Source organism: Juglans microcarpa x Juglans regia, chromosome 6S (assembly GCF_004785595.1).
Source record: "Juglans microcarpa x Juglans regia isolate MS1-56 chromosome 6S, Jm3101_v1.0, whole genome shotgun sequence".
Taxonomy (NCBI): Eukaryota; Viridiplantae; Streptophyta; class Magnoliopsida; order Fagales; family Juglandaceae; genus Juglans; species Juglans microcarpa x Juglans regia.
Genome location: NC_054605.1, coordinates 20,996,542 through 21,120,981, shown reverse-complemented (window position 1 = coordinate 21,120,981; position 124,440 = coordinate 20,996,542). Strand labels below are relative to the sequence as shown.

Sequence of the window (124,440 nt, the reverse complement as noted above, 5' to 3'; positions counted from 1 at the left end):
ATTTGTTTTTGTTGTTGGTTGGTGTTGCATTGAATCTATGTTGTTTACGAGCAATGAATAATTAGTCATATTGACTGCTACCGCACCTTCAGTTTTTTCTTTTTTTTTTTTTTTTTTTTTTTTTAACTGCACCTTCAATTGATAAGTGCTATCTGATGGAAAATAAGGGAATAAAGATGACTTCATTGTTGATTCTTTAGAGGGTCCTTTCATTCAAATGCAAGGATTTTGCTTGAGGATGTTTCTGTTTTTGCTGTTATTGATGTGGACAAATGTAACATAAAGAAAGATACATCTGTTTGTCAGAAATACGAGAGGGAAAAGGTGGACAGATTTGATGATTATTCAGAATTAGCTACTTCATAAATAAGGTTTGAATTAGGAAAGATTTGTCTAAGGAATGAAATCCTATAGCTTTTTTTTTTTTTTTTTTTTTTTTTTTTTTTTTAACAAGATGCGCTTCATTTAAAAACCACCAAAATATATTGTCATGGATAATTCATTACAATAATTACAAAGTTATGGGAGGGTCCTTCCCACTATGGAAATCCAAAAGGCATGGTGGAATGAGATTGAGGGGTATGCATCCTGTCAAATTCTTAGACGCTGCCCACTGCGCAATAGAATGTGCGCATCGATTTAGGTCTCGATGTATTTTCCTTGTTTCCCAACTGTTTATGTGTTGCAAAGTATTTCTAATGTCTTTGACTATGGGTTGTATGATCCAGTCTGAGCATTTTTCAGGACCATGTACTGCTTGCATTACTACGAGTGAGTCACCTGCAATGACAAGTTTTTTGACTTGGTTGTTTTTTGCTTCTTCAATTCCAATATACATTGTAGCAGCCTCTCCCTGGTTTGCATTTTGACTTCCAATATGCTTAGTAGTAACAAACATTGGGGTACCATCTTCTGACCTGCATATTACTGTTGTTGTACTACCTACCTCCTTACAGCTACATAAAAAAATTGAGTGTAATGACCTGTAGGTGTTGATTTCCAGTTATGACTTTTATTAACTTGTTTGCTGGCCCACGCATTACATTGATCATTGTAAATTTTGAGAGTTCCAAAAATGAAGTTATTAACATTTGGGATTAGAGTCTCATGAACAACCTTGTTCCTTAGCATCCAGATATTATCCACAGTATTAATGGTAAAAATTTGAAAGTTTTGTTCCTCACTAAGGGATATGTTCAGTTTTTCTATGGGGGAGATTATGCATTCCATCAATTTGCATATCTCTTCGTTTGCAAAGCATGATATATTTAAAGGCCATGGGAAATTTCTCCAAAGAATTCTAGTGAATGGGCATGACAAGAATAGATGAGTTTGTGACTCTTCCTCACCTTTGCAGATAGGACAGCTAGTTTCTTCAATAGTAAGTGGGATGACTCTTTTGATTAAAGATTTTGTGGGGATAATCTCATTTAAAATTTTCCAACTCAACAGCTTTAGCCTATCCTGAATCTTTAATTTCCACAATTTTTTCCAAACAGTTGATTGCTCTTGAGAATGGTGGGAGTCTCTTGTAATGGCAGCATAAGCATATTTGACATAAAATTTTCCAGAGGTGTGGTGCATCCATTGCAAATTATCCTCATGAGTTTAAAAATCAGCTTGTGCTAATGGGATTTTGAGGATTTCTTTCACTATGTCAGGATGGAACAAAGCTTGTAGAAGAAGTATATTCCATTCTCTAGGTTCTTCCACGGTGAGTTCAGAAACAATCAAGAACAAGTCCATTCCTATGGATGAATTCTTTGGGATTGGCTGAAAATTTGGTTGAGTTGGTATTCGTGGATCTGTCCAAACTTTTGTGCTTATTCCATTGTTAATCTGATAGCACACATTTTGTTTTAAGAAATCTCTTTGCTTTATAATACATTTTCATGTCCAAGAGTCAGAAGTTTTTGGAAAAGTGTTAAAGAAACTATTGTTTTTCAAGTACTTGGACGATAAAACATTCTTCCAGATAGCCTTAGGTCCATTTATCATGTTCCAACCAACTTTTGACGTTAAAGCTTTTTGGTGTGAAATTTTTGGATCATGTTAAAATTGAAATATAATATTTTGGTCTAAGACCTAGGCCCCCATAGATTTTGGTATGCAAATGGAACTCTATGATTTTGGTGTGAAAATTTTGAATTTTTCAGGAGGAAATCCCTACCAGAATTTGGAAAAGGCTTGTTCAAATTTTTTTGTGATTGACTTTGGTATCACAAGAGAAGACATAGCATATGAGGGAATGAAACTAGCCATAGAACGTATTAAAGTGGTTCTACTAGCCTGGGAGAGTACCTTTGCTTTCCAACCAGCCAATTTATCAAAGATTTTTTCTTTTATTTCTTCAAAGTGTACTTTTTTCGAGGATTTAAAAGAGAGGGAAATACCTAAATATTTAATATTGGATGAAGCAATTTTGAAACCTAAAATCTCCTTCACCTCTCTTTTTGTGAGGAAGAGTATTTCTGCTAAATTGAATGGAAGATTTGCTGGTGTGAACTTTTTGACCAGACCAAGAGGAATAAGTATCCAAGCAATTCATGAAGATTTGAGCATTTTGTTGTGAAGCTTTTCCAAAGAGAATAAGATCAGAGGCAAATAATAAATGTGAAATGGAAGGGCTGGTTCTATTGATCTTAATACCTTTAAAGCTTCAGTGTACCCACTTTATCAAAATGAACTGATTAGGGATTGTAATATAAAGAAACCCACGACCAGATTCTCTAAACCTGGTCCATGTGGTCATACAATCTACAACCTACTATTTTACGCAAGATAATATAAGATTTCGCATAAATTTTTTGATAAAGTGATTGTTATTAAGGACAAAGACACAGGTACTCATGAGAATTCCATAATCATTACACATCATTACACAGCTGCTAGATAAACTAGAGCACACCAGCTACACAGGTAAAATGCGAAAAGACTAGACCCTTCAATGACATAACTGGATGACCATATTAAAAGTCGATAACATATCAAGCACTAACATATGAGGGTATGAACCATGCCGAGCTTTCAGTTACTGCAGCTCAGAAACCATGAATCTTGATATGTTCTTTTTTCACAATGCCAGCCTGTTCTCCACAATAAAGACAGAAATAAGAGTACAATAACTGAATCACACAAATGTTAAACCACAAGAAGGAACTTCAATAAGGGAAAAAAGGGTATAAGTAAAATTTGGGTAAGGCTACTCACTTAAAAAAGGAAGTAAATAATCTATATTTAACATCATCGAGACAAATCTACGATATGGTATGTAGTTACCTGGACAAGGAACGTGGACACATTCTTTCGCTGATCACCTTGAAGTTGAATAACCTATACACACAATAATATCAAAACTTGCATCGCACACAAGAAATTTCAGCATTTGAAGAAGACAAACAAGATCAGAGAAGGCACCATCTAGGTCAAAAACCCACCTGTCCTAGTTCTGGGTCTTGGACAACTGTACCATTACAGCAAAACTCCTTCTTAAGGTCCTTAAGTATCTTGTTGTAGCTATATTCTTTCTTCAACCCCTGGACAGTTGTCAGGCTTTTCCTACCATTCCGCTGCTGTATACGAATGTGCACGTACTCTTTCGAACCAGCACCAGAGTCCTCAGCATTTGCCTCAGCAAACGGATCTATATCAACCCCATATGGACAACAAACTAATTAGAATCCCCAACCAAAGAAGGCAGGAAGGAGAGCAACTATATTGTGGGAAGGGGCACCCCCAAGGGTCATTATGTAACCACGGTTTTCTTCCGCCACAAGTTAGGGCTATCAATAAACTTGGAGTGCCTTCCTCTTTTAAAAAAAGAAATATATATATATATATATATTTTGGGAAGGGGCAGATGGCTAGGTTTGGATACAAATAGTATTTCAATTCATCTCATCTAATCATTACAATTTTTTCAAATCTTCATACAAAATATAATAACCAATTCAACTTTTTAATATCCCAAAAAAATAATAATATTAAAAAATAATATTATAACAATATTTTATTTAACTTTCTTCTCAATTCATCCCATCTCAACTCACTATTTAAACCTACCCACTCCCACCATTCCTAAAGGTAAATAAAGTAAACTGTTTTTGATCCTCAAATTTCTTCAGATGTGAGTCTTTGACTTTGTTTCCACGTGACAATCAATGCCAGCCATCGTGTTCACATCTCCAAACTTGTCCACCTTGTCAAAGATGTCAAATCGTGGTCTGTGTCACGATCAATTTTAAAGACAAAAAGACTAGAAAGAAAAAGCGCATCCTTGACGAGGAGATATTGAAGGAGAAGAGTTAGATGAACAGCAGCAGCATTTTACACACAAAGTCATGAAGCAACCATCTGATGAAGCAAGGAGAAAAGACAGATCATCAATGCTTTTAAGAAGCAATGGGCTTCCAAAGAGAAGTCCATCAAGAGGCTATAAAAACCCATCACTTCAAGAATTATAATGGGAGTGTTGAGGTTCATGTTTTCTGATCTGGGTCTATGACTCTCAAATCTTAAGTCCATCAATTATGGCTTACCAAATAAGTTGGTATCCAGTAAAGGAAATGAAAAAACTGGTAAATGTAAACACAGTCGAAGGCGAGTCATATGATGTGCACAAATCAAGCCCAGAAAGAAACAAACATACCAAAGGCAGTAGGAATTTGGGCGTCTAGTTCAGACATGAAACTTGGTTGATTAAAATAGAACGTCCAAACAACTGCAATCCTCAGACCTGGATTATAAAGCGACACCATATCAATCAATCAATCGATCTATAAAGAAGTCTCGACGCATAAATATAATATACAGCCTTCTTTATTCTGTAAACACTGTACTCCATAGTTTTAATGTTATGCATCCAACTCCATAAAATAAGATATACACATGCCATCAACTTTATCAGCAACGCATAATGAACTGTAGACACACCTTCAATGATAATATAGGAGATCATTTGATTACTACATTCCTTCTCCCCAAATAGTATTATGTGCCAAAAAAAAAAAAAAGACCCTGTACAAGGCAGGTTTGGGGGGCGTACAGCCTTATGTGTACCCAATGAGCCCCATCACAAAGGGACAGTGGGGAAAATTCATGTAACTAATCCTTGAATTCCCTAAATAGCTCTACTAATCATTAAACACCCAGCAATAACCACATCCGGACAGGCAAGATAGAAAACTACGAAAATCAAGCAACGCAGATACAATAAAGCCAAACCAGTTGGTTGTGTTGACGTTAACTCCAAACAGAAATTCGTCCAAAGGGTAATACCAAAACATATCACAAGCCGCATACTTGGCCAAATCTTACTCAAATAAAATTGTTTCGTCCCAGGTCAAGCATAAAAACAAAAATAGTTAATTGAATAGCCGATTAATTGTAAATCAAAACAAAATCGTAACAACAAATTTGCATAAATTTAGACACAAAGCACGAAGAAAATAATAATAATAATCTAATCAGAAATCTTTTATATTTTTGAAGGCTTAAACAGTAAACAGTGCTGGAAAATAAGATCGGATCGCGAATATCTATAAGAGGGGTAGGAAGGAAAAGCACCTGAATCGAATCTTAGGATTTGGGATTAGGAGTTGTTGATTAGAGGGAACCCTCAATTGGGTAAGAGCCTTCTCTTTCGCGCGCACTCTTCCGGAAAGCTGTTTGGTGAGGCCGCGAGAGAGAGAACTAAAGAGAAAAGGGTATCTGAGATAGAAAATATATGAGTTTTGATACACAACCTTGCCACATTCCACATTCTATATTTTTAAATTTTTCAAATTTTTTTTAAAAATTTTTTCTGTGTTTATTCTTTTTAAGTTATTTTAAATTTTATATTCATTATTCATATAATAAATATTTGATAAAAGAAAAAATAATAAAAATTAAAAAAAATAATATGAAATATAGAGTGTAGAGTATGAAGAGGTTGTGAAGATTTATTCAAAATATATAATTAGAAGAGTAATTGCTTTTTTTTTTTTGCTTGGGTTAGATCGGTCAAGGCTCGTGAGGACATATATGTAAAATACATTAAGTTTCGTTTGGATCATCAACTCATCTCAATTAATTATTACAATTTTTTCAAAATTCAATATAAAATATAATAAACAATTTAACTTTTTCAAATTCCAAAATAATAATATTAAAAAATAATATTCTAACAATATTTTATCATCTCAACTCACTTCAACATCCAAACACAGCCTAAAATATATTTTTCCTAATTTCAAATGATATTATGTAAGTATTTTATTATTATTATTTTAATATAAGGAGAAGAGGGAATTCGATCCTTGATTTTTTTAATGAGAAATCAAGATACTGTCAATTGATATAAATGATCTTGACATATAAATAATTTATTAATTATGTTCTACATATCAATTTGAGAATAAAAATATAAAAAAAATTTCATCAAATCTAATTAAAACTCCTAAAGTGCTATTACCAACTTTAACCTCTTAAATTCAACTGAATCATGAAAATATATATGCATTCCACCTCAGAAACCATGCAGATTATTCCAAATTTACGGGTGACGATGAATCGTTAATTAAATCTCTTTGCATTTGAATTTAATTTAGAGATAGATCCACATCTTTTCATAAATGATAAGGACTTCACCTAAAAAAATATACAGGTATTTCCAAATTATATCTGGTAAGGATGATTCTTTATCTAATTAATTACATCTCGTTGCTTTTAAATTTGAGAAGGATTAGGACCCATACAATAATTCTTGAGACATTGATCTGCCGATTAGCCACCGGTTCAGATGCTATGCCTATATATACATACTCCGCCGAGTGTTGTATTTGATCATCAGATCCTTCTTCCTCATACTTTAATTGCAGAACAAAGCTGCTGGTTATTCCATCCCATTAACCATTAATGCTTTCTTAATAATTAGTTGATCGAAAGCAAATTTGACAGCCGAACAAATCTGTTTACACATGACAGCATTTTGCATGCATTAGATACATACGTGGAAGTATGAATGTAACAATCCCATCCCAAGCATAGCCACCACACCAACATGCCAAAATTCAACCTGACCATCTCCCCCTACACGTACTTGACATGCACACCCCAAAATCTGCTATAAATTAAGCAGTAATCCCACCTTAGATTTTCATCAAACCATTACAGACCCGAAAGTGCATATTTCATACCTTTTCTTTAACAATGGCCAGGCTCGCAACTCTAGCAGCTCTCCTTGTAGCCCTTTTGTTCGTAGCCAACGCTGCTGCCTTCCGCACCACCATAACAACCATGGAGATCGACGAGGACATTGACAACCCAAGGCGGTGAGGCGAGGGCTGCCAGGAGCAGATTCAACGCCAGCAAAACCTCAACCACTGCCAGTACTACCTGAGGCAGCAAAGCCGGTCAGGGGGTTATGATGAAGACAACCAGCGGCAGCATTTCAGGCAGTGCTGCCAGCAGCTGAGTCAGATAGAGGAGCAGTGCCAGTGTGAGGGATTGAGGCAGGCGGTGAGGCGGCAGCAGCAGCAGCAGGGTCGCCGGGGTGAGGAAATGGAGGAGATGGTGCAGTCTGCTAGGGACTTGCCAAAGGAATGCGGTATCAGCAGCCAGCGCTGTGAAATTCGTAGAAGCTGGTTCTAGATCAGGACATCATGCACCATAATAAGGGTCCCAGTTAGCTCTAGCATTTGTCGCTGGAAGATAACTGGTGACTAGCTTTAGCAACTAGCAAGCACATCCTCGTGTGTAATATAATATGTAATCCTGGCCTTCAAGTAGTTTAGGGCCTTTGTATGTAGGCTTTCTTAAGTAAAATAAAAACTTGCTAAAATAAAATGCCTCTTGTCTTGCTAATTAACTGCGGCTTTCATATATTTGTTTGCCAACCAAACTGGATTATTTAAAGATCTCAAAAGAATCTGGCATTGGACTCTGAGTAAAAAATTGTTAATTGAGAAGAAAGGAAGGACAAGATAAAAAGAGAACAAAAAGGTAAGTAGATGATCACATTGCTAATGGCTGATGGTTTCATTGCCCTAGGCTGAGAAGCAATATGTTGACTGCTTAGATTTTTCTCTCTATTTTGAAGTTGTAGATATCAAAAACCGTCTTTGGATGCAGATTACAGAATCAAGAAGGTGAACGAAGATATTGAGAGGTTGTACTTAAATATGAAAAATTATTCAAGAACCATATACATATAGTTAGAAACCCAAACATACACATTCAAACACGAAGCATCGCATATTGTAAGGACGTGTGCTTTACTCAACCGAAGCAAGCAGCATGCATTAAGGGAAAGCACGACTTTATTTAAATGACCGATAGCTTGACCAGAACGTGGCCCCTCAACGGTTCCCACAAGATACTACTACCATGCCAAAGCACCAAATTATAGCAAGTTCGTCAAATATTATGAGCCATTACACAACGGGAATGAAACAGATTAGAAACCACCACGAAGGCGAAGAACAAGGTGCAGAGTGGACTCCTTCTGTATATTGTAATCCGCCAGAGTCCTTCCATCTTCAAGCTGTTTGCCCGCAAAGATAAGCCTCTGCTGATCTGGAGGTATTCCTTCTTTGTCCTGAATCTTTGCTTTCACATTATCAATTGTATCAGAACTCTCGACCTCCAAGGTAATGGTCTTCCCAGTCAATGTTTTCACAAAGATCTGCATCCCACCACGCAGGCGCAGCACCAGATGAAGGGTAGACTCCTTCTGAATATTGTAGTCTGCAAGAGTCCTCCCGTCTTCAAGCTGCTTGCCTGCAAAGATAAGCCTTTGCTGATCTGGTGGAATACCTTCTTTGTCCTGAATCTTCGCCTTGACATTGTCAATTGTGTCTGAACTCTCGACCTCCAATGTAATGGTTTTTCCGGTCAGAGTCTTCACAAAAATCTGCATCCCTCCTCGCAAACGCAGCACCAAGTGCAAAGTCGATTCCTTTTGAATATTGTAATCGGCTAAGGTCCGTCCATCCTCTAACTGCTTGCCAGCAAAAATCAACCTCTGCTGGTCTGGTGGGATACCTTCTTTGTCTTGAATCTTAGCCTTCACATTATCGATGGTATCGGAGCTCTCAACCTCCAAAGTAATGGTTTTTCCAGTCAAGGTCTTGACAAAAATCTGCATTCCTCCACGCAGACGAAGCACCAAATGCAAGGTGGACTCCTTCTGAATGTTGTAATCGGCTAATGTCCTTCCATCTTCTAATTGCTTCCCAGCAAAGATCAACCTCTGCTGATCTGGTGGGATACCCTCCTTGTCTTGGATCTTTGCCTTGACATTATCTATGGTATCCGAGCTTTCAACTTCCAAGGTTATAGTTTTTCCCGTCAAGGTCTTCACAAAGATTTGCATACCACCGCGGAGGCGGAGCACCAAGTGGAGGGTTGATTCCTTTTGGATGTTGTAATCAGCAAGGGTCCGACCATCTTCCAGCTGCTTTCCAGCAAAGATAAGCCTCTGCTGGTCTGGTGGGATACCCTCCTTGTCTTGGATCTTAGCCTTGACATTATCAATAGTGTCCGAGCTTTCAACCTCCAAAGTTATGGTTTTTCCAGTAAGGGTTTTAACAAAGATTTGCATACCACCACGGAGACGAAGCACCAAGTGAAGGGTGGATTCCTTTTGGATGTTATAGTCAGCCAAAGTGCGACCATCTTCAAGTTGCTTACCAGCGAAGATAAGCCTTTGCTGGTCCGGTGGGATACCCTCTTTGTCCTGAATTTTGGCTTTTACATTGTCAATGGTGTCAGAGCTTTCCACCTCAAGGGTGATTGTCTTTCCAGTGAGAGTCTTAACAAAGATCTGCATCTGTTTTAATTCCAAATAATTAAAAAAAAAAAATTAAAAAAGTGTTAGAATAGTTCTGCTCATAAATGTAACAGCCAAAACGGATACTCAGTTTCTTAGAATTGCTTCCGAAGCTCAGACAAGAATTTGAACTCAAAACAAAATGAATAGTCCAAACAGATTCCAAAGAGAAGTAAAATTCATATTCCCTTTCCTCAATATTACTCGCGAATCTCAACTCACAACTTGAACCGCTAACCCAGACATCAATGTAAGGGTTTTTTCAGAATTTTCAATCATTATTGCTCAAAAATAACCACTACGCTATTTTCTTTCATCAACAAACACAGACCTCCTTACCCCAATTCACAGGTATTGAAAATTACTAGAATTCTCAATCAACCGAATGAAATATATTCCGGAGATAACCATTACGCTTGTAAAAATCATCAAAACCATTTATCACATCAATCCACAATGCGACTACCACGATCTATTCACGAAGGCGCACAGACCACTAAAAATCCTAACATCGTCTCAGCGGTGAAGAAGAAAAAAGTATAAAGAAAATGGTATCTGGCTAAAAAATCTATTTTTTTTAGATCAAAATTAAACTTCCTCAAAATTTCAAAATTAAAGAAAAATACGTTAAGAATCCAACAAGAAGATCCAGAAACACTGTATAAAGCTACGAGTAGTATGAAAATACACCGGTCCGCAGGAAATATAACAAAATTGACGACCACAATTAGAAAATCGAAAAAATGCATCCATCAAGAACAATTTGAAAGATCTGAGAATATCGATTCTACCGAAAAACGATACAATATCTTTAAAGCAAAAGATAACGAAATGAGATTCGGAAAATACCTTGAGAGCGTTTTGAACAAAGCTGCGCTTGAGAATTCTTATATTTTTATCTTCTTGCAATTGTGCAGATTAGGGATCTGAGGTGCTATCTTTATAGGTGGGATTGCCGACTCGTTTGAGGAGGAAATCAGTCAAATCAGTAGGATAGTGCCACGTGTTAATTGCGTCGCCTACACGCTAAGATTATATTCGTCTCTCTGATAATACACCAGTTACGCCACGCTTCTTCTGAAATGAGGGCGTTCACGCGCCGTTTTCATCCACCTAATCCTCCGCGATCCTACCCACGCCTCCGTATTTATTTGAAAAACATTTGGTAAAAAGTTTATAAAGATCGCTACATTTATCTCTTTCCAATCACAAATGTTAATATTGAAAGGTTTAGTTACTCAACTCATCTCAATTTATTATTATAATTTTTTTAAATTTTAATATAAAATATAATAAATAATTCAATTTTTTCAAATCTCAAAATAATAATAATATTAAAAATTAATATTCTAACAATATTTTATCATCGCAACTCAACTCAGTTCAATATCTAAATCCAACCTTAATGATGACAAATTTGGTGATCTGGTACGTATGTTGAGATGAGTTGTTGGAAGAGCTGGCACGTAGTCCTCATGCACAGTGATTTTTATAAAATCACCACTTTTCTTGAAATAATTTTTTATTGGTGAATCTGATTCAGCCACACGTGTCTCTCTAAAGTTACCGAAAAAATATAGATCTATCTTTTTCGACCTTAAAGAAAATAAAATAAAACTAAACAAAAAAAAAAATTGATAGACAAGATGGGTGAATAGAGGAAAGATAGAATGATAGAGAGGAGGAGGAGAAAGCCGGAGCCTCTTCTCCCTCTGACGAAAATCAGATATGAAACTCTTGATTTTTTACAAGAGAGGAAGCACTTAGGGTATTTTCTCATTATATTATAAAATTATAAAGTAGTTTACTAGTTCTAATATATTATATTATAAACTTATAAAATAGATACACAAATTTATAAATTTATTTTTGTGAAATATCTCTGTGTCAGTATTTTAGACCAACGTTAACAATATACAAATTGGTTTTTAAAAAATAAATTTATAAATTGTGTTTAATCATATATTTCATATTATAATTTTATTTTTTTGTAAAATAAATTTGATAGACTGTATTAAATTATATTAATTTATAAATTTACTTTTTTGACATTAAATGAATATTTTTATTTCATAAATTATAGGCTGATAACAATACTTGTAAAAAAAAAGGTTGATAACAATATAAGCACTTTTTCACAACTACATATTAAATTATTAATTTTTTAATTAAATTATCTAATTTGAATGGATCTAAATTTAAAAATATTTCACGAATAGTTCTATAAAAAATATGTTTTAATTACCTACTAATTATTTTTTATTTTAATTTTTAAAATGATGCACAGATATACCTTCACCATTTAAAAGATAATTTAACATTTAATTTTTTGAAAAATCAAATCTAAAAAAATATTTTTATACTCCAACTGGTAAATAAGACACGATTAAGAGTACTAGCATTAGCCAATGCCAGTGTCTAGCCAAATTTTGGCTAAGTAGCTCAAAAGTAGTATACATTAGAGTAGTTAAAACTCCAAGACTCCACTTGTAAGCTATAGTAAATTCATCCATTTATTCAAATTTGGTCAGCCACTATTTATCTCTAAAATAATATTTTACTCTAAAAATATTCTTAATGACTACTATTAGATAATTAGGTTGAGAAAAAAGATAGTTGGAAAATAATAATTTTAAGTGAATTCGGGTGGTTATCCACTTGGATTAGTCCAGGGTGGGTAAAAAAAATTTATATTCGTACAGATCCGGTTACGGATCTTATTTTTAACCTGGTTTTCCATAACCTTTTATTTTTTATTTTTATTTTTTTCCCCTATTCTTCTTCTTAAAAACACTATTTTGTTGCAAATTTGATAATACAAGTTGTTTGATGAGTAATTATACATAAAAAATATTCAACAGTGTTATTTATTTTGCATTGTTACGTATTAGTTTAATTATTTGTGATATATTATTATTTATTTTGTTCTTTGTAAATTTAGTGATATAAAAACAATATTATCTATTTTGCATTTTTACATTTTGTTCTTTAATTTATTTTTTTATAAAAATATTTTAAAAAGTATTTAAATTATTTTTAAAAAAAAATCTGGGCAATTTAAGCATAATGTTATTATTATTATTTTTTTATAAAGGAAAAGTATTAAAAACCCTGATTAAATCCAGTTATAACCTGGATATTCAAATTTATAGTAAAAAAAAAAAGGTGAAAAATCTGGATATCTAGTTACAATCCGGATTGAATCCAATTATCTGTCCAGATTATTTCCGGATTAATCCGGGTGGGTTGGATCGGATCTGAATCTGGATCTAGTTATGGCCGAATATCAGGATTCAGTTGCAAAAGGGTTCTGGATCCGATCCAACTGAAAGACCCGATTGAGTCCCATCTGAATAAAATCGGGTTGATCGGGTTATGCAACAAGTCAGTTTAACAACTCTCAAAGTCGGTCAAAACCAATCACCAAACCATAATGTTTTTCTTTCTCCTCAAACCCTAGTCACCGTTCTTCCTCTCTACTTGTTGTCCCTATTTTTCATCTTCGTTTGTCTGCACTTGTGGCCCAAGACCGTTAAGATCCAAAGGAAGAAGAGAATCCTAAGTAGAGGCTCAAGGTCCTTCTAGCTCTCAACCAGTTTACCAAACCCTCGGCAAGAACCTAGTAACAAACCTGTTTAAGATGCTTCTCGAGTACAAGCCTGAGGACAGGGCTGCAAAGAAGGATCGCCTCTTGGAAAGAGCTTGAGCAGAGGCCAAAGGAAAACCTGTAGAAGCAAAGAAGCCTATTGTGGTGAAATATGGTCTCAAGCTGATGTCCGCAACAAGTTGACTGGCTGAGGGCCTTAATATAAGAAATCATGAAAGAAGCTAGTCCTTTAAATCTTGGTTTTTTTTTTTTTTTTTTATCTTCTTCTCCTATTTCAAGAGTTCTTGAAAATCTCATTAAAGGTCAAACCGCCACCTACTTTTTCCTCTCTATATCATTATTTCCTCTCCTATAGCACCCAAAAAGAGTAGCTTGAAAAGAGAAATTAAATTGAGAGAGAGAGGAGAGAGTAGTCAGTTTTGGTTAGTTTAGGGAGAAATTATTTCTTCTCTTTTGCAGTCATCCGTAAGATTTTGTTCATTCAAGATTTTTGCTGTCATCTGAGTCTTTTTGCCCTCCAATGTGTATGGCTGGAATGAAAGAAGAGAAACAGAACAACGGATTTTGACCTGACCAGAATTTTGCGGGTCGGGCTGGGCTGAATTAGTGTGCCCTTTATTACGGGTCAGGTCGGGTTGTACCCAAATCTGATTTGGGCAGGTCTGTGTGCAGGCCTACCTAACAGGAAGGCGGAAGGGAAGGATAATGCATGAGCATGCGATGGGATATTTCTTCCTATCTGCGATTAGCTATCAAAGTGATGGAACAAGAGCTCGAGTACAACAGCAGTGGACAGTTGTATGCAGATCTGGAAAGAGAATCAATTTGGATTTATCAGTACTAGAACACTTGATATCTACAAACATAACCCATGCGAGTTGACATAGGAGCATTTGCTATATCGCAGCCCGCTGTTGATCTTCTTTTCAAGGTTCGCCAACCGCTCATCCGAACTTCAGGAATTACTATTCTCTAGGTTCCGGAAAAGCTCTGGTAGATGGGCATTGGTCAGCTTTGTCCTCTTAGTGATCTCGTGCTTCTTCTTCTTTGGCTTCTGCTTTGAGGAAATGCCATGAACCTCTGACCGGGCCCTCCTTTGAGCAGTGTTGGTGGCAGGTTTCATCCCGTTCTTCTGTAGATCCCTCTCGATATCTATCATATCACGAGGCAGTTCAATTCCTCGAAACAGCTGTTTGAGGTCATCATCCACCCTAAGGGGCACCCTGGGATCATTTGGGTAAGCAATGTCTTCCTGTGAATCGAAGTTTGATAGCAGCCAAATCTGACCCGCAGCTTTCAAAGCCTAAGGGAAGAAAAAAAATTCAACAAATTTTATTGCCTAAAGGAAGAGAAATAGGTAATAGTACCAACATGTAAATAATGTTTCACGTTATAGGCAACTAGTCCATTACTACCACCATGACGTTTTTTTGTTGAAAATTGAAGATGCTTTTGCTTTTAAGATAAATGGAAAATCAATATAAAAAGGAATTTCCTCAGAGCTGAAACAAAGAGCAAGCAAGATAGACAATAAAAGAAATGGAAAAAAAAAAAAAAACAACAACTCTCCTTTTTTTAAAAGACAAGCAGAATAAGCGGACATATAAAAACCAAACGAAAATCAACGAGGAATCGCCTCACTCCCAAAATACACCTCCAAAGCCACACTTCCTTTTTTGTAAGGAAAATCTATTTGTGAATCTAATCTAATCTAACATTTAAAGTATAAAACATATAGATATCTAACATAAAAAATATTCAATATCCTCTCTCCTAAATATTTTCTCTCCGTACACATGCACATTTTTTCTTCTCGTTTTGCTCCCTGAAATGTATTTGCATCACCATTGTTGCGTTGATTGTATTCTAAAGTGGTGATGGTCATGATGGGTCGTTTTATAGAAGTAGTTATTGAATCAAAGTGCTTTATTTTAGCAAAATGTGGAGGTGGTGGGTTGAGAGTCACTGAGCGTAGCTGGAAATCAGAGAACTCGGTGATGCTGGGGTATTCTTCAATTCAATGGCTTGGGAAGGTGTTAGAGAAGAGCCTAAGCAGAGGGAAAAAGGAGGTGTATTCAGCAACACGAGATGGTTTTAGTAGTATCATTGCTCAACGATGTGCAAATAGGAGAGGGAGATATATTGAAATTTCAGAGTATAATCAGGGGGGGAGAAGAAATATTTTATGTATTCCAGAAGGTGAGAATGGATGGGGTTGGAGGAAGATGAGGGAGGTGTTGTTAGAGCAAAGGAAGGAGGACACTAAAGTCACTGGTTGGCCTGGTGGAGGTCAACCGAGTGATGGAAGAGGGGGGCTGAAGCACTATGCGCGGTCGTATAAGGAGGTCCTCTCTTCGTCACTACCGAGGACTGTGAAGGAGACGGTGGCTGGTGCAAAGGTCTCTGACAGAGGTAAGGGGCTTTGGCGTGGTGGGACGTTGAGCCATACTCTTGGCAGGGCCTCTGTGGCGTGTCAGCATACATGGAAGGTGCAACGAAAATTGCTGGAAATGCAGGGGCAGTTGCGTGCCTTGTAGAGAGATATGGCTACAATTGTAGCTTTTGTCGGTTCTTTTAAGGAGAAAGAAGTAGCTGTTAAGTCAAAAGGCTTTGAAATGGGAAGTGGGCAGAGTAAAGTCCATAAAGGGGGCCCAACAAAAAAATAAAAGGGGAAAGGGCTGGAATGTCTGGTGTCGGCCCAAGTCACAAGACCTATCTGGTGGGGCTGGGCCGTCTCAACCTAGGGCCCAAAGTAGCGAGCCTCAACCCAGGGCCCAAGGCTGCGGGCCTCAGTCCAGGGCCCAAATTAGTGGGTCTGAACCCGATTCTAAGGAGATAGAGAACCCGAGCCCTAGCCCGATACCCTCTACCGAGCTTTTCAGTCTCGGTTTCATGCCGGACAGCTTACTGACGGTGAGGGATCAGGCTGCGGGGACACATACGACGCCGATGGAGGCAGTGGGGGTGGCCGGTGAGGTTTCGCCGGAGTTCTGCACGCGATAGGCCCTGGCAGGCTTCGAATCTGGTGTTTCTGTGTCTACGAAGAACCAGAGTTCGCCGATGAGTGGTGCTGGGGTGTTTCTGGCCCCAACGACAGTGTCTGTGAAACCAGTTGAGGAGTTCGAGTTGGCTGAGGTTGAGGATGACTCGGATGATTTTATGCATTCCGTGGAAGACGAACTTTTCATCCCAGAGGCATGTGGGTTGGAGGAGTTTTCGGTGGAAAGTGAGTTTCAGAATTTTCAGAACAATAAGATGGGCATTCCTATCCCATTAAGTTACTATTTTCCAGATCAAGTATCAGATTGGGTTATTCATAAAGCAAAAGAAATTCAACATGTTGTGGGAATTGAGTGTGATGGGTATGAGGAGCAGTTTATAGCCTTGTTAACTGCTATGGAAGCTGGACACCACCAAAAAAAGAGGGAGAACACGAAGAAAAGTCAGGAATTAAAAAGATTGATGTGGTCGATGAACTCGGAAGCTAGTTCCAGCAGGAATAAGGTAAAAGGGAAGGGGCTGAATGTTTCCCAATGAAGCCCAAGATTGTATCTTGGAATGTCCGGGGTCTAAACGAGGTAGAGAAGCGTCTTTGGATTAGACGTCTACTCCGTGAGTGGAAGGCGGATATTGTATGTTTACAAGAAACGAAGTTGAAGATGATTAGTAGGAGGACTATTCGGAGTTTATGGAGCAATATTTATGTAGATTGGGTATATTTGGCCTCTTCAGGGGCTTCGGGAGGAGTTGTGGTAATGTGGGATAGACGGGTGATAGTGAAAGTGGAGGAGTACATAGGGAGATATATGGTTGCATATTCTTTTAAGTGTGTGGCACGTATAATATCGGACCATTGGCCTATTATGTTAGATTGTGGAGGTATTCGTAATGGTAGAAGGTATTTTAAGTTCGAAAACATATGGTTGAAGTTAGAAGGTTTTGTGGAAAGGGTTAAACAATGGTGGACTTCGTATCATTTTGAAGGTACACCCAGTTTTATTTTTGCAAGCAAATTGAAAGCCTTAAAAAGGGACTTAAAGGAGTGGAATAAACAATCTTTTGGTAATGTGGAGGAGAACAAAAATACAAAGTGGATGGAAATTCAGGAGTTAGAAAGACTGCAAGAAGGGAGGCCACTTAATGAGGAGGAACACGCTCAGAAAACTTTGTTGGATGCTGATCTTGAGAGGGTAATCTTACAGGAAGAAATCTCATGGCGCAAAAAATCAAGAGCTCTTTGGTTGAAAGAAGGGGATCGGAGTACGAAGTTCTTCCATAGAATGACAAACTCACATAAAAGAAATAACAACATTGAAGTGCTGAGAATTGAGGGTGCTAAGAGTAGAGAAGAAGAAGTTATTCAAGATCACGTGGTCGTTTTCTTTGAGAAGCTTCTTACTGAGCAGGTGGGTTGGAGGCCTACTTTAGACGGATTGGCTTTTGATACTATTGATCTTGGGGATGTCACCAGGTTGGAGAGGGATTTTGAAGAGGAAGAGGTTATTGAAGTAGTAAAGAAGATGGCAAAAGATAAGGCTCCCGGACCGGATGGATTCTCTATGGGTTTTTTCCAGGAGTGCTGGCAGGTGATTAAAGAGGATCTTTTGAAGGTATTTCAAGAGTTCTTCTCGTTAGGAAAATTTGAGAAAAGTCTCAACACTACTTTCTCGCATTGATCCCTAAAAAGGTTGGGGCCATTGAGATCACAGATTTTCGGCCCATTAGTTTAGTGAATGGTGTTTATAAGATCACTGCAAAAGTGCTTGCCAATCAATTAAGTGGGGTATTGGGGAAGATTGTTACTAAACCGCAGAATGCTTTTGTTAAGGGTAGACAGATCCTTGATGCGGCTTTAATAGCCAATGAATGCTTCGACAGTCGATTGAAGGTTGGCAACTCAGGGATTATGTACAAATTAGATATGGAAAAGGCGTATGATCATGTTAATTGGAATTTCCTTCTTTATTTACTGGGTATGTGTGGGTTTGGAGAGAGGTGGAGGTCTTGGATCAGATGGTGTATATCTACGGTACATTTCTCGGTGTTGATTAATGGCGGTCCAAAGGGTTTCTTCCCAAGCTCTCGTGGTTTGAGACAAGGGGATCCGTTATCTCCTTTACTTTTTGTTATTGTTATGGAGGCACTAAGTAGGATGATTTCAGCCATAGTGACTAATGGTTTTATCAGTGGTTTCCAGATTGGAGCGCCGAGTAGGGGTATTACAACTATTTCACATTTGCTGTTTGCAGATGATATGCTCATCATGTGCGAGGCTGATCAAGCCCAGTTGAGGGCTGTGAAGGCATTGCTGCTGTGTTTTGAAGCAGTGTCTGGTTTAAAAGTGAATTATGATAAATCAGAGTTGGTACCAATTGGGGAAGTTCAGGATATAAGGGTGCTGGCTGACATACTGGGTTGTAAGATAACGTCTCTTCCTATGACTTATCTGGGATTGCCGCTGGGTATAGCGTCGAGGGCACACACGATTTGGGATACAGTGATTGAAAAAGTAGAGAAGAGACTAGCAGGGTGGAAGAGAATGTATTTGTCGAAAGGGGGCCGGATCACATTAATCAAAAGTACACTTTCTAATCTACCCACCTACTTTTTATCATTATTCCCTTTACCGGCAAGTGTGGCGGGTCGACTTGAGAAATTACAGAGAGATTTTCTGTGGGGGGGATTAGGAGATGAGTTTAAATTCCACTTAGTTAAATGGGAGATGGTTTGTCGTCCTATAGCCAATGGCGGTTTGGGTGTTAGAAATTTGAGGTTGTTTAATAGGGCATTACTTGGCAAATGGTTGTGGCGATATACCAAGGCACCAGAGGCCTTATGGAAGACTGTGATTGAGAGCAAATATGGTGTTTTAGGGGAGGGGTGGTGTACTAGAGAAGTTAGAGGAGCATCAGGTATGGGGCTATGGAAACATATTAGAAGAGGATGGGAGGTCTTTTACCGTCACACTAGATTGCAACTAGGGACAGGCTCCTAGATTAGATTTTGGAAGGATGCTTGGTGTAGTAACAGTGTTCTACAAGATTTGTTTCCGTCTCTTTTCTTGATTGCAAGTACCAAAAATGCCACAGTGGCGGAGGTTATGGAAGTCTCAGGTAGGAACATTCATTGGAACATCAATTTTAATCGAGCGGCACAGGATTGGGAGATGGAGAGTTTTGTAGATTTTTATAGCCTCCTATATTCTGTTCGTCCAAACCTCCAGCAGGAAGATGGGTTGTGGTGGTGTCCTGCAAGGAAATGGGTGTTTTCTGTTCACTCTTTCTATAAGGTTCTCACACAAGTTCCAGAGATACAGTTTCCCTGGATAAGGCTTTGGTGTCATAAGGCTCCTCCCAAAGCCTCTTTCTTTGTGTGGGCAGCGTCGTTGGGTAAGATTCTAACCACGGATAATCTAAGAAAGAGGAGGATAATTATTGCAGATTGGTGTTGTATGTGTAAAAGCGGGGGTGAATCGGTGAATCATTTACTTTTACACTGTGAGATAGCCAGGACTCTTTGGGACGAGGTGTTTAAAAGAATGGAGTTAGCCTGGGTTATGCCGGAAACAGTTCTGGATGTATTGGCTTGCTGGACTTCGATTCGTGGGGCGAGACAGATCAAAGCAGTTTGGAAGATGATCTCTATCTGTATTATGTGGTGTCTATGACAGAAGCGCAATGAGAGAACTTTTGAAGATAAAGAAAGATCTTTGGAGGAGCTAAAGCTGTTTTTCTTTAGAACTCTTTGTACTTGGGCCATTGCCGTAGACTTTAATGGCATGGGCCTTCATGATTTCCTAGTTTCTAATGTGCCTACATAATTAGGGCATTTTCTCTGTATTTTGACACTTGGTGATTTAATAAATTCTTGTTTTACTTATCAAAAAAAAAAAAAAAAACAGAAAGAATACTTCGTGATATTCCGGATTGTTGTAGATATGTGTGAGTCCCACCTTTGGCATGCAACTTTTAGGATATAACGCCAATATGGTAAGCTTTTTCCAGGACGATGGCATACTCTTGACTTGATCTCCAAGGCCATTTTATCACTTTTTTTTCCTGATAAGTCCTAAGGTCATTTAACACATTAATATTACAGAATTTGCTCCTTTTTTATTAATGACAATTCAAAAACTAGAACCTTTTGCTTCATCATACTAAGCAAAAGAGTTATCAGTTCCACCTTGTTAGCGACTCTGACACTAAGGGAATGCAGGAAATCACTAATTGATGGGATTTTCAAATCCCACCATTAAACTGTTACCAGCCACCTTTGAACCAGATTGGTGACTTGTATACAGAGAATCAAATCTATAGAACTCAAAGGTTTGTTCAGCAATATGAGACTCTTTCCTTGCAACCTTTCTTTATCAATCCGTTTTTTATAGGCTAGGGATAACCATTCACCTCCCAAGTTCCTCCTCTCCCATGTGCTAGATGCAAAACTGCCCCTTACAGAAATGGGAGGCTGCACACCCCTAGGTTAAAAGAAACCCTGGTTTTTCAGAGACTACTATAAACAAAATTCTGTTGGTATTCTCAAAATGTGAATATTAAGAAGTAGAAGTTCATCAAACAAAATGAGACATAAACATATTGCATGTACCTGCAAGTCTTCCATCACCGTTGGATATGCATCTTTAAGATCAATGACTGCTATGCCCTCCAGAAATTTCCTTATTAAGTGAAGAAGTTGAGTCTTGTCCTTCAGATCGTGCTTGGACTGCATATGAAATAAGAAAAGTCAAAATGCCATCTACCATGAAAGAGATATAAAGAAAAAGGATTATTTACAGCTTGAATGGTAAAGCCAAAAAGGTATCAGTTTATAAAAGTCTGGGCAATGTAAGTTTATCAGTTTACCTTGTAAGAGAAACGCTTCCCATCATAGTTCACTTTCGGGTTATTCCTCAAACTGTCAAAGACAGCTTTGTTGGCATTCGTGTCAACATAGCAGGTTTCATTTATTTGCTCAGGTGTGAAGGCTTGCCTAGTCTGCAAAGATGAAAGGCCACTATAACGGTATAACTCATGTTGACATTTAATGATCTCATAAATCAAAAGGGGGAGGGCTGATGCAGTTGGATTGACAGATGCTGAGATATCTCAACGACTCAGCATCTATCGATCCTCCTCCTGCATCAAGAGGTGACACACCCTATAAGTATTTGAAACTAAATCATAACCACAGATTACCCACAAATATATAGACTTTACAATTACCTTCAATTGGGAGTACGAATGTCTATCAAGTATTATCAGTTTTTCCCATAATATCAAGGCCATACGAACAAAGCTTTAAGGCTGCCCAATTATTTGAGGAAAAGGGTACTGTTTGACTTGTGTGGAAAATGACACAACCATCCTCAAAGAGACCAGTAGAGTCACAGATAATAACACAATTCTGGACTAAGCCATCTTGCTTTTTTTTCCAAACATGACTTTAGCCTGAATTTCTTCAAAAAAGGACCTATGAAGGCCTAATATCCCTAATTCAGGTCAATGGTTCCAGTCAATGGTACACAAAATAATTGTAACATTGCCGTAAAGAGAAATACCACTTTTTATCAACAAAAGAAAAACAACAGTGAAAGAGATATATCAATAATAGTGTAACAATGCAATGAAAGGCTAGGCCACATATTGGCTAATACTCCAAGTGGACTGGTAAAAATTGAAACTTCTTGGAACATCAACTCCAAGAACTTCTCTCTCCCATTCGCAAGCCATCATCACCCTTTCATAAATGTTGAGTATTGGGGTCTCCTCCAACTCCTCATTGGCCACTAATTCCATTGTAACATGGCTCAAGATTTAGCAAAGCTCAAATCCCACAACTTGCATTTTTTATTATAAAATAAAGTTGCACAAATCTAAGTTTGATTAAAAAATATCGAACTTTGAAGAAAAATCAATGAAAAAACTTATAGACTGTCTTCTAGAGGAAACTCACATCCTTTCAATCATCGCAGCAATGAGAAACACAAATATGGCAATAGGAATAAATATTTGCATCAGGTAACAATACATATGGATATATAAAGGATGGAAAAGTTGGGTTTAAACCTCTAGCAGTAGATCTATAACACGCTTAATCTGAGCTCCTACAGGGGCTTTCCGAATGCTGTTGATATGTTGAAGTCTCTCTGTGTCATTAGAAAATTTGACAGCAGGAGCAGGGGTTCTTGCATTAGCTGACGGTGCTGCAGGTACAAACGTGGATTTTTTGTTTGTGGCCTTATTAGATGCAGCAATGCTTGTGAGGGTTGACTGGCATTTCTCTTGCTGCTTCTTGAATTTATCTAATTGTTCTTGCAATGCCATGTAAACCTAAAAAAGTTAACTTTTATTGTGTGCTGCTACAACCCACCATTAACATGCAAAACTATGAACTAAAAGAATAAAAGCTTTTACACGCAATACGGGAAAATTGGCAAGAATTAAAATGTAACTGAGTAAATGGCTTGAATGAAACTTGTGTCATAACATGGAAAATTCAAGAAAGACTAGACGGTATTAATAATTGAAAGAAATTCAAGAAGAGTACTGTACTCTTCCTATGGCTCAGGGCCCGAAAGTCCTCTCGAGTCCTCCGGTGGATACAGCGATAAGACTAAGTGCATCTGAGAGAAGTCCCTTCAGGAAATTTTTTACTCGTCTCAAAAGGAACTGCAGCTTTATTTTGGAAAGGAACAGGTGCTAACACTTCATTAACGAATCAAACAGAAGGAAATTCTGGAAAGCAGTTGATGAATGCTCGATCAAATCCAAGAAGATACTAAGAGAGTAATTCAATAACACTGTGGCAACAGACAAGGCACGCCAGTCCCTGTGGAAAGACCCACTCACGATATACTAAAGGGCAACTAGCATCATCTGTTTGTACAATATACCCCCCCCCCCCCCCCCCCCCCCCCCCAAAAAAAAAAAAAGAACAGTTTCAGAAATTTAAAAAAAAAAAAAAAATCCTATATATTCAGAATACAAAAACAAACCCAACTAGAAATTAAAAAAAAAAAAAAAGAGTCCTTCTATACGACCTCCCCCCGTAGCTCAACCTCCACACACCAGCTGACCTGTATTTTGTTTTTTTTTTTTTTTAATGAAACATGTGTTTTAGTATAACCAATTGTAAAAATCAAAATACAATTCCCCCCCCCCCCCCCCCCCCCAAAAAAAAAAAAAAAGCTTGATTCTCTTCCGCTTGGCTTCGTTGCACAGTGCTTCTCACTGCTTCGAAACGCCACCGTCTGGTGCCGCCGACAAGGGTAAGAACTGACCGAAAGAAGGGTTTTTTTTTCTCTCCATTCTGTTTCTGTTTCCCAGCATGAATCATTTTGTGTGTTTTTGTGTTTCTTGGATTTGCGGTTTTGTGTTTGTTGGATTTTTGCTTTTTGTGTATTTTGGTTGCTGATTTTGGGTATTTTCTCGTAATTAGTTTCTTCTCAGCCACTGTTTGTTTATGTTTTTGGATACTCGTTTGGTTGTTGAGAAAATGTAGGGAAGATCTCAATCCAAATTGTTTGGTTGTTTCTGCTAAGAAAAGTTTTCCTTTTAAGTTTTCTGATTGACAAATGTGCCTCGATGTAAGCTATTTTTGGGAGATGTCATGTTTATTTTCTGTTTGAATGTTGGTATATTTTTTATTTTCTATTTTCCTCACCTTACATCCCATCCTACACTAACAAAGAAAGAATTTAATGTTGTAACCATAGTGGTGATAATATTTTATTTGCTGCAATAACTGGTGGAGTTGCTTAATTGCTGTGAGTAGATTATTTCTTTCACACCACCTAAAAATAGAAAACGCCCCATTTGTTGTGCCTCTTGTATACACCGATCATGCAAAACTAGACACTTAATTAGCCCACCAAAAAGCATTATGTATCTTTGAATTAATTTTTTTTCTTTTTGGGTTTGCCTGTGAATAACTTTAATTGAGGCTTTTGTCATAATTGAATGAAACGAAGGTTGTTGTACTTGTGCAGACCATAAAATACTTACTTTCGACATGCATCAGAAAATTTAGAATGTGGGTGCCTTCTGAATTGATCAATCTGCATGAAAATTCTTTGGACTGTTTGATGGGCAATAAGCAAATTCTGGAAGAGTTCAGATGTGAGGGATCCATGCCATGGAAAAAATAAATAAGAGAAATGATAATGAATCCAGATCGCCATGATGAAAAGTTATCAAAACGGGACTGGACCTACTTTGGAATCAAAGCTAATCATCTTTGAATATTTATCTTTAGAGTGTTTGAGAAGAGTGTAGTCGAAGTGAAGTTTTCAACTCCAAAGGAGCTGAATGATATTCTAGTTATTTCCAAATCATCAGTTGGACTAGTTGCTGATTTTTTTTTTTCATACATTTTTTTTTTATACTGTGATTGAGATCTAATTTGAGCCTTTTGTCGAATGCGACATTTTTTGCTCCTGCACGTATCAGTTGGTTTGGTTCCTGATATTAATTGTTGTTCCCAAACTTAGTTGAAATAGTGTGACGGGCGAGGACGAAGATAGAAGGTGCTTTCAAACCACGCCAAGATTTTGGCGATTCCATTTCAAATGTATCAACTACAGATGATGATGATTGACTCGATGTCATAAGTGATTTACATGAGAATCATAGGTGACAGTAAAAACAAGCTGAAGAAAAAGGTACTGAATCAGCTTGTACACTCCAAAGATGCTATTAGAAATTATTGACGAAATTTCCCAACATGGAGACTGATTATTAATTTACTTTTTCTTGAATTTAGGAGCAAAAGTTCATACAGTACTCACACATACAAGAACATGCTAGGATGAGGGGGAACAAAACCTGGGATTTCACAATTCATTACATTTATCCAAAAGAGCAGTAGATGCCCCAAGAGCAGATCTAACACCCCAATGGAAGGCCCAAACCACATGGCCTATATTTTAAAAGGACTAGTCAATGATACAATTAGAGTCTCATTGGAACGGGGAACCTTATAAAGAGCTTCTCATTCCCAAGCAATGTAAGATCTCATATACCACTTACTCTTATCCTTATTATATGGGGTATCACAATCTACCCCCTTTAAATTTCCGACGTCCTCGTTGGGCCAGTCCATTGTAGGTGGCACGGCACAAGTCCCATATTTCTGGTTGGGATAGACTATGATACCATTTGCAATGCCTCAATGGAAGGCTAAAACCACATGGCTTATTCTCTAAAAGAATTAGTCAATGATACAATTAGAGCCCTATTGGAACCTTATAAAGAACAAAAACTTCTAATTTCCAGCAATGTGAGATCTCATACACCACCTACCCTTATTCTTATCATATGGGGGGGTATCACAGCAAAACAAAGCAGTAGATGCCCATTCTTCTATCCAGACCAGAACCAACATAAATAAGTAGAATAAGATACCAGACCACAGCATATGGCTGCCACTACCAAATCATGCATCTTGAACAGCATATTTGTTCCAAGTACATCATGTATAGTGAATGGCTTAATTGTGATCAATGAACCAAAACTTGTTTCTAATCTGAAAATAGACTCAAAGGAAAAGGACGCACATAGAATTTTATATATTTTTCATAGACAAATACTGTTTTATTTTTACCAGCCAAAAAGAGCAGCAATTCTAATTCTCTACATTGTTGGTGTACACATCCGACCGATATGCAAATAGAATAAAACAATTTCATACCCAGAAGATATCAACGTGACTCTTTGAGAAGACTGTAAACAACAGGAACTTAAGAAAGATTGTATACCCTACTCTAATCTCGATCTAATCCAGCCTGAACAGCATGCAAATTCCCAAGTTTAGAATGCCCATATCGTGAAGCTGCAAAAGCATATGATCCCACAACTGCAACAAGGACACCAAGGACCAAAGAAAAGAGCTGGAAGTTTGCAAGCAACTCAACTCAGACCTCGCTATCTTTTGAGTGATGGCTAACAACCTAACCCGTTGATATTAGCTATCCAACTACATTATTTCTTTTCTTATTTAATGATTCCAACTTCATTCTCCTAATATCTCATTTGCAAATTTATTTATTAGCATATTAAACCCATTATCGATATAAAAGCAATCCAAATTAACTAGTATAAAGAAAGTGTTCTCGCTGAGTGGATCATATATAGATATAGAATTTTTTTTTTTTTTTTTTTTTTTTTATTATAAGTGTAATGAATCCCACTATAAATAATGTGTTTAGTGTTTACACGTTGTTGAGTTTTTTACACCAAGTTTAGAATAAAGCTACGAGTCGTATAACAAAATTGACCACCACAATTAGAAAATCGAAAAAATGCATCTATCAAGAACAATTTGAAAGATCTGAAAATATCGATTCTAACGAAAAACGATAAAATATCTTTAAAGCAAAAGATAACGAAACGAGATCGGAGATTCGGAAAATACCTTGAGAGAGTTTTGAACAAAGCTGCGCTTGAGATTTCTGATATTTTTTATTTTCTTGCAATTGTGAAGGTTAGGGATCTATTCTGAGGTGCTATCTGTATAGGTGGGATTGCCGAGTCGTTTGAGGAGGAAATGACTCAAATCAGTACGCTTCTTCTGAAATGCGGGCGTCCACGCGCTTTTTTCATCCACCTACCTTCGTTCGGAAGTTAAACGATCCTCCCAATTCATCGTTACAAGTTTTTAAAATTTTAATATAAAATATAATAAATAATTTAATTTTTTTAAATTTTAAAATAATAATAATATTAAAAAATAATATATAAATAATATTTTATTATCTCAACTTAATTTAATTCTACTCAATCCAACATCTAAACACATACTCCACAAACCTAGCCAAGCCTATGTATTTATTTGGAAAACATTTGAAGTCTCGTTTGTTTTTAAGATAAGTGAAATGAGTTGAGATTAAAATTAAAAGTCAAATAAAATATTTTAACTTTTAATATTATTTTTATTTTAGAATTTGAAAAAGTAGAATTATTTATTTTATTTTGTGTAAAAATTTAAAAAAATTATAATAATTAGATAAGATAAATTGAGAAAAATTATAAAAATAGACGATACTTCAAAAGTTTATAAAGATAGGTATTTTGCTACGTTACATTATATTATAAAATTATAAAGTAGTTTACAAGTTCTAGTCTATTATATTATAAACTTATAAAATAGATCTACTATATTATATTAAATTACACAAATTTATAAAATTATTTTTGTGAAATATCTCTGTGCCAGTATTTTCGACAAATGTCAACGATATACAAATTGGTTTTTAAAAATTAAATTTATAAATTGTGTTTAACCATATATTTCGTGAAGGCATATCTCTGCATTATTTTAAAAATAAAAATAAAAATAATTAGTAGTAATTAAAACATACATTTTATAGAACTATTCCTGAAATATTTTTAAATTTAGATCCATTCAAATTAGAAAATTTAATATGTAGTTGTGAAAAAAGTGCTTATATTGTTATCGACCTTTTTTTTAACAGGTATTGTTATCAGCCTATCATTTATGAAATAAAAATATTCACCGTTAGAATTACAATATGATGGCATAATATAAAGAAAAATGTTGATATAATATCAAAAAAAGTAAATTTATAAATTGATATAATTTAATACAATCTATTAAATTTATTTTACAAAAAAAAATAAATTTATAGATAATTTAACATTTAATGTTTTGAAAAATCAAATCTGAAAAATATTTTTACACTCCAACTTGTAAATAAAACATGATTAAGAGCACTAGCATTGACCAATACCAAGCCAAATGCCAGTGCTTAACCAAATGTTGACTAAGTAGCTCAAAAATGGTTTGCATTATGGTCAGAATTCTAAATCTTTATTTTTGAAATATAGTAAATTGATCAATTTATTCAAATTTAGTCAGCCACTATTCATTTCAAAAATAATATTTTACTCTAAAAGTATTCTCAATGGTTGCTATTAGATAATTAGGTTGAGAAAAAAATAGTTAGAAAACAATATTTTTAAGTAAAAATTAAATTATTAATTAATATATAATTTATTTGCAAAATATAAAATATAAAAAATTATTATTAAAATATCTAATATTATATTATTATTTTAAATTTTAGATGAATAATCCAATATTAATTATCCTCTCTAATAATTTTAATTTTAGCCAAAATCTTAATTTTTAATCAAATTTTAGATTTAACAATGACTAGATCATTGTCAATGCACTAATTTAGAATAAGATGACGATTATTTACTTCGAAATACTTTCATCAGGGATAAACGTCGGGCTGAAGGCCCATTACACACGGGCTCAATGGGCCACCGGCCTAGCCTTCCTCATGTAACTCGACGAGTTGTCGCGTTACCCTCACTCTTTCTCGAACCGAAAGCTCAGATTAAGCAGCCTCCGGAGCTCGATTCAGATCCGCTATGGCTCCTGTTGGTCCTCGATCCGGCGACGCAATCTTCGCTAGTGTTGAACGCGTAGTAAGCAAAATTAACCCAGTTCCCTTTTTCCTTCTCTGTTTGTCACCGACATTAAACATAAAGAAAGAAATAGAAAAGTCGCGCTAGGTTGTCGTACTGGGACTGAATCCCTATTCCTTTGCGTTTCGTGATAGAATTCACTAACCACTGATTCGTAATTTTGAGACTGAATCTACTCATTTCTTTTATTTACTGTGCTATTGATTCGTGAAATTTGTAAATCATGTAGAATGCGGAGCTGTTTACCCTGACGTACGGGGCGATTGTGCGCCAGTTGCTTACAGATCTGGAGGAGGTTGAAGAAGTGAATAAACAACTGGACCAAATGTAATTTATGTGATTTTTCCGTTTATGTTTCATTTGAAAATGAATATGACACGGAAGTTATCGTTTCGACTTGCTTGTAAGAATCTACCTTGGTTACATACCTCTCAGCGCGGTATATAGGCCAGGATTGACTTTTGATGCTGATCGTGGGACATTTAAGGGGCTTTGCCCAAATTACTATGAAACGGTTTTGTTTTGAATCTCTGTATTTAGTTTGGATTAAAAAGTATCTTTGAACAAAGTCAAACCAGTTTTCACTAGTTAAATGTCCAAAATATCAGTTGAAGAACTTGCTTTTGATAAGTGCACAGAAGATGAATTATCTTTGTCAATTGCCAAACCAGCCTAAAAAAATTGATGTATCTGGTAGTATATTTTTATTACTATGATTATTTAATTTGTAGTGAATATGACATGCTTTTTGGTCTTTTTCTTCCCCTCTGATATTGCGTTGCATAACTCATATTTCCCTTGTGTCTATCAGTAATGCCCTTCTGCCAACAAGTTGTAAGTGTTGATATCAAAGCATCTAATGCAAAACTGTTGATTGATTATTATTAAACGGGAAGTTACCATGTTAATCAAGCATCTAGTTTCCTTGCAGGGGCTATAATATAGGAATTCGACTGGTTGATGAGTTTCTAGCGAAGTCTAATGTCTCCAGATGCATTGACTTCAAAGAGACCGCTGAAGTAATTGCTAAGGTGTGCTATTATCATTTGAAGTAATTGTTTGCTTCCAATCTTCTCACAGTTTCTAAAAAATTGCAAAGTGTTATATAAATTATGGCCTCTATTACTGCTTCTAGTCCAATATATGAACCATTCCCTCAAAAAACCTGTCCTTTTTTTACTACAGCTTCTTAAACTGAATATATTTATAAAATCTTATTTAATAAAAAGTGGCGTTGACTTTTTTTTCTTGGGGGGGGGGGGGGGGGTCTGATGGAATCTGTGTTGCCCTTTTCTGCTTTTGTTTTAGTATGGATCTTGTTTTTTCTGATGATGTAGTATGGATTTTGTTGGCTCCCTTTAGCATGTTTTGGCTGGCGTTTTAAAAGCAGAGCCTTCTTCTCATATTTTGCTAGGTTTGAGAGTATTTTTAAGTGTCATGTATGTGTGATTTGCAAGCCATTGTACTGCATCAGCCTCTAATATGAAATGGGTATTAGTCCATGTATGTACTCATGAGTCATGATACTTTTTTTTAGGTTGGTTTTAAAATGTTCTTAGGGGTCACTGCATCTGTAAGCAATTGGGATGCTGATGGTACATGTTGCAGCATCATCTTAGAGGATAATCCTCTGGTAGACTTTGTTGAGCTCCCTGATACATGTCAAGGTCTATACTATTGCAACGTATTGAGTGGAGTCATCAGAGGAGCCTTAGAGATGGTTAGTTCCTCATCCTACTGCAGATCTTTATCATTTTCCTTCCATTGTTTTCTTTTTCCTTGGCACATCATAAAAATACCTGAGAAATATTCTGTGTACCGTATTGCTTTCTCCAAAAGTTATGGCTTACATCAAGCGTGGCTGGAAAAGCTAAATCACTGGTTAACTATTTTGGTTTAGAGTTGTGTAGGGCAACTAAGGCCGCCCAACTTGATATCTTTTTTTTGGTGCGTGATTTAAGTGGGTGAACCTGAATGGGTTTTTTGGAAGGTCAGAGAATGTAGTCTTTTTATCTGAGCACTTCCATATCTCATGTTATTTACCTTATGAATATGGTATCATGGAATTGTTGAAATTTCATTTACCCACCTGTGGGTAGCCCAAGTGGTAAGGGCAAACTTGTGTGCATGAGCCCCATGTCACAAGTTCGATTCCCCTGCGATCAAACTGCGATTTAAGTAGGAGGTCATGGCGGTGGGTTGTTGTGCTAGTCTCCCTAGGGGTTTAGGTTCCATGGATGAGTCGTTGTTGTGCTAGTCTCCCTAGGGGTTTAGGTTCTATGGATGAGTCCTAAGGGCTCTGTTGTGGGGTGGTTCCCCATCATTTAAAAAAAAAAAAAAAGGTCATGGAATTATTATTATTATTTTTTAAGTAGGAGAATAGTCTGCTTGTTGCTCTGTTTTATAGTATCTCGATAAACGTAGTTTGTTGGATGTAACTGGTGCTCAAAATAGTTTTGCAATGTTTTCCTACGATCAGGTGTCAATGAAGACTGAAGTTACATGGGTCCGTGACATGCTTCGAGGGGATGATGCATTCGAGTTGCAGGTGAAACTTTTGAAGCAAGTTCCCGAAGAGTACCCTTACAAAGATGACGAGTAACATAACCAACAAAGCTCGAATGTTATTTGTACACAATACATGATTCTTGTTTCATCTTTGTTTCCCAAATAATAGAATGCTAGTGGTAACTTGGTTTGACACTTGACACCAGTTAACATTATAGGGTTGGATGAAGATTATTTGTATCACAGCTGGGGTTGACCGGGGCAGACTCCTTTTTTTCCCTCTCCTATTAAATGTATATCCCTTCTTTACGTTTAATTTTTTTTAGCTATACATCATTTTTTTGAATGTTATAAAAAATTACAAAGAATTCTTTTTTTTTTTTTTTTTTTTTTTTTGAAAATTAAAATTAAGCCTAGCGAGTTTTTCAGGCAGTAATTTAAAAAGTCACAGGTTTATAATCTATTAAGTGCTAGAAGAGTAGAAATTTAAGTCATTATTTGCTACATTAATAAAGATAACTATGGCAGTTATAAAAAAAATAAAAAAATAAAGATCATTGGGGTTTGTCACCAAAATTAGTGAGGGGCTCAAAAAACCAATTTCAGCAGAATAGATGATCACCCAATTATTCCTCTATTGTAAATGATAAATTTCATTTTTTAGTCTAAGTTGTAAATTCCTGTTTAGTCCTCCTATATAGTTTAGTTCTTTTCTGTTTTAGTCTTTTTTACTATGAGTTAGTTAACTCATTGTATATAAATAGATGGTAACCAGATGTATAGTAAAAAGATTGAATAAAAATCAGGAGTATTCTGCTTCTTTCTTCTTCGATCTTTACCCTTTCTTGATTGAAGTTGCATCATGGTACCAGAGCAATAATCTTAGGGTTTTGCTTCGGATTCACTACAAGATCCGTTTTTCCGCTGCAAGAATGGCTAGCTCTTCTAGCTCTTCTAGTTCTTCCTCTGTTTCAGAGGATTCTTCCAGTCCATTTCATCTCCAAAATGGAGATTCTCCTGGTTCGATTTTGGTCTCGAATCTCCTTACGGGAGACAACTACAATAGTTGGTGTAGATCAATGGAAATGGCTTTAAAGGCCAAGAACAAGATAGGCTTCATCAATGGTGCGATTCCCCAACCAGTTGAAGCAGATTCTTCATATCCTAAATGGGATCGGTGTAACAGCATGGTTTTATCATGGATTCTCAATTCAGTGTCAAGAGATATTGGAGAAACCGTTGTCTATGCAAAAACTGCTAAGGATATGTGGGATGAGTTGAAGCATCAGTTCTCTCAAGGCAATGGACCACGGATTTTCCAGTTGCAAAAAGAGCTGTCTTCTTTAACTCAAGATCAAATCTCGGTGAGTGTCTATTATCGAAAATTTAAGTGTTTGTGGGATGAGCTTATGAATTATAATCAAATACCTAGCTGTACATGTGGGGCATATAAAAATTGTAGTTGTGGTGCTGCTCGTATATTTCTTGAATATCATCAACGCCAACATGTAATCATGTTTCTGATGGGGTTGAATGAGGAATTTGCTCATATTAGGGGTCAGATTTTGTTGATAGAACCCTTACCATCAATTACCAAAGTTTTTTCTTTGGTAATCCAAGAAGAGAAACAAAGGGAGGTTGGTTCTATGGGAAGAGTAGGTTTTCAACCTAATGTAGCTTTCATGAACAAAAGAGTTGAAGCTCCAAAGAATAACACTGGAAAACAACAGTACAGAAGAGAAAAAGTATTGTGTACTCACTGTGGAATGACCAATCACACAGTAGACAAGTGTTACAAATTACATGGATACCCTCCAAGTTTCAAACAAAAGGGAAAAGTTTCATCAGCAAACCAAGTTATGACTCAACCCTCGAGTACACCCTTTGATCAGCATTGTATGTCTTTCTCTTAAGAAGAGTATCAGCAACTATTGGCATTAATTCGACCACAATCAACTGAACCATCCAAAACCAGTCATCAGGCAGCTAATGTCCTATCCACATCAAATCCTTTGTCTTCCTTTTCAGGTAATACAGTTTCTCATTCAACTTTCTCATCTATGAAAAATGAGAATTTAACATTTGCTTCTAGCACTTGGATCATAGATACAGGTGCTACAGACCACATTATCCATTCTATTAATCTTTTTACCACAATCACACAAGTTCTTAATACTTTTGTTAAATTGCCAAATGGAGAAAATGTTACAGTAACACATCTTGGTACTGTCCATTTATCAGAAGGCTTAGTATTGAAAGATGTTTTATGTGTTCCTAGTTTTGCATATAATCTTCTTTCAGTAACTAAGCTTACATCTGATCAGAATTGTTGCTTTATTTTTATGCCTGAGATTTGCTATATACAGGGCCTTACCCCATGGAAGATGATTGGGAAGGGTAGAAAAGCAGCTGGTCTCTACTTCTTACAACAATCATCAGACAATACAACTGTTAATTCCATACTTTCATCTAATGTAAATTCCATTTCAGATTCTATTTACCATCTGTGGCATAGTAGACTAGGTCATCCATCATCTTCGAGATTGTTAGTTCTTTCAAGGTCAATTCCAAATTTTCCTTCAAATAAACTTGTACATGAGCATCATTGTACAATCTGCCCTTTGGCAAAACAGAAACGATTGTCATTTCCAGTTCATTCTTACAAACCTAGTTCATCCTTTCGTTTAATTCACTGTGATATATGGGGTCCTTTCTCAATACCTACTCATGATGGTTTCAAGTATTTCCTAACAATTGTTGATGATCATTCTAGATCAACTTGGGTGTACTTAATGAAATCTAAATGTGAGGTTAAACACATTCTTCCAATTTTTTACAATCTGGTTTATACACAGTTTCAACAGAAAATAAAGTGTATAAGAACAGATAATGGTTTAGAATTTTTTATGAAAGATTTTTTCAATTCAAAAGGGATTATACATCAAACTTCTTGTGTTGAGACTCCTCAACAAAATTCAATTGTTGAGAGAAAACATCAACATCTTTTGAATGTTGCAAGAGCTTTAAAATTTCAATCAAATGTTCCATTAAATTTTTGGGGAGAATGCGTTTTAACAGCAACTCACATCATTAATCACATTCCATCTCATATTCTCAACAACAAATCACCACAACAGATTCTTTATGGTGATATTCCTTCTTACAATCATTTTAAAGTTTTTGGTTGTCTATGCTATGCTTCTACTTTAAGCAATAACAGATCCAAATTTTCTCCTAGAGCTAGAAAATGTATATTTGTTGGCTATCCTTTTGGAACAAAAGGATACAAATTATATGATCTAGACTCTTACAGTTTTTTTGTTTCTCGAGATGTTGTTTTCCATGAGCATATATTTCCATTTCAGACCAAAGTTTATTCACAACAGACTTGCTTACCATCTGAGTTAGTATTGCCTCATCCAGTTACAGATCATATATCACATTCTTCCAACATTCCAAATAATAATTGCTTGTCAAATGATTCCAATATTAATTCAGATTCTGTTTCTATATCAGAATCCTTAAGTGATTCAAGTCAAAATCCACACATTCTTTCACTACAAGATATGATCCAATTCCCTCCTCTTAGAAAATCCACCAGACAGCACAAAACTCCTGCTTATTTGCAAAATTATCACTGCAATTTAGCATCTTCAGTAGCTTCTACCTCTACCACATCATCTCCTGGCTCAATTGATATAACTTCAGGTAACAAATACAGCATTTTTGAATTTTTATCATATAAGCATTTATCTCCTTCTCATAGAGCTTTTAACATCTCTATCTCATCTCAAAAAGAACCTGATTTTTATCGTCAAGCTGTTAAGCATCCTCATTGGAGAGATGCCATGTCCATTGAGTTAGCTGCCTTAGAATCAAATAATACCTGGACTATCACTGACCTTCCACCAGATAAAAATTCTATTGGTTGTAAGTGGGTCTATAAAACTAAGTTTAATGCTGATGGCTCGATTGAGAGGTATAAGGCAAGATTAGTTGCCAAAGGTTATACTCAAAGGGAAGGGCTTGATTACTTAGAAACTTTTTCCCCAGTTGCAAAAATGGTGACAGTGAGGTGTTTTCTATCTTTGGCAGCAATTCATAACTGGCATCTAGTGCATTTGGATGTAAACAATGCATTTCTCTATGGTGATTTAGATGAAACAGTCTATATGAAACCACCACCTGGGTATCTTAAAAAGGGGGGATACTCGAGTTTGCAAGCTGCAGAAATCCTTGTATGGATTGAAACAAGCGTCTAGGCAGTGGAACTCAAAGTTCACTGCAGCCTTGGTTGATTTGGGATTTGTACAATCCAAATCAGATAATTCGTTGTTTACTAAGCAAACAGATGATTGTTTTGTGGCTCTTTTGGTGTATGTAGATGACATACTATTGGCCAGTAGTAACATTTCTGTTGTTCAGACTATCAAAGAGTCTTTAAGTGCACACTTTAAACTAAAGGATTTAGGTCCTGTCAAATATTTCCTAGGGATGGAAATAGCTCGATCCAAAAAGGACATTTCCATTTGTCAAAGAAAATATGCACTGGAATTGATATCTGATGCTGGTTTATTGGCTTCTAAGCCAGTAAATTTCCCCATGGATTCACACTGCAAACTTTCCAAGTCTGATGGAAAATTACTTGAAGACACAACTGCCTACAGAAGACTTATAGGCAGGTTGTTATATCTCACTCACACTAGGCCAGACATCACTTACTCAGTTCATTACTTGAGTCAATTTTTAGAATCTCCTAGAGTTCCTCACATACAAGCTGCTCTCAGAATACTCAGATATATAAAGATGGCACCAGGCCAAGGTATTTTTTTTCCAGCATCATCTAAAGTTCACTTGAAAGCCTTTGCTGATTCAGATTGGGGAAGTTGTCCTGATACAAGAAGGTCTATTTCTGGCTACTGTGTATTTCTTGGTGAATCACTGATTTCTTGGAAATCCAAGAAGCAAACTACTGTATCAAGATCCTCTGCAGAAGCAGAATATCGATCCATGGCTTATGCAGTTTGTGAATTAACATGGTTAAAGTCTTTGCTTAATGATTTTCACCAGTCTCATTCTCAGCCATCTCTGTTATTTTGTGACAACCAAGCTGCACTCCATATTGCAGCCAATCCCGTTTTTCATGAGAGAACAAAGCATATTGAAATGGATTGTCACCTTATTAGAGAAAAAATTCAAGCTGGACTGCTCAGAACATTGCATGTTTCATCTTCTCATCAGCTTGCAGATTTGTTAACTAAACCTCTTGGTTCTAATGTTTTTCATTCTTTGCTGTCCAAGATGAATGTTCATAATATATATCATTCATCTTGAGGGGGACTGTTGTAAATGATAAATTTCATTTTTAGTCTAAGTTGTAAATTCCTGTTTAGTCCTCCTATATAGTTTAGTTACTTTCTGTTATAGTTTAGTTACTTTCTGTTTTAGTCTTTTTTACTATGAGTTAGTTAACTCATTGTATATAAATAGATGGTAACCTGATGTAAGTAAAAAGATTGAATAAAAATCAGGAGTATTCTGCTTCTTTCTTCTTCAATCTTTACCCTTTCTTGATTGAAGTTGCATCATCCTCAACAGACATCATCAATGGAAAGATTGGTTACAACCAACATGTAATCTGAAACGAATCTGAAAAGTTGTCCCGCAAGAGATCTGGTAACGGGTCAATCAATAGGGACAAAACATCAACATTATCTTTCCAACGTGAATTTCCCGTTCTCTTATGGACGTTCTCTTATGGACGACGACGTCGACGAGAACTCGGATAGTTGAGTTCAGATGGAGACAAAACTCACCCGCCCAACACAACAGTTGTTGTTTGCTATTTGGTAAGGCAGTAGCAAAACCTTAAACTCCTCCGGAAACAGTTTCCCTCATCTTTGAGCTCGTGCTTGACATTAGGAACAGGAAGAGAGGAAATCTGTTATGATGCCCTCAACCTCGCTTTTCTTGGCAATCCCGATAAGTCGCTCTCACAACTCACAGCCGTTGTTCAGTACCATTCCTGGGTTCTACCTGAGGAGCCATAAAAGGCAATAGAGGAGTGCCTGTGGAGGTCAATAGGACACTGTTTTCCGAGCGGTTTCTCCAAATGGGTCGGCAGTTTTCCGGGCCACAGGAGAGAGGTTCGAGCACGTTGTGCGGAAGTGGACGACCAAGAGGCACCAGGCTGGTGAGTGGTGACAGTGGTACACGTGAAAGTCAATGATCAAGCCGCTAAAATCTACAGGAAGGGTGTCAAGCTCAAGTCGGGCGCGCCGGGGAGCATGGATGCCGTTGTTCGCAGGTGGGGTTTTTAATTAGTCTGATGGTCTTGGCTTTGCTTAACTTACTATGACTTCTGATTATTTCGAGGAATGTGAAGGTATAGATCTGGTTAATTTCACCAAAAAAAAAAAAAAAAAAAGACCTTGTTATGGAAGCAGTGTATCAAACCTGAAGATAATCCGTTTAACACGGTAATTGAAACAAAGTACAGCCTGAATCCTTCCCAATCACAAATAATCACAAAACTTATATGAACAACTTTTATATATATATATATATATATATATATATATTTAAAAGAGGTTGGAACCTTGTTCATCCCGAACTGCGGCCTTGTAGTTTTATGAGAGAGTAGTATGCTCCACCATGACCCAAGGAAATGAGTTCGTTATGAGACCCTTGTTCCGCAACCTTTCCATTCTTGATGACAGCAATTGTGTTGGCTTTCTGTATAGTAGACAACCGATGAGCAACAACCACACACGTCCTTCCAACCATCATTTTCTCAAGCGCTTCTTGAACTAGGTTTTCCGACACACTATCAAGTGCACTCGTAGCTTCATCCAATAGAAGGATTGCAGGGTTCTTTAGTATTGCACGAGCTAGTGCTATCCTTTGCTTCTGGCCTCCTGATAGCTGAGCTCCTCTTTCTCCACAGTTTGTATCATACCCATCATTCATGCCACTGCAAGAAATAAACGAATATGTTATCACCGAAGATGCTACTAGTTTCTCTTTGCTTCCATACCATGGTAGCCTTTTCCAGGCCACGCACTGAAGAAACCGAACTTGAGGTTACATGATTAGGTAGTCTATTTTTTATTTAATTATTTATTTTAGTTCTACTTAGTGTTCATGGTTTTTTTCTTTCATAAAAAACTCTCTTGAGATACAAGGAGAAAGGCTCCAGCAATTTCTTTTCGTACCTTATAAATTCATGAGCATTGGCAAGAACTGCAGCTTTTCTTATCTCAGACTCTGTCGCATTCACTTTCCCATAGACAATGTTTTCGCGTATGGTTCCAGCAAAAAGAGTTGGCTCCTGACTGACTAATGCTATATGTGACCTCAACATTCTCAAATTATAGTTCTTAATTTCCTGATCATCTATATGAAGAGATCCCTTTACAGGATCATAAAACCTCTCAATAAGCCCGATAATTGTAGATTTGCCAGAACCACTTTGCCCTACGAGTGCCACTGTTCTCCCTGCCTCAATCTTAAGGCTCAGGCCCTTGAAGATCATCTGTTCAGGTCTTGTTGGATATGAAAAGTAAACATTTTTAAGCTCAATCCGTCCCTTTATTTTCCTTTTAATCTCCATCCCCCATTTGCTGTCTGGATCAATCTCACTTCTCCGGTCAAGAATAGTCAAAAGTGATTGAATGGCACTGCTTCCTTTAGATAAATCGTTAGTCATGCTCCCAGCTTCAGCTATAATATAAGCAGTGAATAGCAAAATAAAAAATGTTTGAAAAAGTTGCTTTGGTCCTACTTCTCCTTTCGTCAGGAGCCTCCCACCATACCAGAAAGCTAAAGCTGTTGAAGCTGTGTTAAAAAATTGGGAGCTAAACAGGCCAAAGCCCGAAACCCAGGACTGTTTTACACTAGCCTTCCTAGGACCTATTAAGGTTGCACCATAGAGCCCCAATATTCTTTTCTGAGAAGAGAAAGCAGTTATAGTTCTGTGATTAATGACTGCTTCGCTTGCTAGTTGGCTTCCTTCCTTCTGTGCTTTTCGGGCTTTCTCAGACATATTCTTCATCAAAACACTCCTTGCATAAAAACTCCCAATGACTAGTGGCTGCACCGAAATCATTACGAGGGATAGCCTCCATGTGAGCACAAGACTTAGTATGTAAGCGAAAGTAGCCCCAAAAATTGCTTGAACCAGCAATGACATCCGGTCCCCGACAAGGGACCGGACCATGCTGGCTTCAGTGGCTAACCTTGCACATATGGCTGCACTTGTGTTGTCTTCTTGATCAAACCACCCAATCTCAAAGGTCATCAGTTTTTTGAGAAGATTCTCCCGTACCCTTTTTGTCAACATTTCACCCATAATTGCAAAGTTGTAGTGTTGGAGGATATTGGTGAAAAAGTTGAAAACACCAATACCCAAGAAAACGAGGGATAAGACTCTGGATTTAGACTTCATTTCGGATTCCGGGAGGAAATAGTAGGATACAAGTAATCCCACACAATAAGCATTTATGGGTTGTACTGCTCCCGAACCCAAGGCTCCCAGGCAACCAAACACAGCTTTTCCCCACTCAGGAGTGTTCATTTTCAGTAAACGCCACTGGGAAGGAGGGGCATAGCTAGATTTCTTTAAATACTCTTGATCACTATCATCGTCAGAGTCATATTGGACAGAGTAGGAATAGGGTGTGCCCATGGAAAATGCCTGGCTGAAGGGATATAACATTGGACTGCTGTGAGTGCTTGACCTCACACTGATTGGGCTTGGGGGAATGCTCATTCTGTGGTGGCTTCTTCCTTTTACTGGAGTACTGGGAGTGTTGGGAACTTCATTTTGCATTGCCACCTGCTGCAACTCAACCATCTTGGAATATTCCCCACCTTGTCCATCATTCATTTGCATCAGCTCATTGTGTGAACCTGACTCAACCACTCTGCCAGCTTGTAGAACCACAATCAAGTTTGCTGTCCTGATCGTTGACAGGCGATGGGCAATGATGATTGTTGTCCTCCCTTTTGAAGCCTGATCAATTGCCTCCTGCACCGTCCTTTCAGACTGTGCATCCAGAGCACTAGTGGCTTCATCGAGCAGCAGGATTTTTGGGTCCCTGAGTAGGGCTCTGGCTATGGCAATCCGTTGCTTTTGGCCTCCAGATAATTGGAATCCAAATTGCCCAACCTGGTGAAACCATATTTGTACATGATAATTATTGCTGAAAGCAACGCATTTCTTAGAGGCTGAACTAAAAGAAAAAACGATGCTGAACTCTGGCAAAATTCATAATTCTGTGTTGCTAATGCATAGAAAGATTGGGAATTGGAATGCTAAATATGACCGTCAGAAATCTGCCTTTTCTAAATTAGCAGAAGACAAGTCAATTCAAGCGTGGCAACCAAGATATTTTGAGCAAGAATTGTAGAAGTTTGACTTACTTGAGTTTCATATCCATCAGGTAACTTAGTGATGAAATCATGTGCATTTGCTGCTTTGGCTGCATTTATGACTGTGTCCATTGAGGCTCCTTCTTTCCCAAATAGGATATTCTCTTTAATGGATGTTGCAAATAGAACAGGTTCTTGATTCACAAGACCAAGTTGGGATCTCAACCATTTCAGCTGAAGTCTTCTTATTTTGTATCCATCCAGGATTACATCTCCTTCAATTGGGTCGTAAAATCTTTGAAGCAGTGCAATGACTGTGGACTTCCCAGAACCGCTGCCCCCAACAAGGCCTACTCTTTTACCTGCTGGAACCTTCAGATTGAAGTCTTCTAAGATCCGCATATCAGGTCTTGATGGATAACTAAAATATATGTCTTTGAATTCAATCTCGCCTCTCACATGTGATAAAGCCTTCCCCTTTTTATCTTCAGAGTCTATGGTAGGAACCCGTCCAATCATCTCGGAGATCCGGGAGGCAGCAGTCATTGCCTCTGTAATCCCAGTTAGATTTGGGAGGGCACTCAAAATACTCCTGCAATCACCAAACCAGGGTGCTTAGTTTTAAATTGAAATCAAGGAGCTGAAGGCTAAGAAACTAGTGAGAAACACAAGATCAGTGCCAATGAAATGACTCACAAGCCGCCCATGAGTACATTGAACCCAGCTATCAAGACATGCCCACCTTGTTCATTTTTTTCAGAAATCAAATAAATCCCAACCCAAGCCTGAAAACCCCAACCTATATATATAATTCCCATGCTCCCCAGCAGCAATCCTTTTACAAAGCCTAGTTTTATCCCAAATTCCGAAGATTCCTGAAGTGCACGGCTGAATCTGTCTAGTGTATGACACTCTCCCACGTAAGAATACACAGTTCTTATTGAAGAAATTGCTTGTTCTGCAATCCCACCAGCAACTCCATAAGATCCAATCATCTTCATTACCAGGCCCATCATCATATTCCCAAACACAAGTCCTGGAGCTATGAACATGATTGAGAGCGGCATAACTGCCAGTGTAAGTCTCCACGAAAGTTTGAAGGCAAATATGTGGCAGAAGACGAAAGTTGACATGTAAGCAAGGCAATCGGGTATCTGCACATAGAAAGGAATCCGGTTTTTCATTAAACAGCACAAAGACGAAGAAAAAAGCATGACTCATTTTTTTTTTTTTTTACAAAAACTTTCTTTCACTTATCTCTCAGCCTGCGCCCTCGAGGAAGTGAAGCAACTTATCAACGGTGGCAGATATTTAGAGGAAACCCTTTTTCGACCCAATTCCTAAACCACCAAACCAGTTCGACCCAAACATGTTGGAAATCAACTAACAAAGAGGCATATCTATTTCATGGGGCCTAGTTACCCCTGGCTTTAAAGGGTTATCACTTTTTTATCATCTGTTCCTCTTATATAAACGGGTTTATATTTGTAGGAAACATATATTAGACTGTCATTCTTGTTAGGACTTTCCATTCAGTGCAATTTTAGAATATCGTTTTGAGAACTTCGTCTGCTTAGTTCCTTCATCATAGGCCTAATAAGGGAAGGGTATCATGGAAACTATACCTTCTCACATAAAGCAACTTGGATTGAATTGGCGTCCGAGGAGAGGAGTGTCACAACTTGGTTGGTTGTTGAAGTACCAGCAGTTTGGGTGTCAAAGAAAGCAACGTCCTGTCTAAGAACAGATTTCAGGTACTCCATTCTCATTCGAGATGTCTGCCTCTCGGCTGTTCTTGCCCAACATAGCCCTTCTGCAAGAGCAAATGTCGAACGCGATTCATTGAGAAAGAGAGAGATAGATTTCAGATCATTTAACCTAAAAATGTTCATGAAGAGAACCACTAAAACTTTCAAAAAGTTGGACATACCCACAAAAGCCGAAAGTCCAACTCCAATTGCAGCGTAGAGCAGCCTGAGTGCATACTGGAAAAAATGGACATGATAGTAGCAACTAGCAAGTTCAAAACTTCATATATGTAAATTCCATTTATTTTTTATACTCTAGAGAAACGAAAGAAAAATTGATTACATCTTTGAAACAGCATTTCTTTGAGTTTGGCTTCTTGTTTTGGAGAACTAAAAGCAGCGTAATGGAAAGAAGGATCAGGGAAGTTGGGAATCCTACATTTGGTGTGCATTGTTTTCACGTTCTCATGGTTTGTATATTAAGATAACAAATTAAAAAAAACATTTTTTTATGGCTTCAGAAATAAAAGATACATCACTTCCTTGCTAAAAAGGAAAATAACAATCCTTGAAACGATTGATACAAATTTACAACTTGCTCTTGATGGTACTAAAAAGAATATGCTGCCTTAAAAACAAAGGGGGTTTGATACTTTAGCCCTTCGATTTAAAACGGTGTGACTCACATGTCTCCCATGCAAAATATAAATTCATTTTCATCGTGTGAGATATGGCTAGCTACCCAAGAATAATATTGGTGGCAGCAATGGGTGTCTCAACTCTCAAGGGTTCATTTCTTGTTACTACAACCAAAAACAGGTTATATGAGAGCATTTAACATGCTTACCTTGTCTACTATATCGTTTGTCAAAAAGCTAGTCTTACTTCCGTAGTCATTGATCACATCGCTTAGAATGAACATCGTCAGAGGTGTCTGCAACCCATCTCCAATGCTGCCCAAAGTCCCCCAAAACATCAAGAACATGTCCACGCTATCCGTATACCGGAAAAAGTGACCTTTGGCTCCCATTTCCAATGCTCTTTCTAGCCGAGGCGGCCAACTTTTAGATGGAGAATTAGCTTTCAACTATATATATGCAGTTATCACCACTAAAACTTGTATACATACATACGCATGGTTAATTTATTCTAGACTGAAATTCGGCAGGCTATTATTAATATATGCTATATTGTCTTTTGCATCATAACAAACGTCAAGCCAATGCCAAACGAATGGATTAAATGGGTTTTAAAATTAGCCGGCGTGGATGGTATATCTTTGGTAGGCCATGAATGTTTGCTTCCATAACTCCAACCAGTAGTTTGAACCTGCCGGCATATGGTCTCTTGGTTCACTGTTTGATTGTTCTTTATACAGTTGAAAACTCTTCCTTAGAGATTGCTCTCTGTGCTTATGAGTGAAGTTATGTTTAACCAATCGTATCTAGCTGATGACAGCAGCTGAAAATGACCTTGATCATTTGATGACTTTGAGGCACCCAGTAGGTAAGAGTCTTTGTTTCTGAGTTTGCAATGTGTGCAAACTCAAGAGTCCGTGTTTATGTTGCCATTTTATGGTTGTTTTTGTTTATAATTTACATTGTCTGAATGGTGATTGCTTTCCCCTATTGAAAGGCAACCCCAATAATTTTCTGACTTTGTCTAAAGATCAAGTGGTTATATATGAAAGTAAATACAAAAAGAAAAACGAAGTTGCCCATATTTTTTAAAAATTAAATTCTCGTAGGTAGGACCAACGAATATTGGTCCTATGGTCTGCTTGCAACATGTGTATACCAGACTCTGTCTGCTGCATCAACATCAGTTTTTGTTCTTCTTGTTCTTTTTAATATTCATCTTTCTCTATCACATGATTCAAAGACCAATGACTTCATACAATCTAATTCATTCTGTACTCACCTTTGTACTTACTCAGTGTGGAGGTGCCCATTTGTGGCAGAAGAATTTTACTAGTGTTCAGTTGTATATACACTATTTTTTTTAATGAAGTGGACAGTAATTAGTAATTTTATATTCCCATTATTTACTTTGAGACTCTTTATAATTATACAAAAAGTTAAAATACAAAGATTTTTTTTTTATTGTAAAAAACTATTTATAAGCCAATGCGAATAACACATACATAACAAAACTTGATTTTGAATTTTACAAATAAAATTTTACCATTTAAGTGATATTGATGGCGTGCTCTACACTCCGGCTTGAGAATAAAATAAATTTTTGTCTGTATGTTCATTAACAAGTCAGTAAACATGCTTGCAAATTGATATTTTTTTTTTTATGCAAAATAATACAATACTTGCACGTAAAGTAATGCCTCGTTATGGTGCTCAAAGATAAGAAACCTCAAAAGTTACACCACCGCCTCAAACTCAAACCAGATGTAATCCCCATTGATTGCAGTGCTGATGATTTTCCTCCGAAGATACAAGGTTTAGAAGATTAGGAGTGGCTTCAAACATAAAATCTACAGTGACAAACATGTTTTGTGATCTTCATGGCTCACGTTATGGAACAAAACATAGAAACGAAGCTTTTGCTGCCTGTATTTACTCTGAAACAGCTTGTCTAGCTTTGTAGTCAAGGAAGTGGAGGATAACGATAACTTATTCTAATTACAAAAGATAGGAACTTGTTTAACTCTTGATAATATGACAACGTGGTTACTTTTGATCTATTGCTGCCTGGCAAATAGAACCATCCAGCTTCTGTAACCAAAAAACTTCCAGCAGCTATTCAATCCACTGAGTCAACTCCAGACTTGCAGAGAAAAGCAAGGTGCTGCAGCTCATCCTTGGTAACAACTGCCTCAGTCTGCAGAGTGAAGATCATCACGATACTAGACCTTACTATGCAACATTAACATGGATAGACATGTAAAATATAAGATTCTATTACCGGCTGCTTAATAGAGAATTTCAAGTTTTTCATCTCCCAGTTGGCTAGCTCATAATCAACAGAGTTCTAGGCAATTGCCAAGCCAAGTTCAAGATTCATCCCTCCCAGTCATTCCATCTCCAATATGATATTCATATAAGGAGAGATAATCTTTCAAATTCAATAACTGCAAGAATAATGCTAGAAACATTCTTAGATTGTCTAAGTCCCGCACACTCTATTTGAAAAAAATGAGGTCCATTATTAAAAATATAATTTTGTCAGGTGGAGTGCAAATATCATTTTTCTAGCAATTGTGTGCATGTAAGTGCTAAATTTAGCAAGTAGATGTACGCCTTATCAGCAAATCCATGACCACTTCCCTTCCCGGAGCTAGCAGATGCTGGGGTACCATGATGCAAGCAGAAGCATCCAGTAGTTTTTAACCAACAGCACAAGCATTCTCTACTGAAAATCTATTGAGATTCGTTTGGATTGAGAAACACTCTTAACTTATCTCATCACATCTAATCTTATTATTACAATTTTTTTAAATTCTCATATAAAATATAATAAACAATTTAATTTTTTCAAATCTTAAAATAATAATAATATTAAAAAATAATATTTTAACAATATTTTATTTAACTTTCATCTAAAACTATTTCATCTCATTTCACTGTACAAACAACTTTAACTTTCATCTAAATCTACTAAGCAACTCCTAGATTCATTCAAATCAGAGTACTCCTTTAGAACCAAATCAAGCCTATCGATTTGCACAACAATTGGCTCTACTTGAACGTTACTTACAGATGGCAAACTGCAAAAGCGCACAAAGTGAATTCAATCATTAAAAAAAAATCCAAAAATTGGAAAATAATGGGGAGAAAAGGAAGTATTAAGTATTAACACTGAATAAAATCCAGTCTAATTGCTGAAGAAGTAGTGGAAGTCTTAACTACTGTTTGATTCACTAAATAGTTAGAAGAAACTGCATTAAATTTTACCCATTAAGTTTGAGTTAATTTGAGTGCAATCTTGAAGTCGGTGAAAAGTGGACCGGAATAAATGTGACTCATTTGCACCCATTTTCCTAGTCGCAACTTGCAAGAGACACTTGAGAGATGCCAGCAAGCTAAGGGTTGTAATGGCACCGACTCTGTTCATTTCACGCTTTGTTCATCGTAAAAAGGACAGGACGTTCATGGTCTCTTCATCGTCTCCCATCAACTCTCCTCTCTTAATATCGTCTCGCGATTATTAAAATCAAAATCATTTTATGAAGGTCAAAATTAGAAAAGCAAAATAAAATTCCCAAAAAAAAAAAAAAAAAAAAACCAAGCTTAGATATCTTTGATTTTTAAAGTTTTTTTTTTCTTTTAACATACTTATAAATTTATAATTAACCAGATGAATCATATAAAAGATTTGGCTCTACTTCAATTAAAATAAATAGTATTTATTTAATTTAAAATATAAAATATAGATATTTTGATGATTTTATTTATTAATTGAATGTAGAATAAACAATTTTATTTAGACTAATTCATTACTGCTATTTTTATATATAATTTTTAATGCCATTTATTTCATCTCTTTAATTATTCCGTGAAGAAATAGTTATATGAGGTCAATAAAAAAAATTGAATGAAAATGGTAGAATAAAAGGTACGCTAATTCAGTACTTTTTGTGATCATTGACTTTGCGTTAAATTGCAAGAAACTGCTAAAATCTCGGGAGGTGTTTCATATTGATTGATATGACAAGAAAACCTGGCTCCACTGGCACGCCCTTATAAACTAAACTCCATCGGATTCTACTTTTTAGCAAACCATAATCCACAAGAGACAGAGATGTGTTGTGTGCAAGCAGCAAGTCTATACGGAGGTGAAAGGAAGTGAAAACCGTTTGACAGATTGCGACTGGACAAGACGGGGGACATAAACGTACCCAATTCCTCGCACTATTCTTTTCTATTTTCCTTCTTCCATTACCCAAATCCATTCTCTCACTCTCTCCTCCGATCTCGCAATCGTTGTTTTTTCAATCATTCACAAATCCTTGTTCCCCAATCAATCATGCCCAGTGTTTATTTGTTTCGTATACGTAAGCTGTGCTTAGTGCTCTTCAATAAAACTCTTATTTATTGATAAAAAAACCTTTCACATTTCAATCATTTTTTTTTTTCTCTCGTATAAATTTCGTTGATTATTTTATTGTGATTAGCCACTAAGATCGCTGTTGCTATTAAAGCTGTCATTTTTTATGCTGCTTTGGTTTTGGGTTTGTGCGTATTGAAGACAAGTCCTTGAACTTCGTTGTCTTAAAAGCACTTCCGTCGTTTCATTGTGTTTTATTACAGAATTGGAGGTGCAAACGCCAACAAAAATCAAAGCGTTTATTTTAAAAGTTGTGGGTATTTTTTTTTTGTAATCCATTTGTGGATGTTGGTTGTGTGCTTTGTGGGTGTTTCTGAATTTGGATTCAATGCTGTTGTTTGAGGCGAAGGGGCGGAATGGAGACACTTGTAATTTAAGCTAATGAGTTGTGACTGTTTCTTTGCTTCTTGGGTTTTGCTTCGAAGAGAAAACAGAAACATTCTCGGGGTTATGATTGAGGACTATCAGAGTATCGTTGATTTTGGTTTTCTGGACATTGGCTATTTTGCTCTCTTTAGTTTTTGGAATGAGGAATGAGGGCCAGAAACAACAGCAGGGTGGTGTGCCAAAGCCAGGGCGGCCCAACAGCTTTATGCCGAGCTCTTTTCGTGCCATTTCCAGCTACCTGAGGATCGTGTCATCGGGAGCATCGACAGTGGCGCGCTCTGCGGCCTCGGCGGCGTCATCAATTGTGGATAGGGATCATGATGCCAACCATGATCAGGTATGAGGTGTAATGGGTTTGTTTTTTTTCGTTTAAGACTTCGTTTGGATCCATAACTATTCTCAATTTATCATTACAATTTTTTCAAATTCCAATACAAAATATAATAAATAATTTAACTTTTTCAAATTTTAAAATAATAATAATATTAAAAAATAATATTCTAATAATATTTTATTATCTCAACTCACTTCAACATTTAAATGCAATCTAAGTATTTTCAATTCAAGATATATAAAACATTTTTAGCTTTTCCCAAGTGGAATTGTTATGAAAAAGTGAAGTCCTTGTTACACTAATCAGTTCATTTATGGTGTATATGCAATGAGTATTTGTATGTTTTTTTTTTTTGGGGGTTAATTTGATTGCATAATTACTTGAGGTCAGATGTGCTTGAATGAGCACATAAAGGGTGTGAGTGAGGTGTTATTATGCCATAATAATGCATTGCCATTCAGTTGGAAATTTCTGACCCAATATTTTATTTTTCTTTGATAAATTCACAGATGGTGGACAAGACATGCATTATATGGTTGAATCTTGTGTTGCATTGACGTGGATTAGTCATGCTTCTTTACATTATTTTATGTTCTCTCGCTCTTGTATATTTTGTGTGAAGTGGTGTTAGTCATGTAGCTTCAATATCAATTACTCCCATCATAGTAGTTTTAGTCATGGAGACAACTGTTATCATATTTTCATGTAAAATTTATGTAGGTGAACTGGGCCGGGTTTGACAAGTTAGAGGATGAAGGAGATGTCATTCGGCACGTTCTCCTGCTGGCTTACTGGTCTGGTTTCCAGGTTTGGGATGTTGGAGATGCAGATAATGTCCGAGGCCTAGTTTCCAGACATGACGGTCCGGTTTCATTTATGCAAATGCTCCCAAAACCAATCACAAAAAAGAAGTTGCAGGGCAAGTTTGCAGACAGCCACCCACTACTGGTAGTTTGTACTGATGGGTCCCTTTATACAGGTAGTAGCATTCAGGATGGTGTAGTCACTCCTTCGAATAGGAACATCCCAAATGGCCTGGATCCAGTGGATTGCAGTTTTTTGCCTACTGCTGTTCAGTTTTATTCCTTTAAATCTCAATCTTATGTTCATGTGCTAAAGTTCAGGTCAGTTGTTTACTCTGTACGGTGCAGTTCCCGAGTTGTCGCTATTGCTCAAGCAGCTCAGGTACATTTCTTGTGTGTGTTTTCAAGCACCCTTTTCTTCTGTCTAATCAGGTGAAAAGTTAAGTGGTACAAATTGCAGATAAACTGCTTTGAGACCGAAACTCTAGAGAGGGAATATACCATTCTTACGAACCCTATAGTTTCGGTGTTCCCTGGTTCTGGTGGCATAGGTTATGGACCCCTTGCTGTGGGTTCCCGATGGCTTGCTTATAGTGGAAGTCCGGTTATAGTGTCAAATTCAGGTCATGTCAGTCCACAACATTTAATGCATTCTGCAAGCTTTCCTGATTTCCCTTCAAATGGGAGTATGGTGGCTCACTATGCAAAAGAATCAAGCAAGCAACTTGCTGCTGGGATTTTGACCCTTGGAGACATGGGATATAAGAAGTTGTCCAGGTACTGCTCTGAGCTTCTGCCTGATAGTAATACTTCAATGCAATCAGGGAATCCTGCCTCGAAAAGCAATGGGACTGTTAATATCCAATTAACAGATGCAGAAAATGCCGGAATGGTACATGCATTTCTCAACTTTGTGTTTACTTGTTACTGAAACCACATATATATGCCTGCTCCATTTCTCTCTTCTTTTTCAAAACAAATTGGCTAGAGTTCATGTACTTTTACTTGATTTTGCTTCTTTCCCTAGGTGAATGCATTCTATTGCACAATAAAAGCTGTATGACAGATGTTGTTAAGTGTAACCTGTAATATGGATACTTATAATTTGTTGTGAGGCTTGCATTTCCTGGTTCTGAGCATGGAATCAATTTATTATGTGCAAGATCTTACTGTTGTGGTATTCACAAATGAAGCTATTCATGAACTGACACTGGCTTGATCCTTTTTTTTTTTGTCTCAGTTATTTTTCCCTATGTTTCTTATTGTCTTCTTGTGATTATCAGGTCATTGTCAGAGATATTGTCAGCAAAGTTGTGATTGCCCAGTTCAGGGCACACCAGAGTCATATTTCAGCATTATGCTTTGACCTTAGTGGCACCCTTTTAGTTACCGCATCGGTCCAGGGGCACAACATAAATGTTTTCAAAATAATGCCTGAACTCCACAGAAGCTCTTCTACATCTGCTGCAGGTGCATCTCATGTACATCTTTACAGGCTGCAACGCGGTTTCACAAATGCAGTAAGTGCAGGATACATGTTTCAAGGTTCCTTATTGAATATGTCATTGTTTTCATCTCGCACTTATTTGTTTTTTGGGTAACCTTTTCAGGTCATACAGGATATCAGTTTCAGTGACGACAGTAACTGGATTATGATCAGTTCATCAAGGGGGACTAGCCATCTGTTTGTTATTAATCCTGTTGGAGGATCAGTAAAATTTCAGTCTGCTGATGTTAGTCCTACTACCAGGAATAGAAATTTGACTAAGCCATCGGTTAGTTGGCCACCTAATCAACAGAGCCTTTGTGCAGCTGGTCCTCCAGTTACACTTTCTGTTGTCAGTAGGATAAGGAACGGAAATAATGGATGGAGAGGAACAGTAAGTGGTGCAGCAGCAGCTGCAACAGGCAGGAAGAGTTTTCTTTCTGGCGCTATTGCTTCTTCTTTCCACAATTGCGGAGGCAATGCTTTATATGTGGATTGCAGCTCTTCAAAGGCAACATACCACTTCATGGTATTTTTTCCATCCAGTTGTTTGACACAATATATGTTGCAAACATCAACTTGTCTTGGTCCAATGGCTGTTGTGCCTGGATTAAGCAGTTCTGCTGAGTCAGCTCCAGAATGTGATGCAAGATTAGTCATTGAGGCTGTCCAGAAATGGAATATATGTCTGGAACAGAACCAAAAAGAGAGAGAAGATAATACTGACATATTTGGTGAGAATCGAAATTCAGACGGCACTAGAATATATTTTAAAGGAGTGAGGAAGGGAAATAGCATTTATCCTGAAGCCAGGGATATATTTACAAAAGCAAAGACCAGTTCTGAGGAGAAACATCATTTTTATATATCAGAAGCTGAACTGCAGATGCATGAACCTCGAGCCCCGTTGTGGGCAAAACCTGAGGTATTTCTGCATTCTGCTTTAATGAAGTGTGCGTGTGTTTTATGTCAACCACATTGATTTTTTTATGCTTGTACATTTGCTGGCCAGATATACTTTCAGTCAATGATGGTGGAAGGCTCCAAAATGGATGAAGAAAATGCTTCTGGGGGGGAATTTGAAACAGAGAGGATTCCAACTCACACAATTGAAGCAAGGTGAAAAGGCTTGTTTCCAGCTTTTGAGTATCTTCCAACTCCCAAAATCCAGCAAACAAGGTGCACTAACTTTGTGAGTCCTTATATATTACATTTTTCTGTGGATGCGAGTGTTTGCTTATATCAGTATGGATTATGTTTTAGGTGTATGGGTACCTGATTCTTTATATTTCCATTCTTGAAGTTATATCTTGGATAAAAATTATTTATCGAAAAATATCTTGGACAAAACTTGACATCTGTGGATCGTGTGTGTTGCTTAATGTTCCACTGGGCTCTAGCTAACATAACACCTTTCCTTCCATAAGAGTGGGATGTTGTGAAATTAAGATCCACTGGGTGGTGTGCTGCTTATCAATCAAATAAAACTGTATGTTTTGCTTGATCTGCATATTAATATCTTTCGCTTCTGTTCACTTGTGTAATATCTTTTTGTGCACAACAGTAAGCAGTCATATTGTCATTTATGAAGTACCAATTTCCTTGTCATACAGGAACCTTGCCCTGGACAGCAATGTTAATGGGTGAATCCAGCATCAGAGGTCTGGTCTGTTGGCGAATGGTGGGCTTTCATGCGGAAACAGTTCCAGCTCTCATGATTCTGTGACTGACAGTGATGCTTCACTAGGAGAATTTCACAATGCCATTGAAGAACTGATTCAGATGGTCCTTGGATGCGGTAGAAACCAACAGCTTTGTAAATAATAATGACAGCCTAAAAACAAAAACTCAGCATGAGATTGTAAATAATAGAGAGAGCTTCAAAATGGAGGCTCAACTCAAGTTTGTAAATACTAATAATGGAAGCGTAAAAAAGGAGAGTCATTTTGAAGATGAAGATGATGAGTTTGATTAGAGGTATGCTTCTATATTTCATTCTATATTTCATTCTTTATTAGTGGCTAAATAGTTTTTTGGCATAAAATAGTAACAAGTCTGTTACATACATTTTGACTTATGCTATTGGGTAATGTTATCACGCCTGACTTTTAGATGTTCATTTAAAATTAAAACAAAGATAAAACATATCTTGGAATTTTTAAACTGCTAAATACTATTTTCCCATGTGAAATCGAGGCTTGTAAGTAGTTCTTATGTTGGTTTCTTCTGTAATGATCACGTGTTGTAATCATGCCCCACGTGTTTTAAGATGCTGACTATATTGGGGTTTTTTTCCCGTGTTACAACTAGGAATCAATGAAATGTATGAATGTAGAAGGAATCTGGAATTGATAGACGTATTGTATTGAAATGGATAGTAAAGTGCTTTCTTCGAGGGGAGCTCCTCCAATTGTCTGAAAAAATACAAGAATATTCTGGAAGATAATTATCAAGCCATTACTTGAAACCCAACCCCAAAAGTTTGGCAACTTAGGTCTCACAAGCGAATGAGATTTCGTGGTATAATCAACCATAGACTACACCAGTTCTCCAAAATTTTGTGGTATTCGGATTAGTTATCTTCGTGGTATAATGCTAGATACAAGTCTCAAATAGACAAATCTCATACAACTCCTATGTAAAAAAGGGAATTCCACTAAAAAAGAATTTTTTTTTTTTTTTTTACACTTTTTTAAGGTGGGGTCTACTTTTTTATAAGGACTTGTATGAGACTTGTCTATTTAAAACTTGTACAAAATCATTTTTCTTGACAAATATTGAATTCCATTCTACATCCTTTCTGCAAAAGTTTATTTGCTCGTATTTGGATTAGTTTTGTTCTTTGTGTCTTGCAGCACTGAGTTACTCTGTTCCTTTTCTCTCATGTGCAGATATTCTTTTGTTCTCCTTTGGGGTTCACTAACAGTGTTAAATAGAATGGGTGGAAACTTAAAAGAGATTATTGTGAAACGGAATTGCTGATATTGTGTTTGTTTGGGTTTCATCTACCGATGACTTTGTAAATAACAATAGTTATATTTCTAATAATCAGTTGTAACAATATGTATGAAGAAGTATTATAGACACAAAGAGATTATACAAAAGTAAACTTACAAATTGATGTGTCTTCATGAATTTGTTAGATCTATTTTACGATAAAAATAACTTTATAATCTGACGTATGACACGTCATTTTATAGGTTTACTTTTTTGTAATCCATTTGCAGTTAAAACATTTCTCCTATGTAAATGTTGACATAATGTAATTCCTCTGTTTCTTTATTCTATTAATTAAAAGTTATTCTAAACTCATACGATGTTGAAACGCTACCTTTCGTGGGTTTTAGAAAGAGAAACTCTCCATTCTCTCTAGAAAACTCAAATCTCTTCGAGTGTTTCCACCGGAGAGGAGGCTCTCTCCTCTCCTCTCCTCTCCGTTCTCTTTTTGATACCGCTTTGTGTATATGTTTTGGCTTTCATGGTAGTGTTTTTATTCTCTCCCATCCACTGGTTCGGTTTTGGTCACATCTATCGCACTTCGGCGACCAACAGTTGACACGCGCCCCACCACGTAACCCTACAGCCGCCGATCTACTAGGATGAGGCGGAATTGCGGCAAAAATCTCGGCGAGTGACCCTCACGCGCCGCTTGCTTCTGTGTGTAGCCTTCAAGCGCCGCCACGCCTTGAGGAGCCCGCCAGCTACATGCGTCGCACCAGCAGATCCCCCACCTCAAGATCTTTTAGATCTGCCCCACCTCACCTCCTAACCATCGGCGAGTGGTCTCCATGCACCACCACAGGTGCGTGGGAAGGCAGATGCTCTGCCGCAGATCAGTTCATCCGATATCGTGCTTTCTACTATGTTATCGCTTTTCCTAACAGATGATCTTGAAAAAGGGAATACTGATCTCTCTAAGAAATATCCCAAGACAACAAACTGCAGTGCACCCACAACTTCCACCACCTTCAACAGTGGTGCCACAGTTTGCATGGCTATGCAAATTGTTAAAAACTGTCTTTTAAGATGGTGCCCTCTTTGTAGGGCATGGGTGGAGACCAAGAAATTGGTCCCAAAACCTTTTTTTTTTTTTTTTTCTTTTTTCCCTCCACATTCGCAATGTGGTTATTGTACTGGGGCGTTTGTTGAGGAATTTCACCCCCTCCACATGTATCATCTTTTCCTTATCTAATGAAAACTTGCTTGCTTAGGAAAAAAAAAAATTATTCTATTACAACTCTATTGGAGGGGAGGCGGTGAGGCCTATGCGTCCTGTTTTGGGAGTTATCTAAGGTGAATTTGATGATCTTTTCGGGAAATTCTCTTCAAGCATGGTGAATTTGGATCCATTTTAGGGTTTGACGTTGACGTTAATGGAAAGCGTGTTTATTCAGTATCTCTTTCTGGTAATGCGTCGGTTGTATTATTCACGTACAAATACATGGTCGACCCACTGTCTTTACTGGAGATCGTCTTGTTAAATGCAATCAGGACCTCTCTATAAAGTTTCTAAAGCTGTTACATGTATTTGGCAAAGGAAATGACAGGTGAATATGATGCTCCAAATCCAGGAACATGCCCTCTGAATATATATATATATATATAGAGAGAGAGAGAGAGAGAGAGAGAGAGAGAGGAGGAAAAACATTGTTCCTTTAACCTGCATTGACATTCCACTGTCTTGGGGAGAAAGGAGGCTGGGTGAGGCAGAGAAAGAAATGGGATTGAGCAAAGAGGGGCGCTGAGATAGTGAAGGGTCGCTGGTTAACATTGATGTTCCAATTCACTCCCACTCCTTACGGCTCCTAGAGGCCTCGGCTGGATGAAAATAAGGCTGCAGGTTTGATTTGGTTATGTCAGCATCCCACTCCAATGCGTTCCACCATTGTGATTCTCCTCTTATTTTCTTCATGTTTTCTGCATTTCGGTTTGTAAGAGGCAACTTCCTGAGAAGACTGCAATCGATCACATCTACCTGCTCTAGACATGGCCATGTCTCTTCGTCTCTGCAAACAGCCCTTAATTTGGGAACGTCCTTCAATTTCAGTACCCGTAGATTTGGAACAACAGGACATAGATCCATATTCTGCAAAGGAAGACAATTAAAGAGTTCGTCTAACTCGTCACAGAAGCTCACCTTGATTACATCTAGGTTTGGCAGGTCATGAATGAAGAAACCACATGAGAGAAGATTCTTCAGTTTAGGACAATTGGCCACTACTATTGATTTTAGTCTCAGAAATCTCAGCCCCAGGTGGGAAACTAGTTCTGAAATGCTTTCTATGCATGACAGGTATTCGAGATGAAGTTCCTCCAAATTTGGTAGGAGGTCACAGAGAGTCGTACCCGCACATCCTCTTCCTGGCCGAAAACTGCAATCAGATCGTCTGATGGTAAGAGATTTTAAACCAGCGAAGCTGCCAACGCTGTTAATGACCAAGTTTTCTAGCATCTCATTCAGTCCCCAACAATGATTCAAGAGTAGAGAGCTGGCAATACTCAACAAGCACCAAATCGGTTCTGCAGAAAGATCAAGAGCCCTTACAGTTACTGTTCTTTTGTCATGTGCATGCCTACCTTTCAAGTGGTGCGCATGTGGACCAATTAAAAACTGGAATCTGGTTAATCTATATACCGAGGAAAGAGGTTCAGAGCTCAGACATGGGATCCTCTCCAAATGGATGAATAAGACAAGTAGCCTCTCAAGGCATAGGAGCTCTTCAAAAGATGTCTGTTTCTCTTCTACTTCCCTCTTCACCCTCAACTGGTAACCACTGTGTGTCATATCCAGGTACTCTAAACAAGACAACCTTGATATAATTCCAGTTTGAATGGTTTTTAGGTGTCGAGTGCGGGATAAGATCAGTTGCCTTAAGTTGCTCAAGTTTTCCATCCCTCTTGGCAATTCTTTGATAGGAGTGGCAGAGAGATCTAGCACTTCAAGTCTACTAAGCCTCTCCAGCGAGGGTAGTTCTTCAAGATAGAGGCAGTCCTTTAAAAGGAGAGCACGAAGGTCATCAAGTTGAAGCAAAGAAAGAGGCAATGAATGGATGTTTGTCCTACTCAGATTCAGGACTCTGAGTGCTCCAAATCCTTGCAGGAATCTCTCTGGAATTCCGTCAAGGTGACTATTACCTTGCAGTAGCAAAGTCGTGGCCTCTGAGCATTGTATCACACGATCAGGTAGCATTTTTATCTTGTTATTCATGAAAGAAACTCTTCTTAGAGAATTTAATAACTCAACGGCTGAAATCTCAGTCAAGCCCATACCTGAACGGACAAGGGATTTACACTCATCCTCAGATGAGGATGCAATCCATATGGCAACATCACGAACTATGTCATGCATCTTCACAGTGCACTCACGGATACCCTCTTCCAACAAACAAGAGTCTTTCAGACTTTCAATCATGGCAATTCCTCTATTGAGTGAAGCCTCGTAGTTCTCTTGTTCATCTAGCAAACCTTCCGCCAGCCAGCACTTTACTAGTTCACTTTTTCCAATAGCGAAGTCCTCGGGAAACAAAGAACAATACAGGAAACAACTTTTTATTCTTTTACCTTGTAGTGAGTCGTAACTCCACTTCAAAGGCTTATAGACCTCATCCTCAACGCCTCCTATATTAGGCCTTGATCTTTGCAACTCATTTAAGGCATCCTCCCACAGCCGCACCATTGTCTTTCCTCTCATAGCAGCTCCCACGATGGTTATAGCCAATGGCAATCCACAGCATTCTCTAGCAATTGCTTCTGCGAAGGGTCTAACATGTTCTGAACTAACCACACTCCCCGTATATCGACTGAATAATTGCCAAGCTTCTTCATCATTTAAACCATTCACTTTAACTTCAACATCAGTCATCATGTACCTACAGATATCTAGAGATCGAGTTGTTAATATGATCTTAGAACCCTTTTCAACCCCAGGCTCCGGGATGCCCAACCTATGCAAATCAATTTTCGCCCAAATGTCATCTAGAATCAGCAGAAAATTTTTCTCCTTCTCAAGTCTTTCATAAAGTAGAATAGACAATCTCTCCGTACTTTCTTCCTTCTTTGCTTTCAAGTTCAATCTCTCGGCTATTTGTATTTGGACTTTTTTCATGTCAAAATTCTTGGAAACAGTAGCCCAGATGACAATGCTGAAAGGCAGGATTGAAGAAGTACCTTTGAGCTTATTGTTCAAGTTTCTTATCAGAGTAGTCTTGCCTACACCTCCCATTCCCCAAATACCAATCCTTAATACTGTAGGGTCAGACAATAGCGTCATAGTTTGGGATAAAGTTGTTGATGCTGTTGTTTGATCTTGAATTGAATGTCCTGGAATATGCTCTACTGCACTGGGTGCTGAATAACTGACAGACACACTACCAGTGTGGAAACTTCCAGCTTTTAGAAGCCTTTGTATCTCTCTGAGGTTTTCTGCCGCTTCCCTGCTTATTCTATACCCCTTACTGCAATTTAAGGGAAGTCGAGAAAGCTTTACTGCTTGAATCTGATCGACTTTAAGCAGAAGCTCATCAACCTCCTTAAGCCACTCTATGACTCGAGTCCTTGGCACTTTTCCTTCAATCTCAGCTAATTCGGTTTCATTTTTTACATCATCTCTGAGAGCCATAAGTGGTTTCATCTCCTTGTCCAGAGCATCAAGGTTTGATTGGTATTTGACAGTGTCCACGATCATAGAATAGATAGAACCAGAGAAAAGCCGGCCAATTGCTACCACTGCTTCGGCAACAATCGAAGCCACCACTTCCATGCTAGAAGCTTAAGAAATTCTCAGCCCAAATAACTACAGAAAATCACAAGTTTTCCCAGCCTCGGGGAAATGATATCATGAAAAACATTTATGAAAACCTTTCTGGAGACTTTTTTCATAACATCATACGATGAGAATAAATTCTTACCTCGTCAGTTATTACTTTGGCATATTCTCTCTGGAGAAGACTACAAGAACGGCAGCTCGTATATTAAGAAGTTTCCTATTTAACTGCTTTGGGAACATATTTGGATCCCACAACTAAGTTTTAACATATTCTCTCTGGAGAAGACTACAAGAACGGCAACTCGTATACTAAGAAATCTCATGTGTTATCATATATTTAACTGCTTTGGGAACATATTTGGGTCCCGCAGCAAAGTTTAACAACATGAATTTGATCAATGTTCTCTCAACAAGGTGGATCGTTTTTGGAAAATTCCCTTGGAAGTATGGTGGATCTGGATTCTGATTTTGAAGGGATGAACATTTTGCTGATCTCTCCGCCTCCACAAGATTTAAATGTTTGCCGCAATTTAACCATAAATCACACTTTAAATTGAACAAAAATGTAATTCATAAACTTTTTGATAATTTGATACCACATTAGAATGAAAAAAAAGATAATGATACATATGTTTACGAATATCATTCTTCTAATTTTGATGTAAAGTTAGATTTTTTTTATTCGTAAAAGCAAAGAAAAAAAAATGGTACTGCTCTTCCTACTAAAAGAAGAAGAGGTGTGGTTCAGTTTGTGAGAAATTATGCGTTTTGTAGGGATATGATTATAATGATTCAAAGAGCACAACAATTCGGGTACGAGGCCTTTAGAGTCCGTTTGAATAATGAGATGAGTTGAGATGATTTGTGAATAGTAGTGAGTTTTAATAATTTAATTATTTTCTAAAACATTTGGATCTGAATTGGGTTCAATCTACTTAGCTCCAACTTTGCCAACACCAAATCTAAAATCTGGTCTAATTTGAATCAGGTTTGGATGCTTTGCCTGACCCAATTGACTAAAGCCTAACTTTTACTTCAGGCCGAGTTGCAATATTGGTCACAAGGAAATCAATAGGGAAAAACTTAAAACAGGTCAGATTGGGATAAAAAGGTTGGAAGCACCTATCAAAAACCCACCTGATTTATCGTCTATGTTCAGCTGAACCACCCATGTTAAAATCATAGATGTTGGCTCAATTTATTTTCCATCACATGTGGCAGTGGCTCATGACTCTTGTTCTTATCTCTACAGGTGCCATAAAAGCAAATAAATCACTAATTTCTTGGATCACAACTTGCTAAAACCACCGCATTTTCATGCTAAAATGAAAATTAAAAATAACCATAACTTTTTTAATTCTTTGTTTTATGTGCACTAAAGCAACATTAATTAACGCTAACTTGAGAAATTAGTCTTTTGTTAACGACAAGTTTAGTCATACGATCAACAAATGTACAAATAAACAAAAGCCTCCTTGAATTTCTCTTCATTTATTTGTTAGAGAAATAGAAATATATAGAGGTTCCTGTACTTTTACTCCCAACTCACTCCAGGGAGGGAGAGAGAGTCATTTTCCATGTAGAAGCCCTGTTCTGTCAAAGTTCAAACTCTGTTGAATGCCTCGAAAACTTCATGTGGAGGCAAAGACCAAAAGATCCCAATCTCATATTATATATATATATATATATATATATATATATATATATATATATATATATATATATATAAGTTTTAGTTCCTTTCTCATTTTTCCTCAACTTTTCTCCTTTAAGCTCAAGCCAAAGTACAATAAACCCAACAAAAACAAAGACAGCCTCTTCTTTCAGTCGCTTGTCTCTTTCTCTTTAACAACCCCCTGCTCGCCTCTAACGTAATAATATTGAGTCCCCAGAACCTTGACGTCTCTCTAGCCCAAATGCTAAGCAAGTTTAGGTAACAGATTGAGATAGCTACCTTAAACACAATGATCAAATCCTTACTTTTACCGCATAACCAGTGTCCACCACAAGGGAAGGGGGGAGGGTTCTCAACTCAGTTATTCTTTCTAGCTTTGGGTGATTGCCGAATGAAATAATAAGCCAGCACTCGCCTTACGAATTAGAAACTTTACGTGAGTTCTGGTAGTACTGTACGTACGTGTGTATATCAAAATGCAGCTCTACATATCACCGAGTTTGAGGCACATATCAGTGTTTCCGGGGAAAGGTTTTAAAGAGTTTATCAAAGTGAAGGTTGGATCAAGGCGGGTTTCATATCGAGTGCTGTTCTATTCGCTTTTGTTCTTTACGTTTATTCTCCGATTTGCGTTCGTATTTACAGCAGTGGACACCATTGATGGAGATCAAAGCAAGTGCTCTTCCATAGGTACATTCTAAGCCATTCTCTTTCATTCTCCCTCCCTCTTTCATGCATGACACACAAACACCCTAATGGGAATAAAGCCTGAATCATCTACGTAACCATTATGGATATAATGATTGTCCATAAATTAATTGTCAATTCAGTAATATCTACGTACTAAAGTTGAAAAACTGAAAGGAAAAATCCATATCCAATACTGTTGAGCCTGCTGATTTTTGCCGCCCGATGCATTTTTACTGTAGAATTGGAAACATTCACTGTGAAATTCTGATTTTGGTACGTAATTATTGGAAAATACCCAGCTATTAGTTGTTTACTGATATGATTGATGGGTACATGAGTAACCATACAGGAAAAAAAATAGTAACGAGTCCTAAAGTGAGGAAGATGATAGTAATAAAAACAATAATAATAATAATAAAATTGATGTCATGTCTCTTTTGGTGCTTATTAATTAATTAAAATGTTGTGTTCAATTATTATAGTTACTGACTTATATGTTAATGATATAGGTTGCCTGGGAAAAAGATTAAGACCAAGTATTTTTGGAAGAAGGCTCGACTCGAATGTAATAATCTCTGGACTCTTACTTTTGGTTTAAAATTGTTCAATAGTTATGTCTTTTTTTTATATCCTCGTGCTAAACAATTTTGGTGTGTGAAAGGTCCCAGAAGTGATATACCGAATACTAGAAGAGCCCATTGGCAAAGATGAATTGAAAGGAAGATCTGATGTTCCTCAGACTTTGGAAGACTTCATGGCTGAGATTAAGAAAACCAAATCAGACGCCAAGACCTTTGCTGTCAAGCTTAGAGAGATGGTATGACCTTCATTATTTCCATCCCCTTTGCACTACTTTAATTTTATTGAGTTCCACAATAATTGCTATGTTTACAAAACTCCTGATCAACTATGGTCTCAACTAAGAATATTTAAAATAATCAGATTACCCTTCTTGAACAAAGAACCCGGACAGCTAAAATTCAAGAATACTTGTACCGTCATGTAGCATCAAGTAGCATACCCAAACAGCTCCACTGCCTTGCGCTAAAGCTAGCCAACGAGCACTCCACCAATGCTGCTGCCCGCCTCCAGCTCCCTTCTGCTGAATTTGTCCCTGCCCTCGCTGACTCCTCTTACTTCCACTTTGTCCTTGCCTCCGACAATGTGCTCGCCACCTCTGTTGTTGCAACGTCACTTGTCCGCAACTCATTGCACCCCCAGAAGGTTGTCCTGCATATAATCACGGATAGAAAGACGTACTCTCCCATGCAGGCATGGTTCTCATTGCACCCGTTATCCCCTGCAATTATTGAAGTCAAGGCATTGCACCATTTTGATTGGTTCTCGAAGGGGAAAGTGCCAGTTTTGGAGGCAATGGAAAAGGATCAACGTGTGAGATCGCAATTTAGAGGTGGGTCATCGGCCATTGTGGCAAATAGTACTGAGAAGCCTCAAGTCATTGCAGCAAAGTTACAAGCATTGAGTCCTAAATACAACTCTATGATGAATCACATTAGAATACATCTACCAGAGGTAATCAACTTAGTAGATTTAACAAATTGTTTAAGAAAGCAACATCGCTTGTCTTGCTCTGCTAAAGGTTCTTTGATTTCCTTTGCAGTTGTTCCCAAGCCTAAACAAGGTGGTTTTTCTGGACGACGACATTGTGATCCAAACAGATCTTTCGCCACTATGGGATGTTGATATGAATGGAAAAGTGAATGGAGCAGTGGAAACATGCAGGGGAGAAGACAAGTTTGTCATGTCGAAGCGGTTCAGGAGCTATTTGAACTTCTCCCATCCTCTGATATCGAACAGTTTCAATCCCAATGAATGTGCATGGGCTTATGGCATGAACATCTTTGATCTAGAGGCATGGAGGAAGACAAACATTAGCCTTGCATATCATTACTGGCTTGAACAGGTATATCTCCATGACTCCATCATACACTGCCTTGGTTTAAAGAAGAACAAGACAAATAATGTTTAAGGATCCCCCATTTTATTCTGTTTTTACCTGTATGCAGAACTTGAAGTCGGACCTGAGCTTGTGGCAACTCGGGACATTACCCCCTGGACTAATAGCTTTCCATGGTCACGTCCATATCATCGATCCCTTTTGGCACATGCTGGGGCTTGGTTACCAGGAAAATACGAGCCTTGCTGATGCTGAGAGTGCTGGTGTCATCCATTTTAACGGAAGAGCGAAGCCATGGCTAGAGATAGCATTCCCTCAACTCAGGCCATTGTGGGCTAAGTATGTGAACTTCACTGAAAAATTCATCAAGAGCTGTCATATAAGGGCATCTTCTTAGTCTAGATTTTTGAGAAGAAGAATGTGCTGACCATCTTGATAAAAACAATATCCATTTGTATATGAAGAAGAAAATGAGTCAGTTCTTTGCAAATTCAAGGCCTAGAGAACTGAATGAGCCATGATAACACCATCAGACACACGTTTTCTTCTCTCTTTTTTAAAAAAAAGTCTTTTTCATACAACCAGTTGGAGTTTAAGTATAGCACAGATATCAGGTGTCAGTAGAGAGTTCAAAAATAGAATTCGTTCAGGCAACTCAACAAGAAGCTTCTGAAAGAGCTCGAATCATAACCAAATAAATCTTAAAATCCAAAATCAAACCAGAGTTGTTTTAACTTACTTTTTCCCACTTACATTTGACACCAAATCCCTCGAGAACCTTGCAGATTTCGTGATGGGCCAATTCGATTGCCATCAAATTATACAGAACACTCTCAACTTTGGCGATCAATGGCCGTGTCTCGAATCTTGAGATCACTTTCGATTCTCCATCCTCTTCTTCAACAAGAACCGTCCATATCTCACAAGCCACAACCCCCATCTCTCACGTATTTGGATATCACCTCTTCCTCCCACTCAAAGCATCCCACCAACCTCCAACCCCTTGAATGAATGTATCACTTCAAATGACCCAACAACGCAATCCAGGTCACCGAAATTGCCCTCCTCCTCAAACACACCTTTCGAATTGAAAAAAGCCACATGCTTTGGATACCAACTGTCAGTAACGACTTTTAGACCGACAATGGTGAAGCCTCTGGCGCCAAAAAGACTGCTATATCACCAGGATTCAAATATCTTATATCACCTTTGGTGACCGAGGAAATGTGCGTATGTTCAGTTTGGTACCTGACTGAGTTCCGAATGCTCCAAGCAGCTTCTGTTAAGATATCGTTCGGCCATAGCAGCACCACCTTAAAAGGAGAGCCTTTTCCTTTAATGGGTAAGTCCTGAAATGATTGGAGCCAGTTGGGATAGCGATTTGTTTGCCGACAAGTTGGGATTGTTGAGGGTCTTTTCCAAGAAGGGTGAAAGGCAGACTTTGGCTGGAGTGTGGCTGGGTGGGTGGAAGAGGATAGGGAGGACCCTATGGGTACAGAATCCAGATTCGTGTGGCAGAATTGAAGCATAATAGGAAACATCGGAATGGGAACGGTGTCGGTGGAAGAGGAGGGATTGTGAGAATGAAATGCGGATTCCGTGGAGTGGATAAAATAATTATGCTAAAGAGTCGCTTGCGGCGAAAGAACACCTTTTTAGATCATTCATTCATGAAGCTTGAGAAGATTGGAAGCTATTTTGTTTGAGCTTCCAACCGAGTAAAAAGGCCTGATGGCTTGCGAAACAACGGAGAACTCAAAATTCTGTCGTCCCAAGCTTGGCCAACTATGCTAATTAAGCACTGCAAATGTATAATTAAGCGAATGTGAGGTAATTTTCAGCTGCATTGAGTTAGCCACCACAAAGTCATACGAGCTTTTAGCTACAGTTCATCAACATATTTGGAGTGAACTGTGCCTAGTTATCTTATTTTCTCTTTCTTCTCTGCCCCAAAAGGTAACGTCTCTCCCCTCTCGAAATTTCTTCCTTCTGCCAATATGTTCACAGCTCTCTCGAAATTTCTTCTCCGAGTCCCAAAATTTATTCTCCACATTTGTTCTTCATAGCTCGTTCTTGGTACTTTTTCTTGTGATTGTGTCTCCATCACCGACGCAACTCCTCCATCTAGGCACATTGGCACTGCTTCAGTTCCTTCAACAGCATCTCTCGACTTTCTTGGTTTGTGCTTTATTTTGCACCACTGTATAATGGTTATCTCCGTAGTATAATACATCTCCCATGAACACATCTGGGTGAATCCCCTCCTCTTCGTGGATTTTCTCCATGTTCTTGTAAAACCTAAAGTGCGGAACTTTTTCAATTTTTTCTCTCTTGCAATGTTCCCTAGTTTCCCCCAATTCATCACCCATTACCAAAATAAATTCAACCTCGCTGCAAATGTCCGGCTGAGGTCCACTATGAATGGGTAGATTTTACCGGCTGCCCTAGTAGTCTACCACGAGCTAGCAGAAGGCCTATTTGGAGATGGGATTTCAGAGATAGCGAGTGATCAAAAGGAAGGGGAAAGTGTGTTGGGAGATGGATCTGCAAAATATGAATTTTTTTTTACAAACATAAGAAATAATTTAAAAGGAAATAATATTTTATTATTATATGAAATTTCTATGGATAATCCAATGTGAGATTGTGTTTTTAGGGAGATAGGTAAAAGGCAAAAAGTGTGATATTAGGCAAAATGTAGCTTATAAGATAGTCAATCCAATGCTAATGCTCAGAAGTGAAAAGAAGAAGAAAAAAAAAAAAAAAAGTTTCTTTTCGAAGGAGTAATATGTACCCTTCGCTCTTACAGTGGAGCCAAAATCCACTTCAAGTTGTGGAGCCTACGGAAAACTCAAAAGGCGCACTAATCATGAAGCCTCTATCAAAAGTAGTCAAAACAGAATCAAAAGTTGCCAGACAAACTTATTAACATTTACATGTGAAAATCCGCATCAATTCATAAAAGTACCTTGGACACCAAATGAAGTTACCCACCAAATCCAGTTGCAACTTAGCAGACTTCAGCAAAAACTATTACAGGCAATAACAATGGCAAAATGAATACACTGGTTCGTCCTTCGAACCCAAATCATCATGACTACCAACTTAAGCGACAGGTGGGCGGAGTACATGATCCTGTGAGGTATCCACTGCAGCAGGTGGCATGAACTGCCACATTGCCACTCCTGGGTAACCAATAAAAGGCACCAACTTGTTGCCAGGGGCCTGGCCCTGAGAAGCAAATCCGGCAGGGATTGCTGGAGGGGCTGGCAAGAAGCTAGGCTGTGCATTCATGGCTTTTAGTTGCTGCTCCAACTTTTCTTTCTCCACCTTCAGCCTCTGCTTCTCATCGCGAAGCTCGTTCTTCTCAACCTATACAAGGTATGGAAGCAGTTTAATTTAACTGGCCTTATAAAATCCCATATGTTTCCTTCTCCATCTGTTGAACATACCAGCACTTTCAAGGATGCAAAAGGTAATGTGGAATGGAATAAATCATACAGCATATAAACCTTACAGAAGTACTCAAACTCCTCGAAATTTTCAAATAATCACAAATTCACCTTCAACTCTTTAATCTTCTCCTGGAGACTTGAATTTGAGTCCTTCAACTTCTGGGCTTCACCCCTTAACTGAGTCACCATTCGGGCTGCATCAATTAAAATAGCAGCCTTGTCTGTTTTTGGAGGCCTTCCAGGCTCCAGAATAGAGCCCAGTTCCACAAACCTGATTATGATACAGATAAAAGCATGAGAGAGAGAGAGAGAGAGAGAGAGAGAGAGGAAAATGAAACAAGAGAATACCTGTCATTCAGCCTATCCCTCCGCAGCTTCTCCCGGGAAGCTTTGGAACTAGATGCACAGCATGACTCAGATCTACCCCTGCAGGAGATACAAGAGACATAGATCTAGATAAAAATGTAGGACCCCATAGCAAACTCATGGACTGCATAGTGCATTCTACTTTTATGAAAATTATAAATCCCTAAATCTAAATTTGATTTATGTATTGCACTTTTGGAAAATCAAGTTTGGACCTATTATTATACTAGCTCAGGAATTTGGATATCGTTATGCTCAATTTCAAGGACATTTTAGTACCCGAGCTAAATGAGCATCTATTGGTGAATATTAATCACCAAAAATCATCTACAGGCAAAATCTTTGCTCAAAATTTTCTGATAATATAAAGGCGTGAGGGTAAAAACTACATTGCCCTTACCAAGAAGTGGTGAACACAGTTTTTCGAATAGCAAAGAATCTTGTTCCTTTCAATCTGAAATAGAAAAGAAGAAATTGTTTGTGTACCTCTTCTTTAGGCCAGAGTCCTTGACGCCATCTGAATCCCCCAATGAGACATCAATTTCCACACTAGACATACAGATCATTTCATCAAAAAATAAACAAAAGTAAGTCAGCAACCACACAGGTGCAAACCCAGAAAGCAATTATAACAATACAGGCTCAAGTTGCAAGTAAAAAAATTATACATAAAATAGAGTAATTCAAACAATGGATAAGTCAGAGTTTTGTTTACATAACATTCGTACAGCAAAAGGTCAAAAAAAAAAAAATCGCACAGAAAAGAAAATAAAGTTCAACAAAGCAACATCGATCTACATATACATAAAAATGATATCCCAAAAATAGTATATTGTGTCGGAGGATATGTATCTTGTCCCAAAACCAGCAACCACTTGAATCAATAATGCATTTAAATAAAATGGTCAAGCCTATATACAATTACAAAACTTCTTTCAACCTGCCGAGTGCCGATTATCCGAAGCCAAAAAGACTCAAGCACGAGCAGACATTTATAAGCCCAAAAAGGATACTTTTCCAACACAATTATCAAATTCTCAATCATATCAAATAACAAAACCAAAACTAAAGGATACAATTACAAAAGAGAAAGAAAAAGAAAACCCACAAAAGGATACAGATTACAATTGCCTCATCACCCATGAACTTTGAATCAAAAAGTTTCAAAACAATAACCAAGCCGCAAGAACCAAATTAAACACAATACAAAGCTAGGGAGCAAAACCCAATTAAAGAAATTTTTTTGTAGAAAAGCCCTAAATTGTACAATCAAACGAAGTCAAAAACCCTAATTGCGAGAGGTAAAGAATTTAGTACCTAGCATTAGAAGAACCATTCAAGGCCTGCGCGGGCCAGGAGAATCCCGTGTTGGAAGCAGGGAAATTCCCATCGGCAACAGGAATATCTTCGATCAAGTCGTAATCGAAGAGCCAGTTGGTGTTTTCAGGAGAGACCATCTTGGTTGTTGGTTGGGTTCGCCGGAAAATTCAGGTTTCCCGGCGTAGACTCGGTTATCCTGGAAAACTGTCAGGATGGGAGTGTGGGTGGAGGTAGGTGAGGGCTCGGGCGTTTGGGGACACAGAAAAAATATAGGAAAGAGAACGGAAGTCTCAGTATAATACTTTTTCTCTCGGAAACAGAGAATCTGAGTGAGGTCAAGGTGCGGGCAAATGAGTGGGGGTTGATTGGTGGCTGATGTTGATGCTGATGGTGTTGGGACTCGTCATCGTTAACCGAGTAAACGGATTTTCTTGGGTTTGGGCTTCAACCTTGGTAAGCAGTATTGCCTCGTCTCTGTTTTTTCCTCCAAAGCCCACACTCTCAAGTCTCAACCAAGAAAAAAATCCCTCAAAGTTACACGAATTTGACATTTTACAATAGAAAAATACTCTACGCATAAAAATATTATATAAAAATAATCTTGATGTAACTTAATATAATTTATCAAATTATAAAATTATATTTATTATAAAATAAATTTTATAAATCACATAAAATCATATCAGTTGAGATTATTTTTGCGTAACCCTTTTATCAGTTTATGACTGTGCTACTGTAGCACTCTTCTTTGTAATAAAGAAAAGATAAGACATATAAAGTAGATTTTAAGCATTTAATATTACTCGTACAAATATTTTAAGAAGCATTAAATTTTAGTTTAAGCGTCTAATTTTTTCTACTTGAAGCCTTTAAATTTGGGCGATAAGTTGAGAAAATCTTAATTAACAGATAAAAATATATATCGTTCTTTTGTATTGAAAATTGTGAAATCACAATGCGTTTGGCTAAGGGGGAGGGTTAAAAACATATTACAGATAATTAAATTTTGATTTTCTTATCGATTTAACCTTTTTAATATATGATAATTTTACATGGTATCACCACCTATCTTATTCATATTGTATTTTTAACAAAAATTAATTATTTGTATTATGTTATTAATAAAATATGGGTTAAGTAGCTAATCGACTAATCCGTTTATAAATTTTACATGCTTATTTTTTTTTTCCTCATCAGGATTTTTTAATTTTATTATTTTGATTTTTGAATTGACGATTTTTTTCAATTAAAACTAAGTCAAATTTACATTTGATTTTTGTTAGAACTCTAATAGCATTGCATGCCACATATCATAAAAAATTAAAAATTATTTATTAAAAAAAAAAAAAAAAAGACCACACCAAGGATGGCTGTTGACTAGCCCAGGTAGTGCCGCCTAGGTCGCAGAAGCCAAGCGTTCAGTCTGAGTTAGGTTGAGAACCCAGGCGTCACCTAGATGAAGTAGATTGGGGAGTACTGATGAACAGATTCGTTTGTTTTCAGAGATGAAATGAAATGAGATAAGATTAAAGTTAAAAAGTTAAATAAAATATTATTAGAATATATTTTTTAATATTATTTTTATTTTGAGATTTAAAAAAGTTGAATTATTTATTTTTTTTGTGTGGAGATTTAAAAAAGTTGTAATGATGAAGTAAGATGAGATGAGATGTTTCCTGAAAACAAACGAGACCTTAAATTGCACAATGCTCTCTAATTAATCATTTATAACTGGCATATTTAAACAGTCAGGTTCCTTCAAATAAATGACCTTTTGTAGATGAATGAGTAAACTGTCAAAAGTGTGCATGTTTCCAAGCTCTTATTTTGGTTTCGCACTCAGATTTTTATGTTGAAGCAATAAAGAAGCCACTAGTACAACTCTATATGCGCTTATAATTCAACATTACATTGCAGTGCTTTGGGATTCATTTGAGCTATTAACTAGAGGGCATATCATCCCAAATCAGCAGCACAATTAGAAATCTGATCATCAGAAATGCATTTTCTTGAACTGATACAAACTTATCCATTCCTATACAAAATATTAAACTACATTAGGACCATTCCTTTTGTATTTTGATATGGGTAATGATGATACAGAAAACTTCCTTGTCTTGAAAAGAGAAAGGATCGTTAATCTATCAAAAGTTCAGCCATAGCTTAAGCGTGGATCTGAAGGCCGCGTGTTGGTTTGGCGACGAGGAATCCCAATCTCACAAGCATTTACCCGGGCTGCAAAACGGAGTGAGCAAAGTGACTCGCTCACTGAGGCAGGGTCAGGAGAGATGTTTACAAACATCAGCGTCTTTGATTGCCCACCTAAACAAGGCTGGTTCACCAGTGATTATAAAAGATTAGAACATCTTGATTGATCATATCTATGCTGAAAATACCAAGAAATTAATGTTGAAGAACCATAGTTTGTTAATTTGCCTTTTCCCTGACATACTTGTTTAAACGAAGGTTGAAATTCATTGTTCAAAGTGATAACATATGTTTTTGTAATCTTTTGTACTGCAAAATCCAACTATTGATTTCCCATTCAATGACTAATTGTGCTATAAAAAACAAATATGTTGCCATGTCTTGAAACAAATGAAGTAAATAAAGCAAATAATGTTGCCAATAGGGGCAGCACTAAATTGCAAATGCTTCTTTATTTTGTCTTCACCATTTCAAGGACGGTCCCTGAATCGCTTCTATCACATGAAGAGAGACATTCCAGGACATCTATAGTGAAGGTAGGAGATTAAAGATGACCTTAATAATTGAAATTAAATCAACTTCATTACTCTTTAAATAAATTACCTGAAGAAGATGTGTAAGCTTTGAGCTCCTAAAGGGTATGTGGTCCTCCTTCTTTGCCAATGCATATATAACATCACTTAGGGATGACAAGCTTTTATTATTTGCCTGTTCCAATTGCATAAAAGTAACTTTTGATTACAAAACTACATAATCAAATCCCGTTGGAAATGGATGGTGTGAGTTTGTCAGCACTCAACACTATTACAGTCGAGTACTTTTATTTTAGTTGCAGTAGCTTCCACTAAATTTCAAAGAAAGAGAAATCAGAACTAGTTTGACCATAATAACTATCAATAAAAAATAGTAGTTTGAGTGTAATACTTGAGTTTCTTTCAATCGGTCCCCATTTGATCCACTCTTAGAAAGACGCTCACTCCCAGCAAGATCAATAAGATTCAGAACTCCTTGTATTTGTTGTTCAGTGCTCTAGTACATCAAGCGGAAATTAAGAACAATAAGTTGCAATACAAAATCTGAGAAACAGAAGGGAGGTATGAGACATACTATTGGAGTTTTTCCCCCTTTCCTGAGCGTACATGTTAGCAGAGGTTACAAGAAGCAAGTAAATGTTTGTACCTCGTTTACTCCAAATATTCGTAGGGTGAAAACAAAATGACTTCTCGATGATTGCTCATTCATCTGGGTCTTGCCTACAGACCTAAAAGGATACAAGTATTTTATTTAAGACAACATACCTTTACTCGAAGTATAGGGAACTTTGGGAAAAATTGTTAGGAAAAAAAGAAACAGGAATATTACATTGTAATTTACATTTATACTTTAAACAACATTTTCCATGTCAATTTGAATCACATATAATAAGTATTTGTTATATACGGGACAAAAGAAACATTCAAAACGGAACATTAAACAAAACATTACAAGTAAAGTGTTAAAACTCTTCATAAAACAAAATAAAATTCTTAAGTGGAAAAAAAGGCAAAACTGAAATCAAGCTTAAAAAACAATATTTGAATTATACCTGCTCTCTGCAGCCTGATCCAGAAGAAATGCGACATCTTTAGCACTGCGGACATCCACAATTGTAAGATCAGAGACGTGCGTGTTTCCATTTGCATCATGTTTAATTGAATATTGCTTTGCAGAAACGCCATTTTCTGTTGAAGGTGATTGATTTGTTGATAACAAATCATGAACTGTTTCATTATATATTTCTAACATCGATACCTGCAGATGTTTTTTAGAGTCAAATTTTCAATGATGATATGAGAGAATTCATTCATTTATTAAGCCAATGGAAATCCATTCTTAATCACCTGCATTTCATATCGCCAACCTTGAGGCTGAAGAGATTGCCTAGTTTGAAAGATTTGTTCTAGCGAACGTGGTATCAAACCTTGTTGCTCAGGATATCCTGGCCTACCCATCATAGTATAAGTTTTACCAGAACCTGTTTGACCATAGGCGAAAATGCAAACCTGAAACAGTAAAGCACCACCATTTCTTAAGCAAGTATGATGAAAATTATATCTAGCGCATATGATACTAGCAAAGTCAACTGGAATTTAAAGAGATGTGCCTGTTTGGAAAAGCTTCAATTACAAGACCCACTTATTTACTTTATAAGTAAAATTCTGTAAGCGTAATAGAATTATTATGATTTCAAAAGAGTTTTAGTGATCTTGTTAGTTCACAAAATGACCTTGTTAGTTCGCAAAAGTCTAGTCATACATGCACAAACACAAACAACGCACACATTATGGAGAACCTTAATGCTTTTCCATAATTGATTATCAAGCTTGATGTTGAAAAGATGAATAATTGATTAAATAAATGCTACATGTACTATTTTTGTTACAAGTACATAAATTGCTTCAACAGAAAACAAGATTTGGAATTTAATAGATCACCTTATAACCATCAAGAGCACTTTGTGTAAGCTGTGAGATTTCTGTGAAAACATCGTCTTGCGTTGCATCAGGCATAAAAACTTTGTCAAATGTGAAGGAATGCTTTTGCCCTGATTACAATATAAACTTAGAAGAGTACTTAATTTTTAACACACTTTTGAATACTTCTAGTAACCAATATTGGGCAGAAAACAAACTAATAGACCAATATTTTTTCTTCAAGATTAATGTACCATTTTGCACCACATCAATTCCCCGTCCAAGAGCCTCTATTGACGAGGGATAAGTGATAACCTTTACTTCTGTGGTAATACCATCGTCAGGCAAAATAGGTCGTACTCTGCAGAATACTCGAATGTTGCCTTTTAGCTCCTATAGCATTAGTAGTTTAGTGACTAGTACATATTTGCTGCTAATATAAAGATTGTGGGAAAAGAACATTACCAATATCGTATTATGTAACTTTTTACGAAGTGTCTCTCCTTCCACAAGTTTCGAATCTGCATCTGCCAGGCGCTTTTGTAATTCGTTTATAAGCTGCTTTTGCCCTTCAAATTCAGTTTTTGTCTCCAATGCAGATGAATTAGAAACCTATAAAGAGAGGAAATTTGATCATAATTATAGATCTATCAACAGGACCTAATGGTTCATGCCTTAAATTGCACGAACAAAAGGACCATATATATACCTACAATGACAAAATGCCATGACTCTATGTCATTACCTGCAATTTCTCCTCTGCAGTTGCTAACTGGTTCTTCAGCACCACTATTTGGGTATTTTGTGACGAAAAGGTTAACTATAAAAGAAACCCGACATTTCACAAGCTTCTCATTTTAAGAGTAAAGCCATAAGATTTTAAGAAAACAATAAAAGCAATTAACAATACTGAAACAGGAAAATCAACCTCTAGTTGATTTGCTTTTGTTGTCAGGATGTCCACCTCAGCACTATATTTTTCTGTAGACTCTTTATATTTCATCACATCAGTTGTTAAAATGAGCACTTGTGATAGCAAGCGGTCATGATCATCTCTCACTTGGTTTAGCTCCGCCCGAAGACGAGCAACTTCATTCACTAAAGCATCTTTTTGCTTTATAGCCTCATCTTGAGAAGCCTAATAACATCAAATTGAATTTATAGAACTGAAATTTTAAAAGCAACTGTAAAAAATAAAGATAGAAATAAAAAGGAAATAAAAATGCCAATCTTCAACCCAAAATTTTTGAGGTTACTTGCTCATTTATTTTACATTTAATGTTTCATGGTAAAAACCTTTATGTATAAAAAAAAAATCTCAATAGTTTCCAGGAAAAAGTTCCTCTAGATATTTGTTGTATTTATAAACAACTTCAATCAGAACATAGCACTGGTAATATCCAAATATTTTCCTAGAGCAAGCTTTTATAAAATCACAGTTATTGTTCACATATTCATGATCTTGATATGTGCTTTGTTGGCCAACTTCCTAATAGCTTGAACTTTTGGGACTTAAAATAGGAGCCTAGTTGTCTATGAGGTCATTGAAATTTGAACACATACCCTGTATCAGTATTGTTACATTAGTGTTTTTCCCCCCACTAAAAGAATGCACCATTTCCTTGATTACACAATTGTCACCCTGCCTTCTTTGACAATCTTATGAGGTACTTGGCATAAGTGATATGTCGCAATGGGAAATGGTCCACAGGAAAAGAGAAACTCACTCTTGATAAAGTAAGTTGACCCCTTAACATACTGAGGTTTTCAACTATAGTAGCCTTCTCTTTCTCTACACGCTTTAGCTCATCCTCAGCTGTAGAAAGGTCCGTGTGAAGTTTACCGTTGTACTGCTGTAAGCTTGTGTTGTAATCCTGTAATCGCTTATACATATCATTAAGTGAAGATATCTGCAGAATTCAGCAAAAGCAGATCCGAACATCTGTGAGAGAGTTTAATATAAAATTACTAAAAAGGAAGAATAAGAGCAATGTAGGACAAGGCCCATGAATTGGAGTAACATTTTCTGGTTTACCTTCTGATTAGAACTTAAAAGCTCTTGTTGAGCTCTGGCAAGTTCTTCTGATAGAGAAGCCTGTGTTCTCTCAATACTAAGTCTAGCCTCTTTCTCTCTTGCGAGAGATTCCATTGCAGCCTGATTTTGACATTAGAAAGCATTGAGTAATTCACAAACAAAAATCATTCAAACAATAACTTCATGACTATACTCTATTGCCTGTCCTTACCAACTTATCCAAATCTTCCTTCATAAATTTCTCTTGTAAAGAAGCGTAATTCTTTCTTAGCTCCATAATAATTGAATTCAGCTCTTCTTCCTTGTTTTTCATTAGCACCTCTAGAATGAAACAAAGATGTTCACATCACTAAGCATGTTAAAGAAGAACTTGATGAAACAAAAGAAATCAGTCGTACCCATTTCATTGCATTTTTGCTTGGCTGATTCCAACGCATTCAGCAGCTTCTCCTGCTCAATTAAGTAGTTTCCCTCAAGCTCTTGGAACCATTTGATGCATAGTTTGAGCCTTCTAATGTACTCCACCATGATATCAAATTTTTCCTATCAACAATTATAAAAATTCAAATTTAATAAAAGGTTCAAAATCCAATTCTTATTCAAATAAACCAACTACCGCTTGAAACCGGGAGGGGGGAATCAACTTAACAACCTCAAAATACTAACAAACTCACTAACCTTAAGATTGAATTTGTCTTTCCTTTTTGGTTTCTCATTCAGCAGTACTTCAACATCCTCTCTGGTAAACTCAATCCATCCGCACTCCGAGCCCGCATTGCTCGTGGGAGCACTATTAGGGCCGAGATCTTGTCCTTCATTTACGACAGAAAACGCTTGCCTGCTCCTCCCATTGTTTGCCGTCCCAACCATTTTCTCATCACCAATGCACTTCTTCTTAACAAACTAAAGGAAAAAAAAACACAAATTGAAAATTTTAAGAATGAAAAATCTAACCTAGAAGAAGACAGCCCATTAATGAAAAATGGATTAAACTTGAAACCCAGGTTTTGTAGTTGGGAGGAGTATGGAACATACGAGAGTAAATGAAAGCTTACATTTAAAGAAGGCTTGTGGTTGTGAGGTTGTTTTAGGGAAATGGAGGCTTGTTCTGGTTCGTGGTGGCCATTTTGAAGCTATAAAACAGAGAGGGAGGTTCAGAGTGGGACCATGTCACCATGGATTGCAATGAAAGCTAACAGTGTATCAAAGTCGTTGCTTGAACGAGCAGGAAGATGGCTGATTAAGAAAGAACAAACTAAACAGATACTTGACCAATTTTTTATACTGCTATTAATTAAAAGGGAAAAAAAAAAAAAAAAACTACAAACACAAGCTGTAATCTTTCTCACGGGAAGATTTGAGATTCTATTGGGTTCTTTGGTATCGATGGTTAGATTTCATTTCAATGACGTTGGATTTTTTTATTTGTTTCGAAAACTAGATCAGGGTACCACGCGACGAGAGACAGGCTCGGATGTTTCACACGGATAGAAGTTACTGTAGCAATACATATTTTACATTCATTATATCATTATTTTTAATTTTTAATTTTTTTTATTTTAGATCTAAGAGATGTGTAATTTAGATGATGACACATCATGTGTACAAAATGATTGTTCTCAATAGTAATACATATAAACAGTGTTATGCATTTACTTTATCCTTAATTAGTCTTAAATTTTGGAAATAAAATTTAAAATATACTAATATCTTGAAATTAAGAACCAATAATATCCTAATTAATGCCACGTTCAAAAAATTGGTAAACAATCAACTTAACGTTTCACATGACCAAAAACTTTAATGCAAGTATCTTTTGTGGTGATAAGGAAAACTATGCATTTTTCTTTGCACGTATATGATTATCATTGAAGGAGGCAAATTGTATCGACCACGACCCGAGCTCTAACGAGTAACGACCTCTAACCAAACTGCATTAAATTAATATCCCTTTTCTTCTACATGTCAACCAATTAGAAATTGTGTCGGTAATAGAATAGTTTAATGAGATGAAAATGTCTCAACCAATGATAATTAGATAAAAATAAAATAAAATACTTAATTATTTTATTACAAGAGCTTATAGAATTGATAATTTGATAGAAACATGTTTTATCAATAAAACATTAACCATGTTGAGAGGTCAAATATCTCATAAGCTAGCTAGCTAGCTATGTATTTGGATAGTGAGGTATTCTCAGATATTCTGTAAATAGTAGTGAAAAAATAATGAAAAAATATTAAATAATAGTGAATAATATGTAAAAAATAATAATAAAATAATGAATAATAATGAGATATTGAAGGATTCTTAGTATCAAACTAGGACTTTTCAAGCAACATTCAATATTATTCTCCAATCAGTACTCTAGCAAGAAAATATATAATATATTAAGAGTTTACACCTTTCTATTTTCCCACAAAAAAAATAAAAAATAAAATAAAAAATTGACCTATCTGTATTGGTGAAGTGGCATGCTCAGAAAGAGTAAAAATATCCATCCATCTCATGAGATTGTAAAATATAGTTGATGGTATTTCAATTCAATTATTGGTACTCGGCAGCAATCTTGCTGTCTTTTTTCTCTAATCCTGTCTGGAAGCTGCTTCTTCACCCATGCACAGCTCAAATTGACTTTCCCGGCCCTGATCTCTCTAATCTCCGACGTACGTATACATGATGCTAAACTTGTAGTACGTACTAGAAAGATATATACTTTCATTTGTGCAATACATGCAATCACTTTCCAGCTTAAGTAACACATGAGAAGCATTTTTAACCAAAGAGAATAAAGACCGCAACTCTTCCTGTCATTGATCCTGATGTTCATGGCTTGCCTTTCTGAAAGCAAATGATCAGAAAACTGCTCAAACAGAATGTAACATCGGCGACAAAAATTCAGTCAAAGTTTGGCCTTGTTGATCAATTTACTGCCTTGTGTAGTACTGATCACATTCAACTCAATGAATAAAATGTAAGGAAGATGTACATGAGTCGTGATTTGTATTATTAATTATAGAATAATGCTACTTTGCTCTTTCATTTTACTTTCTTATTTTGACCGCTCATATATTTAATTTTTTTATTTTTTTTTTACTTACTGATTAAGAAAATGACTATTAATGTATTGATAATTTTTTAGAAAGAAAAAATTAAAGATATTAAAAAAAATCTAAAAAATAAAAAATTTGAGTTTTGCTTAAACAACACACGTCCCGCGATCATTTTTTAAAGTTAAAAAGTTAAGATGAGATCAGATGAAATGAGTTAAGATTAAAGTTAAAAAGTTAAATAAAATATTATTAGAATATATTTTTTAATATTATTTTTGTTTTGAGATTTGAAAAAGTTGAATTATTTATTTTATTTTGTATGAAAATTTAAGAAAGTTGTAATGATGAGATGAGATGAGATTGTTTTAAATGAAAGTTGAAAATTGAATAAAATATTGTTAGAATATTATTTTTTAATACTATTATTATTTTAAAATTTGAAAAAGTTGTAATGATGAGATGAGATGAGATAAGATGAAACTGAAACACTTTTACTATCCAAACGGGTCGTAAATATAAGAAATTATGAATCTGCTTGTCAAATGCCGATGGTCGTCCGAAGAAAATTAAAAAAAAAATTCACACTCAGTACTTAATTCAGCATAATTATTTAGCAAAGTATTGTTGTTAATAATCAGTAATTTGGACAAATAAAGGGACGTGAATATATATATATGTATATATATATATATATCTGAGAACTCTCTCTAGAAAACTCACTAGAAAAAACCGATCAGGGGGTGGAAGCTTTAGCTCTTTCACCCCTCCCTCATTCCTTCTCCTTCCTCTCAGTCTAGTCCTTTTATCTGTTTTCTATTATTATTATTTTTATTCTTTTTACATGCCAAATAAGGGAGGAGTGTCGTTCGAAGCCTTTTCGGTGGTCGGAGGACGCCACGCGCCCCACAAGGGGATTCAGAGGCTACCGATCTATCAGCCCACCAAACATGGCGTCCAAAGGAGCGGCATGTATCCTTCACGCGCCAATTGAAGTTCGCGCTTGCGTGGCCGCCACGTGCCTCCGTGTTGGTTTTTTTGGTGCCACCCACGGCGTCACTAGATCCAGCGCCTTTGGCTCCTCCACGATCGTCTACCCGGTTTCTTCTTCAACTGGCGCGTGTCCTGCACACGCTCCTGCAGCCTCTTTGTGCTGTGTTTTTTCCTTTTTGCAGTGTTATCTTAGTGTTTATAATTTTGTCTATCTATTTGTGTTAATTAAGAAAAGAAATAGGTTATTGAACTTATGTCCATAGTATGAAACCCCTCCTCTTTTGGAAGATGGGGTAGCTATCTCCTCCTCCTCCTCTGGAGGATGGGGGATTGGATACAGATTTGGATACCCTTCCCTCTTTTGGAGGTGAGGGTTGGTTTTTTATCTATGTTTTATACAGAGATTGATATTCTCTTATGAGAGTTTCTAGAAGTTAAGACAATGTCCGTCGCAAAGAAATTTGTGTACGGAGAGGCATACAACATATGTGTAGTTTGGCTTGTATTCGGAATTTTTCTCTGTATTGACTAATCACAATTATAACTTCATTCATGGATGAAATGGAGTTTATTTTCTATCAATATATATATATAGATATATCGATCTGAATTAATATACTTCCATTAGATGTGCATGCATGCGCTTATGATCTGCTTTTCATACTTAAGTCGCAAACTTTGAGGTGCAAAAAAGTATAATATATATGAAGAGGTGTATCAAAGACAATATATATTTCTTCCTCTTTCCCAGAAATTAAACGTGCATGCAGGATGTCCTCCCAGATGATAGCCATCGAAAGTTCTGTCCCCCCATCGAAAGTTCTGTCCCCAAAAGCAAATTTCTATATTTGGCTTAGTGTTTCCGCAACTCGTACAGCTGATTCTTTAGAGCATTGAAGTAATTATTCTTGGCTCCCGAGTTATCTTCAACAACTCTTGCTGAAACCTCTCCATTGCAGGCGGCGGCAACCATATTGGTACCACAACCCCGTCCTCACCTTTGCTGTTTTTGAACCTTGCATAGAAGCTAACATATGGTATGGCGCCGCTAGGACCCCCGTAGACTGGTTTTCCCCACCCGAAATCAATTCCTTCAAACCCAACGCGTGTTGTATCAGCAACAAGATAGTTTCCAGCTGTTATATAACGAGGACGACCTTTCGTCACCATTAGACCTGCCACTGATCTTATGTACTCCTCACTCATTTCGGACTTCGTCTTTTTCACCAACTCTAGTGCATATCCTAATGGATTATTGCACAGTAATTCAGCCTTGGTGAGTGCAGTTGGGAAGGCAAATGCGTTGCCGTAATACCCATTAGGCACTTGCACTTGCAGCCCTTGTTTACCACGCGCATTGATCATGCAGGATAGACGAACATCCTCATTCGGGTCGAAAGCAAGGGCAATCGTACGGCATCTCCATAAGCAGGCGCTGAGTATCTCGAAGGTGGATGAGCTTGCCCAAAGGCGTGGTGGAAGATGCTTCCGTAATGATCCCATCTCTTTGGGGCCAAAAAAGAAAGACTTGTGGACCATATTAATGCCGTTCTCCTCCTGCAACGTCGGTGTTGTGCTGTTGTTGTCTATGGTCTTATCTCCCTCCTCGTATTCATGATGTATGCATGTCACCCGTGGTGGATCTCGAGCATTAAAGATCTCTCTTTGCCACATGGGTTGCTGCGATGGTGCACATGCACCACTTGTCATCTCTGCAACGGCTCTTAGGAGCTGGACCAACCCAAGAGAATCACTGATGGTGTGGTTTAGTCGGACTGCAAAGACGAACCCCCCACATCTTAAACGGGTCACCTGCATCATGTTTTTTAGGACAATTTAGGCAACCAAGACTTTTTGCAATATCAAAGACTTTAATCTATGAACAGCAATCAAACTATTGATTTAAAGTATAAAACTTATACAAAACTACTTATATATATACACCTGAATGAGTAGCAAAGGACATCCGAGGATAGCGTTGGATCCAGGCACATCATGCAAAAACTCTTCAATATACGGACATGGTGGTCGAATTGTGTCACCGAGCTGCGCGAGTGTGACGTCGGCGTCACCTTCAACGAACAAGATCCCTTCTCCAGTGCAATCCACCATAAGTTTCCGGTTGTGTCCTTCTTTAAGTCTACCAGCAAAAGGGTAGTAATACACCAGCGCTTTAGCCAGAGCTTCTCTAATCACCTTCGCGGGGTCGTCTTTTTTTTGTACCATCAATATCGATGGATTGTAATTGGAGTAAAACATTATGAAAGGAAGCTGAAAACGGAGGCCTGCCTGATCATCTATGTCTGAGAGTTGCTTTAATTCATTAGGTGTTGGCTCCGAAGGCACAACTAACACTGGCTCCCGACGCCTCACTGAGAACACTACAGAGGAATGAGTTGGTGCCATAATACTCGTGCTAGCCACTTCCAACAAGCTGTAAAACAAACACAAAATATAAAATATAAGAACACAAGCGGAAGAAACATTATGGATATGCAGTACGCTTGATTTGGAACGGTATTATATTTAGATATAAATTCTTCAAAATATAAATAATTAAATCCACCTCGATCTTTTCAAATGTATGAATAAAATATTAACAGGCGCAACAGAAACTAGACTTATTGCTTCTTCCCTTGATACACACAAATCATGATAGGCTTGCCATGATTTATAAGCGTCCTTCCTGTGGAATGATGACCACAAAGACTATTGCCAAGCTCGGGACCGACGGGACCACTTCCCGGTCATTATTGCCAAGCTTCTAGCTATCTGCTTCACCACCGAGGTTTTACATTAATATCAGAAAGGGGGTGGCCCAACATATTCCAGCCGGAGAAGTGAGACCTTTCATCCTCGTTCAAGAACATGCATGTAAAGGTCGTGTCCAACATTTTTCACGTGTGTGATGTGTAAGTATGGTAAGCTAGAGCAATGAGGGCCGCGTCTTTCATTACAAACCTACGAGAAGATCTTTTTTCTCGCATGATTCACGTAGGCTTGTTATAAAGACAACTCGTGCCTGTTAAGTCAATCCACAATACTGAATTGACTCGGATTCTATTGGACGATATAACATACCTAGTATTGCGTACATGCGATGAAGAGCGTACCATCAAAACCGTAGTCACATAGTTTAAGCAGAGCCAAATTGCATTGATCACCAGCCAAATTGCATCACTATTAATATTAATCCGTGGGTATATTATAGCTAAATATACATGTGTATCATGGGTAATTAATGCTAAATTTAGTTATGAATTGTGTAAATGACGCACACACTTTTTTTAAAAAAAGTGGATTCATTGTTAAAAAATTAGTTTTTTCATGTCTTGTATTTACTCACTTTTTTTCAAAAAATAATACACATTATATAACTTGCAAATATTATTTCTATGAAAAATTCTATACACCATACCATCATCTCACTACGTATGATGTGACATATTTATCACCATTGAATGATCATTTATTGCATGCTTCTTTATCATTTAATGATGATAAATATGCAACATCTTAATTAGTATGATGAAAATAGAATAAGAGTGTGGTGTATAATATTACTCATTGATGATCATATCGATTATTATTAATGTGTGAATGAAACTCAGTGAAGGCAGATTCACTTGAAAGTTAGACTTTACAACATATTTATTAATGCTTCCGGTGGCTAGAATATAGTGTCGACATGATCGAGACCGACTGGCCGACCACTTCCGGTCATTATTGAAAAGCTTCTAGGTGCTTCACCCACTATTTTTAATTTCGTACCGTACCGGCCCAATGGCCGGTACAAGTATCATATATGTTTCGTACCGGTTTAAATACTGGCCGATATTTCAGCCTTTAATTTTTTTTTCAAACTACAAGCTTATTTTTTGACCTCCAATTTAGACTAGACTATTTATAATTTATATATATGTATTTATATATAATTTATTCATATATAGACAATTATTTAAGAATATAATTTATAGATATATTTATATATATAATTTATTTATATATGAATTATCCCGAAATGATATACGAAATGATACCGATATTAAAATATTTTTAATATCTTGATCAGTATACCATCCGATACGATATTCAAAACATTTGCTTCACCACCGTGGTCTTACATTAATATCGAAAAGGGATGGCCCAACATATTCCGGTCGGAGAAGTGAGACTTTTCATCCTCGTTCAAGAACATGTAAAGGTCGTGTCCAACATTTTTCACGTGTGTGATGTGTAAGTATAGCAAGCTAGAGCAATATTGAGGGCCGCGTCTTTCATTACAAACCTACGAGAGATCTTTTTTTCTCGCATGATACACGTAGGCGTGGTTATAAAGACAACTCATGCCTGTTAAATATCCAATCGGCCTCCATACTGAATTGACTCGGATTCTATTGGGGTTAAGGTACCTCAACTATTGTTATTATATATTTCGAGATATTATTAAATATTTTATTTTTAAATATCACTCAAACAAAATATTTTTTAATTTTAAATCTTTAATTTTTTTCATCTAATCATTACAATTTTTACAATTTTTTCTAACTCTTAAATAAAACACAAAAATAAATACTAATTTTTTAAATTTTAAAATAAAAATTATATTAAAAAAATTATATTCAAATAATTTTAACTTTATAATATTTTTATTTAAATTTTTTCTTATTATTTTCTAAAATTTAATAAAAAATTTTAACTCAAATCATTTCACTACTATTCACATATATATTGATTAAGATATTTTAAGTATCCAAAGAATACTTCGACTAGGTAAAGTTTTTAAACATATTTGAAAATAATTTTCCCTTATAAACATTTTCTGACTTATTGATCGAGTATTTTTTTTGTTTTTCTATCTAATCATTTATCTCTTTTTTTTGTTTTTCTATCTAATCATTTATCTCAATTTTATGATTAAAAAATAGCACAAAAAAAGCTTTGACGAAACCTAATACAAATTAAATACGTGATTTTATGCAAAGACATGTTTTATTCTATTTATCACTGTTTTTTAAAAAAAAGATGGAGGTCAAGCCTCATTATTATTCATCCTCATAAAAGGCTGAGGAGAAGCCGTGGTAGCAAATAAAGAACCTATACCTCTCAGAAAAGACCCACAAAACCAAGAGACATCAAGAAATAACAATAACAGACCTCTACACATGACACCTTGCAAATGAATAAAAGAACAACCCCCCTTATCCAAGCGAAAGTGACCTCTGCGATGTCTAGGAAGCTCAGAACTATGCTTCCAAACCTTGCAGACCCCTGAAGCACCCAGACAAGCAAAGTTATCTGCCAAAAAATTACATTCCCTCTAAATATATATGCCAAAAGCGAAAAAGAGCCCATCCAACAGTTTAAGTAATTCCTCCAAGTACCAGAAGCCACATCTCTTCTTTCTTAACCACTCTATCACCAACATAGAATCTATCTCAATCTCGACATTTTACAAACCCAAAAATCGCATTATTCGTAGACCTTCAAGCAAACCCATAAATTTTGCAACATTATTTGACCGAATATCAGTAAATATTGAAAAATCAACAAGCAAATCTCCTCTATGATCACGGATCGCTCCTCCCGCACCTGAAGACCCTGGGTTCCCTAAAGAGCTTTCATCAACATTGAGTTTAAACCAATCCATAGGAAGAGGAGACCATTTGACTATATGAGTAGGTTTTTGTTTTTGAACCTTAATAAGCAAATTTAATAACTTCAAAATATCCTCATCTCGGTGGCTTAAACCTAAAGACTTATTTATTTTTTCACCTGCAATCGCCAACCAGTATTTGATAGAACTCCAAACTGCTTGTACCGATTCTTGCTCCCCCTCCATCCTTGCCTTACATCAATGCCACCAAACTCTCCAAGTGATTATGGCAAGAAGAATTCCAATCAATTGTCCACTATAAGAATTGTTTTTAGCTCGCCTGTACCAAGATTCAATCTTTTGTTTCCAGGTTCGTCCTTCCAGCAGAGGCATTCCCAACTGATTTGAACAAATACACCACACCTGCTCACAAAATTCTCCAATGCAAGGATATGATTTTGATCCTTATAACCCCCGAAGTACAACAATCACATTTAGATACTAGGTTAATACCCGTTCTCCTTGCGATCATCAATTGGTAAACATCCATGCAAAGCCTTCAACATAACTATCAAAATTTTTCTCTGCAACGAAGAATGCCACACCCAATTCATCCATGGAATTTTAGGATAACGAATCCATATACACTTCCATGCACTACGGGTTGAAAAATTCCCTTGAGAATTCGGTAACCAAATAAGCATATCTTTCCCTGGTTTAATTTTCCTCAACTCATCCATGATCTGATCAGACTTTTCTACTCCCACCAAACGATCAAGTACCTTAAAATTCCATCCATTTTCTGTTTCCCATTCAAACAACAATAAATCCGATAACTCACTAACAGGATGATGTTCATTAATCGGACCATCACTAAGCCACTTGTCTTGCCAGAATGACAATTTTCCTTCCCTCACCCTCCATTTTGAATTTCGAGAAACAGTAGGAAAGTTACTCAAAAGCATTTTTCAGAACTTGAATCCCTTCTTAGTATCAACCATAATAATATGCTTTTGACCAACATATTTTGCAAGAAAAAAGTTAGACAAGGTCGATTTCCCTTGGATGAGGTTCCAAGTCAGTTTAATATGTAAAGTTGCTTGCACTTCCTGCAAATTCCAAAGACCCACACCACCCTCTAACACCGACCTACAAAAGTCATCCCAAGCACGCCATTTTTTCTTTGGCTTTCCATCACGCACATCTCAGAAAAAGGTACTCATATATCTCTTCAATCTATCAATAACAACCTTAGGAGTTTGTAAAATCGAAAAACAATGAATAGGGATGCTTTGCAAAACATGCTTTAATAATAATAACCGAGCACCACTAGATAGAAGACGAGTCTTACACCCCTCTAATCAATCCCTTACTTTATTGATCAACCATTCAAAATGCACAGCAAGTAGTCTTCCAGATACTATAGGAACACCCAAATAATTGAAAGGAAGACTACCCTCACTAAAACCAGTTAGCCAAAGTAACATGCGACGCCGAGAGGAGGTAATGTTCTTCGAAAAACATATAGAAGATTTTCGCTTGTTAACCACCTGACCCGACCATTTTTCATATTGCTTCAACACCTTCGAAACATTCCTTAACGATGCCTTTCCATCATTCACAAAAATTATTATATCATCCGCATAAAGAAGATGAGAAATAATAGGAGCCCTCGAGGATGATAAAATGGAGTAAGCTTTCCCAAACCCACCTGCCTTTTAAGCATTCTACATAAAACTTCCTCCACTAGAATAAATAAATAAAGGGAGAACGTATCACATGATTCACAAAAAACATATCAAAAATATTTATTGGGTTTAAATTTTATTTTTATTTTAAATATCATGAGAAACCATTATAAAATACGTCTAAAACTTATTTCAACTTTTCTTGAAAACTCTTTTCACCCTAGCGCAATATTATATGCAAATATAATTCATCTCAAAAAAATAGTTTTCGCCAAATCACAGCTCGTATCAAATTTCATGATTTAAAAAAACAAAGACTAAAAACTACTTTAGCAAAAGCTAAAATTAAAGAATCGAAACTTTTCTCTCGAACAACAATTAATTAACTGATCCCACCATATTTAAATATCAATAAAAATATATTTAAAATTTTAATAATAATAAAAATGTCTTCTAAAGGTTTCACAAAAATCATAATTTCAAAGATATTAAGAAAAATCATGGAAATAAGCTCACACTCATGTGGTTTGAACACTACAACAAAATTGACTTTTAGGAATGAAATTATTTAAGGAAGAAATAAATTTCATCCCTAAAAGTCATTTTTTGGGATAAAAGTTAAATTTTGTCTCAAAAAATTGATGACTTTATAAAACCGTTCGAACAGTATTTTCTATGACGAATTAAAGCGTCTCAAATTTTTTTTTTCATTCGAATAGAAAAAAATACTTTCGAACAGAAAAATCTTGATGGGAAAGTAATTCATTATGCTGAGGAAAGTTCAAAACCGTTTAAACGGTAATTATTTTTGTTCGAACAGAAAATATTTGGTGGCAAAACCAGGCGGGAAGGTTTCTAAACCGTTCGAACATAATATATTCAGTTCGAACATATTCAAGCACCACATTTATACATTCGAACGTATAATATTAATCTCAGTACGTAACTCAAAATATAAAAAATATATATATCATATATACAACTTCATTAATTAATTTTATGTAATTAATTTAAAAATATTTTAAGGATTTCTTTTAAGTTAAATAAGATTTTTAGTTAAATAAATATTATCAGTCATACACCATATAATAGAAATTAATAATTACTCTAGAAAAGATAAAATATTTAATTTACAACTAAAGCAAATTATCAAAACACCATATATATTGTCCATAACTAAAATAAAAAAAATATAAATAAAAAATAGAAACTACTGTGATGCGATTTCTTTGCACACATCCTCCAAATGCAAGAATATTAACAAAGAAGATTAACAAAGAGAGATGCAACTCCAAATGCAAGAATAACAAAGACAAATGCTTATACAACAATTCAGGTCTCTAAGCAATTAATTTTCGTTAGAAGTGTTTTTGCATAATGAACAATAATATATCATGTACTGATAATTTTATTAGTATTCTTAGTATTTTATTTATTTAGTTCTGACTTATTAGATTAGTTTTATTTATATTGAACAATTTGTATTGTATTTTTGAAATATAAATATCTATTTGGTTTTAAATTAGTATTGTCTATGAAAATAATAATCATTCGAACTTTTATCAAACGTTCGAACATATATAAATCAGACATAACCGTTCGAACATCACATGTTAGAGTTCGAACGGTAAAAAAGTTGTGCGCTTTTCGAACGCGTTCGAACTAGCAATTCACTATTTACGTTCGATCATCAATTTACTTGTTCGAACGTTTCTCCCTGTGTATTTGGTCGAACGGACTAGTATCAATCGATCGGCCATGAAGTACCCGTTTGAACAGTCCCTCTTTGTTCAAACGTTATTTACACCGTTTGAACGACTTTTCAAAACGAATTTAAATCGTCCTAGAAAAAAAAATCGTTCATACGCGATTGAATGGTCCAGCTTAATTTCGTTCCAAAAGATATTTTTTGGAATGAATTTGTGATTTTCATCCCAAAATACCTTTTGGGACAGATTTATTGGGACGACCTTGAAACATTTTTTTTTGTTCCAAAATATTTTTTGGGATGAAATGGGATGAAACTTTTTATTCTAAAAGACCTTATTTGTTGTAGTGGAATAAATAAAAAGTCTTAAGTTCAAGTTTTCGTGAACGTATAGTACACAATTTTCAACAAAATAATTAAATTGGTCATCGATTAGTGCTTATATACATTGAAAGAAGCTAGCTTTCGCATGGTTTGATAAATAAAAAGTACTAACATTGAAGTTTTCGAACACAAATTGATAAGGAAGTACTGAGAAATACTATCATCACATCTATTTTCACAAAATCTCATAAAGATTTTAGAAAATTTCAACAAAATACTCGGTTGAAACAAGGTATGTATTGGCTTAGTTTAGATGCTAAGAATATCTCAGATGATCTAAGTTTATCTGTAAATAGTAATGAGTTAAGATGTTTAAGTAGTTTTTGTGGATTATTATACTGAAATGTGTTTGGATGTATTTAAGTAGATTTATATATGTTTAACTTTTTTATACAAAATTAAAAAAGTAGTGAGTCTCATCAATAATTGATTTATTATTGTAGTGATGGAATAATTATTTTATTTATATATATTCCAAATAAAAGTCCTATCAATGGGCAATGTTGAGTTAAGATGGAGTCTATATATATATATATATATATATATATATATATATATCCATATGAAACTATCTCAGATGATCAAAGATAGTCTTACCGTCCAAACGCATTACTATGGTGGTTTGACAAATAAAAAGTCTTCAAGTTTGCACATATATATATATATCCATATGAAACTATCTCAGATGATCTAAGATATTCTTACCGTCCAAACGCATTACTATGGTGTTTTGACAAATAAAAAGTCTTCAAGTTTGCAATGAAAAGCTAGTGATTGCCCGTATTACTATCATCACACCCACGCGGAAAATATCAACTGGTCATCCTCATCTCCCTTAATTGTCTTTAAAATTGTTCTACGAAAAAAAGAAAAAAGAATAAGACAAATGATCCGGAAAGAATAATCATTATCTTAACAGCTAGTGAGAAGTGTTTTAAATTACGGAAAATATCAACTAAGCTGATGCATAACATCAAACTACGTTAAATTTTAAATTTATTTTTATAAAATTTATCTATAACTAAATCATTTCTCTTTGTGAGAAGTGTTTGGCAGACCTAAACTAAACGTCTGCGCAAGCCCAACCCAAAATGTAAGGATGCCAACAAGTACAAGTGGAGTGACTGGAGTCGGGGCTCCATGGTTCGGTTATGAAGTTGGCTGTGGGTAGGCTACGAAACCAGCATCGTGGGTCATGGGAAGAAGTTGTTGGTTAATGCAGAAACAAGTCACGTGTATTGTGGATATAGTAGTTCCTGTCATGCTGGGCGTGTGTTCGTACTTGGTAGTTATGCTGATAAGGTGTTTGTTTCTTGCTCTATTTAATATAAAAAGGATTAGGAGCGAAGGATGTTTATGAATAAAACTGCGTGTTCTGTATCTATTGCATATAAAAAGGTTTTGATTTAAACTTTGAACTATGTGTGAGGGAGGGCCCATCTTGGAAGGGCCTGAGCCCAAGAAGGCCGAGCTATGGAACCCCAGGCCGAAGGGAGGAAGTTAGAGACCCCGACCTAGAGGATCAGGCACCGAGCATGTGGCCCATCCCAGAAGGGCTCGAGCCCAAGAATGCCGAGTTATGGAATTCCAGGCCCAAGGGAGAAAGTTGGAGACCTTGGGCCAGATGAACAGGTAACGAGCACGAACCAACCCAAGATGGCCTACCGACACCAAGCTTAGAGGTGCCAAGGAGAACGTCTCAGGGATCGGCAAATTTTCGAGCCCTATCACAAAGCGCCGGGCAGGACGCCCAATTGCACACGGACGACAACACGTGACCTGTCACAGTTTCGACAGACCAAGGCACGATCGCGATCAATGCCTGTGTCACGAGACCCGACACGCAACTGCACACCCCACATATGAAGGACGGCTCGCCCGTGATCTGACACATTGTCATGACAGATAGGTGGTTGTAGAACAGACCTAGCACGACTGACACGGCACGACCTACTGCTAGGCCGCAGACTGACACAATGGGACAACAAGAAAATGAGTGATGGCAGGTCTGACACCTGACAAACCACGATCTCCCTCGACAGCAAAACTTGGGTCAAGTATAAATAAAGGAGATCTCTTCTACGGGAGTCTCACACACACACACACACTCTGTCTGATAACCCTGTGGTTCTTCTGTATTCTTGAGATTTCTTCATTGAACTATCTACTGACTTAGGCATCGGAATAACCCCAGGTATCACCGGAGCCTCTTCTTCCTCCTTGTTGCAAGCGACGTGGAACTTAGACATCGCAATACTGCTTGGACTACGAAACACGACATCAACACTATGTATTATGTATATATGTACAGTTGTCCAGGTTACATCATGGGATCTAGATTGTATGAAAAATGGTTAAAAACAGTTCGATTCAGCAGCTTGCTTTGATCAAATTAATTTACACCACCTTCAGAATCTTTAGCAGCCACAATTTCATTTCCTTGAGGATTACCATCCAAAAGGTCCTTGGGAATTCTAATCTCTAGGTGTACATCGTTATCCACATAAGCCTCTATCTTCCTCCAATCCGCAGCATCTTCTGGCAGCTCAAGCCTCCGAACGAACCCATATTCCCACCAATGCCCACTTCTCCAGTCCTGTATCTTGGACTCCTTTTGCTGCCTCCACTGCCCACTAATTTCAACAACCTTCCCTTTATCAACGAAGACTTGAACATTATTCCCACTTCCTGTTTGAACACAAATATAATTGGTGTTGTGTCACTGCACTTTATGTAACCATCGTTAATGTAGTTTATGAAGGTTTTGATAAACCTATGGAGTTTTGGCCTTATCCCCAACTCATAGAGTCATATGGATAGAAAACTATCTTCTCTTTTTTGAACCGGAACCCAGAATTACATCCAAATTCTAGATATTAGGGTCCCCTTTTACCAGAAGTTTACCTTAGGATTAAGGAATAATTGCCTCTACTCCCTTAGGTCTATATCTTGCAGTCTGATAATTTCCTAGTACTTGATGTCTGCTTGGTTCATGAACGTTAAGTTTAGAAATTAAATACCAAAATCAAATGAAACTGAACCGTGACTTGGGTCTCTTACCTGGTAGATCTGCTTTAAGTACGTAATCTTTATCGCTCTGAAACCAATCAACAGTGCTTTGACCAGAGCTCCGAAGACTCGATAACAAGATATCAGACTCAAACTCCCATAGAGGGAAAGCATCTGAAGGATCAAAGAATTTTCCGAACAAGAGTGGACTGAAAAATGACCCTTCGTCGAAAACCTTGTGCACCGTTGGACAACCCTGGGAGAGGAAGCTCTTGAAGACGTCTTCCCCTAGTGAGATACGCCATTTCTGTGGACTTTGATCACCTCTATGAACGTCAAGCTGTTTGCGACTCGCCATTGAAGATTAGAAGAGTAAAGTTGGAGAATTTAGCATGGAAAGAGTGTTGGGTTTGTTCACTTTTAGTGCGGGCGAAGCCTTTAGAAAAAGGCATAAATTCCATACTGTAAAGCGAATAGGAATACTTCTTTATAGAGATTGCTAAGCCTTTTTTTTTTAATTTCTCAGTGACATAGAGATTGGGGAGGTTTAGATAGTAATTTAAGATAAAAATATTGAGTTTAAAATAAAAATTTAAAGTTGAATAAAATATTATTTTTTTAATAATATTATTATTTTAAATTATAAAAAAATTAAATTAAATTTTATATTTTATTTAAAAAATTATAAAAATTAAATAAGATGAAAAGAATTTAAAATATTATTTATATATAATACCACGTGGCAAGCCGCAAGTTATTTTTTCGGGCATGGAGGATGTGGCGGATGGAATATGTATTAATCAAGCCCATTGATAGTCGCTCATGCCAGACTCAGAATCCTCAGCATCGAGCTTAGCTGTCCGTACTTCACATTGATTACGTTTAATTATTAAATTTATTTTAACTCATCTTAATTTATCATTATAATTTTTTTAAATTTTAATATAAAATATAATAAATAATTTATTTTTTTAAAATTTAAAATAATAATAATTTTAAAAAATAATATTTTATTACCTTACCTCAATTCCATTCAATTTAACAAAACGCGACACTTTCAAACAGATTTTTCAAATTCTTGGATAACTGGTGTGGAAAGTTTTTATTTTTATTTTTTGACAAGTATGTTAAAAAACAGATTTAATAGAGGGTCAACAGGTAGAATCAACGTGAGATCGAGGAGCCAGATGCTCTCATATCGAGTCAATACTGTACCCTTTTAAGGATTTGGATGGTTTTGTTTAAGCTTTGAATTTTCAAAGATGGAAGAGTATATTTAAATTTCCTGTGGCCTTGGCTAAACTCATAAGATATGAGTCCACTTGACCAAGTCGTTCATGTTTCTTTGCAAATTAAGGTTTGGTTTAAATAATAAGATGATATGAGATTGTTTTAGATAAAATTTAAAAGTTAATAAAATATTATTAGAGTGTTATTTTTTAATATTATTATTATTTTAATATTTGAAAAAATTGAATTGTAATACATTTTGTGTAAAAATTTAAAAAAATTATAATGATGAGATGAGATTAGATAAGAAAGAAACAATCTAACTTGTGCCCGTTTAAAACTGCAAGGTCGGCATCTTGTTGTAGCTGGGAGGGTCGGCTGGGTTCAACAATTAATTCCTATGTTCCTCTTCCTTCTCTATCTTCATCCTCTCAAACATGACATGCAATTTTCAATAGAAAGAAAGAAATAGAAGTGAGGAAATATTTATATGTAAGGTTCATTTGCTGGATCTGATGACTGGGTGATTAATTAATTCTCTCATGGTACGCATTCTAGACTGTGAAATTAATTCATGAGATTAATTTATAGCAAACAATCTTGAGCATAAACTCATCTTTTAAGGATTTGACAGTCGCTAGGAACGACGGCTCAAAAGTGAGGCAAGTAGGAAATATCCCTTAAACATTTCAACCTTGCTTGGGAACAAACTCATATTTCCCAACAAGAGCCCCACCAAAGCAACCCCAATGCTAGCAGCCATGGCGTTGAAATACGCAGGATATAACTTGCTTTGAAATATGGCACACGAGGTTGTTGACAAGATGAAGGAGATGCCACACAAGGCAAAAGACGAGGCAAAGGAGATTGCACACAAGGTAGGAGAGGTTATCCAAGCTTCTATTGACGAAGTTCACGACATTGGCGTCGATGGAAACGATGTTCAAGGCGTTGAGGGGTGAGGGATTTGATGAGAGAGAGACGAGGGTGAAGGAGGGATGTGGGTTTCAAGGGAGGTGAGGGATGTGGGGTTCAGTGCGGTGCGCGTTCCATTCCTAGTCTAATGGGTGGGCTACGTGGTATAATATTATTGGTGGTTGTTCTCAACCCTTTATTAGAACAACCGGTTAGAAGATATTCTCTATTTTTATATATTAACTTGTAAAAATAACATTATTTTATCAAAATATTCTTATTTTACAACATCGATTGTGAAATATGTTTTGAAATGTATTGTGTGGGTATTATCACCAAAGTTTTAAAAATAATATCGTACCGACTGATACGGTCAAAATATATTATACTAGAACAATAATCGGCATGGAAGAGGTGTACATTTCGTATCGGGTCAAATATCGACCAGTTTCCGATGTTTTGACCGGTATTTTAAGAATCATGATATCAGGTGATGGCAATTTTGTAAATAAACTTTTTGACAAAAGATTTCTTTAAAGATGATATCACGATTAGGCTCACAAAATGGAGGATTTACTTTTTTATTTTTTCAAATTACATTCACATTTCAAAATCTATATGGGTCATAAAATTTAAAAATTAAAATACTATATGGGTCATTAAAAAAACGCTGGATTGGTAGTTGTAACTTGATATTTGATTGAATTGATTCTATTGATGTGAACTGTCAGACAAATTTTAATTTGGTAGTTGATTGAATTGATTATATTAAAATTATTGATAACTTGTATTGAAAAGTATTATTAAGCTCTTTCTTATATTTTTGTTATTTTGAAATAATTTATTTATATATAGACTATTCTAAAACAATATCAGTATTGAAATATTGCATTCCAATGTTTCAACCGAATCAGTATTCAAAACAATGATCATTACTCATAAAATTTATCGACTCCTGTCAAAGAAGCTTTATGCATTGCAAATTTGCAACGCCATGGCGTGGTACTAGCATCTGCAGGACTACTCCCTGATCATGACCCACGCCATCCCTATTTTATATAGGATTATGAACAAGCCCCTCTATTCAAAATGGATGCAGATTTCCCATCGAAATGTAATTACTGGATTTGGTGCATGTAGCAACTAGAGTCTAGGGATGAAGATGTGGGGAGTAATTTTAGAATAGCTATCCCTGTCAATAGCTTTATTGAACCAACTCGATCGGTTGAAGAATAAAGGGAAAAAGAAATACCAATCTCACTTATATATCCCAACATAGTATAGTCTATTTCAGCCTCCAATCAGGATCTAAAGATGTAAGGCATTGTAGAAGATACAAGTTGCTGGAAAGTCTTTTGTGCTCATGGGCGACCTTGAGAAAGAAATTAGAAATGGTTAGGTTCTTATCAGGCAAGTTTCATTGTTTGAATGAGATGTTTTGAAATAACTATTAAACCTTGTCAAGGTAAGTATTGCATGCACTATCATATTGGTTGAAACTTATCAACCAAAGCATCTAACTTAAAGATTTTATGGTGTATTAATAGTTTTGCTGGCTACATTTTCATTTTTCTGTGAGGCCAACAAATTATAGAAGCAATCATTGTATATGTATTACAATCATTCTCATCACAGACTATCAAATTTTCTATTGGGATCGCGACCACTAACTTGTGCTTCAACTTTTCGGTTTCTAAAGTGCAAAATCAAGAATAAGTCATGGATCAAATAACACAGTGGCATCATTAGAAAACAAAGAAAGGGTACCTATGATCACATTCAGCATCATTCATGAACTAAAATTTTCAAGTCTTAACAACAACCAACAAATTAATATCTTAAAACAAAACAAAGAAGCCATACCAGTGATCATATCATTCCTATCCTTAGCCTCTCTAGGTGTCAGAGCAAAAACTCGTGCAGGCACAGTAGTACGTTGGATGTTGCCTCGCGCTGTCCCTTATATCCTGGGTGGTGGTGGCCTGTTGCTGTCCAATTGCAACAGGCAGTCCCTGAGATAGTAACCAGGTTTGCCACAACAGAAGCATAGTCATGCCTCCTTCCTGCACTCTCCGACATGTACTCGGTTGCAAGTTCTACACTGATATACTTGTTGGGTGCCCTGAAGTAGCCTCTTACCCGAACTACTACCTTCATTCCTCTTTTTCCACGATCCCTGATCCATGCCCTTATGATACCTAGATAAAGTAGTCATCTTCCTCTGATCATGCAATGCAGCGCTCATTTAAAGGCTTCATTCAAAAACTGTGGTCTTATTCACCAACTCTGAAAAGTTTCAAATTTGGAAGCTCACTACTCGTTCATAAAGTTTTTCATTCAGTCCATGTTCAAACGTACGCGCCTTCTTCTCCTCATTAGAGATCAGGTACACAGCAAAACGTGAATAGTACTTGTGAATTTCTTGTAATACAAAGGCACAAAGATCTCCAGTGTATGAATAGTACTTGTGAATTTCTTGTAATACAAAGTCAATCTCACTTTCAAAATGGTAAGATACGCCTAAATGCTGGATTGCATCAATCAATTCCAGCTTTTGTGATGGTTTATCGGCGGGAGCCATCAGAATTCTCTGCACTTCTTCTTTCAGCTTTTGGACTTGCTCCAAATTCTATAAGTTTCCTACAAAAGCAAATGAATTTTGTGTTTCAAATTAAGATTATTTGTGTTACCAACAATATTACTTTAAGGTTGTGTTTAGATGTTAAAGTGAATTGAGATGATAAAATATTATTAAAATATTATTTTTTAATATTATTATTATTTTAAAATTTGAGAAAATTGAATTGTTTATTATATTTTATATTGAAATTTAAAAAAATTGTAATAATAAATTGAGATAAATTATAATTTCAAACGAAGCCTAAGACTCTGGCATTTGAATACAAAATTGAGAAATAATAAGGAAGTTATTCTATATAACTTCTATACATATATATATACCATAGAGTTGTTAGCAAAAGATAGGAAACGATCTCCCCATATGCTAGGACGATAATTTGTTGTTGGACGATTTACCACAGAATTTGAATTATGGGATTGAGCAGAAATTGCTGAAACTGGAAGAGACATTATTCTGGGAAGTTAAGAGCAGATGGTGCAATTGGCCGGGGTGAATGAAAAATGTTATGGACATGGTGCGTACTTACAGCGGAATTCAGCAAAGGCAGCAGCATTATTTTTGTAAGGAAAAACACGTGGCTAATCACGAATTGTAACGTGTTCAACCTTCGTACGTAATACACTTTTTCCCCTTTTCTTTATTTATTAGTTGAATTAATCTCATGTACATTTGAACGACTTCATTTTGTTGTTGTATTCAAGGCTTCAAGAATGCAATTTTTCCCACGCCAATTAGAATAGACTCTACGGTACCATATTTAGGAAGATATTAATAATCTTCATCATAAATATGATGCATCCCCCAATTTAACAAATTACTTCATGAACGAAAATGGGGTGCATGCCAATTACTAAAGTGATGGTTTTCAGTTTTTATTTTCATATTAAATCTGTTTATAGAATGGAATAATATTTCTTGTAACACCTCGCTTCTCCATGGTTAAGAACGGCATCGTTTTTAGAAATTTGGGATGCCAGAATGTTACCACTGAATTTTACTTAAAAACTTTTTTTTTTTTTTTTTTAATATGAAGAAAGTGTCAAGTACAAAAATATTCCATATAATAAATAAAATCGTTCAACATACTGTCATAAAAGAGTGCAAGCAAAATCACTTTTTAATTTCTTCTTTTTTTAGATTGGCGAATACTAATCTTTTCTTTTCTGATGACAACAGCATCCGAATTCTATTCTTTCAATTACTAAGCCAGATATATAATAGAGAGCGAGTAAAAACCCAAACCAAAATCACCTCAGTTCAACTCAATGATGGGAGTTTCCCACAAATCCAGTTTGCACAGGACCCCAGCATTACCCATTAACCCCTTCATTTCCATTGAATAACAAGATCCGAAACAGGCTGACAACCATATAACCAATCGAACAGCAAAAACAAGGGTTTAAAAATTAACGGCCACCAGATTAAAACCATTACAACAAAATGTAAAAAATATAAACATTGAAAAATAAAACAATGTTAGAATTGAACTCTGCATCGACAATGCCATGAAATATCAATAAACGGGTAAGAATAAAATTGAGCTCAGAAATCGTTCTATAACAAGTGGAAGAACATTATATTCACATTCGCTACGGACTGAGACGCTAAAAACTACCACCGACTCCTACGACTCCACCGTTACCTTGTAACCAGAACCTAACATAAACTTAAAAATCATAATCCCAATAGTAAAAAATAAAAAAAGGGAACTAAACAAGATACCCAACACGTGGGAGACCGAAAATCACAGCTCACTTCAATCTAAGAGTCATCGTCTCCACCCGAGGCCTTTGAGGTTCCAGTCTTCTTTGGCAGGAGAAGGTTGTGGATGTTCGGCATCACACCACCATTGGCAATCGTCACATCTCCAAGAAGCTTGCTCAACTCCTCGTCATTCCGGACTGCCAGCTGTATGTGTCGTGGAACAATCCTAGTCTTCTTGTTGTCTCGGGCCGCATTTCCAGCCAGCTCAAGAACCTGAAAAGGCACGGAAATGGGAACAATTAAGAACTAATTCGAAAACCTAATTATGCAAAATGAGCAAAATTCAAAACCCTAGAACCTAGGGAAACCAGGAGGAGTGGATTTCCGAACGACTCAGATTAATTCAGCGCCTATGCATAATCTCCACGACCATAAAATTAATGTAAATCTTACCAAAAGAAAGAAAATACACAACTTTTAGAGTTATTCGAAACCCTAGAACTGAGAGGAGCAAGTAGATCCATCTCCATGAAAACGCAGAATTATGAGGGAGTTCAACATAAATTCCGTACATATACACAAATATGTGAATTTACACCAAATTGGAACTCATCTAGTAATTCAAAATGCTAGATCCAACGAGTGGGTAAATACATACGCATAAATACAACGCCGTGCACAGAATTAGAAACCCTGGGGAAATAGAAATGGTGAAAAGAGCATTATTGTCACCTCAGCGGCAAGGTATTCGAGGACGGCGGCGAGGTATACAGGCGCGCCGGCTCCAACACGCTCGGCGTACTTGCCGGCTTTCAGGAATCGGGCGATACGACCGACCGGAAACTGGAGCCCGGCCTTGCTGCTCCGAGACTGGGCCTTCTTGGAGGCGCCTGATCCGAGAGTTTTGCCCCGACCTGCCATCGAATTGAAGGACTTAGGAAATGGAAAGTCTCGGGAAGAGGGAGAAAATAATGGAGGGAAAGTTGGGCTAGAGGGGGAGAGAATAAAGTCGAAGAATGTAGCGACGGTGCTTAGATATATATAATAGATGGGAGATAGAATTGGACGAATGGGGTTGAAGTACGCGGATCGAGATGTATCACCGTTGGATTAGAATGCAGAGAGACGGTAGAGATTTTGGAAACCACAGGATAGGATTTCACCGCTTTGCGTTGGTTCGGACTTTGGAGGGAATCGAATCGAAGTCAAATAGCTTTCATTTACATAAGTACCCTCGTACCATCTCTGTAATTACGTGGTGAATTTTGTTTCCCAAGTTCCCATACAGTTCTAATAAAAGCACTGCAATTACTTTTTTATCCTATTTTTTAAAATATATTATTAAAATTTATTTTTTCTATTTTACATATTAATTTTTACATTACGTCATATATTATATTATTTATTTTTTCTTTATATCATTAAATATTATATTTTTTAATATTTTTATTTTTTTTAAATATTATATTCTCTACACAGCAAATATTTAAAATATTTCTCTTTACATCACATATTTTGATATTTACAATATTTCTTTATATATAACGTAATATTTTAAATTACTTAAAAAGAAAGTAAAACGATAAAAAAATATATTTTTATTATTAACAATATCAAAAATTCTGTATACATAAAAGTTAAAGGGACTATAAAGAGAGTGCTAGAGAGTAAATGAGAGATAATAGAGTGAAGCATGTGGAGAAGTGATAAAAAGATTAAAATGAAAATAAGAAAAATAAAAAAAAAAAAGATGAAATGAGAAAGAAATAAATAAAAAAAAATATTTTGAGCAATGAATAGCTATCTCTATATGTAGATGATTTATTGTAGTTAAATATAAAATAAAAATAGAATAGATAATTTAATAGAAAGAATTTTTAGTTATCTTTCTTTAAATTTTAAAGAAAAGTATATTTTATAATAGCGATTGAGAGGGCTCTAAGAAATGAGACGTGTTACGTGTTACAAAGGGATTTTATCCGTAGTTCACAGGGTTCTGTAGGCTGTGGTTGCTATTAAAAATGTGTAACGAGAGATACAAGTTTTAAATAAATAAATTTTATACAAGTTTTTAGTAAAAAAATATATCTCATTAAAAGATAATGGACGTTACTATCATGCCGCTCACCACCGTTGCTGTTAAAAATGTGTAACGAGAGATACAAGTTTTAAATAAATAAATTTTATACAAGTTTTTAGTAAAAAAATATATCTCATTAAAAGATAATGGATGTTGCTACCATGCCGCCCGGTGGTGATTGTTAGGCATGTTCTCTAGTGTAAATTGTGTTTTTTCATTTTTTTTTTCTTTCATATATTTTTTATATTTTTAAATATTTATAAAATAATAATAATAATAATAGTAACTTTCTAAACCATTAAGCAAAAAAAAAAAACATGAGTAGTAAAAATGAGGAGACAAAAATATGGGGCATACTATTATTTTCCAAAAAATAATATATTTTTTTTATAATTTTTGAGATAATAACCACTTTTTTACAAGGGAATTGTGTATAGCTTGTCTATATAGGATTTCTACAAATCATTTCTCATTGAAAAAAGAAAAATCAGAACTAGTTTTGAAATTTAAATATTATTGCTGGTAAAAAAGAAGCAAGTAAAAAAATAAAAGAAATAATTTATACAGTTTTAAAATATGCAAGATTAGTATTTTTTACGGTAAATTACACTTAAAAAATTAAAAACATTTTTTTAAGTGTACAAATTATTTGTATATCCTAACACTATATCTAATATTACTCACAACAAAAACATGAATAAATTGTGTACCATGTATGATCGGCATAAAGAAAAGGTTGTTGAAGTAATTTATTGGTCGGATTACTTTGAAACGTCTATTGCAAGAAGAGGAAAATGCACACATGTCTAAACATCCATTGACCCAGTTTGGTTGTTGGACTGTATTGAAATTAATTCAGTTCAGTCTAATTTTAAGCTGAATCTAATATTTAAACACTCAACTCTCAAATCACTAAACTCATATTAACTCAAAATCTCTTTGCAAATGGGATCCATAACTTTTTTCAATTCAACATCTCTTTACACACGGAACCCATAACTTTTTTCAAATTCCTATAAATATATCCAAACTCATTTGAGCAGTGATACTCTGTCACCCAGAGTAGCCTGCTCCAAGTGACCGCTAGGCTAAAATTCCCTTTTCCTTTTTTTCCAATTTTTTATTCATATTTTTTTATCATTTTAAAATATTTTAAAAAAATATAGAAAAAAATATCAATACACTAATAGTCATTTCTTTAACTATTAAAAAAATTAAAATACATGAGGTGTCAAATGAGGAGGCAAATTGAGTGGACAAAGTAGCATTTTTCAACTAATTTTAGCATCCAAACACATCTTAAGTAGGCTCCACAAAACTTACTTCATTATTTCAACTTATTACTATTTATAAATAACTCAATTAACCTCAACATTCAAACGCAACCTTAATTTATACGCAGCTTTTACATTATTAAACATAGTTTTTTTTTAAAGGATTATTATTAAACATAGTTAACTAAACAAATCACTACTCAACAAATCAAAGCATTAATGCACTCTAAAAAAGGGGAAAGAAAGCCGTGCGGCAATAACAAATCGAGCTCCCAAATACGATGGAGGCCGAGCTCCTCCGTCCCTTTTCCCTGGCGATGATCACTAGAGAAGGACAGCATGCATGCAATGAGTTCTCTCTTTTTTTCCCCCTTGATAGCTTCTCTATCTTTGGTTGTAGCAACAACACTTAAAACTTAGTAATTCGGATAGTATGTCTCTTATTTTTATTTGAATTTTATTGTAAATCAGCAACTGTTCATATCACACATCTCATAAGTATTTTTTATAAAATGTGAGGTGTTTTTCATGTGGTATGGAGTGTGAGATGATAAATAGTAACTGATGAAAAGAATTTTTCATTTTTATTTCATAGGATGCACGTACATTTCACATCCAACGGATCATTGCAGGAAATGATCATGAACTCAATCTTTGCAATTTAATCCCTTAGTGTCATCGTTCCTTTCAATATCAAATTTTAGTACTGGCTCAACTCTTCGAGTGGTGATAAATGCTTAAAATTATTAGGAGAAGCTCGATGTCAAATTTATTAATTAGGACGAGCTGAATCTACCTAGCTTATTGTCCAGTAGTAATAGTTGGGCTTTGATCATTGCCGAAGTTGCCAGTCGCAGAAACATATGAAGTTATGCATAACAGGCCATGCACGAAGCATAACATCCCTCCAATGGACCAGAATAATGATGGTACTGAAAGAACTTGCATGACGTGAAACTTTCTAATGTCCCCAAAATCAGTAAAGGAAACCCAATGGCCATTATAATCCTGCTTGGAGGAAGAGCACAACCTTGTTATAACAATCTTTTTTATGGAATCGAGATTCCCTAAAATTTTGCAGCTTCATTCAAGAATATCTATATCACTGCAACAAAAACGGCATTTTGCATCCAAAGTATTTCCATTGACGCTCAAAGAGATGCTAAAAAATATCATTTGTGGCAAAATTAAACTCGACACTAAATTTTGTCACAAATAGTGTCATATTACGATTCCAATAGTATATTTTTTTATTATGGCAAAATTTTAAGTTTTTGCAACTTTTTTGGTCACCGCAAAAACCACTACAAGAAAAATAGTTTTTTTGCGACCAATACTTTTGCGACATTTTTAATTTGATCGTAAAAAGTCAATTTTTTTGCGATCACTTTCTTGTTTGTCTTCAAGGAATTGCGATGATGTAAATGCTAAAATCTCTACCTGATCAATCAAAACTGTTCTATAATGGCTTTAACATGGCATTGGACATCCTTATTCAGATCCAGAGAGAGGGACAAAAGAGAGCATTAGATGAAAATGAGCAAAATTCCAGAAGCCAGAGAGCATTAGAAGTAAGGGAGGAGCAAGAATATTATAGGCACCAGAAGCCAAAACATCTAAGGAGGATGCTGCCGCTAAAAGTATGCTAGAGTGCAGGTTTGGGGGGTGGGATGAGACACAAAATTTCCATTTCATCTCATCTCATCATTACACATTTTTCAAATCCTCATACAAAATGTAATAAACATAACTTTTTCAAATCTCAATTCAATTTTTTCAAATCACAACACAATAATAATATTAAAACATAATATTTAAAACTTTCAAACAAAACATAAAATTCTCATCTCACTCCGCAAACTTCCAATGATTTTGCATGATAGCCAGCCCCATCAGTCCACTGAAACACTATTGTGAATCTTTTAAAGTTCTGACATATTGATTTATATTTTTCCATTTTGCCCTGATCAAAATTCATCATCTTTCAAAAGATTCCTTCCCAGGACGTAGATGGATGGTAGAAATATAATATTGGATTGATTGGGATGGACTTTGAATGTCTGAGAGTTTGTTGTGCTCTTTGAGCTCATGGAACAGGTGCACCGAGTTGTAAACAAGTTGGAATTTAAGCATGGGTGCTCGAACTTGACTCAACTGTACTGTTTAAGAGCTAGAATCTGAGTCAGAATTTTTATTTTTTATTTTTTTTATACCAAGCTCGAACTCGATTGAACCAATGTATTTCAAATCACAAAATTTCAAATCAACACACAATCTAAACCGTGTAAACCAAAGAGACTAAGCAATGAATACCTAATACCCAGAAGCATGTAAACCATTGAAGCATGAAACACCCAGAACAAATACACACAATGTTCTTTTCATGAGGTGTACAAATACCCAGAACAAGTTTGGGAAAGAGATATATGGATTTGCGGTGGTGTACCTACCACAACCAGAGGCACGATTTGTCGAGTGTGTAGCTTCTGGCCAATCTGACGATGGAGTTGGGACTCCGTAGCGGAGGAGAGCAATCGATTTCAGGATCTGAGAGAGAGACGGAACGCTGTGAAAATGAGGGAAAGAAGGAAGAAGAAGAGCTGCGGGAGAGAGGTTAGGATTGTTCATCTGGGATTCGGCCCGAAAAATTTGGGTATATCCGAATAGGAATCCGGATTTTGAATCCGGGCTGGAATTCGAATCAAGTTAATTCAGATCAGATCTGAGCCGGAATTCAAATGAATCCGAGTTTTAAATCCGGAACCGGTTTTTTTTTTTTCTTTTTGTTCTTCTTCAGTTTGAATGTTTGGATCTTCTAGGATTTTAGTTTGCTACCAAATAATCTATCCAATGTGTCTTTTCAGACTTCTGAATCCGCAAAACCTTTGATGGAGATTAAAAAACGAAATAATTCAACTTGATTCTGACAAGACAATCCTCTTTAACCCGCCATCAAAAGCCACACACATGGTACAACCTTTGTCCCATTTCCGAAAATTCTGGAAGAACCATTGACAAGCTCCGTCGCTCTCCACAACTCTTGTTTCAACTTTTGGAATTCATCCTTGGGCAAATCTCCCAACTCTTTGCTTAACTGCTCGATCCTACTGACCTTGGGAACTATATTTATGATAGTTCAAAACATTCAACCTGGAAGAAGAACAAGAAAAACAAAAGGAAAAGAGTTCCAGTTCCAGTCCGGTTTTTCAAGTTCCAGATCGGGCTGGGTAGCCCGAATGAACAGTTCTAACAAAGGGGAGTTGAAGTATAATAAAAAAATATATTTAAATTTGTTACAGTAATTTTCGAATATGAAAAGAAAGATAAAAATTGTAACTCATATTTTAGATGAAATTAGAAATATAAAATTCAATGTGGGTTAAATATAAATGATTTTAACTAAATTTAAAGATAAAAAGATATTTGACTAAACCAATACCCAATGCTCTTATAATCATAACCATAATAATGCTTACCAACTTTAACGGAATTCTATAACTGTCCATGATTCTTATTATTTTCGCAAATCTTTAAATTTAGTGGGGAAATATACTTCTTACACACTTCAATTAATACCCAATTTATTATATAATACCTAAATAATTAAATTTGAAGGTGACTTGGTGAACTTAATTCAGAGTTCTATTATTATAAGGCTTCTATATCACATATTATTTATATGACATAATTTAATTTAAAATATAAATTTTAAAATTTTAAAAACTTACAAATAATATATTATTAAATGATATAAATTATGTGTTTTACCATAAACTTAAAAATAGAATAATTCTCTATATATAAAAAAAAAAAAGAAAAGAATAATTGATTCAAAAAGAGTATTCCATGTGCACTTCCATTAGTGGGTCAAAACTAACAATGAGCACTGCCACTTGTTTTGGAGCGTGGGTTTCATTACTGTTCTAAATCCACAATTTAAGGATGAGATAAATCTAAATTATAAGGGCCTTCTTTTATTTATTCATTTATTTATATTTTTTATCTAGAGAAAATATAAAAATATTCTTAATGAAATGGGATTAAGCTTCGTTTATTTTCACAATAATTTTCATCTCATCTAATCATTACATCTTTATTAAATTCTTATACAAAATAAAAATAATATTATAATAATATTTTATTTAATTTTAAACTTTTATTTTAAGTCATCTTATATCATCTCATCTATAAAAATAAATAAGACAGAATCTAAGATGCAAAATAAGTCACGATTTTTGTTTCGTTTTTTAGTGTGTGAAGTTCTTGAAGTATAAATTAATGGGGCCCTCCAAATCTGTGAAGTACTTTGGAGTATGCGGAGATGATGGGTTTGTCAATGGCTGTCACGAAGCTTGTAACCGAAATAATCAAAGTACTATTCCATATAGTCAAGACTCAACATGCATGCACAAGTCAGCAAAATAATGTTCTTTAATTAACTATTCAAATGAACATGCCAAATCTTGTATTGATCAATTATGCTCCGATGTGGACCGTTAGATAAAAATTAGCTTCATCATGAAAGGATTAATCAACGGTTTGCAATGAAAGTCAGTAAGTGTCCAGCTTAAGACTTAATTTATTTTTGCAAACATTGTATAAAGTATCATCAGTACATAATAACAAGTTAAACAAGTCTGTAGGCCAGCAAGTGCCGATCACGGTGCCCTAAAAAATTTACTTTTATTCTTATGTGGGAGGAATGGCCCATAATATTTTGACTGTATGATTTGGAACGTCTAGCTTTTGGGCCGGTTTGACTACAAAGCAGATCTTTTATGTTTTTCACTTATTAATTTACGAAAAATGACAAAAAATTAATAATTCATGCTTTTCACATTTTTAGGTACATTATAACTAATTTAGTTTTATATATTGGAATAAAATTACTATTTATCTCAAAAATTACTAACGGTAATATAATTAATTTGGGGAGTTTTTGTACTACCAAAATTCTAGAATTATCAAAGTCCTCAAAAAAAAAAAAAAATATATATATATATATATACTCATCATCTTTACACCATATACTTGTTTTTATTTTTTTATTTTTTTTCTCTTAACATATGTGTAGTGTAATGATGATAAGTAAAAAAACTCTACAATTTTTACAAACTTCAAAATATAAATTATATTAAAATATTTATATTATTTTATAATATTTTATTTAATTTTTTATCTCTCATTTATCAAAATCAAATAAAATATCTTTACTCAAATCGCTATTCACAAAATACCGAAATAATCATGTGGTTCATTGACTGCATTCAGCTCAGTTGAGTTCGGTTTAGATTTAGACCTCTTCTAATATCCAAACATCCAACTCTCAAATCATTAAACTCATCTCAACTCAAAATTTATTTATTTTTTCAACTCAACACCTCTTTACATGTAGAACGTCCCACAACCTTTTTTAACTACTCATAAATATATCTAAACTCATTTTAACATTCAAACACATCTTAAATAGATCCCACATAACTCATTTCACAATTTCAACTTATTATTATTTATAGAAAACTTAATCCAGCACAATATCCCAACACAGTCTTTGTCCAAACAGATCGGTCAAGATTCGACTGTTTTTGTTAAGGTTAAGTTTTGACTGGAGTGAATCACGTTCATAAAACAGTAACAGCTAGTGTTAAGTCTTGTGAATTAAAGGCAGTGGTGCAGTAAATTGGGCACCGATGCTCTTTGCAATGGCGCCTCACCTCCATTAGTTTTACCTGATTTGTTCATTAATGTCTTTTTCTAAAAGGCTAAGAAAAATCTAAAACCCTTGTTTTGATATCTCTGAACTTGCACTTATGGTTTTTCGTTTCAATAATAGCAAAAGAGAAAACATGCACCCAGAATCCACTCAATGGATCTAATCAAAGATAGCTTGCCCTTTTCGACCATGGAAGGGGCTTTGGCACTCCGATAGTAATGGTGGTTTTAGCTAAATATTATCTGTGTACATACTTGCTAGTTATAACTTATTACGTATCTTTCAGAACATCTGAATGAACCTGCTACTTATTTTAACATCTTAAATTCAATTTAGCAAGTCCATTCAGCCTGAGGACTGTCCTTTTTCAAGTCTTTTACTGTGTCTTCATCGGTAATTAGCATTTATTGGTGTCTCTGAACAAGGTTTTGTTGGTTGGTTGTCATGTTCCCCAAGAGCCAAAGATTCTCCATTTCTTGAATGGGTAATGTTAGAGAGAAGTCATTATAACAGTGTATACTTTATACTCACTGTATGGCTGTTTCTAGTTGATTGTTCCCAGTACTCACTTAGAGAGATGTGTGGTCTAAATAATATCACATCATGTGTGCGAAATAAATGCTCCCAATAATAACTTATATCTATATTTATTATTCTTGAATTCCTATCTCCTAAATCAAAATGGGTGCATAGTTTCTGGTTTGAGCCCATTTGTCCCACTTCCTTCCACCTTTGTGGCCTCATGGTCATGGACATCCATATTAGATAATAGTTCTTAAGTTCCTAATGGTTTGTTGGCTTCCAGAATGCATCCCGCAAAACGGCATGGTACTTGAGAGTTTCGGAACTTTCTTTCTGGGTGTTGCATGAATATTTGGTTTGGTTTCTTCTCAAGTACTATTCTTTTGTTTTTGAGTTGTTCGGTAAGTGGAATTAGTTTCGGGAAAATGGGAATGAAATCTCAACCAAGTGGGGTGTTGTGCCAAAAGTAGAAAGTTATTGTAGAGAAAGCATTGTTTCTGGCTTCTTATTCTCTTCTTTTGTTCAGCCTTGCATTGTGGAAAATAGCAATTGAAAGCAATGTGCTTATGAAAATGAAGGCTGGAAAAGAATTTCAGCACTGTGAATCTTTGTAGCCTAAATACTTAGAGAGAGAGAGAGAGAGAGAGGAGGAAAATATGCCAACAGTGTGGTTCTCTCTAAAAAGGTCTTTACACTGCAACAAATCAGAGCCATCAGATGTTCATGACCCAAAGACGAGGAAGCAACTGAGCACAATCTTGACAAGAAAAGCAGGAAGGTCTGGATGTTCAAGGTCAATAGCAAATCTCAAAGATGTTATCCATGGAAGTAAGAGACATTTGGAGAAGCCACCAAGTTGCAGTCCAAGATCTATTGGGAGCAGTGAATTCCTCAACCCAATAACCCATGAAGTGATACTGAGTAACTCCAGGTGTGAGCTCAAAATCACTGGTTTTGGTGGTTTCCAAGAAGGGGTTAGTGGTGGAGGTGGTGAAAGCGGTGGTCTTGGCGGTAATAACGGTAGCGGTGATTCAATGTTTGTGGGCACTTTGAGGCCGGGGACACCTGGACCTGGGGGCAACCCTATAGTGCACTATTTTAATTCTTCTGTTAGGACCTCATCAACTCCTCCAAGGAAGTCTTCTTTTGTTGTATCAGATAGAGAAGGGTATGGATTAGGGGGTTCTGCTGTTTTTGGTGGTGGTGGAGTTCATTCAAGCAATAGGGTCTGTCTTGAGACAGAGTCTAATGGGTCTTCTACAGTGATTTGCCATAAATGTGGAGAGCAGTTCAGCAAATGGGAAGCTGCTGAAGCTCATTATCTCTCCAAGCATGCTGGTAAGAAAACCTTTAGATTTTTCTCTTTTGAGGTTAATTTTATTCCTAGTTTTGATTGTAGTTTGTCGCTGCCTTTATATCTGTAGTTTTTAAATGCTAGAGGAGTTTCTTCCTCAGTTTGTTTTGCCCCCATGCTTGAGGAGTTCCTTACCACAAACCCTTTCTCTCCGCAGACTAAAAGGAATCGTAAACAAATTTAAGATACTCTCTTTTTGAGCTTTATGTCCAGGAACTGTTTGCCTTGCTTTGATGGTCTTCGGACTATCTCACCAATTAAAGTAGTTTACTCAAGATTTTGGAATAGCTTAGTCATTCTTCTGTTCACTATATTTTTCTGCTTCACAGTTACAGAACTTGTGGAAGGCGACTCATCTAGGAAAATTGTTGAAATTATATGCCGGACAAGCTGGTTGAAGTCTGAGAACCAGTTTGGCCGGATCGAGAGGGTTTTGAAAGTTCATAATATGCAAAGAACTCTTGCTCGATTTGAAGAATATAGGGAGATGGTGAAGGTCAAAGCCAGCAAACTCCCCAAGAAACACCCTCGGTGCCTCGCCGATGGTAACGAACTTTTGAGGTTCTATGGCACAACTGTGTCATGTTCTCTTGGTCGAAATGGTGCCTCCAGCCTCTGTGCAACAGAAAAATGCAGTGTTTGCAGAATTATAAAAAATGGGTTCTCTGCCAAGAAGGAGCTTAATGGTGGAATAGGAGTTTTCACAACTTCAACTAGTGGAAGAGCTGTTGAATCTATAGAAATTCTTGAGGAAGACGCAGCTGTTAGGAAAGCCTTAATAGTCTGCAGAGTCGTTGCTGGAAGGGTTCACAGGCCTTTGGAGAACATACAAGAAATGGCTGGCCAAACAGGATTTGATTCATTGGCTGGTAGAGTGGGTCTTTATTCCAATATTGAGGAACTTTATTTGCTCAATCCTAGAGCCCTCCTTCCTTGCTTTGTGGTAATCTGCAAACCCTGAAGAAAGATTGAAAGTTATATCACATTGTCATTTTCAAGTTATGTGAATCCGTTTTGGTTTTCCAAATTAATTTCTTCTGAAGGTTTCTCCATTTCTTTGCTGTGGAAGATCTTTCCTTCAAGCCTCTTAGTCACTTGCCAATATATTGATTAAAGATTTGTACTTCTGTAGTTCTCTGGGTTAATTGTATCAGCCTCTTGCTATGTTTGCATCCTTCCTCTTCATTAAGTGCTCGTTGTAAATGCAGTTTTTTAATAGAATTATGAATATTCTTAATCTCATTCGAAGTTATATATTGCACAAAGAAGGTGTTTTGCATCTACCAGTACGTGGTTAAATAAAGGGTTAGCATTGGATTTTTGGTGACTAAAGTCGAATAACATCATTTGAATAGGTACTGAAAAATAAATGAAAGATACCTTCATGGAGAGTGATCTGAAATCATTAATGGTTCTGAAATCTATAGAATCAGGTTGTATTGAATAAGCATCCAAACTCAGGGGGGAAGGGAGCTGAAATAGGCTGTAATGGCGATAAATTTCCATGGGCGGTAGCAGTCACCCACGAGAGCCTCTCTGTTTTTGGCTTAGTGCCAGCTAGCATATATGGTGTGAAAAGGGCATGTGGGCCTTGTCGTGGGGTTTCATGCCTCCAACAAAGGTTACTCCAAATGCAGAGGACAAAAAGAAAGGAAATGTGTTATATGCTAACTGTCCTCGCATTTTTTTATTGTCCCTTTCTGTTCCCATCGCTGTTTGATTTTGCTCTGTGAATATTCTCTTACCCCTTTAATTGTTAGGCTCGCTTTCCTCGAACAGAGCACTCCCAATGGTTTTACCAAAATCCATTTAATTGCTATGTATCTTATCTTTTAAAATATATCATCAAAATTTATTTATTTTTTATTGTTAGAATATTATTTTTAATATTATTATTATTTTAAAATTTAAAAAATTAAATTATTTATTATATTTTATGTAAAAATTTAAAAAAATTGTAATGATTAAATGAGTTAAGGTGAATTTCAAATCTAAACAAGACTAAACCCTCTTGGTGTAGGAGCAGCTAAAATTCAAGATAAGGTCAGGAACCCAATCTCTCTCTATATATATTCTTTTTCTGAAAATCTCTTGTTGTTCATTTTGTAGTGGCCTTTGTAAGGACATCTGCCTGCCTATAGATTTGTCATTTCATTTCATTGCTGGAACATCTGTACGGCATTTAAAGCTCTGTGGCACATGCTGTAAATATTTGAATGAATAGGCTAACTTGCCTTTTGCCGTGTGTATTATTCTATTTATATATATTTACATTGTATGTGATAGTTACAGATGAAGTAGATATGCACAATTTAAATCTTATCTAAAGCCTTATGACTCCTATATATCAGGAGGGATAGACACTGCAGTTTGTTGTATATCAGATAAGTATTGGAGTTCCGTTGGTGCATGAGATAAATCTTGGAGGTATTTGAATCTTGACTTATCCAACACATGCAACTCATACATGTAGAACGCTAACCCACCCTCCTTATAACACCGAACACTTTGTATAAAATTCTGAATCGAGGAAATTTAATTGGTAATTCTTTTATCATTTTCAGTCTTGAATGTCTGCGTTGGGGGTAGTTTGGCAGCAGACGTACACACACGACTCCTTGATTTAGACCCTTCATCTGGAGTGCCACAATTGCTCTGTGTTGGATTTTATTTATCTTAACAATGATTCAAAGCATGAGCTCTTTGAAATAGCATTTTTAAGCTAAATTTTTGCAAGAGTTCGCAACCAGATACCCCACCGCATTTTAATGTTACACCAGTTTGCATCGAAAGATTCAGTTTACCGACATAGCATCGTCCATTACTTTGCAGGACGTAAAAAACCGTACTCTAAACAAGAAGTGATTGTCTCATGTATTATGTCTTGTAAGCCGTGTTTGTAATTGAAACCCAGATCTCTTAGCTTCCTGGAAGAAATTTCAGGAGGGACTAGGTTTTCTTCTTTCTCTACAGACCTGCACATGAAAGGATATCAGAGGAAATAACCAAGTTTAAGAAAATTATCTTTAAACACAGAAACTACCTAATATTAGAGCAGGGGTATTCCTCAGCTAGATGCTCAACAAACTTGGACATTTGACAATTTTGGGCACAGCATATATATCGACCTTCTGCTTTAGCATGCTCCATAAGGAATATGTGGGCACTGCATATATCTTCGATGTGAACTAAAGCAATCGATCCTATTCTTGCATTCACAGCAGATAATATCCTAAAGGTCTCAGGTTCTCCTGTATAGATGATCATTTCAACATGCTCGAAAATTTTAGTACTTAGATCTTATATGGATAAACCAGAATACGTATTGTTCACATGCAGAAAAACCAATCGTAGACATGTATTTGGCTGTAAATTAAGTAAACAAGTTTTTTTGTAATAGACTTGCAAATACCAACACTACAGGAAGGTACATGTCATGAAATTATATTTTCTTGGTACGTATAACTGATGGGATTCTATTCAGAGCAAAACAAGAAAAACAATACAGGTATAGAAGAGGAGAACCAAGAACCAAATGAAAATGTGGTGATATCGTTTTTTCCCCCTAATGTAATCGGTAATTAGCTTGCTTGTTCAGGCATGATTTGTAGGGCTAGCTTTATCATCATGAAATACTGAGAGGTGATTGCAAATTCACCTGTTATTGGAGACAAGAGAACTCGAATGCTTGAGGGGACATCCAAAGTGAGTGATGGGCCAGCAACAGTACTTGTTATTACTGAGACGAGATCAATATGATTTTCTTTTGCAAATTTAAATGCTGCTTCTTCTGTGAGACGCTTTGTAAGTACATAAATCTGAAACCAAAAACCACTACATAAGATAAGAGAACAGCTTCATAAATAGCAATACAAGTGGGAGAAGAAGAACCACGTACCCATCCACTTGCTTTTGTATTCCAGACATGATCAACAGGAGTTTGGCAAGACTCATCAACAACAGATCTCCAATTTCCAGTGCTATCTTTGGCAGTGATAGTACTAATGGAAGATGTGAAAACAACCCTATTCACAGATTTGGATTTTAAGCAGGCTTTGAGAAGGTTCAACGTTCCTTTGATTGCAAGGTTGATGATATCTGATTGAGCACAAGTGTCTTCAAGTTGAGAAAAGAGAAACCGAGTGTTAAAATGCGACTTTTATCCAACAGAATGGCTTCTGAAAAGTTGTCAATAGCTTGGTAATTAATTAGTTATCATGGGATTACCTATGTGCTCGTTTGCAAGAATGCTGAACTGCATTGGAGCAGCTACATGAAACACACCATCACAGCCCTTTACAGCCTCATCGAAGCTCCCTTCTTCTTGCAAATCAGCCTGGAACAATCTCAATCGCTCACTTCCCGTCCACATGGATAATAGGGATAGTGACTTTGCTGTGACAATTAAGGTTTCAGTTCAGCCTACATATATTACCCATATATAATTCCAAGAAGATGAAATATGGGTAATATTTCATTCACATAGAAAATCATAAAAAATATTGGAATTGACAAAAGATGACGAGCAGTAACAAGCGGTTTGGCGTATCAAATCGAGTATCAATACTTACATAATTTTTTTTATTGAAAAAAAATAAAAGAAAAAAAAATTTGAGAGAAAAAGGTCCTCTAAATTGAATACCTTACCTTTAATATTAGCGTACAAAATCGTTTGCAAGAAAAGGAAAAATGCCTACAGATGCGATGACTCCACAAGCACAATCTGGCCCATGGGTTATAGGAACCGCCAACCTGCGCCCTTCGGCTTTCCAATCAGCATCATGGGCTATGCATAGAAGGGCTCAAATTGATTTTTAACTAATTAAGACGTTACCATGGTTATATATAGAAGAGTTTTGTTATATATAAATAAGTTTGCGTATTAATCTGCATACTAATATTATTATTTTTATATTTTAAATTTAAATTAGCATTGTTTTTAATAAAATCTACTTTTTGACCAATCATATTAAATAAATGCACGTATTAATGCGCAGAATCACTTACAATTAAATTTTTCCTATATAGAAAGAAAAAATTCTATAGTCAGGCGATTTCGGGTACACCTTGCGGACGAATCACAACCTGGCATTTCAGGTCATAAATGAGAGAGAAAGTTGGGGAGATGGGAGCTGTGCAGGCAGGGAACAAAATTTTGTACAAAACGGTGTATTTCGAAATTTGCCTTCTATCTCCTCCACGTTCCTTTCAGTTTTTGTTTGCGAAGTCCTCTCCCATCTTTTCGATCCTTGACCCTAACCTATCATTCTCCATTTCTCGTCGCATTCCCCCCTTCCATTCTTCTCCTTCTCTCCCCATCACCTCTCCTCTCCCATCTCGTTCTACATAACTCCATCTCTTCCTGTGGTATTTTAGTTGTTATTGTTCTTTAGATGCATCTGGTATTTCACTTCTTGTTCTCGAAGAAAATGAACAACCTACTAGCTAAATGTATTGAGCTTTCTGCTTTGTGTCGATGCTAAGGGTTTTAATTGGGTCTAGAATAATTATTTAGCAAATGTGAAATTGTTTCTATTTTCGATATATAAGTCTTAGGACATTAAACATCGAGAAATAGAGAAACGGGCTGACGGAGGCTGAGGAACAAGAGAGAAACACCCAGACTATGTTTGAACAGGCGTGACATGTTTAAACTAACAATTGGAGATCTCGTGTGCCAAGTTATGCTGGAAAGGGTAGAGGAATGAAGAAGAAGAACAAAAAGGGTCTTCTGGAAGAACGAAGACTTTATTTCTTGATAAGAAAAACAAACACTTTATTCTTTCTGGAAAGGTAGAAATGACATTTACGACAGAGCCTTTGTTCTTCTTCTACGTTGTTTTTCATTATAAAACAAAAAATAAAAACAAAAAGTGATGATGTCAAATTCATGCGCATCTTGGGTGCACCAAATTGCTTGTACGTAGCAGAATTTTATAGAAAAATTATATTTATCATCTTTACACATTATACATTATACTTTTTTTTTTATTTTTTTTATTTTTTTCTCTTACTAAATGTGTGGTATATTGATGATGAGTAGAAAAATTCAATAAGTTTAAAAAGAATAAAACTAATAAAAAATTTAAAATTTTTTAAAAAAAACATGATATGTGATATGTGAGAATGATGAGTAGCAAAACTCTTATATATAATTGTAGTTTTCATTTTGTTGGTCTTTGTTTTTTGTTTTTTTCCACTTTTATTCAACTTCAACCCAACTAGATCTTCCTCCTTTCTTCACTTGAATTCCAAGACCTGACCTGGGTGGTTGGTTTCATTTACGCAAGAAAATTTGGGCTCACTTGGCTGTGTTTTCTTAATAAGATGTATTAATCTGGGGAGTAACCATTGTTTGGGAGCAGCCATTTTGCACACTCTACGTGACATCATCCAAACTATACATTTCTCAAACTACCGGACTGAGAGAGAGAGAGAGAGAGAGAGAGATGATGGATGAGAGGTAGAAAGCGAGAGAGAGGTGGAGGGCAAGACAGAGAGACCGAGAGAGAGGTGGATGGCTTGGCTGGCTTGGGGATGAGTCGCGGTGGTTAGGGGAGGTGCTCGGTGGGGCTAGAACTGACGCACAGCAGCGATAGGGCCGTCGGTGGCCCCAAGCTCGTGTGAAACCCATTTTATGGGTAGTTTGTGTGTGTGATGGAGAGGGAGAGGGGCTAGCTCAGAGGTGCTCTGGGAGGAGTCGTGGTAGTCAGGGGAGGTGCTCGGTGGGGCTAGAACCGACACACGGTAGCGATAGGGCTGTCGGTGGCCTCGAGCTAGTGTGAAACCCATTTTATGGATAGTTTACGTGTGCAACGGAGAGGGAGAGGGAGGTTTGTGGTGGTTGAGTCTGTGAGAGGTGGTCGCGAGTGTGAGGCGGTGGAGGTGCGGTGGCCTGGGTGGCCGTGTACGGCGGCGCAAGTGGAGAGAAATTGGTGAAACTCATTTCGGTTGGGTTATCGCAGGGGAGAGAGAAAGCTGCACATGGGGGAGAACGGTGGTGGCTAGCTTGGTCGCCGGCGCGAGGGGGAGTCGCTGATGGCGGCACTGAGTTGGGCTGAAGGAGAATCGGGTGAGGGGGGAGAGAGAGAAAGTGAGGAAAGGGAAAAAAACTAGAAGTAGCCACGTAGTGTGTGCACAGCTACAGTGACTGCTTTGTAATACTATTCTAATAAGATATAGGTCTCAAAGAAATGGAAAAAAAGGAACCACGAATATTAATTATGTTATTAATCGTTTTATTTTTTTTAATAAAAATTTATTATGTATCAGTTACTATTTACTATTATACACTATATTTATAATTTTTTTAAAGTGTTTTTTATAGGATATAGTATATAGAGTGTGAAGTATGAGGTGGTGAATAGTGGTGGATAGAGAATTTTTCATTTCTGGAACTGAAAACAGGAAATAGTTTTTTAAGTTTTTTTGAAAGTTCAGCAAACTCTAATTAATACGCAATAAATAAATAGTTGTTGACCCTTCCTTCACCAATTTCCAAGTCAATGAAGCTCGATAACTCTCTCTCTCTCATCAAAACGAAAACATACATTAACCCTCTCAGTCTCTTCTTAGAATCCATAAGCAATCCAAAAAAGAAAGAAAAAAGAAAAAGGAAGTCATAGCTATGAGACATTGAGTAAGAAATTAAAGCTGACCAGGATCCCGTACGGTGGCATGAACTTGGTAGCCTGTATCAAGGAGGGCCTTCACCAGCCAAGACCCAATATAACCAGTTGCACCAGTAACACAGTATGTCGTCGTCGGCGGAGACCCCTGATCTCTTTTGCCCTCCACTGCCATCCCTTCCAAACCCTCCATTTCCTTCAACTCTCTGAATATCACGGCGATAGAAGCATTTAAAAAGGAACCAATCCCCTTACCAACCTTTCAGTCGTGTCTGTCTGTCTATGAGGGATGAACGTGAAATGAAGTCATAATATTGTATATATTAATTTGTACGAAACGTATTAGTTTAAGAAACAACCACACAACTTGCAAATATGTGATGTAGGTCATGTACCTGAACCTGAACCTTTATATATATATAGTGGTGAAACGCATCAGATGGGCATACATGTCACAGATGGGCCACACGATATATCTCTGTTGGGCCACAAGTTAAGGGTGATTCATATCATGCACACTTGCTAATTAAAACACAAGTAGGACGTGAGCATGCATGGGCGGAAAGTTAACATGTATTGCTTTGGGGAACCTCGGCCCCACAAAGTTGCAAAAGTTTTAACTTTCCTTTTAATTTTACTTAAAGTAAACTAATTTATAAAAATAAACTTTGCCCCCAAAAAACAATGTTATAATTTTTCCAGGCCCCCACAATTCAATTTCTTGGTTTCGCCCCTGATATGAGAAGGGATAGAGAATCTCAGAGTGCAGCCATGGTTGCCATTAATTTGAGATCGATGCTGCTTCTTTGAACCTGTGGCTTTCGACGTGCATGCTATTGTTTTGGTCCAGATCGAGCCTCTGATCTAAACCTGATATAATACTGCAAACTTTGATTTCAGAAATATTATTCCATGCTATATATAAACAGAATATTTAATATGAAAATAAACTGAAAACCGTCACTTTTGTGATTGGCATGCACCCATGCATTTTCGTTCATCAAGCAATTTGTTTAGGGATGCATGCATCATATTTATTAATATCTTCAAAAATATCGTACCTGAGAAAAATTGCATTCTTGAAGCCTTGAATACATTAACACAAATATGAAGTCTCGTTGAGTCTGGTTTGGCAAGGTACTAAAAATGGTTATTATAATGCAGTTAAATCTGATTATCATACGAACAACGGTGAATTTATTTATTGAAAAGGACAAAGCAGAAAGTTCATGTGTTGCTGAGTGGAAATTATTTTGGAGAAAGTTTTGGAATCTGAATTTGCCAAACAAGGTGAAGAATTTTGGGTGGTAGCAGAAAGTCTTCCTACAAGGCAGAATATGGATCCTTATTCACAATTTGTTAATTCTATAAAACAAAACATAAGTTAATCCAAAGTCAAATATATATATATATATATATATATATATATATAATATAAGGGCTGTGTGACCAAATTTACCTAAATATAAAATTTGTCCATATGATTTATCTCAAAATAAAATTGCTCAAAGCCTCAATCTGACGATTGTAATTGAACTTTTACTGCTGAGATTTTATTAAAGATATAAAATTGTGTCACACATATGTAGTAGTGACAGTATGGGCTAAAGTCATAGTGGGTTTAAATTGGGTAATAAGAGTTTAGTAATTAGGCTCAGTCTATGGGCCAAACCCATCACCTCTTTTATTTGCATTTTTTGTTAAGTTGGGCCATAGCCTATTTATTGTTTGTTTGAATTTTATTAGTTGCTTTACCTCTACTATTTGGTCAAGTTGGCCTATGGTTCAAGAGCTAGTTAGGAAAGTCAATATATGTAGTAGAAGGAGGCACTTGTATCGGTAGACAAAAAATTTAAATCAATTTTCTTATTTTCTTTTCTATCATCTTCTTCTTCTTCTATCTCTATTTTTTGGAGGTACTTCCTTCGAAATAAGCTATTTTGAGTGCATTTCTTTATCAAATATTTTTGGAGTGTTACAAATTGTTTTGGTTTTTTGGGCAATGAATAAGTTGCTGTTTGGTGCCGTGTACGTGATAATTAGAGAAAAAACGCTTTTAACCCACAAAGTGAGGTTAAGAAATTGGTTGGAACTTGGAAACGCATTCTACATGGTTGCTTGCTTAATTGACAGAGCTAGCTGTGCGTCGGTTTATCAAGTTGTTTGGGTGCGGAGTGGTGGCATATTTTTCAAGGCTCGTGCTAGAGCTACCGAGAGTAGCATTCGAGGACTCTACCGAAGTGCAATGCTTTTTTTTTTTTTTTTTTTTCGTGCGTTTCTATTTTTAAGTATTTTTTTTAAACGTTTAAAAAAATTTCACAAATTCATTGAAAAATACTTTCTAAACAATTAAATAAAAATAAAATAAAATTGAAATCGATGACTTTTCCAGGCAATATTCCTATGTCATTTCCCATCCTTCAAAAAACTCTACAACTTTGCTACAATTTTATATTAAAAAAATATTTTTTCTACTTTAATTCAAAAATAATGTCCTATCAACGGCTCAAAGTACATGAATTGTGTTTTAATACCTATGCCTCGTTTAGTTACTATGAGATAAAATATCTATGAATAGTAATGGGATAATTTATAGAGAATAGTAAAATAATTTGAGTTAAAATCTTTATAAGATTTTGAAAAAGAATATAGAATAAATAGAATAAAAAATTATAAAATTAAAATCTAGTTAGAATATAATTTTTTAATATATATATTTTTTTTTATTTAGAAAGGATGAATTATTTTTGGATAATGCTAGGGTGCCTACCAAATGTGCCCACCAAATGTACATACTAGTACAAATGAGTTTTTTATTTTAATAATTTTTTAAACATCATTAACCATTAAGAAAAAAATAAAAAAAATATATAAATTCACTAATAGTCACTTCCTTAACCATTAAGAAAATAATAATAATAAAATATGAGTAGGCACATTGGTAGTCATACTATAATTTTCTATTATTTTTGTTTGAAATTTTAAAAAAATTGTAATGATAATTAAGTAATGATTAGATAAAAAATTTGAAAATTTGAAATTGAAAAATATTTGTGTTTAAATGGCATTTGGATGTTTAGATGAGATGGGATAGTTGTTATTATATCATTTTCATTTCTCAAAAAGTTATTCTATTATCAAGTCAATGTGTAGAGCATAACATCCATAACTTAAATGGTAAGATTTAATTTGTAAGAATCAAATTTTAAAATTTATCTTTTAAACTAAATTATGTCATGTAAGTACTTTACTATGTGTACTTTTTTACGCACCAAATTGATAATATAATTTTGAAAAATGATAAACTTAGAGTTAGTTAATAAATATTTTATTATTCACTACAAGGGAAGTGACTTTTCCCAGCGATTATTTATGCTAGGAAAATTCCTATAAATCACCGCCATTGACTTTTCCCAGTGATTTACACCTCGCTGCACGTTCGCCAGTATTATACCTCCACTTCTGATCTACCCCAACAGAAGCCAAAAATCGCTGCTAAAAGGTTATCTTTACCGGCAATTTTATTTGTCGCAAAAAGTACAAAATATCACCACAGTTATAATCTACGATTCAGTTCATAATCGTTGGGAAAGACTATTTCCGGTGATTTTTTATCGTCTCCAAAAGGATTAAAATCATCGCAAATACGCATTTCCAGCATTTTCAAAACATCGCTGCAATTGACTAATCGGTTTTAAAAACTAAATTGTGACAATTATAAAATCGCCATAAATGTATACTCCCAATGATTTTGGAATCACTGCAATTGATTTCTCAGTTTTGAATATCTAGATGCAACGATTGATAAATCGTTGCTTTTAATCCATTCCCAGAGATTTCAGATCGTCGTAATTGCATATTCAAAACTGAAAATTCAATTACGGCGATTATAAAATCACTGGAAATGTATATTTCCCAGCGATTTTGAATTATCGTCGTAATTACTGATTTCCAGCAGGTACGTTTAGTCGAAAAAAACTTTCTACGACAATATAAATGGCCGCAAATACGTTTATGCCACAAAAAATTATTTTCGGCAAATTTTACTCGCCAGAAAATGTGTTTCAGAAAATAAATAAAAAAATGCATAAAATAGAATACAGAAAAAATATAATACATATCCAAATTATATGTTCTTGCTCAAATAAACAATTGCACAAGTGGGAAGCACAAAACCAGACTTACAAATAATCTGGTTTATTTCTAAATACACTAGTAGAAAAGATTAAAAAGAGAAGATCTTCTTAATATTAAAAAGGGTAGAAATAAGTATCAATATTCAATAAGCCTACATTTATTTTTTTTGCTGACTCCTTTAAACTTAATGCATATAACTTGCCATAATATTTCTTGTTTTTCATGTATACTTTTTTAAAATGACACAACCAACTACTCCATTGACATCAATACGAATGTATGAATGTATGTTCTTCCCAACTCACACCCAAAAAGGTCATTATAGTACAAAGAAGGCATGCAGTACCTCTTTAACTAAGAAAGAATGAAAATCGAATAAAATGTCACAATTTATCAAATGAGTCTCACAATCTCACAACCCAGAAAACAAAAATTAAAAAAAAAAAAAAAAAAGTAATAGTAGCAAGAAATCCTCTAGTGAATAGAAAATTTCACAGCCAAATGAAATGAAGAAACTTAGCTTAAAGTTGACTCACAAGTTCTTCTTGCTGTCCAATACCCACTGAGGTACTTCCCACTTAATGAGTTGTTGGTTAAGAACCTACATCCATAAAATACATGTCATCTCATTTCTTGCCAAGTGAATAGTCATTGTTGCAGAGGAGATAATTTGAGAACCAAATTAAACATGAAATATTTGCATAAATAAACTAATATTTAGTTCCTATGATTATCAGCTTACAATTTTTCAATTCACACTTCAATAATGAGAGATAAATTGAAGTTATTATATAATTGCAATAATATTGACTTGTATAAAATCTTTGTATTCACACTTCTATACAATCCTAGTAAGTGCAGAGGTAGAGCCATTTTATTCCCAATTTTGAGCATGAAACTTTATGAAGATGTATGGCTTCTAACCAAAAGAGGCAGAGAGAAGGAAAAAAAAGTTATAGCAAAGTATTATGTGATTGAAACACATTTGCCACTAAAAATTAAAGATTACCTAAATAACATTCACATAAAGCTAAAAATTACACTAATTTGCCACTGGGCCTTTCAAAAGTTAAAAGAACTATAAACCTATCAACTAGAAGAGAAAAGAAGAAACAATACCACCTAATAATTATGGAGAACCCTAGATAGAGAAAAGGTAGACAAATCAGTTGCTCTAACACTGCCTCATCAAAGCTTACCTGGAAGATAGAAATAGTTTGCATATGCAATCGACTATAGTGCATGTTCATATTCTAATCCACGTACAACTTTTTAAAGATATAAATGACCGATTTAGATGCCATGGTTTTGGATTAGCTAGTGCGGGTAGCAAATAATCCGATGTTTTTCTTATTAAAAATTTGATGATTTAAGCATTGGATTCCCAATATTGGGTCTATTTGACATATGTAAGCATCCACAACAATAAAAGGTGTTACCTGGCACAGAGTCATAGAATATTCTTTATGCAGAATTTGGGTATCTCATCAGATAAGCAGCTTGGCCCCTATAAGCAAGAAGAAGACAGGGAAATACCACACAAGTAAACGCAATCTAGATAAATAGTATGGATTATTTATAAGGAGCCTATTGTAAAGCAAATACATGAATTTTTTCTCCAAAGAAAAAATGATTTGATGTAGTGCAAAAAACACACACATACAAGTGTGTGTTTGAAACTGCAAGTGTCATCCCCAGAACATGCTGGAGGATCTGATTCTTAACTCCTCAAGTACTTGAGCAATAAATACTTAGAAGTGGAAGTAGAAGAAATATATGTATGTATTTTGCTTTCCTTTCTTGCAACCAGTACTTAAGAATGCACAAAAAGAAGTAAATATCAATCAAAACTTAAAAACATTACATCAATGAGAAAATATTAAGTGACCAAGTGTTGATAGTACTCCATGTGTCATCTAAAGAGAGATCAACTAACCATGTACTAGAGAAGTAAAAAGTAGCATTAGTATATTCTTTATGAACTAAAAAAAGAATAACTTGATTCATGAAGAGTATACAGAAATTAGCTCAACCCTATCACCAGTCACTTTCTCAAGTTAGTCTTCTTCTTCAAATCCTATAATTTTGAAGAAGAACTAAATCCCTATCTAGCTTCCCATTTGAATTTTCTTAACAGCATCAAATGCTCATAAACATTGTAAAAGCCACTAATTTTTATGTATTTTATCTCCCACTTCAAACCTTAATAATGTTAGAAGATCTCATGAATTCTGCAAGTAAATCACCAAGAAAGAGTGATTAACAATTTCATATAAAAATGAATCCATTTTAATATTTGACAAGAAGTAGTGTAAGTTAGTTTGATAACTATAAAAAAAAAAATTCAAAATATAGTCTACTTAACCTATATATTTGCACTCCGATTTATAAGAAGCAAAATCTGCAAGTATCTCCTAGCATTTGCTGGTTAAGTTAAAAAAGAATTTGACTCAGAATTTTTAGTTATTATTAGTTATTATCATCCTTTCTATTATAATTGCAATTTTCTAACTAAGTTCATGAAACTAAAACTTGTGTTCTACCCTTTAGTAAATCAAGCACATTAGGAGATAATAAGTTTGGAGATGAGAGTTCTTATATTGAGATCTGTACAACTCTTACTTCAATATATATACATATATATATATATATATATATATATATATATATATATATATATATATATGCAAGGATATTAGTGTATGACAACTTATATATACATATATATAGAGAGAGAGAGAGAGATAAAAACCTCACCTTTGTATAGCCAAAATAGTTCTTTAGGGAGTCCTGGGCTGGTTTGACAAAAATGAAAAAAAACAAAGAATAACATTAGCGTTTGGAAGCTTCAATCAATATTATTTAAGTACTTGTTAATCCTGATGAACTATATCTAAGATACACTTCATATTAGAGACCCTTGAAATGCTACTTGGGCTCTCTCTCATATATATAGATATGTTGCCATATATATATATATGATGTTGATAATCCTAATCCTAGAAATAGAAAATGCACACAAACAGAAAATGATCTTCCTAAGCAAAAAATACAAAAGAGATCTTCCTGGCAGAACAAATATTTTGGATCGCTATTTTACTTCATCTAGGCAACTTACAATTTCAGAAAACTAAAACTCCCTTAAGAAGCAACATTCTCCCTTATGAGAACTATTAACAGAATAAATACAAGAACCTACAACTTGCAACTTACAACTTCTGATGAGAATTGTTAAGAGAATAAATTAACAATTCTCATTGTTCATCCAGGAAACTTACAACTTGCTGCTCACTGAATCGTAGCTTGGAACATTAATAACCGCAAAACACGATAAAAGAAGAAAACGATAATCCACCACTGAAAATTGATAAGTTTGGAAAGAATTCTCATGTAACAGGAAAATTGGCTCACAAATTCCCATGTACTCAATGTTGTAAGGGAGGGGAATCTCCACACATGCCATCTATTTGCATACCCTATTCTGTTTATAGCTAGAATCCAACAAGCGTTCAACTTTCCTAAAAATACAGGAATGATGCAATATACTAACATTTTTTCTTGGCTACATACTCAGAAGATTGACTATACCACACCTGACCACTATAATCATGATTAAAAACCATTGTAACTTTGATCAAGTACTTTAAACCAAACCAAGAGATCCCTCTCCACATTCCTTTGATGTTTCCACTTATAGTATGACTAAATTAATGCCAAAAATAAAGTTGAAAAGCAATAGCAAATGATAGAAAAATCCAACCTAACTGCTATTAAATGCATATAAAGCCATTCATCACCTCCTAAAGCTGCAGGATAGTACTGTCAGGCAGTTGATCTCATGGCCTTCAAACTCCAACAACTTATAACATGAAACTCGATGGTGGAAGCTCTTCTAATATTCTAATGGGATGAACTAACTTATGTAGTGGGTATTAATATTATACTTGGGAGCTTCTCATTGCATGGGAGTTTTAAGTGATTTGCATAATCAATATTTAATATATACTTGTGAATTACACTGCATTTCATACCCCTTACAACAACCTCAAAACCAAAATATAACATTCAATTAAAACTTAAGAATATTACTCAAATGAAATTATTTTTTAAAGTAAACAAACTTAACGACGAAATATTGTGTTTGTTTTGTAAACTGAACCCACTACACATGGGATATTAAACATCTTACCCTGAGGTGTTTTGCAGTGAAACGGGGTGCTACTCCAATAAAGATGAAGTGATGCGCACAATTCAAAACCTGGAAAGGTTACATATAGTTTTGAGATACTTTCTTTTTATAATTTATAGAGTTATTGAGATATTTGTAGAAATCAAAAGGGTGCTACTCCAATAGACATG

General features: G+C 36.0%; 15 protein-coding genes, 2 long non-coding RNA genes and 1 pseudogene across 23 annotated transcripts; 6 read left to right on the top strand and 12 right to left on the bottom strand.

The window, feature by feature from the left end:
* Window positions 1–2,782: 2,782 nt before the first annotated feature.
* Window positions 2,783–5,721, bottom strand: LOC121237493 (protein translation factor SUI1 homolog 1). The gene is made up of 5 exons (XM_041134240.1): window positions 5,566–5,721; window positions 4,649–4,735; window positions 3,438–3,643; window positions 3,280–3,333; window positions 2,783–3,086 (listed from the first exon to the last, which is right to left on the bottom strand). The coding sequence occupies exons 2-5, from the start codon at window positions 4,683–4,685 to the stop codon at window positions 3,042–3,044; spliced, it is 342 nt and encodes a 113-aa protein (XP_040990174.1). The 5' UTR covers window positions 4,686–4,735; window positions 5,566–5,721; the 3' UTR covers window positions 2,783–3,041.
* Window positions 5,722–7,163: 1,442 nt separating this feature from the next.
* On the top strand, window positions 7,164–7,827 carry LOC121237495 (annotated as a pseudogene). The gene has a single exon (XR_005934924.1). The product of XR_005934924.1 is annotated as a 2S albumin seed storage protein-like (transcript).
* Window positions 7,828–8,282: 455 nt separating this feature from the next.
* On the bottom strand, window positions 8,283–10,814 carry LOC121237479 (polyubiquitin). Its single transcript, XM_041134215.1, has 2 exons — window positions 10,661–10,814; window positions 8,283–9,811 (listed from the first exon to the last, which is right to left on the bottom strand). Exon 2 carries the CDS (start codon window positions 9,809–9,811, stop codon window positions 8,438–8,440), a length of 1,374 nt encoding a protein of 457 aa, XP_040990149.1. The 5' UTR covers window positions 10,661–10,814; the 3' UTR covers window positions 8,283–8,437.
* Window positions 10,815–14,191: 3,377 nt separating this feature from the next.
* LOC121237486 (transcription initiation factor IIE subunit beta-like) lies at window positions 14,192–27,018 on the bottom strand. 3 transcript variants are annotated; one of them, XM_041134229.1, is made up of 5 exons: window positions 26,829–27,018; window positions 22,484–22,747; window positions 21,281–21,412; window positions 21,024–21,140; window positions 14,192–14,721 (listed from the first exon to the last, which is right to left on the bottom strand). In XM_041134229.1, exons 2-5 carry the CDS (start codon window positions 22,739–22,741, stop codon window positions 14,374–14,376), a joined length of 855 nt encoding a protein of 284 aa, XP_040990163.1. In that variant the 5' UTR covers window positions 22,742–22,747; window positions 26,829–27,018; the 3' UTR covers window positions 14,192–14,373. The 3 variants fall into 3 exon arrangements, with proteins under 3 accessions (XP_040990163.1, XP_040990165.1, XP_040990164.1); XM_041134231.1 differs by lacking the exon at window positions 26,829–27,018 and adding an exon at window positions 26,173–26,250; XM_041134230.1 differs by lacking the exon at window positions 26,829–27,018 and adding an exon at window positions 22,965–23,070.
* Window positions 27,019–28,710: 1,692 nt separating this feature from the next.
* On the top strand, window positions 28,711–31,687 carry LOC121237467 (trafficking protein particle complex subunit 3-like). The gene is made up of 5 exons (XM_041134203.1): window positions 28,711–28,870; window positions 29,100–29,197; window positions 29,802–29,901; window positions 30,408–30,590; window positions 31,350–31,687. The coding sequence occupies exons 1-5, from the start codon at window positions 28,814–28,816 to the stop codon at window positions 31,470–31,472; spliced, it is 561 nt and encodes a 186-aa protein (XP_040990137.1). The 5' UTR covers window positions 28,711–28,813; the 3' UTR covers window positions 31,473–31,687.
* A 5,285-nt stretch (window positions 31,688–36,972) lies between these two features.
* On the top strand, window positions 36,973–41,381 carry LOC121237466. Its single transcript, XR_005934923.1, has 3 exons — window positions 36,973–37,685; window positions 41,015–41,157; window positions 41,242–41,381. It is a non-coding gene; the product is annotated as an uncharacterized LOC121237466 (long non-coding RNA).
* On the bottom strand, window positions 37,716–41,964 carry LOC121237465 (putative multidrug resistance protein). Its single transcript, XM_041134202.1, has 4 exons — window positions 41,447–41,964; window positions 40,802–41,342; window positions 38,593–40,547; window positions 37,716–38,351 (listed from the first exon to the last, which is right to left on the bottom strand). Exons 1-4 carry the CDS (start codon window positions 41,962–41,964, stop codon window positions 37,982–37,984), a joined length of 3,384 nt encoding a protein of 1,127 aa, XP_040990136.1. The 3' UTR covers window positions 37,716–37,981.
* Window positions 41,965–47,393: 5,429 nt separating this feature from the next.
* LOC121237464 (autophagy-related protein 18f-like) lies at window positions 47,394–52,396 on the top strand. Of its 3 annotated transcripts, none has more exons than XM_041134199.1 (7): window positions 47,394–48,283; window positions 49,001–49,465; window positions 49,544–49,975; window positions 50,367–50,603; window positions 50,694–51,494; window positions 51,582–51,748; window positions 52,183–52,396. In XM_041134199.1, exons 1-6 carry the CDS (start codon window positions 48,086–48,088, stop codon window positions 51,690–51,692), a joined length of 2,244 nt encoding a protein of 747 aa, XP_040990133.1. In that variant the 5' UTR covers window positions 47,394–48,085; the 3' UTR covers window positions 51,693–51,748; window positions 52,183–52,396. The 3 variants fall into 3 exon arrangements, with proteins under 3 accessions (XP_040990133.1, XP_040990135.1, XP_040990134.1); XM_041134201.1 differs by having other exon boundaries at window positions 52,134–52,396; XM_041134200.1 differs by having other exon boundaries at window positions 51,582–51,761.
* Window positions 52,397–55,352: 2,956 nt separating this feature from the next.
* Window positions 55,353–58,328, bottom strand: LOC121236701 (disease resistance protein At4g27190). The gene has a single exon (XM_041133131.1). The coding sequence runs from the start codon at window positions 58,326–58,328 to the stop codon at window positions 55,353–55,355; it is 2,976 nt and encodes a 991-aa protein (XP_040989065.1).
* A 1,886-nt stretch (window positions 58,329–60,214) lies between these two features.
* Window positions 60,215–63,146, top strand: LOC121237461 (probable galacturonosyltransferase 12). Its single transcript, XM_041134196.1, has 6 exons — window positions 60,215–60,699; window positions 61,209–61,264; window positions 61,361–61,516; window positions 61,642–62,232; window positions 62,321–62,623; window positions 62,727–63,146. Exons 1-6 carry the CDS (start codon window positions 60,486–60,488, stop codon window positions 63,012–63,014), a joined length of 1,608 nt encoding a protein of 535 aa, XP_040990130.1. The 5' UTR covers window positions 60,215–60,485; the 3' UTR covers window positions 63,015–63,146.
* Window positions 62,425–64,734, bottom strand: LOC121237463. Its single transcript, XR_005934922.1, has 3 exons — window positions 63,357–64,734; window positions 62,717–62,989; window positions 62,425–62,566 (listed from the first exon to the last, which is right to left on the bottom strand). It is a non-coding gene; the product is annotated as an uncharacterized LOC121237463 (long non-coding RNA).
* A 782-nt stretch (window positions 64,735–65,516) lies between these two features.
* On the bottom strand, window positions 65,517–68,142 carry LOC121237462 (transcription factor ILR3-like). The gene is made up of 5 exons (XM_041134197.1): window positions 67,756–68,142; window positions 66,925–66,987; window positions 66,421–66,498; window positions 66,181–66,343; window positions 65,517–65,989 (listed from the first exon to the last, which is right to left on the bottom strand). The coding sequence occupies exons 1-5, from the start codon at window positions 67,893–67,895 to the stop codon at window positions 65,723–65,725; spliced, it is 711 nt and encodes a 236-aa protein (XP_040990131.1). The 5' UTR covers window positions 67,896–68,142; the 3' UTR covers window positions 65,517–65,722.
* Window positions 68,143–69,646: 1,504 nt separating this feature from the next.
* LOC121237459 (kinesin-like protein KIN-14N) lies at window positions 69,647–75,793 on the bottom strand. The gene is made up of 17 exons (XM_041134194.1): window positions 75,510–75,793; window positions 75,133–75,357; window positions 74,853–74,997; window positions 74,666–74,775; window positions 74,455–74,574; window positions 74,147–74,329; window positions 73,348–73,557; window positions 73,165–73,239; window positions 72,885–73,031; window positions 72,674–72,812; window positions 72,441–72,550; window positions 71,847–72,008; window positions 71,552–71,757; window positions 71,146–71,227; window positions 70,891–70,995; window positions 70,570–70,674; window positions 69,647–70,090 (listed from the first exon to the last, which is right to left on the bottom strand). The coding sequence occupies exons 2-17, from the start codon at window positions 75,322–75,324 to the stop codon at window positions 69,911–69,913; spliced, it is 2,271 nt and encodes a 756-aa protein (XP_040990128.1). The 5' UTR covers window positions 75,325–75,357; window positions 75,510–75,793; the 3' UTR covers window positions 69,647–69,910.
* Window positions 75,794–79,215: 3,422 nt separating this feature from the next.
* On the bottom strand, window positions 79,216–81,453 carry LOC121237460 (methanol O-anthraniloyltransferase-like). The gene is made up of 3 exons (XM_041134195.1): window positions 81,065–81,453; window positions 80,443–80,932; window positions 79,216–80,310 (listed from the first exon to the last, which is right to left on the bottom strand). Exons 2-3 carry the CDS (start codon window positions 80,902–80,904, stop codon window positions 79,384–79,386), a joined length of 1,389 nt encoding a protein of 462 aa, XP_040990129.1. The 5' UTR covers window positions 80,905–80,932; window positions 81,065–81,453; the 3' UTR covers window positions 79,216–79,383.
* Window positions 81,454–90,144: 8,691 nt separating this feature from the next.
* LOC121237458 (21.7 kDa class VI heat shock protein-like) lies at window positions 90,145–91,306 on the bottom strand. Of its 2 annotated transcripts, XR_005934921.1 has the most exons (3): window positions 90,935–91,071; window positions 90,779–90,855; window positions 90,426–90,562 (listed from the first exon to the last, which is right to left on the bottom strand). XR_005934921.1 is itself a non-coding variant. In XM_041134193.1 (2 exons), exons 1-2 carry the CDS (start codon window positions 91,239–91,241, stop codon window positions 90,267–90,269), a joined length of 603 nt encoding a protein of 200 aa, XP_040990127.1. In that variant the 5' UTR covers window positions 91,242–91,306; the 3' UTR covers window positions 90,145–90,266. The 2 variants fall into 2 exon arrangements, 1 of the variants encoding a protein (XP_040990127.1); XM_041134193.1 differs by lacking the exon at window positions 90,779–90,855 and having other exon boundaries at window positions 90,145–90,562; window positions 90,935–91,306.
* Window positions 91,307–97,205: 5,899 nt separating this feature from the next.
* Window positions 97,206–98,450, bottom strand: LOC121237457 (probable histone H2A.1). Its single transcript, XM_041134192.1, has 2 exons — window positions 98,106–98,450; window positions 97,206–97,646 (listed from the first exon to the last, which is right to left on the bottom strand). The coding sequence occupies exons 1-2, from the start codon at window positions 98,292–98,294 to the stop codon at window positions 97,431–97,433; spliced, it is 405 nt and encodes a 134-aa protein (XP_040990126.1). The 5' UTR covers window positions 98,295–98,450; the 3' UTR covers window positions 97,206–97,430.
* An 8,649-nt stretch (window positions 98,451–107,099) lies between these two features.
* Window positions 107,100–109,496, top strand: LOC121237456. The gene is made up of 2 exons (XM_041134190.1): window positions 107,100–108,300; window positions 108,646–109,496. Exons 1-2 carry the CDS (start codon window positions 107,619–107,621, stop codon window positions 109,275–109,277), a joined length of 1,314 nt encoding a protein of 437 aa, XP_040990124.1. The 5' UTR covers window positions 107,100–107,618; the 3' UTR covers window positions 109,278–109,496.
* A 1,288-nt stretch (window positions 109,497–110,784) lies between these two features.
* Window positions 110,785–116,135, bottom strand: LOC121237455 (putative anthocyanidin reductase). Its single transcript, XM_041134189.1, is given in 6 exon segments — window positions 110,785–111,291; window positions 111,357–111,567; window positions 111,975–112,134; window positions 112,215–112,432; window positions 112,544–112,711; window positions 115,975–116,135. Coding segments are annotated over 6 exon segments (1,056 nt in total). The 5' UTR covers window positions 116,120–116,135; the 3' UTR covers window positions 110,785–111,137.
* Between the last annotated feature and the right edge of the window lie 8,305 nt (window positions 116,136–124,440).

Bases quoted from the DNA above. Each gene is read 5' to 3' on its own strand.
- LOC121237479 (XM_041134215.1), bottom strand. From the start codon at position 9,811: ATGCAGATCTTTGTTAAGACTCTCACTGGAAAGACAATCACCCTTGAG.
- LOC121237493 (XM_041134240.1), bottom strand. From the start codon at position 4,685: ATGTCTGAACTAGACGCCCAAATTCCTACTGCCTTTG. The intron at 3,644-4,648 runs GTATGTTTGTTT...GGGTTGATATAG, and splicing joins CCAAATTCCTACTGCCTTTG to ATCCGTTTGCTGAGGCAAAT. The intron at 3,334-3,437 runs GTGGGTTTTTGA...TTGTGTGTATAG, and splicing joins AAGACCCAGAACTAGGACAG to GTTATTCAACTTCAAGGTGA.
- LOC121237486 (XM_041134229.1), bottom strand. From the start codon at position 22,741: ATGGCATTGCAAGAACAATTAGATAAATTCAAGAAGCAGCAAGAGAAA. The intron at 21,413-22,483 runs GTTTAAACCCAA...TCATCTTTGCAG, and splicing joins TTATAGATCTACTGCTAGAG to ACTAGGCAAGCCTTCACACC. The intron at 21,141-21,280 runs GTAAACTGATAA...TTTCATATGCAG, and splicing joins GGAAGCGTTTCTCTTACAAG to TCCAAGCACGATCTGAAGGA.
- LOC121237456 (XM_041134190.1), top strand. From the start codon at position 107,619: ATGCCAACAGTGTGGTTCTCTCTAAAAAGGTCTTTACACTGCAACAAA. The intron at 108,301-108,645 runs GTAAGAAAACCT...TCTGCTTCACAG, and splicing joins TTATCTCTCCAAGCATGCTG to TTACAGAACTTGTGGAAGGC.
- LOC121237462 (XM_041134197.1), bottom strand. From the start codon at position 67,895: ATGGTCTCTCCTGAAAACACCAACTGGCTCTTCGATTACGACTTGATC. The intron at 66,988-67,755 runs GTACTAAATTCT...CTGTATGTCTAG, and splicing joins AATGGTTCTTCTAATGCTAG to TGTGGAAATTGATGTCTCAT. The intron at 66,499-66,924 runs GTACACAAACAA...TATCTCCTGCAG, and splicing joins GACTCTGGCCTAAAGAAGAG to GGGTAGATCTGAGTCATGCT.
- LOC121237458 (XM_041134193.1), bottom strand. From the start codon at position 91,241: ATGGCGAGTCGCAAACAGCTTGACGTTCATAGAGGTGATCAAAGTCCA. The intron at 90,563-90,934 runs GTAAGAGACCCA...GTGTTCAAACAG, and splicing joins ACTTAAAGCAGATCTACCAG to GAAGTGGGAATAATGTTCAA.
- LOC121236701 (XM_041133131.1), bottom strand. From the start codon at position 58,328: ATGGAAGTGGTGGCTTCGATTGTTGCCGAAGCAGTGGTAGCAATTGGC.
- LOC121237460 (XM_041134195.1), bottom strand. From the start codon at position 80,904: ATGGCACCAACTCATTCCTCTGTAGTGTTCTCAGTGAGGCGTCGGGAG. The intron at 80,311-80,442 runs GTGTATATATAT...AACATGATGCAG, and splicing joins GTCCTTTGCTACTCATTCAG to GTGACCCGTTTAAGATGTGG.
- LOC121237465 (XM_041134202.1), bottom strand. From the start codon at position 41,964: ATGCTTTTTTCTTCGTCTTTGTGCTGTTTAATGAAAAACCGGATTCCT. The intron at 41,343-41,446 runs GTGAGTCATTTC...TGGTGATTGCAG, and splicing joins AATGTACTCATGGGCGGCTT to GAGTATTTTGAGTGCCCTCC. The intron at 38,352-38,592 runs GTACGAAAAGAA...TATTTCTTGCAG, and splicing joins AATGCTCATGAATTTATAAG to TGGCATGAATGATGGGTATG.
- LOC121237464 (XM_041134199.1), top strand. From the start codon at position 48,086: ATGAGGAATGAGGGCCAGAAACAACAGCAGGGTGGTGTGCCAAAGCCA. The intron at 49,466-49,543 runs GTACATTTCTTG...TACAAATTGCAG, and splicing joins CTATTGCTCAAGCAGCTCAG to ATAAACTGCTTTGAGACCGA. The intron at 49,976-50,366 runs GTACATGCATTT...TGTGATTATCAG, and splicing joins ATGCAGAAAATGCCGGAATG to GTCATTGTCAGAGATATTGT.
- LOC121237457 (XM_041134192.1), bottom strand. From the start codon at position 98,294: ATGGCAGGTCGGGGCAAAACTCTCGGATCAGGCGCCTCCAAGAAGGCC. The intron at 97,647-98,105 runs GTGACAATAATG...GTGCCTTTTCAG, and splicing joins TCGAATACCTTGCCGCTGAG to GTTCTTGAGCTGGCTGGAAA.
- LOC121237467 (XM_041134203.1), top strand. From the start codon at position 28,814: ATGGCTCCTGTTGGTCCTCGATCCGGCGACGCAATCTTCGCTAGTGTT. The intron at 28,871-29,099 runs GTAAGCAAAATT...TAAATCATGTAG, and splicing joins TCGCTAGTGTTGAACGCGTA to AATGCGGAGCTGTTTACCCT. The intron at 29,198-29,801 runs GTAATTTATGTG...GTTTCCTTGCAG, and splicing joins AATAAACAACTGGACCAAAT to GGGCTATAATATAGGAATTC.
- LOC121237459 (XM_041134194.1), bottom strand. From the start codon at position 75,324: ATGGTTGGGACGGCAAACAATGGGAGGAGCAGGCAAGCGTTTTCTGTC. The intron at 74,575-74,665 runs GTAAGGACAGGC...TGTCAAAATCAG, and splicing joins AGGAAGATTTGGATAAGTTG to GCTGCAATGGAATCTCTCGC. The intron at 74,330-74,454 runs GTAAACCAGAAA...TGAATTCTGCAG, and splicing joins TTTTAAGTTCTAATCAGAAG to ATATCTTCACTTAATGATAT.
- LOC121237461 (XM_041134196.1), top strand. From the start codon at position 60,486: ATGCAGCTCTACATATCACCGAGTTTGAGGCACATATCAGTGTTTCCG. The intron at 61,517-61,641 runs GTATGACCTTCA...TAAAATAATCAG, and splicing joins CTGTCAAGCTTAGAGAGATG to ATTACCCTTCTTGAACAAAG. The intron at 62,624-62,726 runs GTATATCTCCAT...ACCTGTATGCAG, and splicing joins ATCATTACTGGCTTGAACAG to AACTTGAAGTCGGACCTGAG.